Consider the following 118,294-nt stretch of genomic DNA (forward strand, 5'->3'; position numbering starts at 1 on the left):
CACCATTGCTCTCAGCCAAAGACTTAGCAGGGCACGGGGCTGCCTTCCTAACACCAAAGAAGAGCAAAATGCAGTGTAGTAAATGGGATAACATGACAACCTTTCTGCGGGGCGTGTTTGGTCCTCCATGGTCCCAGGGTTGCATGCTACAGGACAACTTAGGGTGCATTGCCTTTTGTTGAAGAAGACTTTTGCAAGGGTGGGAGAGGAGGTAACACCACTAAGACCATACTTTTCCCACCTAAGGCATCCTGGAGCAACACTCCCCTTTTGCCAAAGGTTTACACTGCAGGTGCCAGGCTGTTTTACAACCAGTGATGTACAGACCATGCAGAACCGTGAGAAGAATACTACACCTTCAACCTGTTAGAAAATCAGGATTAACACCTGAAGCTGGGACTGTGTTTAGAAGTTTGTTCAACCTCCTGTTTAACCGAAGTCCTTACTTTAACCTATAATGGCATCTTGTTTTGTCTTAATGAAGTTATGCAACAAGTTCTTCACTGAAAAGGCCAACCCAGGATTTTCTTTCTTGCCTTCAAGTTGAGATAAAAATGACTGCCTGCAGCCTGAGAATTTGTTTCCTTAAGGAAATGGGAAGCAAAGAACCTATTTATACTGATTCTTCATATCAAGCACCTTTGAATTTCAAGGGGTAAAAATTATCCTAAACCCTGCTGCTGTGTCTAGGTTTTCATAACCTTTTTCCCACTCTGCTGGCTCCAAGGTCAGTCTGTTGCACTTCTGCTTCAATCTGTTTTAATTCTGGTCTCTTAGCGCTGATTTCTGTGTGCAAGACATGGAAACCACACCCCAGTGTATGCTACTCCCAGGCATTAAACAGCCTTGTGCTAAATAAGCACACAAAGATACTTCTGCATCTGGTTTTATTGGCAGCAGAAAGAGACATTATATGTCTCTGGAAATCTGATAAAGCACTGACATATAAATTCTGGATTGCAAACACTGCCAGCTTAACTCTACTGGACTGAATTTGCTGCAGTGCTTAAGGCTGAGAATAAGATTTCTCACTTTTTCTAAGCACAGTAAACCAGACAATTTTAAAATTAGTATTTGGCAATATCTACGACTTTCTACCAGCAGATAATAACTCTTCAGATTCAGTTTCTGCTGTCTGACACACTAATATAGGGCAATGACTTTTCATTTGTTCTGCCTTATTTGTGGATCATTGCACAAGCCTGTGTTGCTTCCATGAATATTTTAAAAAGCTGGATAGTTGCTTGGTGAAGGCCTGGGCTGGTGCCTGAGCATTGTGCAGCCTACACCACACTCTGCCACAAACTTCCTGTGTGACCTTGATAAACGCCTGCGTTTCTCCCATTTCTCAATTTCCCATCATGGCAGTGTGCTTTTCCTTTCTTCCATACTTTGTCTTTAATTTCCTTGAACTAGGATATATTCCTCTATATATGCATCTTTATATAGTGCTTACTGCAGCTCTTGTTTAAATTTTCAGATGCTAGAAGCAATATGATTAAATTAAAAGAAAAACAAACAAGCAAACAAACAAAAAATCTACTGCTGGTTTTGCTGCCATGATATTTGAGATTATTTGTGCATTATATATCCATATTTGTTTAGCCTGTGTTTGCAAGACCCATTCAACTAGCACCAGATATGGAGAAAATGGCCAGTGCTTGGATGGAGCCGAGATGAGGGAAGAAGAGCAACACTCTTGAATCACTTGCAAGTGAGATTTAATATTTGGAACAGAAGCCCCTTGCTACAGAAGAGGACTGCTGTATTCAGGAGCCCTGAAATGTGCCGATCCTCTCACTCCACGGCAGCAGTGTGAGCACACTGCATCCCACTGCCATCAAATCCTGTGGGGATGTTCCCATCCTCCCTCCTCCCTTCCCAACCTGCCAGCTGTCACACTTTTAAAGGAGGTGGCCAGAAGGGCCTTAGGAAGGAGTTGGTTCTGGCAGCATTTTTCATCATAGATGAGGAAAGTGAACACAGCTTGGAAAAACCTGGAGCAGGCGTGAGCCTGAAGGTTGGGTTTACAGAAGTGCAAGAGGGCAGAGCTGGGATTGTATGTGAAAAGTGGAAGGAAACTTGGTCAGTAGGGCACTAAGAACAGGATAGATGGAGAATTTGCCAAGAGTAGTGGAGGAAGATGGAAAAAACATGGACTAGGAGTGAAAACAGGGAGTTTAGCTTTGTCTGTCACAGATGGTGAGACCTCATGAATCAAAACATGAGCAACCAGGACATGAGATTTCTCTCGGACCCCAGGACCTTCCTTGCCTGGAGAACACAGAAGAATCTCACAGTTGGTAACAGGGAACCAAAGTCTGCATCTGTTTAAAATTTAGTCTATTCCCCTGTAGTCCCTGTCCCCGCCCTTTTTAAGAATTACAAGTGTGAGAGTTCTGGCAAAAAACTTCTCTCCTTGCTACCAAAACAGAGCCACCACCTTTCTCAGCAGACAGGTCAGACTAGTGCAGTAGTAATGGAGAAAACCATTGCTGAAATAATTTAGCAAATTTAAAGAAGCTTCATAAAAAAAAAAAAAAAAATCAGAAAGAAGAATCTTGCAAGGGATAATATTTTCATTTAAGCACACAAAATTCACATTATTAGTGGTATAGCCACTTGCAGTGCATGTATATGAGCTACATGTAAGGAATGTATTATCTATACATTGAAAAGTCACTCAGAGTGTTATGGAAAAAGTATTTCTACAGATAGCATTGACACAAGCAAAGCTGTGAGTACTTAGCTGCTTATCTTTGCTTAAGTGTCCTCTTAGAAACACACGTCTTCATATGCAACTTAATTTACAGAGCTCAGGTATGAATGAAATTTGCTGCCCAGCTCTTCTATTTGATTATTTCAGCCACTAGACTAGATTATTTTCTTAGCTCCTTGATTGAAGTAGATGTGTCTGCCTGTCAAATTTGGACCTTTTCTGAATAAATGTTGCTAGTGCTCTTGCCCATGTTTTGTTATAATTAAGTAGTGTCTATGTTTTGCCTTGATGAAAGTGCAGGATTTGTCCTTTGGGGTCTATCTTGCCTTTATAGTTTCTAAATGGGCCTTTGTAGTTAAATCCTAGAGGTGTAATTCATTGCAGAGCAACAGTATACAGTTAAGCTTTGTTAAGTAAGAAAATATGCACTATATGTGTACATAACAAGAATTTGAGGGCAAAATTCTTCTGAGCCACACAATGGCGACAGAAGTCTTGGAGATGTACCATGGCCAGCTGCTTGGGTGCAATTACATGATATGTATGCTTTGATGGTAAAGCTAGCTTCAGATGTTCTAGTGAAACAGAAACATTCCAAACACTGTGTTTAATAACTTATTTTTCCACTAAAATGTGTGTTTCCTTCAAAAATGCATTCTTGCTGAAGCAATTTAACCAGTGGCAGGGTTTTTTTATGCAGACCATCCCTGCTCTCTGTGGCTCAGAGGGGAGTTTTGCCAAGATGGATCAGCCGAGGGCACAGTGTGTTCACAATAGAAAGATGAAAATAGCTGCAGTGTGTAATTTTCATCCCAGAGTTTGGTGGATTTGACACTTTACACCAGCACCACTTGAGATTCAGGGAGGGTTACTGGAGTGAGTGTTAAGTACATGAGCATGAGCAGCATAAATGTCACAGGAATAAGGCTGGTTTGGGAATCAGTGTTTTTATTAAACGAGTCTCCTGCCTTTGTTTATAGACACGATTACAGTCCATGTACCGGTATGTTCAAGTGCTAGCTTTTTCCCCCCTCTCTTTCCCTTTTCTTCAGATAAGAGCATAGCACAGGTTATTCTAAGCTTACAGGAAATGACAGCAATATTAATCACTGATTAATCAGGATCTCTAACAAAGGCCCCGGTATTTTGAATATGCATATTGCCATGGCATTACAAATGTCAGAACTGCCATTGTTCTTCTGATAGTGACACATCCCCGCTCCTCCCACTCAGCATCTCCAGGATGCAGCTCCAATGAGAGTGAACCGTGATGTTTCTTCTCAAGTGCTGCTCCTGTTCTCCAAATGGGAGGCAGAGGCACAGAGACATGAAATGACTTGGCCGGATCACATGGGATCCCTGGGAGAGCCAGGAAAGGAATGTAGGTCTTCTGAATCCTGGCACAGGGAGGGAACTTTGTCTCTTATAAACAAAATAATTCGCATACCTGACATGAAAGGATGTATCAAGGTGATGAATGTATGTGTGCATACGTGTGCACACAGGTAATACATACATAATGTGTGTGAGGTATAATATTAGATGTGTACCTCATTCAGACTTTGGTGACTGAGCAAATTTATGCAAATCAGTCACTGATGAAATTAATAAGCTTTACAGTATTCTCCATGCAAATCAAATGCTTATGGAACTGTTAGTCCCAGAGCTCCAACCTAGAAAATAGGTTATGAAGTAAAAATGAGTCATAATGGAAGGTGAAGGTATATGAAGAGGGACTTATCTGTTGTCTATCTCCTCACCACTACCCCAAGGCCATTCTCCCAGGATTAGCCTTTGAGCCAGGACCTTTCTTGCACAGCTGGTAGCCAGTTTGAGGAGCTTGTTGCTTTAGGAAACAAGGCATGTCAGCAGGGCCAAGGGGGATTAGACAAATTCATAAACAAAAGAAGCAAACAGGGATGTGCCCTCTAATGTCACAAGTTGGAACATGGAAAATTCCAGTTAGATCTAAGACCAAAACATTTTTTACCATGACAATGGGCAAATATAGTCCAAGTCACCCAGAGAGGTTGTGGGATTTCCCGTCCTCAGGGGTGTTCAAGGCTGGATTGGACAAGTCCCTGAGCAAGCTGACCTTCAAGTTGGACTGAGTGGTCTCTGGGCCAGCCTAAATTATTCCTTGCTCCTCTGAGTTACCAGCTCTTCCTTTTACTTCTCTTTCTCTTTCTTCTTATCATCTGGCTTACTTTCTCCCTGATGTGGCTGGTCTTGCAGGAAGATGAGTTTGCTCCCCCCTCTTGACCAGCCACCCTCAGCCTGTGGCCTTCAAGATTCCCATAATACTCTCAAGTCTCATGTCATTTAAGACTAATTGCTTTTCTCCCTGCAGATTTTCCAGTCCCAGCTACTTGAAAGAGAAACACTGGTTTCCTCAGGCAGCAGGTCCAGAGCACTCTCACTCCTGTGGGAGCCCCTGGGCTCTAACTGTCCCAGGAAAGATCTGGCCCAACCCTGCCACCAAATGATGGTTTCCATGGTCATGGTGCACCAAATTCCTGACATTCATCATGCTTTCGCATTTTGCTTGCCCTGTGTCTCCATATTGCCGGCCGCAGTATGGGAAACTTGCGAAGATTTGGTAGCAATTTTGGCTGTGTAAAATTCCATTCTGCAACAGGCATCAAGTAAGAATTCATTCAAAAAAATATTAAGCAAGCTTGGCCCATCTGGCCCATGGTCTAACACTTTAAAAAGTGGAGGATGTACCCAGCTTAAATTGGTTTTGGCCTCTTCACAGCAAATACTTTGCTCTAGCTGACACGTCAGTGTTCATTTATGTCACTGTGAAGAGCAATGACAACATGAGATGTATTAAGAGGAAAGAAGATGCTGAATTTCAAGTGTCTGTACTGGAACTGGGGGACTGTTTTAGTACTTTGTGTGTCTTCCTGCCCTGAAGTATTTCAAACACTCACGTCTTGTTTGCCGAACACTCTGAACAATACATGTGTAGTTACATATTGATGTAATAAATCATCTAAGGAACAAGAAGATCTTTCAGAACAGAGAGGACAATTTAGAGGAAGTTTATTTTTTAAATGGCAATATTTATCCACTTAGTACTTTGGAAAGAAAAAAATATATCTCAGCTGTTGGGGCTGAAAACCACCTGGAAAACATTGGAAAAGACCTATATTCAATCTTTCACTGTGTATGTTTCTGTGTATATGTGAATGCACATATCTATATGTGTACGCATATATGTATATAGAAATCAAACAAAATACAAGTGGATAGGACCAAATTTCACAAGTCAAGTAAACCTCAAAGCTCAAATTTTATTTTAGAATAATGTACATTTTTGAGCCAGTGTAGAGATATGAAGCTAAACAGGAACAGCCTGGATAAGCAATGATGGAGGGTGAGTTTCTCCTACAGAGGCTCTGCTGGAGTGGCTGCATTGGCAGAGACCCCAGATGTAGATGTGTATATACTAATGACAAGAGCTCTGTATGTGATGCAGTTACGCTGTGTCTCCTGGTAATACAAGATGGGTCAGCAAAAGAAATCTTGGAAGGTCCTGCAGAATGTTTATGCTCTGCCCCAGGAAGATTTCCAGAGTTTGTCTTTGTTCCGAATGGAATTGAAAACCCGAAATTTCAAAATTAGTGTAAGGGAAAACTTTGGGAAAACAAACAAACAAACAAATGAACATGGGTTATAGTCAGATCAATCTATTGATCTGATTAATTTTGATTTTTCAATGTTTTCATTTTGCAATATGTTGTATGAAGATTCTTTTACAGTATGATCCATGTTATAATGTAATATCAAAATGAGAAGCTGCTTATAGTAAAAAATGCAAATTACTTTATTCTCAGAAAGGTGGAAGAGTTTTTTTCATCAGCTTTTCTGCTTGATTTTGCAAATCTTCCAGATTTTAATAGAATCAGTTAGTCTTACTTCCATTGACATTTCTCTGTATAGCCAAATTTTTAAATATTAAATAATTAGAGACTAAAAGATATACCTGATGGCCAGCAGCACCATGTAAACAAATCCTGCTTATAAGTTAGATACAGTTTTTCACTTGATCAGAGAAAGCAATGTACTATTGTAGGCATGTTTTTATACACATTTCTATGAGATGAGCTTCATTACCCAAGGACTAATAACTCCAAGTTTTGCAAGTGAGCTACTAAACAGAGCAAGGGTTCAGCAGCTGTAATATGAAGTGGCTTCAACTTAGAGAGGTCTGTGACAGCTCATGCTGTTCCCACAGGCTGTCCCAGGAAAGATGATGTCCTCTCACTTCACATCGGCCTCTGTTTTTGTGCAAGTGATAAACTGGTGCCGTATGTTTGTTCTCTGTCATGAAGTGAACAGAAGATGCGATTATCATCGCTGCTTTCTTACAAATAATAATGAAAGCATCCCCTTCATTTTCATGGATTCTTCAGTATTTGATCACCTGCCTCACTTGAGCAAAGTGTCCTCTTTCCAGGGGCACATCATAGGACCTGCCAGCCCTGCCGAGGGTTCAGCTTGGCTCTGGCTCTTCTGTGCACATGGACAAGTCTCTCCTTGGTACAAAGAGGTCCTTACATGTGATGTGTCTGCTCTGAAAAATTTTGTTGCAAAGGAGTTGTTGAGCCATCCATCAGACACAGAGGGGAAATGATGATGCTCGGTATCCCCCATGTTCCACAATGCATTGCCACAATTCAGACCAGGAGTGAAAAACAAACAGAAAGAAATAAAACTAATTGAGGCTGCTATCTTTCCTAAAAAAAAGAGAGAGCAGTGAGATTTCGCTAGTTTTAGCCAGTTACATCCATCTTCACCTCTTCCCAGCCATTGTTTGCCATCAGTGATGATCCATACTTTTGAAGTGGATCCAGCTGTGGTCCTTCTTCAGGCTGCTGGAGTTTAGTACACAAAAACATGCATGTTTTGGACAGGATTTCTGTGTTGATACTTTATAAAGAGGTCAACTGCTGCACTTGGTGTTTTCCTCAGCCCTTTCAATATACCCCTTCATGATGGCTGATTGCAGCAGGAAAAATAAAAGTCAGAAAATAAGGATGGAGGACCACAGAGGCGAGTCCACACCCATTCCCCCAAAATAAGAGATTATTGAAAAATCAGTCTGCTTCTCATTTCTGTACAGAGGATGCACAGCTCACTCTGTGAAGAGTTAAAGCACTTCTCTTGTATTTGTCTGCACCACTATCTTGCCTTTTGGACCCTTTCCAGACACAACATGTCATGACCCAGGTGCAGCAGTGCCCTTCTGCTCTGTGCACTTTGAATGAAGAGGTTACAGAAGACTTCGGGCAAAGATGGTTTCCAGCAGAAGACGACCTGTGTGGCTGCTCTGACCTCCATGGCAGGCAGAGCTGGGATTCATGGGCTCACTAAGTGCCAGCCAACCTCCCGGGCACTGCCCATGGCATGCCTCTGAGTCATTGCTGCTGGTTCACTCCAAGGGAAGCAACCACATTTCCAGCAATCTCCCTGTTTCCTTCCTTGCTCCTGTCATAATTCACCAGGGACCGATGCCAGGAGCAAGCTGTCATGTGCCAGCAGCTCATCTGTGCTGCTGAGTGGATGCTGGATGGGAGAGGAGTCCGGACCCTGTGTGGGGTGGGCACTCCCTGCCTTCTCCAAAAGGCCATTTTCTGCTCCTTAAGGCTTATCTGGCTTTTCCGACAAGTCCACTGCAATCTGGGACGAGGAAAGAATGAAAGCAAGCAAAGAACAACCTTGAAGGAGGAGGAATGAGAAGAGGGTTCAGAGCCACTGAACAAACAGATCTGTGGCATCCAGGCATGCTGAACTTGTGCAGTTTCAACCCTGTGGCCAAACAGCCCTGGCTCTTCCAGGCCTTGGCCATGGTGGGGTTACAGGAGAGAGGGAGGGGACAGAGGTAATAGTTTCACAAGGACATACTGTTCTTGAGCAATTTCTGTGCAGGTATAAACATGATTTCCTGAGGCACTGATTGGTACATACATCTCCTTGCTCAAACAGGACTGAATGCATTTGTTTACTGTGTCTGATGCAAGGAAAACTTCTGACATATGTTTTATTTATGAAGTGTCCTAATGTAGTGTGCACGGCGGGGCGGGGGGGAGGAATTGATTGTCTCTCCAGGGATCCAAATTCCAAATTTGAATGGCTGAGGACTCAATTTATAGATGCATGGGAAGAGATGACTTAAAAGCTACACAGACCTTGGCTGTGTAGGATGATCAGTAAAAGTAAAGGTAAGTGCCTACTGCTGGGTATGTTTACAGCCTCTGCAGCTTTCCCCAGGGCTTATCTGCTTCTTTAGAGATGCTTAAATGACAGCAGAGGTGGTCCCAAATCCCAGAGAATTGAGTCTGAAATACCTCAGTCTTTCTGAGCTGCTGCTGTGGGAATTTTCAGCAGATGGAAAGACCACCAGGAGAGGAAATGTCAGCAGCTTCCACAACCAGGAGAGCACAAGGACAGGAATAGCAGCGCAGAGAGGACAAGCCCCATGATTACACTGGTGCTTGGTGCAGAAGAGCAAGCTCACCAAGGAGAGGTCTGGGCAAGCTGGTGCCCAGACCTATGGCAGAGCCAACCTTTCCAAGTGGCTGAAGTGCCTCAGCCTGTCCCTTCCCTTATCAGCTGGACATGGGTGGCATGAAGGAGGCGTCCATCTGACTTTAGTGCTGGGGACTGAGAACTGGTTCTGGAAGGGGAGATTTGGAGAACTTCATCAAAACATAAGAATAGTTGTACCACTTCAGTCATCAGATCCATCTTGCCTGGAAGCCTCTCTCTTAGCTTTGACCTACTGGTTGTGGTGCTTGTAAAAAGATAAAAGTATGGCAGTTATGTAGGTTGCTGGAATGTTGCTAGCCTCTGGGACTATATGGCACTCTTATTTCTCAGGCCAGAACTTGTACCCATGTAGCCCTCAATAATTTCTTCTGTTGTGATCTGGCATTAAATCCATGAAAACACCTAACCTCTCCAACACCCTGCAGCAAGGATTTCCAGGAAGAGCACGAGCAGGGGACTGACATGCTTGTAGAGAGTCAGGGAGCCACTGGCAGACGGAGTTGGAAGATACTTGTCCTTCCTGGGAAAAGTTGCTCTTTCTAGAGGTTGAGGTGGCTGCTTGGGCAAGGTTGGAACAGGCAACAAAATGGCAGCAGGGGGTGCAGAGGCGAAGTGGATCTGAGGAAGAGCCCTGGTGCAAAGTAGAAGCCTCAGTGGCTGCAGCCACAAGGTGAGAAAAGTACAAAGCTTGGGTGAAGACTCCAAGAAGAACGAAACTCAGATTCATTGTCAACTAAGTCAGAAAATAATGGAAAAGGGGAGGAAAAGAGAAACCATCTAGATGGAGAGCTGGGAGAAGAGCAGCTGGGGTTGTTTGGGCCAGGCTTCAGGCAAGAACCGGAGACAACAGAATAAGCTTCAAAAAATAACATGCACTGAGCAACGTGCTGCTCCAAAGTGAGTCATTTAAAGGCAGTTTGGGTGCATCTGCCCTGCAGTCACTTCTGTGAAGGCAGTGAAGGATTAGGTTTGCTGGCATGGCCGTTCTGCACAGGGCAGGTTACTATAGCAGTGTTTACTTTTATGGCAAACAAACTTATCCAGTGTGAGTTACCTTGGGGACAAGAGTCCCTGCTGAGCAATAGAGATGTTGCAGCTCAGCCCATATTTGAGCCTTTCCTTAGACTCTACTCCCAGGAGGATTTGACAGAAAAAGTCTTTAAAAATCACTTTAGGAAAGAAAAATGTACCTATAGTTTCCTGCTGACTTAAGTGTTAGAGCTGAATGGGGTTTCTGTGCAAACCAGTCTATTCAAAAAAATCCCACAGAGTTTTGGAGAAACAGGTGCTACTCATGAAAACAGGTAGAATTTGCCAAAAGTTTTGGCCTAGGCAAATAGGAACGTGCTGTACAGGGGTGTGGTGTAGAAGAAGGGGGCAAGAGGTTGAACAAGGGTTTAAAAATCAAATGAGATTTAAACATTTTTAATTTTTTTTGTTTTAGCATTTTGTTTGGAAACACCATCTTTTCATTCCATTCTCAATCTCTTTACATAGTCCCCTCCTTCCAAGTTTTTTCTTAAGGGCTTCGGTAACTTGCAAAGGCATCGAACACTTGTTTTGTTGGTTTGTTTTTTTGTTTTTTTTTCAGATGACCTAAGTGGTGTGGGGCTTCCAAAGTAATTTTCTCCTCCATCTCACAGAAATGGTAGTAACAAGGAACATTCTATATAATGCAAGTGGTGGAAATCAAGCATGGTGCAGGGTAGTCAAACTGGAGCTGAGCCCTTGGTGAGCACTGCCTGGAATTAGAGATGGCCACACACTTTAGGAAGGGGAAGAAGCAGTGTATGTGCATGACACTACTGGGGCAGGGTGGGACGGAAGCATCTGAGGGTCTGGTCCCTCCCTCGGTCACAGACACGTCCATTGTATTACAGCTCTTGCATGTCTGCGTGTAATATCCACCCTGACCTGGCCATGTGCATAAAGCACGAGGCACTGGCTGGTCTATATATACTTGCCTGCAGGAAACATCAAAGTAACTTCCCTTGCAGTGTTTCTTCACTGACTTAGACAGAGAAATGTCTGCAGTGATGCGGTGAGGAGCAGAACTGCCTGGCAGCCTCCACAGCCAAGCGCAGGCTACCCAGACTCTCTAACAGCCAGTGCTAATTGCATCAGCTTCCTCATTGCAAGTACCATCATTCTCCCAGCAAGCACACAGCCTGCTTTCTGCCTCAAATATCCCAGTTTGTGAGTCATCCTATCCACAGAATTCACGGCAAAATTCAGCCCATCGTATCCTGCTTTTTATTTGAAGAAAACAATGAGTGACATGTCTGCCAACAGGGTCTGAATGCACTGGGGGCTATTGCAGGCCCTGAATGAAGTCCAAGGGGATGTGGCCAATATCTATCCGCCTCACTCCAGGAATCAAGACAGCTGCTTTGGTCCATGTACCTCGAGGACACAGAGATGTACTTGGGTTTCCAGGCAGGCCTCTTGCTTGTAACAGGTCTGGTGGTGGTGGTGGTGGGAGTTTGCGAGGCCATTGCAATCACCTTAAGGTATGATGCAGGATGCACTGTAGCTTGCTTTTGATGTACATCTCATTCACTTGGGCTTCCAAGTCACTTCTAATTTGAGCAGTGAGCATTCTCCTCCCTCCCTCCTGGGTGCTTTAATTGATTCGAAAGGTGCTCTTTGTTCTTTAGTTTTGCTCTGCAGTTTTTAGGTAGCTCAATGACTGATACAAAATCCCTATTCCCTTCATTTTTTTTAGGGTAGCTTTCACAGAAAGAGTGTGGCAGGAGACAGGTCCCACAAACCTGAGACGAGAAAAGTTCCTGCACAAAATAACTCTGCCCCTGAATTCATTTGGAAATTTGGAGACATTTTAGCATCCAGATACAAATGTGACATGATCTGTGTTGGAAACAACACCATTTGTCCATCATGACCAAAATGTTCTGCAAATTCCATCAACACCCTATGTCTTTAAAAAATAACAAATGTCTCTTCTTTAGAACAAGACATAGGAAAATGTGCTTTGCAATTATAATCCAAAGCAATTCTCCTTTGGTAGGCTGACTCCTTAAGTCACATGCAGGAAGTTCAAGGAAAGGCTGTTTTTCTATGAATTAGGTTGTTTGGTTTATTTTGTTGTTGTTGTTGGTTTTGTTTGTTTGTTTTTCCAAAGCCAAATTTGACCCTCTAGAAGGTATGTGAGCCATGGCCAAAACCTCTTTGATTTGGGTAGTGGAGACTGCGGCTCCAGTAGCTTTTCAGGGATTTTGCAGCTGTTCTCCAGCAGAGATGTGCAATAACTGTGCACGGTAACATACACGTATTTTCTTTCATAGTGTACGTTAATTTATGAGCTCACTTATAACTTTAACACTTGGTTGGTTTATGCTGCACCTTTTTTTGTTACACATAGACAGCATTTCCTGAACCAGGATGGCAACTGGATATGGGATTGCCTCAAATCCTTGGCGAGGCCTGCTGCTCAGCAATTCCACTCTAAATCCAACTAGGTCTTTTGTCACAGAATATTATTAGTTCCCCCTAAAAGGCCCTGAGAGAAACTGAGTACTTTTTTTAAAAAAACAAAACAAAACAACAAACCTATCTCAAATGTGAGAGAGAAAAGAGTAAAGGTGGCATAAAGGTAGTATCCATTCCCTGCTTCCTTATCCTACACACACTTCCCAAGACCCCTGTGACTCTGACCCCTTTCCCCCCATATTATCCTTTTGCTTTCCTGTAAAAAACAGTCTTCAGGTAGTCCGACGTGAAACAGATCATTAGGACTGAAATAAATGTTTTATTTGATCTGCTTTTTTAGAGCTTTATTGGTTTTCTGAAACTCCCAGCAACCAAAAATTTCAGGTTATTTCAAGCATGCTTTAAGCATGTGGTTAACTGCTTCTGGTCTCTAAAGGTACTTTCTACAACATTTGGAGGTAAATGCATGTCCAAGTGCTCCACTGAATGAATTCCCCCTGTTCTTTGAATGCAGGGAACAGACAACCATCATACCACAGTATCGCAGAGACATGTGAAAGGACCTCTTCTTGGGCTTCAGTTTAGACCAGCCTTTCGGAGCATTATTTCTAAACCCAGACAAACCTCTGGAAGTTGTTCTGACATGTATAATAATAATAAATAAATAATCACATGGCATTTTATTACACCATCAGAACTCTCTTTGCATGGGATACCAGTGGATCTGGATGAAGCCAATTCTAATTACAGATAAAAGGTTTGATGCATGAAAAGAAGCTGGTATTTACACCCAATTATCTGAGGGAGGAGAGATAGGGATTATTCCTTTTATCATTTTCATTAAATTTCTTTTGAAATTAAAAGACTACTTGACTTTCTGAAGATGTAACAGTCTTTTTAACTTGCCATCAGGGAGATACAGATTGTTTTCCACAATATGTTGCGAAAGTTCAGACACTGGGATCTCTCCCCACTCCCTCAATTCCAGTAGAGCACTGCATGGTGCTTGTTCACCCAGTTGCTTCCTTAACAACCCTTTGCTGAAGTTTAATCTGGATTTGCGTTACATGTATTTCAGGTCTGAGGCCAGGCACCTTGTATTTGTGAACTGTCTCTGCTCTCGCATCACTTAAAGTAAATCACTTTGAATGAAGGAAATCTCCGTACATTTGGGCCGGGTTAAAACAGGTCCAGCAGCCCAGGGATCATTTGGGAGGGGTAATTCAGGACCACTGCATGCTAATAGAGTGCACCTGGACCTACAACTCCCATTTTAATACAGAGAACCTTCTGAGGGAACAGAGAGAGGGGATGGGAAGCAGTCAGGTGGATGTGTTGTCCCAAAAAAAGCAGCTCTTAGGGATGTGGGAGAGCCCAACCTTATCAGCTCCATGTGCTGCTCACAGTCCAGAAGATCTGGTCTTTGCTACTCTTCTCCTCCCTCCCTCCTGGGTGCTCTGAGCCCAGCCTCTTCTCTTGATCTCAGAATAGGTCTCTTCTTTTCATTTCTCCATCTACAAATTGGGGATGATGTGTATAAAGCTCCCTGAAATCCTCTGCAGGGAGGTGCCACAGAAGTGGAAAGTATTAGCTATCAGTATCCTTGTTAATATTCTGCTTGACTCTGAGTGAAGTCACATAATCCTGTGTTTGGGTCATCACTGTTTGTTGCTATGGAAATGTGTGTTATCAGATATTACAAATTCAGTGTCTAAGGACATCTGAGGAGGGGGAAAATCCTTTGTTTGAAGAGACACCTGTGTTGGTGACAGAAAACTTTTCCAGAAAGAAGAGTATTCACTTATTTGTCTTTCGCTCTCTGAAAATTTCTGGAATGAGTCAATAAGAGCTCTCCCCACTCACCCCCCTGAAAGCCGGTATCTCTTACTCCATGCACTATTCCAAAATGACTGCACATGCTGGGTGAATTTCCTGCAGTCATATGTGAATGCATCTGGTAGGATCATTAACACCAGAGCAGAAGACAAATGCAAACTATGTGCTTGACCATATGGGTGAACGTGAGCTGCTTAAGAGTGTGCACCGTAATGGAGATGGAAAGTCTTACGAGAGAAGATCAGTATCCCCCCATCTCTTTGGTAAGGGATTAAGGCAGTTGGTCTTGCAGGAGTATTCATAGAGCGTAAGGTCAAAAGGGACAGTTAGGTCACCCAGACCGACCTCCTGCATGTTACAGGTCGTGGTATTTCATCCAGTGAACCCTGAGTTGAGCCCTATAACTTGTGTTGGGGCTACAGCAAACCCTCCAGACAGACCAAAGACATAGATGCTAATGACTTCCTGCCCAGTTTGGTCCAGTGAATAAGCGCTCTTACTGCTAAGGCATGACTGGTAAGGGTGGGTGCAGATGGAACCAACCTTGCTGGAGTGGGATCAAACCCCAAAATGGATGTGCTGGCCCAGGGAAGCTTCCAGATCCGAGATGATGGGTTTACATCATCCTGTGCCTCAGTCCCTCCTGGCTCCAAACCTCTGCATGAAAATGCCTTTTCCCCTCGCCAAGTGACCAAACAGTCTTCCTTGAGTGAAACAGAACAGGCTTTTTGGGAAGATTGCTGCTCATTTCTATGGTTCTCTATTTCACCTGCTCAAAACCTGATGATAGTTTTTAAATCTATAGCTCATGTAGGTGCTCACTGCTGTTCCTGTGCATTGACTCTACAGGTGTAAAAATCCCCTTCTGGGATATATTCAGCGTCACTCTAATTTCTAGACCTTACTGTCAGGTTCCCTGAACAAAGGCTGCTCTAACAGAAAACATGGCTCAGGTTTTGATAATGTCTCTATTTGAGGTATTTCATGGCCACACTCTTATCTCATGCTTGAAGATGAAACACAAACCACACCTTTATTTCCCTTTGGATCTCTGTATTGAGTGCATTCCTCATCCTTTACCAGTCTCTCATTGGGATTTTCCTCCCTGCTTTGTAGAAAGCTGGTTTCAGACTTCAGACTTCAAAATAGGGGCAAAAGTGCCTAAGACCAAGCCGGCCAACTTGAGTTTTCTTAATTAAAGTCTTTATTTTCAGCTATTCAGGCAGGTTGTAAAAGCTTGGTAATACTTGGGGGCATGCAGCCATGGCAGACAGGGTTGATAAGAACTGTTGCCCGAACATCATGCATAGACTATTTTTAGCAGGCAAACACTTGCACAAAGCACTAGCAGAAGGCTCTTGTAGTGAGAAATGGCCAGCTCATTAAAATATGTATGTGGATTTTTATGTATGTATATTTGTGTGCATGTAAATATTTACATGTATCTGTACATATATGCATATGTATGTGCCAAGATTTTTTTCTGTGACAAATATTTAATCCATTTAAACTACATTTTCCATACTTAATGGAAAGTTCTAGTGGAAGACTTTATTCTTCCTAAAGGAAGGAATATATCTTATAGGGTAATTGTATATTGTGCTCTATAAATTCCCTGTCTGCTAAGAAAGATGATACAGCTTTTATTTTGTGCAGGTTTCAGGTTTACTACTCAGACCGTAAAGATCAGGCTGGGAATCTGAACAGCAGCTTACTATTCCTGCATCTCTACTGCCATGGTGATTTTTGCCATCATAACTGAAAGCACCAATTGCAGGGCTGAATTATGAAATGAGACATGATGTACTTCGGTTTTCCATCCAAATCAGCAGAACCTGCAAAGCTCTGGGTACATGTAATTAACATTAACACTCTCCAAGTCACACTTAAAAATCATGAAGGCATCCAAAACTGCTTAAGGTGTTGCTTATCAGGAGCAGAAATGGTGAATTTAGTCCTTGTTTGCAGGAAGGCATTTTTGGACACTTTCCATTGCCAGCTCCATGTTATTACAAGTTACTCCAGTGCCTGGGGCATTGTCACCTCCTCTCACAGACTGTCAGTATTCAGAACAGGTATTGAAGAGACTGTCCAGAAAACATGCTGGTGTGAAAAAACAGTATCTGTAATGGGAGAATGCTACATGTTTTCCAGCCTGACAAGTAGTTCTTCATGAACCTCATCTGTTTGCTGAAGCACAGACCACAATTTTGACCCTGCAGGATAGTTTAGCAAGAATTATACAGACTTAATTGTTAGGGTTGTTGCAGGTAAAAACCCCAAATAGACATATAATAACACACAACATGGTGCCATATAATTTTAGAAGTATTTAATACATCCAAATTCTGTATGTGATAGCCACAATACACACCACTCCTTAGTAAAACTCTATTTAATTTAAAAAAAAAAAAAAAAGTTACAATTTTATAGCCTTGTTTCATGCTGTTTCTCTAGTCAGGATTTGCAAGCATGTTTGCTTCATTCATTTTCCCTCCAGGTCAACTTTTGACCATTTTGGCCACTTGAAACAAATATTTGGCAGAAGGGGCAGGTTCTCAGATATGCTACACTCCTAATATTTTTGTGAATACTTGTCTCTGCTTTAAGGAGAAACCTCATTAGAATGCAGGGAAAAGCTGTAAAATTACCTCAAGCACAGCAGGCACAAAGGGTGTCTACAGAAGATGTTGTAACAGCCCAGCCACAGCCGCATCTCATGTTTTATTATACACCAGAGTCTCCAGTCACAAGACACACAGCCCTGGGCAGCTCAGCTCTGCCTCTTTGGCTGCTCTTGAAGTGACTTCTTTTAAAACCTCGCTGGATACACATCAGATACCAACATTAGAAACTCATCACACAGCCCACAATTTATGAACCGCACCAGCAAGACACACTTCTTCACTTACACATCACTTTTCAGAACTCCAGACAGTTTGAGCCAAACACAATGTTTCTGCAGATCCATCCTGATGCTGCTGAGCTTTAGCATCACTCAACTCCCATCTCAACTTCTGCAAACCCCTTTATGACAGCGAGTGCTAGGGACTGAGCAGAATAAAGCAAGGGATTGCTATGCACTGGAAAGCAGAGACTCTGGATGCCACCAGCTGCACTGCAGACTGTTCCTAAATGCTGTGCTGCCCTTGAGTAAGGAGTTTACTCAACTAGTAGTTCTAAGGACATCTCTAGGGTACACTCAAAGGCATATAGGTGTTAGGACCCAACAGCAGACACAGTTTATAGTCCCTGGATGGGCTGAGTGGGAAGCATTTGGGTCTGCTTTATCAGAACTGACTAGTAAAACTGATACCCAGAAAGCACCATTCTCTAACCCATTTTTGGGGAGCTGTCCTGTGTGGCTGGAACACAGCAGACCTCTTCTCCTGTCCCAGCTCCCTAGAAATCCTGCCCTGGCATTGCCTCATAGCTATCCATCATTGCCCTGGGGTCTCCATCCCCTAATATTTGCTGGCTTGGCATCTCCATGCAGTGGAAGGAGAAGCCTACAGTGCATGCTGGTGACCAGCCCCACATACTGCTGGATGTTTCTAGGTTGCTCCTGACTGCCTGACTTTGGTCTGCTCTCTGCTTCTGTGCAGACAAGTGGGGATTTTCCAGCCAAAAATATATGCCCCTTTCCTGCTCTTGTGCTCCCTTTCATCAGATTTAAATGGTGCCAGGTAAAGCTTAAGGGTTTTAATGGAACAAAGTGAAAATGATGGTGAAGTGAAGCCATGGTTATACAAGGTAAGACTGATTGCGTGTTGGCTGCAGACACCTGAGGGCAAAGTAATGTTTTTTATTCATCTTGGCTGCTCCAGGATGCCTCTCAGCTCACGCACATTTCAGTCTGGGCCTTTACGGCAGCACTGAATGATGAGTTTCAGTAACTAGTGCCGGTTTCCCTCTCTCCTAGTCCACTCAGTTTCTACCCTCCAGTTACGACCACGGTTTCCTGGCTTATTTTCCACTTGGCAGTAGTTCTCCTCCTCCCCCAGCTGTGTCTGCCCGACCTGTCCCTGCTCCTCCCACTCCCTCCAGCTCAAAACCTCAGCCCTTTCTCTCACATCTCACAGAATCTGTGTCCTCCTCTCCATAGGGACAAACCCCTTTCCCAGCTTTCTCCTCTACACCCACATCAGCAGCACTCTCCTTGAGCCTCTTCCTTCCGTGCTCTTTTCTTAGGCTGGGCTCCCTTCTCCAGCTCCCCCCCGCACATATCTCCTCTCCAGGAAAAACCAGCACTCACCCTGCCTCCAGCCTGGGGACACCGACTTCCTTGTCCATGAACAGCAGCGGCTTCCTCTGACCGCGGCTGTCCCAGACAGTCTGGCTCCGTCGCACACCCTCCACGTGCGCAAAAACACTGCAGCAGGGCTTTGCTTTCTTCTTCAAAAATCCAGCTCAGCCCAAGCAGCTGCACCATGGAGGAAACACCTGTAATGTGTGCTGGCCACTGTGCCACCGCCTGACTGGCTATACCAGCCATCATGATCCACCACCATGGGTCATTGGCCCATGCCCTTGTACGTCCGTGTGTCCTGTAAGGCCATCCTGACACAGGATAATTTTTTGCAAACCGTATCTGTTGTTTTGGTACAACACAGATGCCCTGTAGTTGGCAAGGGGCATCAAAATTTTAAACGGATCCACAGAAAAGCACCCTGCTTGGGTGGAAGTTTGCGCAAGAGATGAGGAATACTCAGCTGAAGTCAGTGCCTGTGGACAAGCTTGGCCCAAGAGGCTGCAGGGAATGGGCAGGGGGAGATGGAGATGATGGAGATGATGGAGATGATGGAGATGATGGAGATGGAGATGGAGATGGAGATGGAGATGGAGATGGAGATGGAGATGGAGATGGAGATGGAGATGGAGATGGAGATAGAGATGGACACAGACACGGACATGGACATGGTCATGGAGATGGAGATGGACATGGACATGGACTTGGAGATGCATCTCTCTGAGGGGAGCACTGTTTGCTCTGCTGCCCTCCTAGGTGCCGTGACTCACGTTTCTACGCCATCAGCGGCTCCTATTGGAGCTTGCTTGAAGGTAGGCTGCTCTGTGTGTGCGCAGCCACACTGGGCACAACTGTCAGGGATGAAGATGGGTCTTGGCTGTCCATGTGCAACCTCACTACACATTGGTGGGGCTGCTAATGCAAGTGAAATCAAGGCCATTCCCAAGAGTCTATGCCTGGTCTGTGCAGGTGCCCATGTGATTGTTGGCAAATGGATAAACAGGTTCTAAGCACAGTTCTTGCCTTTGATACAGCCAGCTCTCAGACAGCTGTCTGTTTTCAGGTCTCATGAACTCAGCAAGCTTGGAACAAGCTGCAACTTGGCAGAGACATCCAAAGAAAATACAGATGTTGCAGGAAGTGCTGTCAGGCTGGGTCAGCCTAGGACTAATTCAGTGCTGGTAGGGGCCATGGAGCTGCTGGCCTCCAGCCTCACAAATAGAAAACTACTTTTCATTTCCTGGTGGCTTGTGGCCACTAGAACCACCATGATCTCCCATTCCCAGATGTTGGAGTCTGGGTGTCACTGGCCAAGCCCAGTTTTAACTTACTTCATTTTCTGCTGTGATTTTTGCTGATTCCCTCCTTTCTAGGCAATCGTTGTATAACACTCCTGGCTCAGGATAGCTGCTGTGTTCCAGTCCAAAGCAGCTGTGTTGCAGCAGTGGATTTTGGTGATCTGTATTACTTAGATAAAGTGTTTGTCATCTGTCTGGACACCCTTCAGTCTGGGGGGAACTCTATGATAATAATGAGTTAAATGCCTTGACCTCGCTTGAGAATTTTACTTCGGAACATGTGCAGAACTTGGTTAGTGAGAGGTAGGACTAGTCAGTCTGTTCTTTACTTTTCTATTCACTTAAATTACATATGGTCTAACAAATGCTTTCTGGAAAGCCTGGCACAGCTGCAAGCTCTCCACCTAAAGCAAACCCCAAGTCTACCTACAGGATGGGAGACTGCTTTGGGAAGCAGTGCAAATGATGTCAAGAGAAGCTCCCTGTGCAGTGGGGTGACAAGAAAAGTCTGGTCCTTTCACAGAGGGATGGAAGGTGGACTGACATGCAGTCAGGAAAACAATATTGCATCTGTTACAAAAATGGCTTGTGCTAGGGCAGCAAGAGGACATGAAGGCACTGGAGGGTGTAAAGGAGGATCAGTGAAGTGAGGTTGCAGCTGGAAAATGGGCTTTGTGGTTTGAGGACCAGGATGCTTTTTGCTTGGTTGAGAAGTGACTTTACCAGTGCGGGTGGATGACTCCACCTGGAAGGGATCTGACACAGGGGAACTGGAGAGGCTTTTCAGTCTTGCTAGTGAAGGCACAACATGATCAAACAACATGAAGCTTGGAAAACCTAGCCTTGCAGTAAGGAGACAGCCAACATCTCACCTTCCCACTTTGTTGTAGCAAGAAAGGATGTTTTTCAGCATGACGTGTTTTCTAACAGCTACTGGGAATACTCCTCAGTGAAGTAGGTGCAATAGAGCAAGATTGCATGGTGTGAGGGATACTCTTACCTCTGAATTCAACTCCTGCTTCTCGCTCTTCCTGGATGTTATGGATAAGGCCAGCTGCAATTGCCCTCAACATGGTTAACACATTAAGAGACTCTGTCTTCAGAATATGACAGCAGTACAAGCTCATAGCTCGTACAGGAGTAGGTACATTCTAAGAATATATTTTTTGTTTATTTACCATCTCCCTCTGGAGCCTCAGGATGCTTCCAGTTCTAGTGACTGCAAAAGGGACAGGTTTGCAAATTGAAATGTTCCTGAAAATACTCTTCTGCCTGGCTGATACCTGTCTGATTGACCTTGCTGGCAAGGGTGCACACAGATTGGTTTCTCCAAAGACAGAGAGAAACAGTAGTAAATGCTCCTACATCTGCAGAGGGCTGTGTGATTCATCTGGGAGTTCCTAGAAGCAGCCAGTGAAAGGATGCAGCCCTTACTGGGAAGGTGTCATTTCCCAAAGAGAGAACATGAGCGTAGGCAGTAGAGCTGGCACGTAACACACTCACCAAACCAGGGCACAGAGAGAGAGGATTGTGTTTTAGCAGTTCTCTCTCGTGGACTCGGTTTGAGCAACCTATCCCCCAGGGGAGATGGACTTCGTCACTTGTGGAATGCAAGCAGTGGCCTTTGCCAGCAGCTCACGGCTAAGGGGTAAGGTCTCTGGCAAAGAATAGAATAGAATAGAATAGAATAGAATAGAATAGAATAGAATAGAATAGAATAGAATAGAATAGAATAGAATAGAATATTTCAGTTGGGAGGGACCCACAATGACAATCTAGTCCAAATGCCTGACCACTTCATGGCTGACCAAAAGTTAAAGCATGTTACTAAGGGCATTATCCAAATGCCTCTTAAATACTGACAAGCTTGAGACGTTGACCAGCTCTCTGGGAAGCCTGTTCCACTGTTTGCCCACCCTCTTGGTAAGGAATGTTTCCTAATATCCAGTCTGAACCTCCTCTGGCACAGCTTTGACCCATTCCCATGTGTCCTGTCACTGGATACCAGGGAGAAGTGCTCAGCACCTCCCTCTCCGCTTCCCCTCCTGAGGAAGCTGTAGAGAGCGATGGTGTTGCTCCTCAGCCTCCTTTTTTCCAAACTAGACAAGACCAAAGTCCTCGGCTACTTCTTGTAGAACATTTTTCCAGCCAGGCCTTTTGCCAGCATTGTTGCCCTCCCCTGGATGCATTCAAGGACCTTCACATCCTTGTTAAATTGCAGGGCCTAGAAGTGCACACAGTACTCAAAGTGAGGCCACACCAGTGCTAAATAGAGCAGGACAATCATCTCGACTGATTGATTAATTGCTTGTTGGGGAGAAGCTAACGTGATGCCATTTCATCACTCCTGTAAGATAAGGACACTACAGAGGGGCATCTTCTCTGAAAGATCTGGTGGGAATGTGTGTTTACACACATACATGACAGCAGATCCCCTTCTGAGGCTTTGTAGTATGTAACAGTAAGAAAAGGCCATACAGATGAGAAACAGAAAAGAATTTATTGTTGAGGACTCCTAGATTTACTGTCTGATAATTTATTTTCTTATAAGCTATTTACAATATTCAAATGGTATGCACAAGATTTTGTGTGCATCAAGTCATTCATTAAGAAATTATTATATTCATGTAAGACATTGTCTGGGAAGCATTAACAGTTATTAATGAGGATGTTATGCACTATTATCCTGAACTTTTATTCAGTATAACACTGGCAAATTCTCCCAGAAGGGTCACGATCAGTGCTTGAGCAATAAGTGGAAGTGCAACAAGAAAAGTGGTGCAACAGTTGTACATGGCAGTGTTGCCACACCCCCTTTTGACTCTTGACTTTAGCTCACTGAGGGTCAAAGTGATTACTGTGTTTGAGGTTCAAAACTGTTTTTTCCTCAGATTGGAAAGCAAGGACCTGGATTTTTTTGCCTTCTTCTGCAGTAGTGGGTTGCTGGTTGCCTGCTGGCATCATGGAGGAGCAACTCATGCAAGCCCTTCTCTGCCACTGATGAGGCATCAGACAACAACAGGATCAGTCTATTCTGTTCCCAGACTTTTGGCCAAGACTCTATATCTTGAAAGGACTGAGATATTTTGCCCAGCCAAGTCACCAGACTCAGTACTTGGGTGAAATCTGATGGTCTGTGATTGCCAAGCCAGGTAAGAAAAACTAATACCCACTTCTGACTTCTAGCTGCATCATGCACTGGGTCCATGTTGCTCTGTGTGGTGCCCCACAGCACCTGGACCATGGTCACTTTTGGGGTGCACAGAGGGGCACCTGGGGCTGGGCCACTCAGAAGTGGCACAGCCGAGGGGACAGGTCAGGGGACAGCTGGGGAGGCTGTGGGAAGGCTCATCACAAGGGGAAGGTGCTGGGCACAGCTGGAGCCAATCCCCTGACACATCCTCACGAGGGTTCCCGAGAGCCTGAGGATGCTGTGCTTTGACATCTCACCTAAGGCTTCCCCAGGTGAGCTTGACCAGGTTTCAGAGTTGTTCTCAAACTGCTGAAGTGCTCATGTATCTTCAGGGTGTGCAATGAACTCTCTCTATGGCTAACTCCTACCAACATCTGCGGTGGTTTTTACACATTTCCTTTTCCCAGTGCTGCCTCTTCCTTCTGTCTCCTCTCCCCTGCTGCAACCATGGACCCGTCCCCACCACCCAGCTCCTGCAACGGGCTCCAGCTGAGCTGTTTTGGGAGGAGAAGCAGCCCCCAGGGCAGCTTGGGATGTTCTGTAGCTCCCTCCTCAGACATTAGCGTGACTGCCAATGTGTATCGCTTGCAGAGCACCACTCACAAGGGAAACATCTCACGTGTTCTCCTTGGCTTCTCTGTATTCCCAGTCACAGCAATTACCCAGCTGCTTTTTGGCCTTCATTTGTCATAAGCTGCTGTGCCTCAAGTGAGCTCTTATTAGCACTTCCTTCTCTGAAAAGCAGTGACTGCAAAATAAGCCAAGGGTCATTTCCCTTCCCTTGAGACCAGGAGACGTCCTGGCTTTTAAATCAGGCTCCATAAATTTCAAGGCTTAGCATCTCATGTGTTTTGCCTAGAGAGGGGTGGAGGTTCCCTGAAAATAGTGAGGAAAAGAAACTCTTCAGATATGACAGTGCATTGCTTGGGCAAGTGTTTAAAAGGTGCCTGAGACAAATGACAGTACAGACCAGTGAAAAAGCAATCATTCATTTATACTAACTGTGTGAAATCATTCAGAAGAAGAAGTGGAAGAAGGAAGTTACCATTCTCTATTTCTTGCATCATCTTTAGTTGCATATCTTCCTGCAGGGTTGGGCATCAGCAGGTAGGGTTGCTAAATATCAACCAGCAAAGCATGATGCCAGTAAATAAAATGCTGTTATTGAAAATCAACAAAAATATGCCATGCTATGTGTGATAAATAATATTTTTAGACTGTAATACTCCTGATATTTGCAATGCTCACTGTGCACTTTGAAATAAGGATTTAGTCTCATGTCAGAAACTTCTACAGGTCCATAGAAACTCCAAGCTTCCCAGCACATAAACAGCCTTCACAGCACTGCCCTTGGGTTTCTCTAACCCACGCTGATTCTTTTTGCAAGGGATTCCAGCAGGAAAAGCTGTTGGAGAACAAGGTGGCCCCTAACAAGCACTATCAGGAGCATGTGTTAGTGGAGTGATGCAACAGAGAGGTCAAGAGCTGCAATGGCTGGCTGCTTTCAGTGGTAAACATGATATTTGCACCTCAGCATGTTCTGGTCCTGTGTTTACATCCCAAGACCAGAAAAAAGGTTGCACCAAGAAGTTCCTTTCTGCCCCTTCCCTTTCAGGATGAGGGTCAGAACCAGTAGCTGGAGGTATTTACCCTCACCAAGGCAGCACAGCTGGCCCAGAAGCAACCAAAGGTCCATTCCAAGGCTCAGCATTGTTTCTTGGTTAAAGCCAATATATTCTCCAAGTCCCACAGATGCTAGTACTAGCTTTGCTTTTCCCCATCAAACCAGTGCCTTTTCTTGTGTCTCAGGTTTAATTTCCTCTCTACAGACGCAATGATGGTGTTGTAACAAGCTGCGTATTCAGGAAGGCTCATGGCCCAAAGAAGTCCAACCTTTCCATATCCATGAGCTCCTCAGAGAGATTTTCACACAGCCCAAAGCTGCAATACAGCCCACCTACCACAGAGAAGCAGCTCATGTGTAGAAGACAAGGGTTCGTTTAAGGCTCTTTCAGTTCATAAATGGTGGACAACTTGCACAACTGTGACAGGGCAGTAGTCTGATTGTTTCATCCTCAGGCTGGGATTAGACCACCAACACCTCATCCACCAATGCAACCCACAAGGTGGGTATGTGGGGTGGTCCTAGCACAGAAGCCACAGCTGAACACAAGCTGTGTGTGGCATACAGGCCCACTTCTGCCTCCTGAAAATCCAAGCATTGCTCAGGGTACGGAGCAACCTACGCAGGGAGGAAACCTGTTGTCATCTCTGGCAACTGACAGGGCAATGGGTGATGGTGCACCACAGAGACAGGGAGAAGCCAGGGAATAAGAAGAATATAATTTCTTGATTTCTATGCTGTAATTAAGAAAGGTTGTGTTTTTCGTTTTCACGTGCCTCAACTCCCACCAGCTGCATGCACCCACCCACAGCATGTGTGCCGTGTTTTCATTACAGCTGTAGCCTTAGGTAGCATGGAACCGAGGCCAAGCATACATTAGTAAAATTAGAAGAAACATCATCTGACGGGTCTGGACGGTGCTGTGGGCAGAGCATATTTGGCAAGACTCTGCTTCCTTCGCAATCCAGCCCAAAGACATTCCCTGATCCTATCTGAACAGGGACTGAACTTGTAAAACGAGTCCCAGCTTGTGAGCTGTGAGTCAGGGATGTCTTAAACACTGCCTCAGCATCCAACACCAACAAGCTCTTTTTATCTTGTTCATCCTGCTTAAATAAGTGCAAGGCCTCATGTTAATAGAGCAGCCTTGAGGGCTGCAAGGCATAGGTCTGTTTTTTCACACCTTCCAGCATTTGTCCCTTTGTATTTTTGACCCATTATTCTCCTCTTCTCTGGCTCAGCTAATGTGACTCTGTACTGCTCATAGAGTGATTTAAAACCTGCATCTGCTCCATATGGACATGTTTATGTTCCTCAGTGGTGATCCATGAGGCTATACTGACTTCAATGCATTTCTCCATGTAGCAGCCTTTGAAGGATGTGAGTCTGTGCTTAAAATTGAGTATAATTTCCAACTTCTTTTGAGTAGGAACCTGTGGAATACCCTGTGGCACCCTTCCATCATATCTGAGAAAGATTATTCAGAAATATTGCATTTGGGAACCACTTGCTGAAAAATGTTGATGAAAAACATCAGATTAGAGGAAGACAGGACCTATACTAATCTCTTCGAGAAAATTCCACCTGTCAATGCTCTTGCAATGGTTCGAGCTATCCTTGCCCAAGTTTCTGGAGCTCAGTGAGAAATACAGTGAAGAAAAATGACTGAAAAGCTGCATTTACTTCGTTACTAGAAAATGAAAAGAGAAAATATGATTTATATGCGAAGTAAAGGAATTTAAGGCAGAAGTTTGTATTGACAGAGAGTAGAAAGCATGGAGTTTTGTTCAAAAACAAAGTAATAGAGACAAAAGGCTGATGCAAAGGGACTACATGGGATGTGTCTGATACTTTGATAGTCTTGATTTATCTTACCTCAAAAACAGGCAAATGTCATAGAAAATAAATAAGTCCTGGATGGTAATAAACTAATTGCAGTACTCTGAAAGAGAAAGAGAGCAACACTCCCACGTATCACAGATACACCACGAGGTACCATATTCTCATGTACCAAGAAAGACATGTTCAAATCTAGATTTCTAAGAAGGGAAGAGAAGGATCAGAGCAGAAGAGAAAATAAAGGCAGCTCAACACTAACTTTCATCTTAAATATATTTTGCTCCTTTTCCACAACACAGCATAATGCAGTCTTCATGCTCCTTTTCTCACCTTCCTTTCATTTTGAAGTATCACTCATTACTCTTTACATGTCAGTACTCTTCACTAACAGCACAACACACATTCCTTTAACAAACAACACCATTCCTCTCTCATGGGTTTAGGATGAGTTATTTCAGAGATCTCATTCAAGGACCTTAAATATACTGGCTTTACAGCTAATTTACTTGCAAGTGCTTGAGCCAGATCTTTGATGTTTCATTTGAGTTCAGGGCACAGTAGAGAATACATTAAAATAAGCAAGAGGTGGTGGTTTTGTTCTATTACCAGAAGTCAGGGTGAGACCCAGAAGAGGAAGGGAAGGGGATTGCCAAAGGTTTCCGTTGGATACTTATTCTTTCCACGGTTTGTAAATCTGTCCTGTAACACTCGTAATCCCTCCTCCTGCAGGGGAGTACGATATCACCAAAATCTTCATGATCTCCTGCAAACAGAGGCTTTAATGCAGTCCTTTGTTTATTGTTTCTGCAAATCTTTCATCTTCTAGGAGAAAAAAAGGGTCAATTCTTCTCTGGAGCCTGAAGGCTCAGGGAAGTTATCCAGTGTCCTCTCCTGCTCTGTCTCCCATCCAGCATTTCAACAGATGTGGACTGGTTCATATCCAGACACCACCTCACTGGTTGTGCAAGGGAATGGAGAGCTGGAGGCTATGGCTAGTCAACCACAATAACTGGGCTTTAAGTTGATGTCCGTATGGCACTGAAAGCAGCCTCTTGATTTTCCTGAAGGCCATCTGAGCTGTTTGTTGCCCAAGGGTCTCCTCTGTAATGTTGCGCACAGGACCTAGGGTCTCCCTGCATCTTTGCCAGGACCCTAAGTTTGTGGCTGCAGAGGTATGTGGGGCCTGGGCACCCCTCCTTGGCACTCTATGGCTATGCTTGGACATGTGTCCTGCAGGAGGGAGGCAACCTGGTCCTGAGAGCAGCCTTGGGAATACCCTTAGCCAACAGTGTCAACGTCATCCAAGATGGTAGGGTTCAGGAGGCTGAACCGATCTGCTCCTGTCTCCCCACCCTTGCAGGAGCTGAGGAAAGTGCAGAAATGCTCCATCACAGTCCTTTTGTCTGGTCTGACCTGAGATACGGCAGGAGCTTTCTCATCCAGTGCCACCTGAAAGCAAGAAGGACACTGTCCCACTCCATCCTTGATGGAATGTACAGGGAATTATTCACATCCATTCACAACCATTCTGCAAGGGTGCCCTGTTAGACGTGCTGCCTACTTTCTGTTTCAGCTAATGATGGTACTTACATCTTTCAGCATGCAGGTAAACCCATCATTGTCTCTAACTGTTTCAAGGTGACCAGAGATAGTAGTGTCTAATGTGCATATGTAGAAAGGAGAAGACACTCTTAAAAAAAAATAAATAAATAATAAATCCTACACATGTCATTTTAAAGGAAAAGAATGTGGGAGAATAGGAAGGAAAGGCTGGAAAGAAATGAAAGCAAGTCACATATAAGTAAGCAGAGGAAATGCACAGCAAGATAGTTGTGGTGCTAAAATGGGAGGAGTTTACTGAACAGAGAAATTACCCTGTGGCATCTACAGAGATTAGTAATGTGGCCAGGAAATAACATAATTAAACTGGAATAATGTAAGCTAACAACACTCAGAAAAAAAATATCCCTGAAGGAAGGACTCTCAGAAGTGGACATGTAAGGAAGGGCTGGGAGGTGATACAGGAGGACAATATGGATGTAACTTTTGGCAGCCAACTTGGATTACAAAAGACCCATGCCATTCTCAATGGGCATCACACTAGCCTGCCTGGCTTAGATACAGCTGGAAGGTTTCTGTTAATTTCTTGTCATCTCATTGCCAAACACTGTAAAATCAGAGGCCTCAAAGAAGAGTAGAGACATGACCAGATCATTTGGTGTGGGTTTCATCTGTGAAGATTAAGTGATGCTTAGATATAAGCTTGCGAAGAGATAAGAAAATAGCAGACATGAGTCTACAAGCATCTGAAGGATGTAGGCAGGGTCACATAAATGTGCTTGGAGAGAAAGAAAAAAGGACGTGATAAGAAGAAGGGAAAATTCCCTATGAGTATTGACAAGATTCAGATATAGGGTATTAGACCAAAATAAAATTATCTTTCATGGGACCTTTCAAACAGCAGAAAATGTTCTGTACATGCAGACTTGTTTATATAGGGTAAAAGATAATAGTTGCAGCTCAGACTTTTAAGACTCAATGCTTCTTGATGAAAGGTGAATTTTAAAAGTGAGATGATCTCTCCTGTGGATACAGTGAGCTGAAAAAATCATCACCTATTTCAGTTTCCTAATTTCCTTTAAAAACAGTATGTTCAACGAACAGTCAAAGAAAAGCCAAGAAGCCGACAGGTAAATTAGCAAAATCATTAAAGAAATAGCAAAGAAATATTAAGAGCACAATGCATTCAAATCAGCACAGAGGGACAGATGGTACATACCCAAGGGTATTAAAGGAATTAGCTGAAAAACTCTTAGGCCCTTTTATCCATTATATTCAAGTGCTCCTGAAGAACTGAGGAAGCCCTGACGACTGGCAGAGGGAAAACATCACACTCCTTTTCCAAAATGAGAATTATAGATCAAGTAACTTAACATCGTTTCCAGGTGAAACTTGGTCTCTACTAATCAGAAACTATTCGTAGATGTTCTGCAGGAAGAACAAAACAAAAACATGTTACACAAAAAGACAGGTCACATTAAGAAAAGCAGTGGCATCCATGTGATTGACTATGGCCAGATTATACTCACAGTGTTGATGGGAGGAGGAAATCCACAGGGTGTGTGTGTTGGGTGGGGACAGTGAAGAATAAGCAGCTGCCTATCCATCATGTGGGATGGAGTATACACCATAGCAGGCCATGCTGGAGGGATGAGAAGGAGAATACAGTCCCTTGAGTCACTCAATAGATTTGCCCTTAAGGGTTTAACTCACTGACAAGATAACTGGTTGTACAGAGAGCTCCTTGATTTCAGTAAATTATTTTATTCAGTTTCTTCAGACATAATATTCCTGTGGATCCTGATCCATCGCTAAAGGATTCCATGCAGACTCAGTTGACTTCAACAGTGGTTGGAATGAGCCCGAACCAGAACATTAAAGATGTAGGGTGGTTATGGAGAATAATAATGAAAGAGATTAAAATCTGCCCCTACAATAGAAAGTGGATTATGCTTGTAAATATTGTCATGTTCAGCTGGGGTCCTCAGGGACTCCTGCTGTGTTGGACATTATATTCATCTGCAGTAGCATCGAGGAAGGAGAAGAAAAGTACATCAATCATACTCAAAGATAACACCCAGCTGGAGCTTGAATTGCAAATCATTTATTAGAAGCACCATCCTAAAGGGATTTCAGTAAATGAAGAGTGGGATGTAATGGGAATACCAATAAATTGAACAAACCTATGTGCAGAAACATCCACAGAGTAACAACGCTCGCAAAAGAGAGGTCAAGACAGTAAGCCAGAGGCTGTGGAAAGTAGTAATTCAGTAAATAGCCTTGGATGCAAACGTTGATTGAATACTACAACTGACAATTTGTTTTAAAAAAGCCCAGATCAATCCACTTTTGAAGTGCTAATAGCAATACCACTTGGGGCAGGGCCTACTGAAAAGAGTGCAGACAAACAGGTAATGTTATAGATTAACTGGTGTACACAAGAGAGTGGAAGGAATGACCTATTTACTAGGAAGATCAAAGGAAATAAACACATACTTAGCCTGGAAAAAAAGGGAGGCAGCAAGGTATAGTCTGATATAGAGACAAACCTTCCCATGAAGCAATGTCACTGAGTGGGAGGCAGAACCAGGGTTCATCAGTTAGCCATGGTGGGGATGCACGCATGGGGCCCCACTCACACTGGGAAAGGGAGTGATCATCTGATGACTTGACAAGATCTTCAGCAGGATTATCTTGGAAAGGTCTCCATTGTCCGGAAGAACGGGGTTTAAAACCACCATACATGCTGGTCCTGTGTTTGGTTCTCAGCCTGCACGGAGATAACAGTTGGCTGCCTCTAAGTTCACGATATGTTTACAGATAAATTTTCAGAAATGTTCCTTGGGTCAGTAGAGATGAAAATTGAAGTAAAATCAACAGAGCTTGAATACTGGGAAAGTGTCACAACGAGCAGAAGGAAAGTCTCTGCAGAAGAGGTGGAAAATCCCACCTGCATAGGGTAAGATCACTCCAGGTGTGTACAACCATGGATGAGCAAGACAAAAGTGTGGTAGGTAAAGAAAAAAGCATGAATTATCACACGGAGAAGCCCAGTCCCAGCATGAGGATTGCAAATGTTCTTTGCAGTGGTGTTATTTATTCGTCTTTCTTGGAGAATAGTCCACATGGGACAGAGGAGAGAGAAATCTCACATACTTCTTGATATCCCTGTGGTAGTATCATGGTTCACCATTGTGGAAACTGAGAGAAAGCTACCCTGCATTGCCACACCTCAAGGCCTTAACTCCTGTTAGCTCACAACCTCAACTAGACTTTCACCACAGGTGGGAGATTAATGCTACACTTGAATCCCAGTTTGTCCACTATCTCTCAGTGTCTCTGCTTCCTTTGTGGACATTACCACCCAATCTGGGAAAAGATGAAAGAATATATTGGGAATTTCAGTGATTACCTTACAATACAACTGGACCCCTTGTTTCACCTGTGACCCCATTTCTCTGTGTTGGCTGCCCACTGATTTCTGGTTGGGATTCACAGTACAGGTTATGATCCATAAACCTCAAAAAGCACATAGCTAGACAATTCTTCCTCATTTTCATACATGTCTTCTCTGAGCCTTTATTAAAGCAAGGGTTTCAGGAGCCTATGGCAGGATGTGTCTGCAGCAGGTCCTCTTCTCTTGAGTTTGCACTGATAGTGACACTATTCATTCTTATCCGACCTTCACCAGAAGCAGCAGCTGGCAGGTCTTCACCTCGCTGCTCAGGCAGCTTTGCCCTCAGTAGGCTAAGGAATTCCTGGCAATTCTTCTGGGTGGAAAGGCTTTCGCTATACGTAAGCGATATGAAATCTGCCTACATGTTTGGGAGGGTGACAGCGTGTTATAATCATATGGCATCACTTGAGTGCCCATAACAGTGACTGTAGCAACACTAACGGAAGCTCTGAGGGAAGGGAATGACAAATCACTCCCACCACTTGATTCATGTGGGTTGCTGCTTAAATACAGGTTGAAGCAGACGCTGAAGTCATGGGTATCTGTGGGCTGCTGAGTTTCTAACTTGATGTTTTGTGGGGCTATGCCTATCAAAATATTTGGGATCTGCTCATCTCTGGTTACTGTGCTGGCTTCAGAAGCATTGTTTGGCTACACAGAAGCCATAGTACCATCTTGCTCAAGTGCTGTCTGAGTTAGAAACATTTTGAACATGGTTATCAGGGAAAGACTGTAGAATCCTAGAATCACTTTGGTTGTTAGAGACACTCAGAGTCATCGAGTCCAACCATAACCTAACTCTAGCACTAAACCATGTCCCTAAGAACCTCATTTAAATGCCTTTTAAACACCTCCAGGGATAATGACTCTACCGATTCCCTGGGCAGCCTGTTCCAATGCCTGACAACCCTTTCTGGGAAGAATTTTTTCCTATTATCCAATCTGAACCTCCCCTGGCACAACTTGAGGCCAGTTCCTTTCATCTTATCACTTGCTACTTGGGAGAAGAGACCAACACCCTCCATGCTACAACCTCCTTTCAGGTGGTTGTAGAGGGTGATGAGGTCTCCCCTCAGCCTCCTTGTCTCAAGCTAAAGAGCTCCAGTTCCCTCAACTACTCCTCATAAGATTCTGCTCCAGGACCCTCACAAACACCATGTGTGCAAAATAACTATGAGCTGTTGAAAATATCTTTTAAGGGGAATTGACTCCAAGGCTCCATGGCTGATATTTTGACTGGAAAATGTGGTGCATACATAAGCATTGTTTCAGAGAAGCAATCACAAAGAGAATATGCAGATATGTGAACAATTGTTGGATTTGGGGCTAGTCATCAACGACCAAAAAATGATTATGTTTTCAAAGGAAATGTTACATTGTCTTATCTTCACATTGCATCCACTTTGGTTTTACTAAATGATAGGAAGTCCCAGCTCGTGGTTGAGCTGGTGGGACAAGTAGTCCAGGGTCAGTTCCCAGTTCTAGCCCAGACTTCCTAAACTCAAGTTATTTAATTGTCCTACCCTTATGTCCAACAGTTCCTTACCAGGAGATAAGGATAATATTACCTTTCTCTACCCTTCTTCCATTTCTATTAAATAATGGGAGGAGCTGGAGAAAAGACTTAATATAAAGACGCAGAAGCCCCTGCACAGTGGAACACCTGATCTTGATTGAGGATGCATACATTAGTGTATCTTAAATGAATTTCATCTGTCCCACCATATTTTCTTATACAAAGGAAGACTATTTCAGGAAACAACTGTTACAGAGTACGGCTAAGTAGATATTACACAGGTCTGTTTCTCTGATTTAAAAAGATATATGTATCTGTCTAGGTGTGGGGAATGTGTTAGAGACTGGGTGGTTTACAAAGGGGCCAAGACTTGTGATGAAGAGCTTATTGTGACTGAAAGGCTGAAGACTAGCAGTTTGTTTTCATGGAAAGGATCCCAGAACTGGTTATTATTCACTGTATGTCTGTGCCATGAAAGGGTAACACATATAATTAAAACTAATGTAGGTATTGGATCAAACCATGCAAGTCTATTTTAATTCATAGTATAATATCTATTCTGTGTTTTGCAAGCAAAAGTGTAAGGTATACTGTTTTCCAAATCATGGTGAATCAATGATAGGCCATTTAAAACTGCCTATTCAGGTGAGTGGTTATCCCCTTGTCTTCTTTGAAATTTATGATCTTCCTTCCTGCCTTTAATTGTCCTAGTTTTCCTGAGGAAATCAAAACATAATGGTACTAGCCAGCCACTTTGCTGTACATAATGCATATTATTTGCCTTTTAAATTTAATGTTTCTACCTCTCTAAGGCTAATAGCACAGCATTTGTGTGCTGTGGACCCAGTCAGTGCTGGTGGTGGTGAGCAGGCTCTGCTGCCTGGTTGGGTTGTTTGGCTTTTTCTCCAAAGTGTCTGAAGACACTTAGGGCTACATCCAGGCCTGAAGTCATCTCATACAACCTCAGAAGTCTGAAAGGCAAGAGCTATATCTATGTTAGGCACTGTAGTGTCTGCAGAGCAACTCTGCAAATGGCTCTTCCACAGTTGTTGTAAGATCATGGAGAATATCCAATGTTGCCAGCAGGGCAGGGCAACTAACCCTTCTTGTTGGAGAACTTTTCACAATGATATGGTCTGGTAAGAAAGAAAATTCTGCAAGAGTGCAAAGGGGTTCACACGTAGCTGCCCCTGCACCTCTCGAATCTAAGGTTCAACAGCCCTGGAATTTATACAGTTACAAGGAAACAGCCTGATAGTGATCTATGGAGCCTGTCTTTCAAATCCATAAACAGAAGCCTAAAGTATGTGCATAGGTATCTGCTGTGCCTTTGTATTCATCCTTCTCCAGGGACTGAGCTGCAGAGAATATCTCTCCTACATCTCCTGCAAGCTAATAGGGAAGGAAATTTTAAAATTTCAGTTTCAGTGTTTCTTACTCATGCCTGCAAGAGTCTATTTGAATAAAAGGGATGGAAGGGGAGGTGTTAGTGTTTGCAAACCAGGAGTTCTTGGCTATATTGATGTCCTGCTTTCAATTTATGCTTGCTACATATTGCTTTCTGTTTCTTTTCTTAACAGTCGTAACTGACCTGACACAGACCACGCTGAAACTTGTGGGTTTTGGAGCAGGTCTATGCATGGAAATGCTGGGTATATTGCCAAGGAATGAGATTTTCAGTTAAGCTGGGGAAGCCATGCCAAATTTTGAACTGCGTCAATATTACTTCAATTGATGGAATACCTTTTAACATTATGTGCCATCTGAATTTTTCACTCAATCTAACTTAATCTTCCTTCACAATCCCTGTAGCAATAGGAGGGTCATATTTTATAAAAAAACCCACAGACTTACTTTGCATTTATAGATGAGACTAATCTTTACAATAATGCTTTCACCACTGCAGCTTCGTTAAAGAAGTAAAAGGACGTAAGGGGAACACGGTTGGAAATATTGATTTATTTTCTTTAGATAGCCAAAAGCTGAATCACTACAAAACATGCACTGTGCAATTAAACCTGCTGCCAAGAGAGAGTAAGAAAACAGACGCCTCTCCCATGTTTATCTGTGCCATCCTTTCATAGTGTCTATTCTACAAACAGCACCATTTGTGCATTGGAGCATCAAAAAATTTGCAGATTGAAAACTCATGTAAAGCAAAGGTGAGACAGACCCTGGCTCAGTAAAGTTCCCCGGGTTACACTGATGTCCTGTTGAGGTTACTTTGCTGAACATGGGTGTGCTAAACATAATCAGTACTTCCACAGGTAGATGGGACAATTCACAGTGACCAGTCTATTTGCAAAGCATAACCACTGTGGCCACTGAATACTAGTTTCTTCAAATTTGTCAACTCTCTGAATCACAACACTTTGTACATATGAGCAGTAGCATTTCAGTTGCAAAAGCAAGTCCTGCCAGGACGAGCATTTCTGTTGGCTCATTTAAAATTTGTTTTGCCTAAACACCCATGTGGCAATGCAACATTCACTTTCTACTCATTTCCTCCAAAAGGTCATGACAATGAGTGTTAAGTAAGATGTGAAGTGATATTAGTAAGATTTAATTTATTATTACTGTCCATAGGACACAGATGCAAGTTAATACACCTCCTTCTACCCTACAGTAAGATATAAATTGTTTTCAAAATATCCTAAATGGAATGTCTTCCTGGAGTCTCTGCTGCTCCCGTATGTTGCTTTTAAATATCAGATGAGTTTTTCCAATTGGTTTCAACATCTTATGCTGTGGCCAGCTGATGTAAGTTGGCACAGGTTCTTTCTACTATTGGATTTATGTCAGTTTATAGCGGCTGAGATTACAGCACAGTTCATGTTTAAAATATACTTCTCATCTTTTTAATGTTTTCTTGAACAATGCAGTGAAGTCACCTGTTCTATCTCAGTTTCTGTCCTCAGTAAAGTGTATGGGTAAAAGTTAATATCTTGAGGAAGATAAAAGAGAACAGGGGCTGTCACCCACTCAATCTTTAAGGCATATATTATTTATAAAGTCATCATGTGAAAGACTGACATTCCATAAGACTAGTGAGGTAGAAGAACATAATTTACCATTTTAAGTGGATCTGAAAACAGTACTAAATTCATGGCATTGAAACAAATCTTTTTGGCTTCAACTCTGGTGCTGCTTAAATTATTCACTGTAAACATATGACCATACTGATTTAACACATTGTTGTTCTTTGTGATTTTCTTGAATGAGATTACCTTGATTTACAGCCTGTTCAAAGCAGTTTTGCCTATTAAAAACTTGCAAATATTCACCTTGGGCTGCATAAAGACACTACTGATACTAATAGTGATACTACTAAAGATACTAATTCCTTCCCTTGAAGTGTCCATCTGGTTATACCAGAAAGAAGTATGTGGACATTGATCTCAAGCCCCCATATAAAACACTGCTTCACAGAGCTTTGTACTTGCCTGGAGTTGCCTTGTTCCAGCAGTGCCTTGTGTGGTCTCTCATCTCTGCACCCTGATGTTCCCCATGGGATGTTGGGAGCCACGAGGGCCTGTCAGGGACTAACGATGTTTTGGGATGGAGCAGCTAACTCTTATGTGTTCTTCCCCACCCTGGGTTCACATTGCCCGGGTGCTTTTGGGATGGTTGCTGATACCATGAGTGAAACCAAGCATTGTGAGCATGGCTTTCAATGAGGACTGTGAGCTGGCCTAAGCAGAGGCTGAAACGGACCTTTCCTGAATGTTTCCCAGCTGCAGGAGTGGTGTTCCAGTACAGCAAAAGCCCTTTCCTCACTGAGCCAACCCCAGCACTGGGCAGTGCAGTATAAACCCGCAGTGAGGTATATTTGACATGCCACCGACCTTGGCACTGCAGAGATTTGCCATTGCCCAGCTCAGCTGTACAGCACTTGTTCTGTGTGCTAAGGGAGCCTATGGGTATCCATCGCTGCTCTTTGGCCCCACAGCCAGCCACAGTCTATACAGGGATTACGCTCAGCTGGGTTGTTCTTTAATGTGTTCTGTTTACTGAATTAACAGGAAACATGGACAGTAACTGGGTACCTCAATAAAACCAGAAGTATTGAACAAGAACATAAAGCAAATGTGAGGTGATGAAACTGAAGTATGAATAAAGATGGGTGTTGCCAAAGTGGAAAGTGGTTTACTTGACTAAATGTCCCTCCTACTGAAAATTCAATCATTGTGAGAAAACTGTCATTTGGGTTCATGACAATGGATGTCCCAGGGTGGTGTGGCCATGAGGTACACAGCTTCACTCGTGCAACAGAAAGGCTGTCTCACAGCTGTTGTGCTCCTAGGGTCGACAGTGTCTCCTAAGTTCAGACTCCCTTTTTGGATGCTTCCTGAGAGCCTCAGAAACTGTGTCTGCCACAGACCCCTTCTTGTGCACCCAGGCATCACCCCAGCATTTCCTGGAGGATCTTACTTCTTCTGTCTCCCATGCAGAGAAGTACCTGCCACTATGGGACTTTCCCTGCCTTCAGAATGTAAAATTTGGATTTTTTTTTTTTTTTCAAGCATTTTTCTTAATGCAGAAACATTTAGATCTCTGTCCCATTCTTGATATCTTTAAAAGTCTGTTTTGAAACATTCAGCTCAAGTCAGGGGTTTGTGAGAGTTAAGTGTACGAGTGAAACAGAACTGATACACATTTCTGTTTCTATCTTTCTATACCCTCAGCTTGTCTGCCAGGCAGTGCACTTGCTGCTTTTTGAATTTTCTGGTGATATCTGAAATCAGCTGAAGTGTGAGAGGGAAAGCAAGAAGGATGCCACTTGGGAATTACTGATTTCAACATGAGCACGTTGCTCTGCTGCTTTTATGCAGCAATAAAATAAAGCTTAAAGGTCACCTCTGCGCATGCCATTTTCAGCGTGTTGGGGAAAATATATTTTTACATATATAAAGCAAAGCAAGCTCTGGGAGGCTGCCAGCTCCCTCTAGATGACATAAAACTGCTAGTGCCTGGAAAGAATAAGTTAAAACCTCAGAGCTGTGTGAAATAGTAAAATGCAGGGCACAGACTTGAGTACTAAAACTCTTCTCCAGAGCAGTTTGAGGATACCTGTGTGCAAGGTCATACTGCTTTCAGCTGTCCCATTAAACATCCCTCTTGCCAGAATCTACAATATAAAAAGCTTTCGGTAAGTTTTGGGCTGATTGTCCAGTCCAGAGGCATTTAAACACGACATTTTTGACCTGAAGGAATCATCACTTACCAAGTGACGCTAAATGTCAACACAAACTCAAATGTGAGTAGTAGCATCGGTATCCATAACCTCGAACACTGATGAAACTCCCAGCACCCACTGCATAAAATGTTCCTCCTCAAGGTCCAAGTCGAGCCCATGAGACGTTTGAACTTGATCCTGTTCTGGTTTCAGACAGTTTGGTTGTGTTGCAGCCGTCAGCAATTCTGCTGGTCTGCACCAGCTGGACACATCTCCCTGGCCAATGATCTTTGCAGTGTGTTGCACCCAGCAACTGGCAAATATTCAGTGGTTTTTCTGTTGCTTGTGTTGCTCCTAATGGAACTCCTAAGTAACCTAATTGGTAATTCACGTTTTAATGAGCTCCTTATTATAGGGTTAATAATCTGCATTGTTTTGTGTGGTTCTAACCATTAGCAGCTTGATGTTAAACGTCTTTAATTTGTTTTGATGCACATCTGTTGACTTAGTACCTCGAAAAGTAAATGGTTCAGTGCAGATTTGATCAGGAACGAATGTGGAATATGCCCTTGAGGTCCTAAATGCAGGCAGCAACTCTCCCACTATCTGCTCCTTTTCAATTTGCCTTATTAAGACTTTTGTGAGACCCAGCAGGATGTGTTTTTCCAATATGATGCTCCACAAAGTTGACCTGCCACTGCAGTAATTGGTGCCATGCTATCGTAACCCAACAGGCTGTTTTCAAAGCACCTCCCTAGGTGTTCAGCTTAAGGAATGAATTGGTACTGCCACCTTGGGAAAAAAAGAAAATCAGAAAAAAAAAGAGAGAAATCTGAAAAGGGACCTGAATGGGTGGGGGAGGAGGAGGAGGAGGAGGACTGGTTCCCAGGGATTTCACACATAACTTCTGTTGCTATGGCAATCACTCTGTCTGTCTTTACTTGCTCAGAGCAACAGCTTCATCTGGAGCTGCACAGTCAGGCAATTTCGATAGTTCTCATTTGGGAGCGTGGGGGATGAAAACCAGGGATGCTTTCTCCAAAAAAAGTGATGCGATGGTGTGATAGAGAGAGAAGAAGAGTTTGCAAACATGCATTAACCTGGTCCCTGGTCTTGCCAGGGTTTCATTTGCGGCATGCTTGCATATGGCATCCAGCACAACCACCACCTGAGCTTCTGCTGGAGCTTCTAGGCTGAGCCATGGTAGATATAAGCAAAAAAGGTTTGGGTCGTGGAAGTGAGAATTCAGCAATCACAGCCTCCAGCATATGGAGGAACTACAAAACATGCCTTGATTCCAAACATCTCTTTTATGCACTCTCAAACCAGCAGAACGGGAGAAAGTGTTGAATCACAGATACTGTCCTTGGCAAAACACCGTCTCACCCACAAATTGCTTATAACGCTAATAGAAACATGGCACAGACAAGAATCTGTGGTAAGAGTGATTCACTGGAAATGACATATTTATATAGCACCTCTCAGCATCATATTATGGCAGCTCTGCTTCTGCAGGGTCTGATCCTAGAGGTGCTGCCGCACTCTAGACCTTGAGGATGTACTCAGCCTTCACGCTCTGCTTAACCATGGCCTGTCCAAATATCAGAACCACCCAAAGTGTCCCCTCCAACAGGCTATCAAGTGGCTCACTTCCCTTGAATTTCATTTGTGCTTCAAGACCCTTAATGCCTGCAGAACAAGAGGGGAGCAGCTCAAGTCCAGTCTGCAAAGGAATAATCTTGCCCCTGCAGAAAGTATTTTCACTGGGGTAAAACTGAACAAAAACTCCGTACCTTCCCGCACCCTTTTCACCGTGTGACTTCAGGAAACTGTTCCCTCGTGATGAAAAGTTCCTGCAATAATGTACCCTGAGGTGTTGGGTTTTAAGCTTTTCCAGCAAACAAGACATGTCCTGCTTAAACAAGTGTACTCTCTAGGGCACAGTTTGCCAAGTGCTAGGATTCAGAATTGGAGAATTGATTTTTTTTTTTCTAAATTGAGCTGGATCACGTCTTTGTAAGAAAATACTATCTTGGCACAGCCTGGATAGAAAAACAGAGATAATGCCAGTTGCGTGTTAACTTTTCAACTGGCATGTATTTTGTTGTTTAGAGTTGGTATTAGTGGGATGTGATCTTCTCTCTGGTGCCAGAGAGGTTAATGTAACTGTCATTACAAGCATTTGAGTTAGGCAACACATATCTCAGTTTAAATCACGCTTCACATGTGCACTTAACGTATTGAAAGCATTTAGGATTTCAATCCACACTTCCTCTTCCAAGTCAAGGCTTCTTTCAGCTCCTCTGAATACTTTTTAAAGAAATTGAACTAAGTGGATAGACTGTTTGATATGATTTCCAGCATGTAGAGCAGTGAAAAACTCTGCATCATGAGCATCACGCCCAGCGTGTCTTGCTCTGAGCACCCTGCCATCCTCCCCTGAACTCCCTTTGCCATCAGAAATGGTACAGAGGAGCTTCTGCTCCCTTTTCCTGCATCTTCTAGAAACATTTCCTGATCCCACCTGCCCTGGTGTCTACTTTTATACGGAAAAAATGTGTGATGTCCTCTCATGTTCTGGTCGCTGATGTGTAGCACCATCGGGAAGGGAGCATCTGATCAGGAGCAGCCTCTATCAGAAAGCCCTGCTCAGGAAAAACACCAGGCAATGCAGAGAAAGGTTTGTTTTGTCAGGGACACACGGCTCCCCTGCTTTCTGCTGTCTGGAGTCATGTGAATCTCCCACACTTTCTGCAGCAGGGTGGGTTTTTTACCTGGCTGTTGAAATATTCCACTTAAACAAATGGGTTCCTAACAGGGTTGCCTCCCCACTACAAGAGCGAGGAGTAGTAGGACCTATCTGAAGTGAACTGCCTGCAACCGTGTTTGTCTTTGAGAAAAATCTCACTTTTTCCAGAGGGCTCCCCCAGCCTGGAAGCCTGGAGATAAGGAGAAGAAGATAAAGGCTGCACTGCGGGGCTGTTTGCGTTGGAAGAGACAATAAAGTTGATGATAGTAAATGCTGAGTGTATGAGACTGAATGGATGGATGGAAAATTACCGAGATATTATACGCTGCTTTATCTTGGGAATTCAGCAAGCAAATGTGATTTTTAGCCCGGCATGATATGATATTAGCTGAGCTGCATCCTAAGATACACGGGAGAATGGCTGGCCTCTCTCTTTTGCCAGCCTCTGGTCTTCTCAGGGGTCTTTCCAGAGTGCTTCATACCATGGACAGTGGGCTGCCTGGGGCACTAGCACATCCACCAGGGACCACCAGGCTGTTGGGAATCGTGTCCTACCTGTGCCACCCCGGGAAAGTCATGCAGCCCTGTTCCTCACCTCCTTTTGGTTTTTATCTCAGTCCTTTTGGGGTTCTCAGCCTTCATCTGCCTGTCAGTCACTCTGTGTTAATTTATTTTTTTAAGAGTTAACAGCACTTCCCTTCCCACAGCCGTGTTGTGTAGATAAATAGGGGGTGCCTGAGGGTGTATACTCCAAGGCTTTCTGACAGAGTAAATCTAAGGCTGGCACTGGGAGTTGGAGATGGCTGCTGGGGCAGCAGAACAAGAGAGTGGACTACTCTTAAAACAACATCCAAGCCAAGGAACAAATGAGTGAGACACTTCCCAACCATCTGAATCCTTCCTAATCCTTACCCAGTGCTTACAGCTGCCAGAGAAAGTCTTCATGGAGCACTGACTGATGGAATGGAGGCACAAGGAGACTTTCTTTCCTCCAGCCTGTGTGTTGCTGTGTCACACCAGAAACCTCTGCAACAGTGAGAGGAATTCTTCTTTTCAAGATTCATAAAAACAGAAGGCTGCTGACGTAGCTTAGCTGGAATTAGGGTGGAGCCTTCATGGTTCCTTTATATTTTTCCCTTCCTCCTCCTCTCCCCCCCTGCTCATTTCAGCAAGTCCCAGCAGGGGCTGGAGGGCAGGAGTAGGACCAGGTTGCATGTGGAGTCCAAAGGACACACCTTGGACCTTTCCAGGGAACTGACCACAGCCTGTGGGTCTTCTGCACCCAGCAACTAGGTCTGGTCCTGGTTAGCGCCCACACAAAGCTGAGCTTCACTCTTCCAGATTTGAAATGGAGGAAAGGTCTGTGGAGGAAAGGTCCGTGACCAGCTCAACAGCGACCTGCACCTTTCTCCTTCACTGAGTTTCTTGCAGAAACATGCCAAGCACTGCAGGGAATACAGCTTTGTTTTGATTTACATATAGTGTTTCCAAATGCAAGATATTAGGTCTTGAAGCACAGGGGGAATGGAAAGGGCAGGAATAAATGCATGGGCTACATTCCTCTGAGACATAAAGAAACTGGGGTCACCAGGAATTGATTTGCCCCATTGCCTTCTAATTTGAATTGGATTTTTTTTTTTCTTTCACAGAAAGGCACATCATTTCCAGAAGTAGATACAGAGATTTTCAGATATGAACTTCAGAGGTTCTGGTGTGGTTCCCAGTTTAACCTCTGGTGCCTGAGTAAAGAGCCCCTGTATCCAGGCTGCACGGGAAAACAAAGACAATTTAGCATCTCCCAGCAGTATGTCAGTGCTCTCTTCAGTCAATGGTGCAGAGCTTTCCTGCCTGACATGCCATTTCTTCACAAGCCTGGAATCTGACATGGCTTTAAAAAGGACAAAAATAATACAGATGTGCATTCCAGGCATCATTCCCACATGAACCAACAAGGACCAAATTAGCCTGGATTTACACCAGCACAATAGGTCAGCCCAGAAGTGAGAAGAGAGCTCAGTGTACACCCAGGAGCCCAGGCGCACTCTCCCAATACCTCTGCATGTCTTGGATGAAAGTATGAAAGAGATGGGGAAAGATCCTGAGCAGCCCCTGTTGACATGGTCTTCTCTGCAGTGGCAGCCGCTGCCTCAGTTTCCCCATTCCCAGGGTGGTCTGGAAGGAGGTTTTGGTTAATCCTGTGCTGTGTCTATGGAGAGAAGGTTGTCCTGTCTTTTTACATCTCACAGGTAACTGGAAGGCTGGGAGAGGGTCCCACCACCTCAGCTAGTAATCAAAGGGCAGTGCTTGTACATCTCACATCATTTCACCACCCACATGAGTCTGCTTTTCACTACAGGCTGCCCTGCATATTGACCCTGCAAACTGGGGGTCAACAGCAGCTTTGTGATGTATATGTATATGTATATGTATATGTATATGTATATGTATATGTATATGTATATGTATATGTATATGTATATGTATATCTATATCTATATCTATATCTATATCTATATCTATATCTATATCTATATCTATATCTATATCTATATCTATATACATATACATATACATATACATATACATATACATATACATATACATATACATATACATATCCTACAGAGATTACTGGGCCAGAGCCTTAGCTGGCATAAAGCTGTGCAAATCCAATAGGGCCAGCTGTTGTATGCCAGAAAATCCGACTCCGTGTGACTGAGGGTGAAAATCTTATTGGGAGGGAACCACCAGCAACATTTTGTCACATTGCTAGTAAAACTGAGCAAATAACTTGTGCTTAATCATCCAATCAAGCAGTCACATCGTTGCTCACAAAGCCAGCATGGGATGGACAAGTGCTCTCCTCCTGATCCCCAAATCTACACTGGGACAAAGGCTGTCCATGCATGATTCCCTCTTTCCCCAATTCACCAGGGAAGGACCCCCTCCAGGAGGCTGGAGATGAGAGAAGCACTGCTTTGGGGTTCACATCCCTCCCTAGTCTGGCCATGGTCAAATTATTCAGGAGCAACGTCCAGTACTCACAGATTAATTTCCCATGACTCACACTATAATAATTCCTGCTAATTCGTGGCATGACTCCTAGCATTATGCTTCTAGGATTCACCATCTGATATCTGAGGAGAACTGTGAGGGCTGGACTGGACGTGTGGATCACAGGGCGTCTCCCAGGGATCTCACAGCCTGAGCGCAGAAAGGACCCAGACCTCAGCTACAAATGTTTCCAGCCCACAAGTGTGGGGTTTCCTGTTTGCAGAGATCCCAGATGTTTTATTTAAAATTCACGCCAGCCTAAATGTTTGTGCTGGTGAACTTGTTTGCTGGACTGTTTCCAGAAAAAATGAATGCAAAAATGAGGCTGGGACCCATGGAGGGAGTGACAGGAGATGGTTTATTAGTCCACCATGGGTGAATCAGATGCACACAGACGCTGTCCGGGATCTGACTGGCCATGATTGGAAAACTTGTAGGAATCAAGTAATGGAGATGGTAGAGGAAATCCTGTCATTCATTGTTTTAGTTTTACTGATGTCACTTTTATGTCCCTTTTATCCCCTGTCTCATCCAAGGCTTCCAGAGGGAAAGTTGTGACTGACAGTTTTGGTCAGACAACCAGACATGACGTGCAAGAGGTCAATTCATTCTCTGTTTGTCAGAGAGGAAGAGATTTATTTGCTGTAGGTACATCCGGCTTTGACTTCTTTGCGATGCTCTTTTGTTTATGCAAACCAGTCAGCTGGGGGCACGGAGGTCAAGATCTACATCCCAAGTAGGAAATCAGTGCTCAGAAATAGCAGCCCTGGGAGTTCACAAGATGAAGGTTCCTCCAGGCTCCTTCTCAAATGTGCTCCATGGAAGGGTAAACAAAGCCCTGTATTTCTACGGGAGGCCATATTTATGGCTTTAAATTGTAAAGCCAAGCTTTATCACAAAGCAACCAAGTGATTTTAGGGCAGATACACAGAGGATGTGATTGAGAACTATTAGCTGCCCACATTTTTCAAGTGGAAATACCAAGCGCTTTGGAACATGTTGTGTTTGGATAAATTTTGCCGTATCAGCCACTTTTGCAAAAACATTTGGGGATCAAGATGAGTCTCTCTTTGCTATTCAAACACAGAATAAAGGTTAGGTTTGTGCCTATAAATCTATTCTGGTGGCTTTCTTCTCTTGATCTGCAGTTATGTGGTAAAGACTGGGGTTTGTATGAGCTGAAGGCTATCTCTACATTACACAGGACCTCTCTTTCTTTGCAAGTTACCTTTATTACTTATTTGCAGCTGTGGGTTCTTTCTTGTTTTCCCAACTCATTGCTGTTAAAAACTGAAAGTGGCTCAAGTCCCAAGTGAAATAACTCCCTCCATTGACCCTGTTAATGACAGACCTCTGTATTTGCCTTGCACAAAGTTCACTGAGTTGGTTGGTTTCCTTGTGCTGCCACCTACAGAGCAAGCAACAGGTAGTGCCTGGGGATTACTAACAACCAGATAATTCCAAATCCTCCTCTTTAAATCTTTGTGATAAGTACCTTCTCTGGCTCTGATAAGTACTGGTGGCTGCTGGGACTGCTGGTTTTCTCTCCAAGATTGTCCTTGAAGCCAACACCGTAAGAGCAGCAATCCAGATGGCTTTGCTGCAGGTCTGTGCCATGGGCTGTTTCAGTATCAGGGAGATTCAAGTCTCCAGGCCTCTGACCAGAGATCAAAAGCCAAGTCTCAGTTCTAGGAGTTTCTGGGCCATCGAGCAAGTGATCTCTTCCTGTCTCATCCTCACTTCATGCTTTGATTCTTCACCCTCGTCTGCCCAAGACTTCAGTCTCTCGTTCAGCTCCGTGAGGCTCAGAAATATTCTGGCGGCATCAATGGTGACCTGTTTGTGGAGATTTTCCTGCACACCAGTTCTCCCAGTGTGGCACAAGGGAACTGGAGTCTCTGCCACTGAGCTGCTGCATGCCCTCAGTCACATCACTTCACCCCACTGGCCCTCTGAGAAAGGGCAGAGCTGTGATGTTCTCCCATAAAGGAGGAAAAGATTGCCTGGGGTGATCCTAAATCATTTTATTGTTTTCAGTAGGTTCTAAGTTAGGTGTTCAAAGCTAAGTATTGTTCATGCCAAGGCCCAAGAAGTGAACAAGAAACCCTTGAAACAATCAGGCTGATGGGAACCCATTTACTTCTGGTGGTTTAGACATTGCAAAAAAAAGACCTTTAACAAATCCTGGTAGTACTTAAACTATATCTGGAATACAAGGTGCTGAATGGGCCTTCACTTTCAACAGAAGTGAAGAAAACAGATGAGGAATGTATTGATTTATAATGTGCTAACATCTTTAAAAATCTGATCCAGCCTGAATGCTCCTGAGATCTCTGTATGAAACCCTACCCTGGGTGACACCCTTTAGGTTAATAATAAATGCTGCATTTCTGTATGTGGTGCAAGTGGCTGCAGCCGGACAGTCTGGATGTAAAGCGTATGGACCAGCCTGCCGAGGGAACAGCAGCGCAGGGAAGTTTGTCGCAGGGATGGGGCTGTCGCCGGGTGTTCCCCTGCAGCAGCGAGGAAGAAGCTCTCCAGCATGATGGCCTTCTCCTTCCTGTTGTGTTTGCTTCCTGGGATGGCAGCAGGCAGGAAAGACCAAGGTCTGGTGCAAGGTTATAGGTTCAGCGTGCAGACCGGCGGCAGGGCACACAGCAAAGGCATTTGCAGACACGGAAAAGCCAGACTCTTGAGAGGCTGCAGCAAGCACAGCCTATGATTTCTCCAGCCCTGCTGAAAATGGGGGGGACAGTTAACAAGTGCCAGCCCTCCTGTGGGTCTGCCTGGGTCTGAAGAGCAACCAGACCCTGAAGAGAAGAGGGAAACATGCTGCTCTGTGCTGGAGGTTTCCGTTTCCCTGCACGACTCTGTACAAAGTGGCAGCCAGCGCCGTGGCCTTGCACGAGCCATGAGGATGAGCTACAGCTCACCGAGCCGCACTGGGAAATAAGTCTATGCTCCGGCATCCACAGAGCAGGCACTGCCTGGGCTGGGTGCAGCTCCAGGGACCTGCGGTGGGGCAGAGCTTTCACCCAGCTCGTGGCTGAGCTGAGCTTGCCAAAGCAGGTAAAGATATAACCTGCATCTCCCTCAACGTGTTGGTGCAGCTCTTTGCCTGTGTCTGGAAGAGGAAGGAGGGCACAAGGCAATAACTGACATACCTGAACTGGATTGTGTAAAATGTGGCTGTGAGCACCCGCCTGCCATGTTGCTGCATGTGCATTGGTTTTATTACTCTCTACCCCAACAGCGTATATGCTGGTATTTTCAGGGTGGGGTTCATCACAGGCTTCCATGATTTATTTCCCTTCTCTTTGCTGGGGTTTCTGAAACCTCTGAAGAGGCTTTTGGGAGTGATAGTGAGAATCACATTTTTGTGCCTCTGCCTGTTTTTCTAGCTGAGACTATGTCCTAAATGTCTTTGGCTTTAGGGTCACTCTGCAGTTTCCATAAGGAAGAAGTCTGTGAATAAGTTTCTTTCATGCTGCTGAGACAAAGTCTGAGTGCTCTGAACTACCCCATTTCCCCAAAAATAAGAGCTACCCCAAAAATAAGCCCTAACATGATTTTTCAGGATTTTTGAGGATGCTCAAAGTATAAGCCCTACTCCAAAAATAACCCTTAGTTACAGTTCCATAAAAATGTCAATTTAAGTAGTGTCCAGGCAGCTGTACATGTAGAAAAGTAATAAGAATAAGGTTTGGAGCAAAAATTAATACAAGACCCTGTCTTGTTTTTGGGGAAACAGGGTACATCAGAAATTACCCTTGAAAAGGATAGGAACTGGTTTTATTGCCAAAAACTGACATGCAGGACTCTGCAGAAGCCAGCATTGGCTGAGGACTTCTGGTTACCACGTCAATTTTGCTGAAAGCCTGACTTTCGTCATATAGACAGCCTTCTGCCTTCTCATGTGGAATCCAAATCCATTGCAAAGGAGAACCTAATGAGCAATAACAGCCACTCTGACTCTTCAGCCTCAGTTTCCAGGGTGCTTGCTCCATTTACACATCCCACACGGTGCCTTAATTCCCCGATGCCACCTGCACCTCCCGGGCTGATGGAGAAGCACCATGTCCCTTGTGGCAGTGAGTTAGCTGCCTGCACCCATTGCTGCCCGTGGGTGCCTTGCAAGAGGCTGGGAGTACAGGCAAGCACTCCTCCTTTCCTGCAGAGGACATTCAGATTTATTTTAAAAGGCATCACTGGTGTTAATAGCATGCACAGCTACCTGGAGGCTAAAAAAAACCTGTAAGAAAAGCTGTCGTGAGATGAAAAGTAGTTGCCTGCAGTGGAGAAGGCATCACGTTGAGCTGCTGCCCTCTGCTGCTACACGGCCCCATGTGAGGTGGATGGCTGGGGCGCGCATCCATTTCCAGCAAAACTTCTCACCGGAATCTGCCATCCTGCCTTACCTAAGGACTGGGAAGCTTCTCTCAGGTCTTTGTTCAGGATCTGAGCAAATAGATTTGTCAAGCTCATTGAACACTCATTGCCAATGTAGGTAGCTTGTAAGGAAGTAACTCATTTAGCAAGATAAAAGGTTGCAATTTAATCACTAATTATCTCTTATCATGTTTTGCTGGCCTGACACAAGTCAAAATGAATGCAGTGCTGCCAACAGGCTTTGTGCTGGTGCCTGGGGAGAGGGAACCTCTGGGCTCCTCTGCAGAGCACAGACAGACAGGCTGTGGTGTTCAGTGTCCTCTGAGCCTTGTCATATGCCTGGAACCTCCTGCACACTACCCACCATCCTTATCAGTGATGTATTAATATAACACTACTTTTTAAAGAGCTCTTTGATTTATTCTGCTCTAACAATCAGTGTCAAAATGCTGCTTAAAAGCCAGGAGCAGGAGGTAGATGGGAGAGGAAATAGCACCAGGAGTGAACTGCTTGATGGACACCCAAAGAGGCACATGAGCTCCTGCTGAGGTGCCTTCAGGCCAAACTATGGACAAGTCTGCAGGGACAGATGACATATGGAAGTAATTTCAGGGAGGGCTGTAGGCAGGGTCTAGAGGGCAGTGTTAAAAGCAAAAGCCTGGGAGGCACCTGAAGAACAACACGGCTCCTGATTTTGTCCCCAGTGGTTGTAGGAAGTAGCATTTGCGAGATCTGGATGCAAGTTATACCCACTTCCAGCTGAGCTGGCTGGCACACAGAAAAACAGCATTGTAAATTAGGTGGCAACTAGATGTCACTTCCCTTCTGCCACAGCTTGTTCTGCTGCAGCCCATAGCAAGATGTGTGATGGCACTTTGTACCCCTCCCTCGCTGAGTCAGTAAACAATACAGGCCATGATACCTGCTCGAGAAAATAAAGTTAATGCAATCTCTCCTATGTGTCAATGTGCATTAAGAGAAATGGTCTCTGCTCTGTTCTAAGCCGCACACACAGCTCTACAGACAAAAAGGTTTTCAGTATCACAGAATCACAGAATGTTAGGGATTGGAAGGGACCTCGAAAGATCGTCTAGTCCAATCCCAAGTAAACTACAACCCTAATTTCACCTTTTCTTCTCTTTTTTGAAAGAATTGCTCAATAATTTTAAAAGCCAGGTGGAAAAATGTGTCATCTATGAAAATAACCTATTGAATTAGCAAATTTTTTTTTGTGGAAAAGAATAGTTTAGTTGGAAGTCATCTACAACCATCTAGTCCAACTGCCTGTTAGACAGACAAGCAAGTATTTTTACAGAGTTGTGTATAAATTCTTAAAATTAGACCAAAAAAATAATAAAATGGGATGGTTCTTCAGCAATACTGGGTGAAATGTCTGTCACTTCATTTTGAATGGAGTGTACGATTACAATCAGCACACAAAACAAAGATCACAGACTACATCCCTGATGCTGCTGTTCTTTTCACTCCAGAAACATTATGTCCTAGATATACATAATATTTTTTCAGCAACTTAGTAAAAAAAGTCTGTTTTAGTTAGCATATGAAATGCATTCTGTGCACTGCTACTGTCAAAATTGTAACTGACTGCATAATGAAATATAATTTGGGATGTAAAAATGGCATTTTAATATGCTGTACTCAGGGAGCAGAATTTGATATGTCATGCTGACTTTACTGGTAATATACATATCCCATGGGGCAAACTAATAGAAAAGTAGTCATGCTATCCAGAAAGGTGTCAAGTCATACCCAGATAAGAATATGCTTTTCTCGGCCATACAAAAATGTTTAATTTTGCAATATATGTCTTAATCCAGAGAAGATAACTGAAGTCACATGCCTTAGACCAAAATTACAGTAGTCAGGTGATTGTTAGAGGAGGCAGTCACGATCACAGCAAACTGGAAACAAGCAGAAATGATCTGGCATTATGCAGCCTAAATCCTTCTCTGCTTTGCTGCTTGGGGTGCTGCAATTCATGGGTTGCACCAAGGGCTGACGTTGGAGTTGGATACGATAACTGGAGTTGTTCAGGGCACAAGGCCTTGGGAGCTGCCATTCCTGACTGACAACTTTAACCAGCCTTCTCCTCTGGTTAAAAGCTGGGGAAAGGTTTTCTCAGATGTGCAACCTAAAATCAGAATTTCTGTTGACCACCACGCAGAGGAACCCAGCAGATACATCTCAGAGTAGCTTCCAGAAAAGACTGAGAGATGAGCTTGTGACTACAACATATTTCCATCTAAAATAGCCTTGTTTCTGAATTGGGACCTTACTGCTTTATAAAGGAGAGACACTGTGCATGGTGGTGGGCATGCAGAAGAGCCTGCAGACCCAGCCACTGCCATCGCCATCCATAACAACTGGCTGCGGGGAAGGGGTTTTGTCCCTGGATGGCAGAAATCTCCAAAACCAGGGCTGTTCCGCACCTTCCCCTCTTGCAGCAGCCCTGAGCCCAGCAGGCTCCCTGAGCTGCTCCTCAGCCACCCATCAAACACCCAGGAAGGTTGAGGTGTGATGGTCAGGACTTGCCCACCCCACCAGCAGCTGGTACAAACCCTGCACCACAGATATGGGGAGATGCTCCCTACCCGCAGCACCAGCCGCCTTCGCTGATGGCATTTCCAACACCCAAACCCACTCACAGTGCTTCATCCTGACTGCTCCTTGGCCAATTAGAGAGCTTCCTAACAGGATGTCATGTCATGTTATCTTTATTTGCACAGTGCTTCAAATGCTGGAGAGCTGGCTGGGCAGCCAGGCAAAGCTGCATGCTGACTTAAAGGAACATTGGCCACTTTATCAACAGCTCCCTTAATTTCTGATTGTTTCAATGGAGAATCCTCTGACCTCTCTCCTCAGACTTGGAGCCTGGCCTCATGAGCAACCCCTCCACTTTTTTTTCGTTTGTTTTGCCTTATTTCTGATTTATTTTTGGGTTGATGGAAAAGAAACACCCAGTCTCTCCTACAGCTCTAACTGCATCAGACCAGGGTCATCCTGAAGGTCCAAGTGGAAGCGCTTCCCAGTCTCCAGGATCCACCCTTCTGGGAGCCACAGTGGCGTAGAAGATTTCTGACAAGGGAAAGGAGTTTTCAGATCCCACCAGAACAACTTGCCTGGGAAAAAGGAGTCTCTGAGTCACCACAGCTCAGCTCTTCCCCTTTCCACAATATCCCAGTGAAAATGCTGGTTTTCACTGCTTGTGTCAGTCAGGGTCAGAGCCAGGAATGGTGAAGGCACGGGAGGCAGAAGCACTGGAGTGACCAGATCCCACTATACACCAGTATCTCCCAGCTGGCAAGCAGGACTTTTCCATCAACTGCTCGCAAAGCCCGGTGTCCAGTGCTGTATGGCCATTTGGGTTTGAATGGGCCAGGACACCGATCCCCAGGATGAGCCCACCTTGCCTCTAATGCACACCAGCCACAAACAGACACTTGGAAAAACTTATGCAATAGCAGACAACCCCCTTTTCAGAAACAGCATGTTAACCATTGGCTGCTAATTATCCTGACGGGTTTAGCACTGCATTTTTGGCTGCTGCGCAAAAGCCTCACAGTTGTACAAAGGTGCCAGTGTCACACTAGCTGCAGCGCAGCAGTAACATTAGACAAGGCTGATGAAGGTAGGATGGATCCCCATGAAGGCTGTGACTGTCATGCAAGAGAGTCTGTTAATGCTGCAGCTTCGCTTTAGCATCGTGAAGGATTTAGGATTACTTTTTTTGGCCCAAGGGCTTCCACAAACCAGAGGTGGTTGCAGGATGGTCCACATGATTGACAGGGGGTTACCAGCATGGGGAACTGGCACCCACACCAAGTATGCAATGAAACGTGCATGTGCACATTGATGTGAGCAAATGGTTGAAGGTGCAGAAGTGGAGGTTAGACTCAGAAGTGAAACCAAACTGCGGGAGAGACTCTTGGCACTGGTGGCCCTGGGACACCTATTTCTGAGCTCCACTAACGCAGCAATACTGCAACAACCACCGCAAACTCCAGCAGTGTCTGCATTACTTGGGATTCCCTGATCTGCACTAAAGCCTTTCCTCATCCTTCCTGTTCCAACCGGCTGTAGCTTTTCAAGTCAAATTTAAATGACCATTTGTTGGACTTCATCTTCTCTGATGGAACTAGAAAATATATTGTGTTTAGGTGCAGGAAACATGGAGAAGGAGTTTATATTATGCTCTTTGCTGGAGAAAGGGACCTGGTTGTTGTTTGCATGGGGCACAACCATGCAGATGAGGCTCTCTAAGTTTGCCTCAAGGGGTATAACTTCAGGAAAACTAAGTCTGGTCTTGAGTTGGCATCCAAAGGTGGGAGAAGCAGAGAAGTGGCTTGCAGGCAGCCTGCCTTCCCTTTCCAGGCTCTCCACAGAGCAAAAGGCTCAAGGTTTCTGTGCAGTTTTCTTGGAGACTGGGTTTGAGCCAGTGAACCAGTGCTCAGTGGAAGGATTTCTTCACAAGCTTGTGTCTTTGTCCACATTGCAGCTCCTGGGACCTGGCAGTGACTTACGAAATGACTGCATATAAAACAAGTCACCTCTGGGAAGAGGAGGGGAAATGAATTGTGACAAAAGACACGTGAGAAAAGGAAGTCATTGCTCTTAGAAAATGGGGTATATTGTTCCTCTGCAAGCCCAAATGCACCCTTTCCAGTTAAGGTACTTTAATAGCAATGGGGAATTGTCCTGTCCCATCTGCAAAGCAGCACCTTTGGACTGCTCCTTTGTTAATGGAGCTGAGATTTCCCCATCCCCCGGTGATGACTGGAGAAGATGGCCTGAGGAAAAATTCTTTATTCATGTGAAGACAACCCATCAGGTTCATTAAACTGCAGATTACATAGGCTGATGACAGAAAGAAATAAGGTTTTGTCTTTACTTCCTTATTTTCTATTGAATAATAGACAATTAATTTGATTGAAGCTAGTCATGTTAAGCAGTTTCCTGGGATATCATATTGAGAAATGTCTCATCCTGCAGGTTATCCTGTGACTTTGTTACTTCTTTGGCAGTGATTTTGTGTCAGGGATTTTAAGACGCCCACCGAGACATTGCTCCTAGATTGCTATGCTTTTTAGGGTTATTATCATTATTCCTTATTTAAACCAGACCCAGGGGTGGTGGAGAAGCAAGCTAGTGTGAAAGTGAGAGAACTCCAGTGAGAACTAGGAGGGAAGAAAGCACAAGACCCACACTGCTGAAATGGAGAAGGTCCAGGATGAACATCGACTGGACAGACACTCCCCTCCTGTTCCTTGTACTCATGCCCATGTCAGCACTAGTGCATCCAGTGGGAAGTTTGCCTGAACGTGTGAAAGACCACTTGAAGGAAAGTAGGCCGAGCACTTTCCAGCCCACATCTGCAAAGCCCATGAGGGTGGGCAAATCCTCAAGGAAGAGCCCAGTGAGTGATGGATGGGCCACTTCCTCACCTCAGTGCCTCCATCAGCACCCATGCACCCAGGTTGACTGAATCTGGTGTGGAACCAAGTACAAGCTCAGTGGAGAAGAAGTGTGGTGAAGTGGCTGCCCCCTGACAAGGCTGGCTCCCTCTTCACCATGGAATGTGGAATACTGTTTTGCTCGGAGCACGCATAGATCATGTGGGTGTAGATTTACACTTTGTTAAGGAAAATGAAATAAGGGGGCTGGTTTCAACTGGCCTGCAGTTTTATTATTTGCAAGAGCCCTTGCCTTCATGTGATGCTTTACGTAACAGCCTTACACATCTGCAAAGTATGTAAAGCATTTCTACTGTTAGGAAAAAGGGCAGGAGATTTCTGAAAGGTACTGCGTCTCCCAGGAGGACTTTATGAGGAATTTTTAGCTCCTATCAGGCAAGAAAACACCAAGGATTATGAATCTGCTCTCTAGGACTAACTTTCCCTAGGTTTATTGGATAGTAGATCACATTTTCAGTGATGACCACAAAGCATGCTTGAGAACACACCAAATCATGGCTTCAATTCAGAAATAAAATGCTAAAATGAGACAGGCTAAGTGGGAATAAAAGCAGTAGGAAACAGGGATGTGCATCCTGATCTCAGGCAGAAGCAGTGGTACCAGGAAGAACATGAAATTAAGAAATGGGCAGAGCTCAAGGAGCAGGAGAGATATTGCTGTGGGCAGTCTCTGAGTAGCTGCAGATCTACAGAAAGCAGAGCTGTGGGCTACATTTCTGTCTTATATCACCCAGAAGACGTGATCAAGCACACTCCTACCTTAATGCTTATTATTGTCCTATCTGATAGTGCAATGTATATACATGTAAGGCTATGGAAAAAAAAAAAAAAAGCAAAAATGTTACAAATGCCTCTAAGGAGGATTGGAATGAATGAAAAATGTCTGAAGCCGTTCAAGTGCAAAGTTTAGTGAATTAGCCCATCCACTTTTCTTTGGCTTGTGAGTCTGGGTGGGCCCAAACCACAAAGAAAAGAGGAAACAAAGGTGGAGTAGACATTGAGAAAGATCTTTCTGAGACTTGGCATTAAAATGTAAGAGCTCCCAATCACTGCTCAGCCCACGCAATATGAAGCAATTGGAAAGGACTGGAAAATCACTGCACAGTGCCCTGGGATGCAGGAGGTGTTTTGGTTTATTCTTTCACCCAGGATCTGCTTAAGAGATATCTGACTGCTGAGGTCTCCCTTAAAATGATCTGAAAAAACACAGGAAACAGGAATGTTCAGTTCAATTCAGTAGTTCTGCTTCTGCTTTGTATTTAGTTGTCCCCACTTAGAGGTATGTCACCAATTCTAACAGTCTTCCCCATATTTATAGTCAGGAATAAGTCTCAGACAGTGAGACCCCTTCAAAACAGAAACTTGCAGCCTTGGTATACAGAGCTTTGAAGTCTCCACCTGTTGGACATAATCCTGCAGGTACTTCCAATATCAGCATGGTTTACTCCTGAAAGTAGATCCCCAGTCCAAAGCACTGTGGAGTCAGTCTTGATCCATCAGGTCTCAGGAGTACCAGATCATCCAACTCCTTTCTTCTAGTTTCCACTCCAACATCTTACTATAAATCCTAAAAAAACGCAGCATTTCTCATGCCATTTATCAGCTGCATCTAAAATCCCACATGGAGCTCATCCTAGAGACGTAAGGTAGATGAATATGAAGTTGAAGACTAGCTCAAACATATTCATGCCTTCAGAAAGGCTGGGTCCAGTATTATCCTAGCTCTTTACCACATCAGCAGAAAGACAAGAAAAAATGGTACACTATTTCATGTGGGCCTTTTGCTCCTGTCCCACAAGCCTGTTGTGCACAAGTCAGCAGAGGGGCAAATGGACCCAGCTCCAGGAGATGAGGGGACAGCCACCAGCCCCTGACACCAGTGCTGGGGTGGCCATGAGCGGTGCAGACAGAAGAGTTACGTCCCTTGCTCCCTGCCAGGGCTGAAGAGGACAGACATTGCATTTTCCAGCAACTTAAGAGGGTGATACCTCCTCTGTGGATTTCTTTTGATCCCAAATTCTGTCATATAAAATGTACCTCAAAACACCTAGCACTGCTGCCCCCGTGACTGCATATTGCTCTCTTTTCTTTGCCTAAATATTTTCCCGGCTGGGAGCCATTTACCAGGAGCCTTTCCTTCTCCCGCTTGTGTGCTTGATTTGTACTCCTGTTTTATTCTTTCCTCCTTCGGAAGCATTTACTACTCAGTAGAAATATTTGCATTACTAATATATCTCAGGTCTTTTTACTTCAGCCCATCTCCTCAGCATCACATCCTTTTCCTTATCACTTTCATTTTCATTACTTATTCATGTACTTATACAATATTGGACTTGGAGATCCCTACCAGAAACATGCCCTGATTGTGCCAGGCCCGCAAGGAGAAACAGCCCATCATCTAAGGACTTGACAATTGAAATGGCCAAAACAGATGGAGACCTGGGGTGCAGAGGGACTGACCACCATGTCTGCACCCCTCGTCTGGACCATGAGTGTACTCCTTGCCCCTGACTGTGGTTTCCCCAGCCTGTCACATTGTAGTTGAGTGAGTGTGACATGAACAATATCTTTTGCTGCACAAGCAAGCACCAAAAAGCTGGAGGAGTCCTCTCCCTTCCCTGAGCCACCCTGCAGCACTGTCCTCCTGGCCTGGAGCTGTGCAGGTCCCTCTCCAGGGAAGCTGCACCCCAGCATGAGCATGGTGCACTTCATTCAGCTTTCCAAAATGATTTGCAGGGCACAGTTTTTACTCTTTGATCCCTGAGTCACAGCCTTTCTCCATTGTGCATACCTACTATTCTTTTGACAAGAAAATGGCATTTTTTCTTCCCTGAAGGGGTAAAGGCAAAAATTTGCTCCCAGAGAGAAGGGGGAACTTTTCTTGTCCCTTTTTTGCCTTTTTTGTAACATTGGCACTAAGCCAACTCACTGTGTTTTACTTTCTTTCCTCTGTATGTGTGATTTTTTATATATATATCTTTTTTGCACAGCTCCAGAGGAAAAGGATTTCTCAGTCTTAACATCCTGTTCACTTCTGCATAGTTTTGAATGCTCGTTAATAAAAGCTAGCTATTTATACACAGGAACAAAGTACATTCCACTAACCCCTTGTGGCATAACTCTGCATGCCAACTGCTAAGCTCTAGAAAGGTGAATCAAATGTATGACAGAGAGCTTTTTATAGAGATAGAATACCCACTGTACATCAACACAGTAATACCCTTTTAAAATTCTCTTTGCTATCATGTCTTTGGAAATATGAAAGGAAAACCTTTCAACAGCCTCATTCCCTCTGACTCTAATCGTGATTGTGTTGAGAGGGATAGGTGCCAGATAACTGTATTGGTGGAAACAAAGATAAGAAGGCTGTGCATGCCATAAACAGTTATATTCCTTGAATTATGTTCTTGGACAGATGCAGTGACAATAACAGGACAGCATTAATAGGGTGAGTGGTTGGTATCGTTCAAAGAGATCAAGTTGCATTTCAATACTGGAAAATTCCTAAGGGCCTAAAATGAATCAAGAACAAGTGCATTATCTCAAAAATCACCCATCCGACAATGCAGCACAGTGGGCATCTCACAAGGAGAGGTTAATTTAATTGACGCCTTTGTGCAGCTCACAAAAGAGACTGGGATTGAGAACAAGATGTCAAACAGATCTCTCGGCTGAAGAACAGAAGGATCCTTCAGAGAGCATTTGGATGTTTTGGGTCTGTCTACTCTTGGAATATCTTTAAGACAAAGATTGGTGCCCAAGGTGCAATTCAACATTTTTGCTTTGATATTCACCTTTTTTATATTTCCATCAAAGAATACATGATGTCCCCTCCAATTCACAGCTGGTATGTTGGTTTCAAAACCCACTGAATTACACGTTTAATCTTGATGGAAGCTTCTTCCAACTGTCTGCCCCAAAAGTAGTTTACTGTATGCACAGCTGTGACTGCAGTTCCATCTGGTGTTCGCCCACCTGTTCGCTCTGGGCCTCCAGAAAAGAAAAAATATATACCCACACGACAGTGTCTCCAGAGAGCACCATGCCCAAAGTCTCCAGGGGAGGATTCTGGTGAGACCACATCATTCCTTCCACTAATACATCATAGGAACGGAGCAGGTACAGCACTCCTTTCAAAGTCCCAGCCTCTCAAGAGGACAGAAGCTATAATGCCATCACTCCTCATTTGTTGATCCCCTCTGACCAACGCATCTCCCAGTTTTGGTAGGTCATCATTCTTGTACTGTGCAGGTACAAACTGTTTCAGAAAGCCTTGGCAAAAGAGAGCAGAAAAAGCAGCCCTTCCTAACCCAGTTTATTTGTCAGTTTCCATAACAACTTGACACAGCTATTTATATAACAGGAGAATATAATTTGTGTTTCATCATTTTTAGAACCTTTGTTGCCATATCAACCTCAGCACTGTGTAGCAGAGAAGAGCCCCATTCAATTCTCTCATTTGCTCAGAAAGAGACTTCTCTCTCAATGAATTGAAATGCAGTTGGTCTCAGAAGGACCCTTGAGAGGGCTACATGTCACGTAAAAGTATTGCTTGAGCCCTAATTTAAATAGGTTTGTGCATATATGACCTACCTGCACTGGACGGGTGGGATCATCTGCAGTGGGAAGAAAAGATGAGGACAGGATGGATGAATAGTGCAGAGGATTGCTTTTCTTCCTTGGCAATCAAATAATCAGAGGGATGAGGTAGCTATCGACTTTCTCTGTGATGGGTGATGAGGAAAAACTAATTTCAGAGTTTCAAAGGCTCAGGGTTAGCACTCCTGAGCTAGCATTCTGGAAGGAAGACTAGATGTCACGAATTCCAGCAAAGAACAGGGTTAGGATGGAGTGAAAGTCAAGATGGGTAGAAAAGTGGCAGAAGACAATTTCCAAGGAAGTGACCACATTCCCAGAGGAGGAGAGAACCCTTTGTGGTGTGGGTTTGGGTGCTTCTCAGTCCTGGATTCATTCCCCCCCCACCCAGTGCCAAGCATCAAAAAGCAACGCAGAAGGAGCCAGACCTCCCCAAAGTACAACTCAGGGTGTGATTATATGTTGCCCAACACCTTTCCTTTTGCCATGGCTCTGCGCCTGTCCCACAAGCTCCTTCCTTGGAGGATGCTGTGGCACTTAGGCACATTATTAAGTCATTACAGGCAGGGGAAATTAATCTGGACCTCAGGTTCTCATCAAGGGCTTTTTTTGGGTTCTTGCTGGCTGGTCCAGCAAGTGCTCGTCCCTCCCATATCTGTGGTCTGTCTGGGGAAGTTCAGCCTTGCAGACCCATGGCACCAAATCTTCCCAAGTCAGAAAATACTTAATTTTAAAATACCCTCACAATGCATAATCACAAGTATCTATAATCCACCTGACACCTCCAGCTGACTCACAGCATGCAAATAACCCTCTGGCTGCTCTGCATTTTGTCACACACACTTTCCCCTCTGGCAGGTCTGTTGTCCATGCCCTGACACCCCACTGTCTAAACCTGCTGTGTCTGCTACTTTCCCAAGATACTCCTGTTCAAAATAGGTGTCCCCCATCTTCCCTCCTCCAGAGATCTGAGGTGTCCATATATTCCCTGGAGCAGGCATCCATTTGGCATAGCAAACTCCATACATACAGGGCGACCCGTTGACACAGTGCCAGTGATTTAGCCGGCCTTCCACCAGCAGAAATGCACACAACAGCATTTCTAAGAAGCAGTGTCAGTTCCTGGTTTGCATAAATAGTATTGTTCTGTCTTGTCTTAATCGTCTCAGTATTTTTAAAGGGCCTCTAGTGAGACTGGGAAGCGTGTTTCCAGTTCCAGCACGGCGGGGTTTAGCTGTCTGTGTCAGCATATGAGAACCGCTGCCCCACGGATGTGTTTTGTCATGTAGCAGTGCTGAACACAGACTCTGCTGGCTTTATTAATAGCAGCCCTATTATTTTAAAATGGTGTTCCACCAACCACTTGGACTGGGGACAATAGGAAGCAGCACTTATATGTTTAAATCTGTGGCACACTGAACTGTTTGAATCAGTGTGACTCATTGTCAGACAGTACTATGCCAGGCACTGCAGGCAAAATAAAATAGACTGCATATGCACAGTCTACATGCATTCTACAAGTAAGCTGTATGAAATGCATCCTGCCCAACTTCTGTTTGCAGAAACCATAAATGAACTCCATGTATCCTTTAAAGCATTCTTGGTAGGATCTTGGTAGGTTCTTGGGAACGCTAACCTGGTGTTTACAACCGCAACCACAGATGGTGCCTGGAGTTATCTTGTCTTGTCTGCAGGCACTTGGAGTTGGGCTGGCTGGCTACTGGAAGTAGCTTTAGGTATGTCCTGGAAGAGACCATTTCATTGCTAAAACCAGCAGTTACCATTCACTCATCAAAAACTGGAAATTTTTTTGGTTCTGGGGTGTTTTTTTTTTTTCATTTCTCTTTTGTTGTTGTTGGGTTGTTACTGTTTTTCATACTGACAACTGTTAGTTTAGCCCTGAGACATGTAGGAAACCCTGAAAGTTTGAATCTTGCACTGAGCATCTGCCTTGACTGGTATTCCTGGATTTTGTTTCTCTCTCCTTTCCCCTAACCCCTTCCTGATTTGCAGCATAATTGGTACTATTTAAAGTCACTGAATTCAGGGAAAAATTTCACATCCGAAAAACTGTATCCTGAGACTACTAGTCTTTGCATCAAAATAATAATTCTGAAAGCTGCGATATACCCTAAAAGCATGTGGCTCACCATACAAATGGAGCAATGCATGACTTTCTAGAATGATTCGCTTTATTCAGACTGCACCTCCAGTCCTGAACAGAAAGGGTCCTAAGCAACATGTATGTGATTCTTCCTTCAGGATACTCAGCCCAGACACTAATGCCTCTTTCTTGAGAGAAAACTGTCCTAGGAGGAGACTGAGTCAAATTATGCTGTTGCTAGCGCCCCTTTGAAAGACTGAAATCCTCATATCTGAATTAGGTTTTCTTCAAAAGCTGAACAATGCTCGCAAACTAAACATAAAAAAGATGTGATAAAACCTTCTGGAGTGTTCCCCAGTAACTCCTAGCCCAGCAACATTCTCCATCTCTATTGCTATTAAAATAGTGTCTTGTTCTCTGCTAGCTGCTTTCAGTATGAAATTAGACCTTACACACAGTACTTCTTTTTGTATTTGTCTGCAAAAAATAATTCTCAGTTTACATTCATATGATAGTGATAGTCATCATTTTAAAGATAATCCATTTATCTAAAAGCTGCAACAAAATCACTGCGTTCTCCCATTCCATTAAGACGGAAGGGTTTCTACTCCAAGCATCCTGCGTGGTCATCATTTAATGGAGCTTTTAGCTTCTCCCAGCCCTGCTCCTGAAACTGTGTCCAACCTGGCCTGCCTGGTGCTGCAGGAGCTAAAAGCCATCCCAGGGATGTTTTGCTTTGGAAAGCAGCAGGGAAATCTTGCAGGGCTGTAGGCTCCGTAGCACCACAGACACACAGAGCGTGTTACATGCCTTCCCTGCTGTGATGGGCCACTATGTAGGACCTTCCAGAGACATCCAGCCCTCTGCCTGTTGCTGATCAAAAATCTTGGGTGTAAACACCCCAGGTCTTGGGACAATCAAGACAATTTCCTCACTGTTCTCCTTAGCCCTTCAGTGTCTGCCCTCCTGGTGCACGTCACCACCATTCCAGCAGTATTTTCAGTAACGGGCACAGATCTGCGGGCATCATCTCCCAGCAAGAGCTGCACAGCATCCCACCTGCCAAAACTATAACCTGCTCTTTGCCCTTCATACACCAGGTGGGCTCTGTGTCTTTGTTTTTTCCCTACCTAAAAGACAGAAAAATAAAAATCAATACTCCAAATGCCAAGACGGTGTCTGGTACAGTATAACGTGATCCATCCCATTTATTTTATAGCACTTTAATGCCTCTCTCAGTTGTCTCACTACACAGACTTCAGGCAGAGTGGAGCCATGTTACTTAGCAACTCGTAGTACACATGACAGAATTAACCCAAACGGTTTTGTTTATTAACTCTTAATAAGGAGCAAACAAAACAGCAACCTGAGAGTTTCACAACAAGAATGTTTTCCATTTTGGGTGCGTTACTAATATTATGGTTGACAATGTTATCTTGGGTGTTCTGTGAGACTTTTTTTAGCCCTTTTGTGAAGCCCTATTTGAAGCACAAAAGTCTTCCCTACCCCATCCTCCCCAATGCCTGATGTTTCTATAATGGAAAAAGTATAAATAATAATAGAAAATTAGAAGACTGCTGGAGCAGCTCAAGCTGATGCCTGCCTGGTCCCATAAAGTCCAGGTTTGGAAGCTGGATATGTGAGCATTACTCCCAGACCCTCTCCCAGGGTCTGGACAAATTGCAGGAGTGGGGTTTTCAAACTGTTACTATTTATTCCAAGCTCTTCAGAAAACGTTATCATCAGTAACTCCGTCCCTGTCCCCCAGCCCTCTGCTTCACAGAGATTTTGTGAGGATACATGTATAAACACATGCAAGGCAGCACAGGCTTCATTTGAAAAGGTATTTCAGTGGCTAACTCAATGACACTGACTTCAGCAGTAATTAGGCATCTGAAGGTCTGGTCTTCAGGTGCTCTAGAGATGTGAACCAGACCTGTCCCTCTAAAAATATCCAGATGCCCAGGTGCCACTTGTGGAATATGTTGCTTTGTGTCCATCATAAAAGCGGACTAGATATATTATTTTTTTCTGGTTCCTGTCATATGGAGTTTAAAAAATAATAAAATTGCTTTTCAAAAATGTGTAAAACCTGCCAGGGTTTACCAAAGGACAAGAGCCCGTTGCCTTGCTGTCTCAGGGGATTAGGATTAAAGGTTCCTGCCAAGAATTTCAGCGCTATGAGAGACTTCTGTAAGATTATTTCCAGATATGAAACCCTTTTCCTGCTGTGCTGCCGAGCCCTCCCTGTCCAACACTTCGTGGCGACTGCTGATAATGAGAGCGCAGAGGCCTCCTTCCCAACACTCCCCACAGCAGCTGATCCAGGCAGCCTTTTCCGGCTTTTATGGAGAAGAATGAGTGACTCGTGCGTTCTTGTGAGAAACTACTTAGACACCACACAGAGCACCTATAGGTTTTTATGGAAGCAGAATGCAGATTCTTATCAGCCTCCATTTATTTAGCAAGCAATGACAAATGAATTCCTTGGAAACTTACTCCCAGCAATCCCGGAGCAGCGAGCACTTGGCATTGGAATGGGTTGGAGGCAGGGTGGCCAGAGGCACGTACGCCAAGGGTCATGATCTGCCTGGTGCCAGCTGGTGGAAGGGGTGTCGGGGAGGCGAGCGAAGGAGAAGGGCTGGAAAGGGAGCAGGAGGTGAGGGAAAAGGTCCGCTTGCTTTCTCAGCTCTGCAGCTGGGCTCAGCCTCTTTGATGGGTTTCTGCCCAGATGCAAGTGAGGGGGTACGGACTGGAAGGATGCCAATATAAAAATAAACAGATAGGCTCTGAGAGTCTGATGAGATTGCTTATCTTATCCAGGCCATCCATAGAATCATAGAATCATTTTGGTTGGAAGAGATTCTTAAGATCATCAACTCCGACCATAACCTAACTATAGCACTAAGCCATGTCCCTGAGAACCTCATCTACATGTCTTTTAAAACCCTCCAGGGATGTTGACTCCACCATTTCCCTAGGTACCCTGTTCCAGGGCTTAACAACCCTTTCTGTAAGGAAATTTTTCCTAATATCCAATCTGAACCTTCCCTGGCCCAGCTTGAGGCCTTTACTTGTGATGTAAATGATAACATAATTTACGGTCCTTAGACAAGTGAATCAGAGAGTAATTATTATCATAGAATCATAGAATCATTTCAGTTGAAAAAAACCCTCTGCCCTACACAAGAATTTTTCATTTTTCTAGATTTTAGAGTGTGCTGTAACATGGATGTAAGCATTTCCCTTAGGAAGTCTTTCACAAGTGACTTGCTTTCCCTGCCAGGAGGTCTTGCACAGACTACAGCTACGGCCTCATGCCCAAGTGTTCTCAACAGATAAAGAGAAGGGGGTAGGGTCAAATATACAGGGGATTCCTGCTAAAACTAGCCTGCAGCCTTACTCACCTCCCCACTCAAAATTTTGGCTAACATCTTCCAAGGCTCCCTGAGCAGAGAACATTTCCCCTCTCACGAGAACTCAGTGCAGAAGGGAAACAGCTGGTCTGGGAAAGTGCATCTGTGAGATCCCAGAGCATATCAGAATAAATGGTCCTACCCTGCCCCATGGAGGGGGAAAGAGCCTCCCTGTTTCTACTGCAAATTTGCCATCTCTATAACACTGCAGCCTTGGCACACTCTTGTGCTGTGTGTTTTCCTCCATGGAAAGCCAAGCCAGCTTTGTTCCTGCATCTCAGGTAAGAACCTAACCCTCCTTCCCCATTCTCTTCTCCTATCTAAGCTCCACAGTCTCTGTGGTCCTTGACCCTCGAATGAAGACATCTCTGGGGTGCACTGAGATCAAGTCTGCTGCCTTTCAGTAATAAAAAGAAGTTGGCCAAACTGAATGGATAAAAAAATCAAAACTGAAGACTTTCAGCTTCTTCTCTCTAGGACTGACATGACTGTATTGGCACAACATAGCACTGGCCACAGTTGAAGGGTACACACTGCCTTAGCACCTTTAAAACTGTAGAATCAAGCAGGTTGAGTTTTTGACTCTTCTCTGAGGACAGCAAGAAATACGTCCAGCTCCCCTTACCAAGGCTGGGCTGCAGCTCTCTTAGCTCCACTGGATGATTGTCTTATCTGTTAACTAGTGAGTGTTGATGCTATATGACACAGCAGGACCATCAAATTCTAGAGCATATGGACCAAACCTGGGATTGATTTCAACCTCTCCTGGCCTACACGACATGTAAATGAGACTAACTGAGCTTTATGGAGCTATCCACCCATCCAGCCAGCCAACCAGCCAGTCATCCATCCATCACTAATGCCTGCTGTTAAGTGTGGCTCTGGGAATAAGGAAGGGACAGGCATGTGGCTCAGGACCTCAGCCCTGAGGTCTGCTTCTGCTGGCTCCAGTGTGGACAAGTTCTGAGAAAAGAGAACTGATCAGATAATTCCTACATGGTTCCCCTTAAAATACACGAACTGTTTTCTTGTTCAGCTCCCTCACCATCCCTAGCAGAGGGGAGGAGGAGCAAAACATCCAGTTGCTGTTCTGCCCTCAAATCAGCGTCTGAGAAAAGGAGAGGCAAGCTTTATCTAAAGTGTTGCTGAAGTAAAAGATAGGATACTCCAAGGAAAGGAGGGAGCTTTCCCCAGAGTCCAAAATATCTTGCCCCCAACCACTCACCAAGGTTTCTTCTCCTATTTTTTTTTTTTCCCTTCCTCTGTGTACTTTCTCCAAGAGGAAATCAGAAAGCTAACATGGCCTTGAAACCTCATTTTAAGCCTTCTCCATTCCCCATTTCTACTTTCTTCATCCATAGCTCCCCCAGTCACACCCATCTCTGCCTTGCAGCAAGAAGACTTGGACACACATGAAAGTAGACTTGAACTATGGCCTTTGATAGTTACAGCATCTGCTTGTAAATACAAAGGTTTCTAATGAAAGTTTATACCATTTAGGTCTCTCTCCTGGCTTGGACACCAGCTACAGAGGTCCTGCTCAATCCAGACTGGAGGGACAACTTTAATTCCCCTCTTTGGCCAAACCCATCTTGTAGAGTTTCCAGCCACCATGGGCCCTTTTATGCTCTGTTCATCGCAAAAAATGTTCAGATGAAAATGCCTTGGAACAGTGAAACTGTTCCCTGGGGAACTGTGTAGATTATTTTCCTCCACACCTTCCCTTCTTTTCCTTTCTTTGTTTCAGGGCACTGGTCAGCCCCCAGCTCACCACCCTCAGACACATGTGAGCACAGCTGGGCCAAGAGGGGAAATGAATCATTTTCAGTGGGAGATCATGATTGCAGGATTCTTATCTTGAAAACGAACGTGCACATCTTCAGGAGCCTGGCGGGGCAAATCTTGGCCAACTCAAAGACTTGGAAATGAGATTTCCTGGGTGTTAGGAACAAGTATAGTTTCTTATTCTTATTTCTTCACAAAAAAATAAAAATAAAAATAAAAAAATCCAACCCAAACGACCTATAGACCAACCTTTTCAACTGCCAAATATGCACACTGGGAATAGGGAGATGGGAAAATCCCTGCAAGATCAGTAGCTCCAGGCGGGATATCCTCTGTGTTGTGAGCTTCAAGGGTCTTTCAGACTCCCAAAAGCTCACTGGCTGCAGCCGTTGTATCAAATTGGATTACATGGGTAAGAATTCCCGATCTGAATGTCACTTGGCAGCAACTGCTGCATACGAGCCAACGCTATGTAGACAATGCTCTGAAAATCCAACAGGTCCTCTGAGAACTTAGAGCTTCTCAAGGCAAAATTAATTAAGAAGTAATGAACTGAGCTTTTTATACCATAGTGGAAGCGTTGCTGCAGGCACAAACACTAAAAGAAGGGTGCTTTTGACTGATTTTTAATTAGAATTTAATAGTGCCCTGAAGTTACATCTCTCATTAGAAGAAAAAAAGAAAAAATCTTACCTAGTTCTATGTGATGAACAACTCAAATTAGATTTTAACATATGCAAATAACCGGACTGAAAGATCTGCTTGGGAGTAACAGAGATAGCACAGGTTAAATCCTTGACCTTTTACAGTTGATTTTTCTTTAACTGATCCATCAGCCAGTTTGTTTGCAATTAAACATTAGAATTAATAGAGTTTAAAGGAAGCACTGAAAAGCCACGTGAAATGCAGACACTGAGGGCTTCAAACGAGGTAAATTAGCACAGCCCATTGATTTTAACTGCATTAACTATCTCAATGGAGCATGCAGATCTTAACTGTACAAAACATTTCCAAGCCACGGTCAGCCCTGAGTCCCTTCTTACACCGAATAGCCTCTTACTCTCCAAGATGACCCATTAGTTAAATACAGTTCAGCATGTATAAGCCTGAGGAAATCTGCCCGTAAAGTCAACCAGATTGCTCAAAGAGCCTTAGCTGGAAAACAGTGTGTGTCAGGGTAACTCCAAAGGTTCCTGGAGTGGCTTAGCCAAGGAGGTTTGTGTCTGTAAGAACTCTGCAGGTATGTTGTTGCTACTGATAGCATCAAGAAGCTGAGCAGGAGCCCACAGGGTCTGGCCCAGGATGAGTTGCCGTGACAGGAGTCCAGCAAAATGCGTCAGCTCATCCTAAGCAAACAGCTCCTTTGCTGTGCTGTGCGTAATAGAATATCTATGTCATGTAAATATAACTGACTGTTTTTGGGTTGCTGTGCTTTTGCTGCCTTCTCTTAATAAATCTCCACCTCAAGATGAACACCACCAGGTAATGCTAAGTAGTAAAATTAAACAGTCAATGTGATTCCCCTTGAATGATCCTGCCCAGCAGAGATTACCATTTAGCTGCTTTTAAAATGCATCTCAAACTCATCTCATTCAGAGGCACGATACAACTGCTTAGCTATTTAAAAATGAAGATAAAAGTCCATCCTCATCTTGCAGGGTCTGGTGGCGATGGAGCTTTTCACACAGCTAAGCGGAAGGGAGGGACGCTGACAAGACACACAAAAAGTCACACCTCCTGTTCAAGACAAAGGGCATTTGGGTACCTAATGTAAGTGCCACAGTTGTTTTTCTTCACTCACTGTACCAAAGCCTTGCAGTCCTAGATAATAAGTGACCTGAATCGCTCACAGATCTCTTGCAGTCGTATACTACAGCAATTGGCTGTGTGCTGTGCCAGCAGCAGACTGGATACAGCCCATAAGCTCTGGTCTGCCATGCTCAGGAGTCTTGTCTCTACAGTTCTCTAGTCTTTAGGACTTCATTAGGCAGAGAGGCAGCAATAAAAATTGGTGCTTGTTGTGCTTTAGGGTTTTTTTCCTTGCTTCTTTTTAATTAGACAAGAATTTAAAGGTAGCGTAGAAAGGCTATGCCAAGAAACTTTACCTTTTCTTGCCAGTTCCATGTTAAGCACTAATCCTGCAACTACTGAAAAGCAAATTTGCACACTCTTTTTGGCAGGACCATGTTCTGCCAGGAAGGTTTTTGTTTACACACAGGAGGAAACCTCCTATTGCCATCCCACCTGTCTATGGGACACAGCACAGGGACAGTTGTTGTGGTTCAAATGGCAGGTTGCATTCCCAAAGACAGCGGCTCTCAAGGGGTGAGGGAATGAGCAGGATGAGAATTTCAGGTCCTGGGCAGGTAATCCATGCATGCTGAAGGGCAAGGGCTGAAGACTCACTGTGGTTGATGAGATGCTGTGCATTTAGTTTGCTTCTGAAGCATTGTGGTGATAGGGGATAGTGCTTCATCTGGTCGTGTGATATATGGAGTCTTTCTCCACTTTGAACCCTCCATCTGTGGTGAGCTCCCTGTAAATGCATTTCTAGAGACACGTTGTCTTTTTGCACCCATGAGACTTTTTCATTCTGCATTCAGATTTGTTGCCAAAACAGAGGCAATGACTTTCCTTCAGACCAACTCTGTCATCTCAGTGCTCAAATCAACTCGTATCAGAACCAAACTTTGCCTTATTGGCTGTTTATTTTCATCTTCAAGATCCCAGACCACTCCTCTGACGCGTCTCCCAGCAGTCCTTGACTCTCTTCATGCCGGCCTCACAAACCCCACTATTTACCAATATGGGTCATCCCAGCAAGCAGAGTTGAGAGCATCTAAATACCCAGGGTAGCTAAACTATTGCGGTGAGTCCTTTGGCTATGGAGAAGGACACAGGTATTAATTTGGGCTTGGGACACTTCTGTGTGGCAAAAACAGCTGGAAAAGCTCATAGGTAAATCGTTCTCTTTCAGTGTTTACTGTGACCTCTCATCACTGCTTTGTACTTTCTCCTTAGCTCATACATGAGCCTGGGGAGAATGTGTGGGGGCTTGACAAATAGATAATGATAACAGCTCCTTGGTAGTTACTCTGTGTCACCTCCAGCATGATGTGTTTAGAGAGTGTCTAAAGTGGGTGTTGTTTCAAAGAGGCAAAGCAGCTCCTCAAGCAGTTTTATGGCTTTGTAATTTATTTACCAAGGCAAGATCAGGTCAGTCACACTATCTATTTCTTTTTTAATGAGGTGCTGTTTATTTTTCACTCTCATGTTCTGGATGGATTGAGACACAAGGAGGTCAAACAACTTCTCCCTGAAGTCTCCAGGGCTTCCAAAGCTAAGTCATTCCACCTTTTAATGTGTTAAGCATGGAGCTTGACTTGAATTCAGGGGAACTGCAAACACGTTTAAAGGTCCTTAAAAACCTTCTTAAGGAGGAGCCTGTACAAGAACCTTGGTCTCTGTTTACTGTTGAATTTTAACATCCATGCAGCTCCACTCCAGCTGAGTCTCACTACCAGCTGAGGTCATATAAGGACATCCTTTGAGAAAGGTCTGCAGAAGAACATTTTTCATTAGCTCATCTACTGAACTGGACAAATTCAGATACTCCCACTCTTTTTCAGGTCTGAAATAGAAGTTCCTAAACTTAGCCTGAAGTTTTCTTTTTCAGACCAGTCAAGGCCTGGACATTTGCCTTTCTGTCCAAATATACCAGAGGGACTTATAAAAGATGACTCTCTTTCCACACCTTGCCTCCACGTTAAAATTGATGCAACAGACCAAGGAATTAAAAGATCTTTTGATGGTGCATTAAAGTTAACTACTAAATATTCAGAAGCTTTTCTAAAAAGGAACAGGGTTTTTTTATCCTTTCCATTTGCAAAATAAACAAACCCAACCTGAAACTAAAAATAATCATCCCAAATGCTCTTACAAAACCAGGCCATTAAAGGAAAGTATCAGGTGAAAAATAACAGAAGCTGGTGTCAATTATGGTGGTGAAGCAGATAACCGGCACTTGTGTGTGCTACAGTAGTGCCTGTGGGCTTCGGAAGTGCTCAGTGTTTGGTGCTGCACAGCAGTAAACCTGCAGACAAGATGCTGTGCCCATCTCTGAGGAACACATCCACCCTGGGGCTCTCCCAGCTCAGTCAGGTGTCCATCCTTCCTCCATGGGGAATGAGAAAAGTGAGGGGCTTAAGATCATTAAGAAATGAGCTAACTGGATAAGGCATAAGAATAACCCATGGAGAACTAGAAGAGATGACCAGGTGTTTATATCCACGTGGGAAAGTCCTCACTGATGGTAGCCCAGTGTGTGTCCTGGGGAGGTATTATATCATTAAGGATTTATCCTGTGTTTTTGCTCTTTCACCAGCAAACTGCCTTCAGCCAAGGCTGGAGACAGACATGGAGCTGGATGGGCCCTTCTGACCCAGCTCACATTTCAGACTTCATGCAAGGTACCTCAGGTTCTTCCCACAGAGACATCTCAGCTCTTATGTCAGCAGTTAAGATGCTTGCAGGTTTTGCAGGCGGTTCTTGATTTTCTTTCTTCCTTATTCCAGGAAAATGCCCAGACAAGCTCTGGATAGTCTTGTGAAGGGGGATCTCAGCCTCTGCTGCCGGAGCTGATCCAGTTTGTGTCACTAGTTAGCTGTTCACTGGAGCACAAACCTATAACCTGGCTTTCCCACATCACACACAAGTGTCCTGATTATGGGACTATTCTTCCACCTCTTCTCTTTGGGCCAGTGAGTGTTTAATTATTTATACAACATGGAAGACTTTGAGACTAACCCCCAGAGGATCTATCAGCTGGATGCTCACAGCACTTTTTCAGGACATGAGAAGCTCTGCATAAACCATTGGAAATAGAGGTTCAGTAGGGGTTTCCAACAGCCTGGGAGAAGGCTTAACCCAGTGGCATCTTTTTTCAGTGCAGATTACTGGTGCGCTGAGAAAGCTTAAAGGGTATAGCCATTTATAGAGCTTCTTGTGCCATGTAAATTTAGACGATGAAATCTTAGTCAAATCAGGAAGGAGGACAGACTTCCCATTTGTTTCTGTGGGCTGGGAAGCCATCAGGCAGGATTTAGGCATGATCATTTCACCCAAGACAAGATTTAGGCAGGTTTGCATATATTGACATGTCAGAAATTCAGACACTGCAGCTAGATGGGGCAGATACCCCTGGGTTAGAGTTAGTTAATCTGCAATAACTCCACAACATAAAGCTGCAGAAATGCTATATAACTGATCGGGAACACATAGCTAAAACAAAGAGGAGGGGAAGATGTACAGGCATCCACAAATGCAACCTTCCTGCAGCATAGCCTTTGCTTAGGTTGTATATCACAGGGAGAGACTTTATTAGAGCTCATTAAATTTTAAAGCCTTAATGGTGCCTTCTGTACTGCGTGATTGGTACAAAAAGGAGAGCTGGACAAAGCATTAACGCAGCAGGGCGAAAGGCATTCTCCACTGCAGTGCTTCTGGCTGCAGAGCATCTGTGGGATTAGTGTGACATCGTCTGGTGAACGCTGGTACGAGTCCTTCAGCTCAAGGCTGGAGCATCCCTGGGCTTCCAGGAGCCCATCGGAGAAGGAGAAAAGATTTGGGAGGTGAATGAGCTGGTCCTGATGCCTTCCAGGAGAGGGTGGGAGTGTGACAGGCAGGAACACAGGCAGGACTGCAGCAAATAAAGCAGCTGAATATAGCAAACTTGGTGTAACACAACTGTAAGCAACTCAAAAGTCTAGATCCTCACTTTATATTAATTGGTTCTGCTGTGGCTAAATCTGTCTAGGTCTACCGGCTTTTTTATTCTTTCTTTTCCCTCATTTTCCCCACTCCTGGCTTTTTTGACACTTTAAAATTTCAGCAACTAGTTGACAGAGTTTCTCTTTCCTGTTTTCTGCCCCCTCCGGCCACCCTTCAGAGATCAGATGACAGACAGTTGTGGGACAGTGCTGCTGGCTGGAGCAGGAGTGGCCAGCAGTGGGACCGAGTCCTAGCAGAGCTTTGAAGTTAATCTCAGATGGATGTTCTGTGCATTACTCGAACTCTTGCATTTAGAAGCCAAGAATCCACCTGTAAGTTTGGTACATTTGAGCATCACCAGGGCTGAAATTAAAAGAAAAATATCCCTGAGGGTGTTGTACATCTGAAACTCAGTCCCCTCGGATGTGGATGTCAAAGGCCTAAAAGCACTTGGGTCTCTCTCTCTCTCCGAGCTTTACACCCACATCAGTAATCTGAAACTGTGTGTGTTCGCATCCAGGTCAAGCAGACGGCACAAGAGCTCGTTTGCCTAACTCACCAACTTCCTTGCCAAGTGAGCATGAAATTTTCACGACACTGCAAAGCAGCTGATCCACAGCCTCCTAAATGTCACTGCTCCAGAGCTTATGTACCCAGGAAGCACCATGAATAACTGATTTGCTTTTGGGATGCAGGAATGTTATTTATCAATTTATTTATTTATGTTGGTGATTCAGGGAAAAATACACCAATTGAGTTGGCAAAAATCAAGTCTCTATAAAATGTTAGGTGGGATAAGACCACCTACCAGCTGTGTATAGAAAAACCTAGGATAAACCACAGGAAGACAATGCATGGTTATGATTTTAAGCTCATCCCTGGGCCAGGGGAACAGTCTCCAGTCTTGGAGATGGAGTCCCCACAGGTCCACATTTTTAATATGACCAGTGTCACTTAGCTGAAGCTACTGTTCTCCAGGGGTGAGGAACATCTGTTCAAAAACCTTTTAATGGCAGCTGAAAGTGGCCTCCTATAATCATTTGCAGCTTCGTGGGGTTTTTTTTATGTTGTGTCCATTATATTTTGGTATTCTCCAAAACACTAATGAAAAAAGTTATGTCCCAAGCAGTGAATCCAAGTGTTACCCAGAATTTTCAAAGCACCTGGGCAGAATTACAATTGTCTCAAAGTCTAAATGCTGGCACTCCTCTTCCTGACATTTTTGTCATCATTGGCTCAAGTGACAACCACAGAAGCATGTGAAACCTTTCCTCTGTATCCCACTTTTGTGCTCCCATGCTCACAAGGGCCTCCCCAGCTTTGCTCATTGTACCCATGGTTTTCTCAGATGTTTTCCCTGCCAATTCTGAGCAGTTTCCAAGACCAGCAGTTTCCAAAACCAGGTATCCAAGAGGAGCTACAGCTGTGGGGAGCAGAGCAGGAGAACAGCTTAGCATAACAGTGAGAACAGAGTCATGCCCCATACCCTGAGGATGACATCCCTTCTGCCGACCAGTATCTGTAGAGTCAGCCTGGGCCGTTTCTGAATTCCCCTGGTTTGAGAGGTTCGGACCTACCAGTTAGAGGTACAACATACTTTGAAGCCTCATGTTACAAGCTGAGTCTTGCTATAACACTCAATGGGGCCCAGACTGGGTTTCTTTATTATTCAAATGCACTACATCTTACTCATGTTATTTTTTTCAACATGGAAAGAGCTACATTCCTTCTTCGAGCAAAGAGGCTGGATGTGCAGCCTGCACAGCCAAGGCATGTCTGAATTTGCCTCTTTTAAACTCTTTGATAATTTTCTATATCCATGAGTAACTCAAATAGTTTTATGATGAGTGACCCAGAAAAAGAAAAAAATAAAGCAAGCAGGTGTCCCTGACTGCATAAGCTTTGCAAGGTTCTCTTCAGATCACTAAATTGCGGTGGCTTTTTTGCGCCACCTCTTTGTCCTCTGCATGAAAGCATGCGAGCTCTCTTCAGTCATGCAAGAACAAGAAGATTTCGGCACGGGCAACATGTGTTTGAAGATAGTTATCGAGGTACCCAGCCTAACACAACACAGGCAAAACATAAATGAGCACCATCTAAGCACTGACGCACAGAGAGCGTGCATGGGCTGCTCACCAAGGTCTCCGTAATAAATATCCAAGCAGAAAATTAAAAAGCAGCTTGGTACCAGCAGCAGGGAGCTCTGTTGAGCTGCTCCTGGCCCAGCATGAGGCTTCTTCCCCGGTGGTTTCACAGGCAGAGTTTTACTCCTCTGCCCATGGGTGTCCAAGCTCCATCCTTCAGATACGTGGAACCAAATGTGTGTCCACAAGGAAAGAAGGGACCCGCATCTGAGAGAGGGGCTGCAGCAACTATCCATGAGCAGTACAGAAGTAGCAAAGCAGTTAAGAACTAGAGTAAAACTTCTGCTTTTAAAAAGTAAAAGTTAAAATTTTTACTTTTAAGAATTAAACATTACCTTTCCTATCAAAACCAGGACTGCATTCAGATCATCTCTCATGTCAGCTTCTGGACCTGGAGTTGTGACCCTGGTGGGGTGGCCAGGCAGTGACAGCCCTGGCTCTAGCAGTTGCAATTCTGCACCTCTAGCCAGCTGTCCAGCCATCTAGGAGGTCATGTCTGGGGACAGACAAGTAGGCAAACAGACAGGCAAACCAGTTCCTGCTCTGACACATGCTTTCCCAGGGACTGACTCTATTTCCCAGTCAGACAGACAGTCAGAGAAGAGTTAGAAAGCCTCATTTACATTTTGACACACTTCCTGCCCCCCCAAAAAAAACCCGCAAAGCAGTTTTGATGCATGCAGAGAGAGGACTTCCAGCACAGACTGAGGAAATTTTTTGAGTCAATGGGAAGGCACCGAGGTACCACCAGTCCAAGGGACAGAGGGAAAACCCAGTGATGCTCTGGGTCACCACTGGATCCCCTCCCTGCTTGCCCCGGTGGGAACTCCAGGGTTCTCTTCCTTAAATCCCTAGAATAGGTCTCCAGTCTTTTTCCCTATTTTGGGCTGCTGTTCTCAGCTCCCTTATAGCCAAGTATCATTTCAGAAAAGTGGTGGCTTCATGCTCCACCTCTCAGGAGAACTGATGCTGCCTGCTCATCTGCCCACGCTCTGCTCCTGAGCTTCTCCTTATGCTTCCATCTCTGAGAAGAAGCTAACAGACCTGGTGGTGGTACAGCTGACTTCACCCAGATCCTCCCTGGTGAACCTTCAGCCCTGTCTGCTCCAGGAGCTGGACTTTAACCCCTTGGTGTCTGTACTACAAGCCATGTCTGCAGGCTTTGCAGAGATCACCATTTGCCAGAGTCCCTCCCCTGGCAAACTTGTTCTTATTTCTTACTACAGAAACCATTTTTCTGAGAAGGATATTATCATCTGTATTGTTAGTCTGACCTCTCACCAGCTCTTCCCACAATAACCCTTTCTTTTAGACCCATTCTCACTCCTGCTAACTGCCTCCTCCACATTCATGCCAAATTCACTCTCCTTTTCTTCTCCTGTCTTCTTATTCTCTCCCTGCAAATTGGTGAAAATACAGGTAAAATACGGTAGCCGCACCGCTAATTATGTGGCTAAATGGGACTGTACCTCGACCATCCCATCCCCTACCCCAACTTTAAAGCCTCTCCCTGCAGTTCCAAGCCCCTCCTGCCTTTGCTGACAGCATCACCAGACTCTGGGGTTTTTCTCATCTTGCTCACAGTAAAATCTCTTTCCCACATCTTCCTCACCATCCCTTACCTTCAACACCACAAATTCTTCTCCCCTGACTTCCTATTCAAAATGCAACTGCTACAGAAACCCCCATGCTCTCCCTGCACCAACGAACACTTCCTGTCTTTTCTTTTTTGCGCCTATTCTGACTGTAATGCCTTCAAGACCTGCCCTGACTTAATAGACTTGACAAAACGATGACTCTTTTCCATCCTTACATTACTTACCTCTCTTGGGAGGCTTCCTCCAACCCTCCTCACACTACATGGGATTGTAGCATCTACCTGCCTTGGTAGCCCTCTGCCTTTATGGAGAAGGTGCCTTCATTGGGCTCAAGATTTATATTCTTTCAACCCATTCTAGTCTCTGTGACCAGGAGCAAGGACATCCCCTCCACCTGGGCAAGTCCTGGGAGAACCTGGCCACCCTGCTATGGGGCAGGAGGTGGGAATTGGGAGCTGGGACTGTGTTGCTGGGCACTGTGTGGTCCTGCCACATATTGCAGCAGCTCCCAACATGGGATACACTGTGGCTCATGATGTTTCTCACTTTCTCAAATACATACTCACTTGCCATTTCGGTCTCGCACTCTCTTCCCTCACCCCCACCACAACAGCCTGTCTCACAAGCACCTTCCCTTGACCCAGACATTACAGATGATGTTCCATTTTTTATTGCTGCAATAGCAGTTTAGAGTCAGTCTCACCTGTCAACGCCCATGTGAACACTGACAGATCAGCAAAACTGATCTCGCAACCTCCTAAAACTAAATATTTTCTTATGAAAATCCAGGTCTTTCATGTTTTCATCCAGCTAGAGCTGACATGAAATAACAGCCTGAACAGAAAATGAAAGATCTGTATTTGACTGATATCCTGACATATCAAGGCAAAATAGAACAACTTTTGGAATAAGCTGTAGGTGGCCAGCACAATGGGTATGAGACAACCAGTTTGTTTTTGTTTGTCTCCTGATTTTAAGGAAAGTGAGTGTCATGCAACTCCGAATGCAGACAGCTACTCAGCAAGACGGCATGAGAAAAAACAAGAACCACAGTCATTTGTATTGGTGCTAGAAAGGTCAATAACAATTGAGAGGAACAGGAAGTTTTGTTACTTGTGAAGGAACTTGACGTAACTAATGCCATGGGACCCTGATGAGATGACTTTCCCGATTACTGTAATAAAGCTGTTGATTACGAAAGGCAGAGTGGTGGTGGTTCTCTATATCGTCATATCAGCTTGTGAGGTGATAAGTCAGATCTATGAGATGCTGAGCAGCAGAGGAGGAATATCTGCAGAATGATCTGCTATAGATCATCAGACAGAGTCAGAAACAAAAAAGCAGGATAAGACATTCCTTAAACCCATTAGTCATTAAACTCTCAGTCAATTTGTGGAAAGAAAAATTCTGTATGCACAGAGGGCTTCAGAGTGGGAGACATATGCTAGAGATGTACACAGCCAATAGAAAAATAGCATTTAGGTGATACAGGTGAATTCTTTAACACATCAGGTACGACACCCAAGGTCAGTTCATTCATTACAACGTACCATGGTGAACTAATTGCTGGTTGTTGCTCTCTGAAAACCAACCATCATGATTGTGACCTGACTATTTGTAGTGTTGACTGACCTAAACACTCAGCAATAAAAAGGTAAGGTCTCTAACTTGTCTAAAGTTACTATCCAGATTCGTTGGCAGAAAAAATGTGGGTAGAAAAATCTGAATGAAAGTTGAGTCATTTGATGAAGAGTTTATCAGATGGTCAAAAAGTCAGGATTTCCAAGTCAAGAGTACAAAAATCACACTAAAAATCTCATCCTGGTTCAGTGACAGTGTGAAACAGGAAAGCAACTTATCACAGATGTGAAAGGGGGAAATGGCTGCCAATTAATATGAAATAAAAGTAACTAAGTGTGAAAAATGAGTAAGTGAAATGAGAACCATCTGCAAACACCTCAGAACAAAGCAAAGAAAGTATTTTAACATCTACTAAGAACAAAAGTAGCTTAACAATACTGCAGGGCTGTCATTAGAGAGAGGTAGTAAAATTAACAGTAATTTAAGAAAGGAGATTATTTAATAAATATTTTTCTGTATTCACAAAGAAGACAGATTGTGTGCATGTATAACATGGGGCTGCTGACGGACTTTTTTGCTCAGTTGCATCAGGAGGATGATAAACAAGATCTACTAAGGAAAAATATTTAAAATGAGCATTCTGTCTAATTAGTATTTATGAAAGACATAAGTTGATCTCTCTCCCACTTCCATGTGAAGAAGTGCTCATAGTGCATCAATACTCCAAAAGGGTAAAGAGGACAAACTGAGCAAGTACAGTCAAACAGAAGTGACAGATGCAAACTGTGAGCTCAAGGTGGGAGAGTCGCAAATGCTAGTAAACATCTTTCAAGGAACAACAAGGTTTATTTGCCAGGCTGAGTTCCAGCCTTTATGAGTCTGGCCCAGACATAATGAATTCAGAGTTTTCCAAGGCATTGGATGCTGTACCAGGAAGCAAAAACATGTCCTGTTGAACACTGAAAATCACCTCATGACTGATGTGAGAGCTGGAGAAATGAATACAAATTAATGACCACAGCATAGGGTCCCAGTACGGTCCTACAACATAAGGAAATAAAGCAACTGAGAGTGTGTATATAGTGTTACATGTAGGCAGAGACTTAGGGAAATGATTTTATCTTTGCACATTCATGCATAGCAGTAGAGAGATCAATGCTGAAACAGCCCCTGACCTGCAGACTCATGGACTCAGGGAGAGGCTGTGGGAGAGGATTCCATGTGCTGGCTCTGTTGCACTGCTTTCCCCCAGGGACTGCTCTGAGCCACCACTGGACATCAGCTCTCCAGCTAGACAGACGTTTGGTCCTTCAGTATACCACTCTTTTTGTCTTATCTTGTCCACACACTTCCCATGTGTGCATTCTTCAAAGCAATCTGAAAAAAAAAGAAACTATGAACTACCTGCAACAGCTCAAAAACCACAGCAAACATCATTCTGTGTGAATCATAGAATAGTTTGGGTTGGAAGGGAACTTCAAAGGTCCTCTAGTCCAACTCCCTGCAATGAAGTTCAGGGCTCTCTCTGCTTTTCAGTCTTTTATTTGCTTTGTTTTTTTTTTTCATCACATTAAATCACTTCTCAGTCTCCTGTGACCATGTGCAGGCTAATTGCACAAATATTTGCACAAAAGACTTGTTTCTTGATTTCCTAGCTATTACTACAGCCTGGCCAGCACAGGTCTGGCCATGAGCATGACCTTTGGCAGATTGCGTGGGCAACAGTTGTGTTTTGGACACAGCTATCAGGACTTTTTCTCCATTAGATTCACTCCAGCTCTCTGTTAAAAGACAAAAATAGCCCTGGCAGCAGGGACTGGTACTTCCTTCTGAGAGCCAAGTTCCCCAGTCACCAGGCCAGTTCCCCAATCACTTTTCTTCCGAAACTTAAATGTATTTTCCATATAATTGGCCTGCTTTTGGTAGGAGAGGTAGAGACCTCACTGTCTTCCACCCCTCCTCTCTACATCGCATCTTTTACCCAGGGCATCCAAGATCCTCATAGGAACTGACAGGCACAGACTGGTACCTGTCATTGGATGGGGGAGTCAAGGACTACAGCTGCTGGATTGCAATATACTAAAGATAATAATAGGATTTTAAAAGTAAATCCTGTGTGCAGCAGTATATTCTGGAAGGACCTGTTGATGTGAGGTGGTTGTCCACAGTGCAGATCTGCCATTCTGAGACTCCTGGGGAGAAGGACCACGATTTCAGCACATTTTTGAATCCACACCAGGATTAGGTGCTTCAGTGCCCTGCTCTGGGCACATGGGAAGACTCAGATGAGGGTATCTAAGGGACACAGGTGCTAAAAAGCATGGTTTCTAAGGAGAGGAAACAGATTGTGGGTTAGATTTGGGCTAAACTGAAAGGGGGGTTCATGTTAAGTGTCTGTTGTTCTACTAAGAACGGCTTCCGGTAGTTATGCCTTTTTTTGTACCTTGAATTTACATGGAAGGAAATAACAGGAACTAAAGACTGTTTTACTTTAGGTTAGAAGGTTGAAATAGATGTGTTACTTACATATTGAACAGATTTATTCCTTAAATATAAATGATGCACCGGCTTCTGCTGAGTCCAGACACACTGAGCCTGGAAGAAAGAAGACAGTTTTCAGCCATGCTCTTTGACAACCAGGATAAAATACCATGGGAAGTGACCAAACACAGATGGGGACTGCTGAGGTCTCTGTTCTTTGCATCTCCAGAGCAAGGCTGCACATCTCTGCAGGAGATGCTTTAGCCCAGCGGGACACCTTCAGACTCAACACAGAGCAAGAGGGTGAAACGGGGGTGAGACTCAGAGCCAGGCTTGGCAACCACACACCAGTGACAGCAGAAACCTCCCCAGCCCAGGACCTGGCCCACTTTTGCACATACTGCGTATCTAAGGGAGGTTTTAGGACAAGGAGATTGTTTTGGCTGTTTTCCATTTTGAACCCTTAAAAAGCAGTATGCATGCCTAGTTGCACATGCTCAGTAGAGAGCTGGGGTTCCCCCTTCTGATGGAAGTTACATAGCAGTCAAACTTCTTTAATCTCCACCAAACTATTATTTCAACATACCACCTACACAGGCAGATGAAAAAGCACCAGTTAAAGGGAACTGTTGTTTTGTTTTTCCCTTCTCAGGAAAAAAACCAAATCTTAGAAGAAAAGCTCAGAGTTGTATGTACTAACTCCATTCCATCTGGAAATTCCCTTTAGTTATACTGTAAATCGACTCCCCTTATATATGCTAAAATAAAGTGAACTGAAATTCAATAGCAGACATGGAAGTAGGGACTATTGTAATCTGGTGTATACCAAAATGAGACCAAGAGCAGATAGAATCTGATTTTTCATTTTAGACTATTTTGAATTTCTTATTCAATGAGGTAATAATTCACCTTATAAAGCATGTTGCATTTGAATACAGCTTTTCATTTGATTTTGTGATTGAGTGTGATAAGGTTTTTAACTGTAAGAGAGTGTTTCTCTTCATTCCCAAATAATGGATTAGACTTTGAAGAGTAAATACCAGCATGCTGCTAGCATTTTACAAACAGATTTTTGTGTCCTAAAATGATTAACTGCTGTTTTGTTGTCCTACCACTGATGTCTCCAGTAAGGCGCCCTGTGACAGGGAGATAAAAGATGGTATCCTAATAGAAAACATTATTACTAGGAATAGGTACACAAATTTTAGATCGCCATGACACGCTCATAATTTGCTACAACAAACCACTATAGGGGAACCACAGAACAATCACAGGAAACACCAGAAGACATTGTTTTTATAAATAATAGGCCAGTCTTAATTCTTTCCTCCCTTTTTTATGCCTTTGAATTATTAAGAAGCTTTCGAGGGAAAGAGGCCTGGTATCTGCCATGTGCATTTTATTTAAAAATTTATTTTACATAATTAAAATAGTTTTATTTTATTAAATACTTCTTTTAATAAAATTTCAAAGCAACACAATTAGGTGAAACATCCATGGCTGTTATTTCACCAGTAAGCAGACAGAAGCAAAGCATTTTTTAAGTTGTGCTGCCATGTGCTAATATGAACAGCTACTGGGACCCTGATGCTGTTCTAACAGAGATCCACTTACTAAAGTAGCCCAGATCTAAGTCCATAGCTCAGGTCTAGTAATAAGAGCTAAATTCATAAAGATTTTTAAGCACAGGCTTCAGACTGATATAAGCTGCAGCTCTGCAGGCAGCTGAGCCAACACAGCAGTTTGCTGCCAACGACCTTTGTACCATCTCTGGTATCTGTCAGAGCCTTGGTTGGGCCAATTCTTCTCATTAAAATGACATAAAACGATCGTATTGTTTATTTTTCAAGGAGAGCTGGGCCTTCTCCTTTGGACAGAGGTGGACTGTGATGCTGGCTTGCCCTGCCTCCTGGAACTGTGCCCTTGAGCAGTTATTTAGATGCTATGTGAAATGGCAGCTGACAGCATTCTGGTTTCCCTTCATGCTGGTGTTGCATGTGTCTGTAAGAGAGGGCGTTTGGTCCATACAGCATGGTATCAACTGCAACAGTGCAAATAAAAATATTGCATACTGGGCTCAGCAGAAACTGCTGGCCCAAGTGGCTGTTTCAGGAGGTCTGCAGGGGAGCAAACTGAGAGCACAGGCGCCTGTTTCCACACAATGCAAAATGTATGAAACAAGAACCTCCTGAGGTGGGTAACAAGAGGCTGATCAGCAACACTTCTGCTGTGGCTGCTGCTTTCTTGGTCTTTAAAGAAGTCCTGAGCAAAAGGACTGCCTGGCTGTAGTAATATTGTGTCAGGTTTCTCTAGGGCATCCAAAAAACATGTATTAATAGAATGTCAATGGCTGCTCCTACAGGTACCTGCAGATACTCATGTTCATCTGTCTGCAGACATCTGGGCATCTCAAGCATATTGAAATCAAGCAGAGCAAAGACACTGCATCCTTTCCAGACCATCTTCTTTCTTCGTTTGTCCTCACAGCTCTTGCCTCCTGCTTCTGAAAGTGCTGGGATGTCACCCGAGGTGATGGGACCAGAAAGGGCAATTGCAGAGAAATGGAGCTCAGATTTTACAGGTGTGCTTGTACTAGTGGTTTTTTTTGGCTATCTAGTACTTTGGAGCCCAGGAAGACATGCTTTATTTACACCCATAAATCTGTTGTACATATTCCATAAGCTGAAGCTCCAGGATGCAAGTGGACTGAGACCTGCCTTTCTCCTTCCAAGCTGGGTTCTGTTTCCCTGGGATCTGAGCCGTGATGGCACAGCACACCGTGACACTTCTGCCCAGTCAGGTCAGGAGTAGTCTTGACATTTGGTTCTCTAGAGTTCTGTGAATTTTGTGCATGCTCATTACATGTAGGTATCTATACATTTTTTAATTTATTATAATACCTGGGTCTCATACAGTATCTTTAGCCACTTCATCTCAAAATATCTTCAAAGGAAGTGGACATCACAGCTGTCTTTTTAAATAGAGAAAACAAAAACTCAGACTGAGATCAGATTAATGAAAAGAGCCCAAAAGATCAGTCCAGAATTGAGTTGCATCTGTTTCCTTCCCATTATTTGGCCAAGTACTCTACCAAAGCTGGCCGACAATTATTTGCATTTCTTAAAACTTTGGAGCCTGCAGGTTTGCCTGCACTGAATTTTCATGCAAAAACAACCCACATCTGCGTAACCTGGAGTACGAAGAGCTTTGTGGTGTCAAGGTCCACCTGCTTCCACTCCGCAAACTTGCTCTAGAAAAGCTAACTTGGGTATCACTCTCAGACACCACAGACTGCAGGGCAGACAGACTTCCCATCTCCAGTCTCATGTGTTAAAATATGTCTGTACTACACCAGCACCAGGTAAAGATACACCACGTATCTTTCCATGGGTAGCTGTTTACACAATGTTTGAAGCTGCTATAGTGCCAGAAGAAAAGATGGTGGAAGAGACATATTTTCATGTTCAAGAATCTTTCCAATTAGTATGGTTGCTTTCCAAAAAAGTACATTCCCATCACCAAGCTGGACATGGAAATAGTGTTTGGAAAATTATGTTGTACATTCATTGTTTAAGTGAATGGAAACTGCTGAGCACAAGCCAAAATCCCAGGTGTTTATAGGAAGACAAATTCATAGGAAGATCTACTTATACTGAGAAAATTGTGCCAGAGCTCAAGTGTCAGTGTTTTCAAGGGTGAATTCCAGTAGAGTTTTTGTTGTCGGTTCCATCTTTATGAGGATCTGAAAAACTGGTGGGAAAGGAGGGTAAAAAACTTGGAGTTTTTCCCCTCAGTGTATATACATATCTAGAAATCTCAAGGAAGACCATACTTAATTTTTCAGACTGTATCCAGGAATTCATTTGAGAAAAGTTGAAGCAAATCTCTCAAGATATGTACCCCACTAAATTTTTCACTTTAATTGAAGGCTGAATGTCATACCTTCATCAGGCACTTTGTCCAAAACATGACAATATAGCAGCAGAGACTGGAAGGGCCTTTCACGTATACCAGCTTCCCTCAAGACTCAGAGAAGATGCCTCAAGAAAGGCAGCAGTGTTCACCATCCAACTCTGCAGCAGGTGGTTCCATGGCCTGGCTACTGCAGAGTAGTATCATCACCCAGATCATCACCCACACATGAGCCTCAGTTTCCCCAGCGGAGGCCAGTGACACAAAGAATGTAAAGCAAAATGAATAAAAGAGTAATTGTAAAGTAGAGCTTGTGCAGCTCTGTGAGCTCCTCCATTGAGGTGCAGTCAGGTAGATCACAAAATGTCTGGGAAAGACTCAAAAAAATAAGTTGTGCAGACAGGTTCTCCCTGATGCTCTCATGGAGATAATGTGCTCCTGGCAGGAGGTGTGCCTCCCATTGCTTGCTGAGGCTCACGTCATGTGGGGGGTTTGACTCACATGAAGTCACACAGACCACTGAGGTCCTTCTGCAAAAGGGGCTTTTGAGAAAATCTGAGAAATGGAGCACAGGGGTGACAACCCTACCAGCACACGGCTGATCTCAACCACTTCTCCATTGCACAGAGGTGCTGAAGTTCAGATCAGTGGTTCAGGGACTGGTTTGCTCTAGGTAAAAGTCAGCACGCACAGGGTGATTCCAGGTGTATACAAGGGGGAACTCCTGGTGCAGGAGAATCCCAAGATGATGCAGTTTAAATAAATTCAGACAGTTCCTTTCGAAACAAAGGACTCACAACCCCAGTGTTCATGTGTGACCACAGATCTTCACAACATATTGTGCTCAGTAGAAAACCCAGGACATTAAGTCCTGTCCTAAATGAAATCTGCCAACCTGTTTTGTTGTTGTCCTGCCTTTTTCCTCCCATTCCTCCTCTGTCCCATTTCCTTTTCCTGAGATGCTTACATTGCAGCTCCTGTACACACGAATCAGTAAATCAAACCACTTACAGACTGTTATTTTCCATGTTATCTCTGCTCTGCAAAACGTTTCCTGCTTTCCTGTCTGCGGCACTCCTCTAAGGTGCCCGTCAGCAATGAAGTCCATGCAGACGTGCCGGGGTAACCCATGGTCACCTGCCACTTCGATGGCAGTTTCCCACAGCAGAGCACAAGCTTCCTAAATCCATTCACCTTCTGACGGCTTAGTGCGGTCTCCAAGGCAGACCATTGGGTTCTTTGCAGCCAGGCCCCCTGACCATACCAAGAGGATGCAATGTAAACACCAGAGCCCTTTGAATCTCTGCTGCATCAGCTTGGCCAAGCCCAGGTGCAAAGCAGACCATTGCAGACTAAGGGAAAAAGAATAGGAGTAAAAAGAATTTTGCGTATGTGGTGGAGGTGTTTGGGTGGGGTTTGGTTGATCCAAAACCCAGGTTTGTCCAAAGCACTTAGAATCATAGAATCATCTCAGTTGGAAGAGACCCTCGGGATCATCGAGTCCAACCATAACCTAACTCCAGCACTAAACCAAGTCCCTAAGAACCTTGTCTAAATTACTTTTAAACACCTCCAGCGATGGTGACTTTCTCTGTGTATGCCGATTCCCAGTCCTTCAGCCATTCACCCCACTGGCGATTTTGAATGACAGGACAAACTTTATGACTTTGTTTCCATGGTTGACACAGTTTTTGTATTAACCTGAGGTATAACATCCAAAAGCAAAAGAACCAGGCAGCAGCACAGAGCTCTGGGTAGCCACATTAAAAAGTTGCTTCTCCTCAGTAAATCACCTTCTTAATGCATTCTTAAATACTGCAATTTCATCAGCTTTTGGCTCTTTTATGGAAGCCTTCCAAGTTAAAAAACAAAGTGAGACTTGAAAGTAAAATGCTGTGTGTAGAAGGTGCAAAACCAGCTTGAATTTCTACATATTTGTACCACAGGATAAAACTGGTTGCTCAGGAGTGTAGACCACGCTATAGATGTGCAATTGGTTCTTCCCTCAGAGTTGGAAAAGGTTAAACCGACTTCAGGTGTTGACCCACCGCTGCTGCTAATTCAAGGTTGTAAAAAAAATCAGAAACATGTGCTTTTTGAACCGCACCCTTTTCCTCCCTCCTGCACTAACAACTGTAACCTTTTAAACTCTGTGGGTGTTATAGTTTCCTAGTACAAGGAGAAGTTTTTATTTAAAAAAAAAAAAGCAAGACACATCCATTAAAAGGCTACAACCCCAGCTACACTGAGCGGCAGAGCTGAGCCGGTGATGCAGCACGGCAGTGATTGGCATCTGCTACCTAAGTCTATTTGTAGTTTTCAGTAGCTTTTTATTCTGGCAGTTTGAGCTGAACAAAAGAATGACGTGGATGAGTTGGCATGTCTGGGGACATGCATGTTCAGAGATTAAGTTTGAAGTGTGGAGTCAAATCTGTTGTTGCAGCATGGACCAGTCTCAGCTTGGGCTGTGGGTACACAGTCTCCTGTTAGATAAAATATAGATGTATACCTCACTCCAAGGACCCCAACATACAGACTGCCACTTTTTTACTCTTACCAGACAGAAGACAAATCTGCCGTTGCCCCAGAGAAGTCAGTAGAGTCAAAGGTCTCTCAGATGCACCGTGTGACCACCAGCTGCACTATGCCAGGGAGCTCTTGCCAGTGTAGATATTAATCTCAGTGCATGAAGGGATAGGACTGTCAAACATCATAAGGCTTTTATCTTCAAGGTGAGAGACCTTTCCTGGTTCAGGGCATGATCAGTCACATATTTGACTTAATGGATTTCCACCCCTGAAAGACACAGTACATCACCGCGTCAGTGAAAACTGAGAATGACCAAATTTCTACACACCATTCAGAAAAACAGGCAAAACAAAAGCAAGAGGACCTTCAAGAGCAGATGTGAGATGCAGGCATTTATGCAACCTGACAAACCAAAAGGAATCTGATTGTGTCATCCTGCCCTGTGATAGCCCAGCACGCACTACATGTAGAAAAGCAAATGCATCAAAAATTTCAGCAGCTGACACTTCTGCATTTCATTTCCAGCAGCAGAACAGGAAGGTTTCTGCATTCCCTGCAGACTGCATGCTATGAACTGGACATGAATGGGAAGCCAGAAAGCCGTGTGAGCTCTGTGCCAAGCTCAGCAAAATGGTTTTGCCACCCAACTGGCCTGATTGCTGGGGTGGAGCAGAGCTGCACTGCATGTGTAAAGGGAAGACACGGCAGGCAGGCAGTTGCTGGGAGGAAGCTGAGCTTTGGTTTTAGCACAGAGCTCATCCCATACTATCTATCTTGAGGTATCCTATCTGTGATTGATCCTGATATCAACTGCAAAAAATATCACAGTTGGTTTTTGTCCCTGTCTCAGATCAACAGCATCAACCATCTACTATCTCAGATCAAACAAGTTTGAACCACAAGCTACTGAGACACTTTATTAGGCATAATCATGTAGCATATCAGTGCAGGAGGACTTGTACAGGGATAGACTTCCATGCTGTGCTTGGTCAGAGGGACACAGAGCTCAGCAGACTTCAGCTCTCAATGCTTTTTAGCTCCACTCTGGCCATTGCTGTCCTGGAAAGGCTCTTGAGCATTTTTCTGGTTTGCTTTTATCAGTAACGAAGCTGGTGAGGGGCCTGGAGCACAAGTCTGATGAGGAGCAGTTGAGGGAACTGGGGATGTTCAGCCTGGAGAAAAGGAGGCTGAGGGGAGACCTTATTGCTGTCTGCAACTACCTGAAAGCAGGTTGTAGCATGGAGGGATGGAGAAGGTTGCTCTCTTCCTACAAATAGCAAGTGATAGGAGGAGAGAAAATGGCCTCAAGTTGTGCCAGGGAAGGTTCAGATTGGTTATTAGAAAAAGATTCTTCACAGAAAGGGTTGTCAGGCATTGGAACAGGCTGCCCAGGGCAGTGGTGGAGTCACCATCCCTGGAGGTGTTTAAAAGACATGTAGATGAGGTTTTTAGAGACATGGTTTAGTGCCAGTGTTGGGTTAACAGACTCGATGATCTTGAGAGTCTCTCCCAACCAAAATGCTTCAGTGATCAGGAAAGTCCTTCTTGCCATCCTGGACATGCTGCATTCCCCAGATAGGTCTGCAGCTCAGTCCCCATACAACATGATGTCTGGTAACAAGAGAAGCCAGACATTTGGCTTTTTCCTACAAAGACACATACTTCAGGGAGCTGTTCTCATTTCCACATTTTCCATGGTTATTTCTGCTTACTGGTCAATGGTGCACCAGCATTTTCTCTATCGCAGTGCTGTGAAAATCCCCAAAAAAGGTCTGTGTTATGCAGCAGTGAACTAAAACAAAGCCGAACTCTTTCCTCCCTAATTCTTTGGACAGTCGCTGTACCCCAGTAGGAAAATGACTAAGAAGGCAGAGAAGATAACTTATATGCAGTTCAACTTGCTTAAACATGCTACCTTAAAGGCAACTATCTAAATAGCACCCAGCAACCAAAAGGCAGAAAGAAACCTTGTCAAAATGCCCAAACTAAACTCACTGAGGCTCAAAGAAACATTTCCATTTACTTCAATTGGATGTAGACAGAGGCCAGAGGGCTTCTGCCTTCTGCTATAAATGGTTCTCTATCTGATCTTTTTTCTGCCTGAATATGACATCAGTACAATACAACTCAGGCCAAAATTTATATTGCTGTACTCCTTGTATTATATCTACTGAACACAGACTAAACTTACTTGAAGTGTTTGGTTTGTTTTTGCCACCCACGGAAGTGCTAGCTTGGCTTTCATCTCCAGTCACAGAACATCTTGTCAAAAGTTTTTGAAAGCGTCTTCCAATGTGAAATCCTGGCATCTGTCTCCAGCTAGCAAGGGCAATGATTGTGGGTGATGTTGATTGGGGCCATATTACTGAGAGAAGCAGCAGTGACTCTAGATAGTAATGTTTTTCAGGTCTGTCCCAAAGATTCAAGGGCACAGAGATGGGTTGTCTTCCATTCCTCTACAGAGGACCATGCAATTTTCAATGTTTCACCATAAAATCTAGTTGAAAAATGCATATGTGCCTCTGGATATCCTAAACCAAATACCAGTGTGTGCAAGTAAGCATCACAGAGAGCATAATCAGGCAGGTATTTGACTTCACAGTTGACTGCAACAAGTGAAAACTGTGATCTGATACATCAAAAATACCACAGAGGAGCCCACTGGTCTCTGCAGAAACCCCAGTTCTCTGAGACAGAGAGCAGTGTCCTCTCTTCTGTCCCACATCTCTGAATGAAGAATGGTCATCTACATAGAGAAATCTGTTCTAGCCATCTCAGAAACATTACTCCCATCCTTCTTCATGGCTTGCTATGGGTATGATATATACACAGAGGAGGGCAAAGACGAAATCCTGCATTTGGAGCAGTGGACAGACTGAGCTCAGCACTATGCCCAGCCAGGCTGATCTTGTACACACCTGTTCTCCTCTGCAGATGATGAGATGATGTCTTCAGCCTCCTCTTTCCCACTTCCTTCTGGACTCTGAGAATGAATTGCTCTTCAGAATAAGACCCTTTCCCAGAAACCCTCTCCAGCAGAACTGAACAAAAGTAACTTTTTCACCCCAAAATGGAAGTACATGCCAAGCAGTTCTTTAATTCTCCAGAGGAAATGTTTCACTTTCGATACAGCTATCAAAAGTAAACTCAGTTAAATGCTTGCCTTAGGTTGCCACCCAGTCCCCCCCTGTCCTACCTTAGTGCCCAGCACTCTGCAAGCATTGACAGAACCTCATGGGCTCCTCACCACGGCAGGAACTGGTGGAAGTGGGCTGGGAAGTTGCCTGAAAACATAACAAATCTGGTCATAACTGACTTTCTCAGGGTCACACATAGCATCTGGAATGACACGTGGAACAGGTCTCACAAACAAGGATTGCAATGTGACACTGGGTTGTTCTTCCTCTGTCACTTAAAGCCTGAGCTAGGGCACTTGGTAAAGCTCATACACTCCTTCGTATCAAGGCTCTCTGCCACTAAGGAACTCCTGCAAATCTATGCTGCTTCTTGAAGCTGTTTAACCCACCACCTCATCTTCTTTGGCATTCTCAGCCTTTTCTAGCATGATCTGCACCAGAACGGTCTTTCCCTCATGTCATGACTCCCTTCTGTTGTGCTCTAATACAGTTCCTCATCCATTTAAATATTTAGCCATTTCATACATATGCAAGTCAATATGTGTGGCACCCAGAGTGGCTATTATCTCCACTGTGTAAATACAGATCAAGCACCTACTGCAGGCATCTCATTGCTCTGCCAGAGCCTGGCAGGCCAAGCCAGTAGGGTTTGGGACAGTTTGTTGGTCTCTTGTCCCTCCATGGCACGTTAGCACAATGATTAAGTTGCACATCCAGACCATGAACCCAAGAGGTGAAACGTCTGGTCACAAATGGAGTCTGGCAGTTAGAAGAGCTGAACTTGCATCTTCTCACGCCTGTGCAAGTGAAAGAATCTGAAAGAAATCACTTCCCTTGTTAAGGCTTTCTTTTCTCTTAGTTGCTTTTCTCTGCTTCCTCCATCAGCTCATGGTGCCACAGCTACACCTATGCACGTCTTACAGCCCTACTGGTACAGCACGAAGGATAAATTAAACAGAGCCTGGAACCAAAAAGCAATGGCTCAAACGCCCCCAAACCAAGCTGTGCTGTCTGGTTTGGCACCGAGGGGCAAGAAGCACAGCCTTTCTCACAGGCCCCCTCCTAAAACGCCACCCTGGCTGCTGGGCCACTGACTTGCAAAGGGCAGCAGCCATGCATGGCTGATATCAAGTCCAGTGTGCAAGAGCAGTGCTGTGTGTGGGCACTATTTTGTATCAGAAAGCAATACAGAGGTCAGAAATGAGAACAGACTGTTTCAGATGGCTTTTTGAAATCTTTGACTTTGCAGCAATGTTGCAGAAACTCTGATATCCTGCATGCTCTGCTCTGTAGAAATCTTTTAGCCCTCAGTCCCTGGGCTGCCCTTGGATGCAGACCCACCAGCACAGTGCTGATTATTACTTCTATGTTCCTGCTAATTCCACATTTTCATGTCCTGACCATTTGTTTTTTCCCCTTTCTGATTATCCTCTACTTAGAGGAACTAGTAAATAGTTTCTTCTGTCTGTTGTCACTCTCTCGGTGTGTTTTCAGAAGCGGATCTTCCCCACGGCTATTCCTTGCCACAGATGTGTTTTTACAATTACTTTCTCAAGTGATGACAGAACTAAGACTTTGAAGGCTGGGGTATTCCAGTCAGCCTCCTGTCTATAAGTGTGCTCCTAGCTACAAGTGACACACTTGGGGACCCTGAGGAAGTCATGAGCAATCTACTTTCTCCTAACTCGCGCCACTTATGACTGTACACGGTACCGTTAACAGCTTCCTGAAGTGTCTAGAGAGCAGCCTGTGAGTACAGCACGAGTTGGAGCACTTGTATCTTCTCCTTTACAAAAGCCAGAGAAAAAAGAAGTAAGTGATTTCTGTCCCTGAGGCAAGGTGTTACTTCTACTTAGCAGTATTTTGCTTTGTTCTGCTTTGGTTACTGTTTCTCCATGCTGTGCGTTTGTGCTTCAGAAATGCCGACTCTGTTGTTGCTTCGGTCTAGTCTAAATCTCCTTGTGATTGATATAACAGACATAAAGCATTGTTGGGTCTGTATTAGAGTCCATTGCAGCTGATATAGTCTTTGCTACCTGTCTTCCTTATAAATTGTCTTTCCTATAAAACACATATTTCTTTCTTACAAAATAATTTTAGTTCCAGTCAGGGAGAGATGATAATTAGGACTGAAGGATTTTCGCAGGACACATGTTGCTGTGAGGTTAGATTTAATTATCACTGCAGAGCACAAGGCATGAATACAGAATTATATTAGAATCACAAATGCGAGGCTTTCTTTGGTAGACCATAAGGAGAATTCACATCCAGCCTTTCCTCTCATTCTGACTCTGCTGGAAAAGCAAGACGGGCATTTTATTGTGATGTTTACCTGCTGGTCTATAGTGACTAATTGGATACACTGTATTTCTTCTTTTTTCTCCATCTTTTATTTGTACAGTACTGCTCATCTCTGGCACTCAGAAATGTGAAGTAAAGATTTTTTGGGGGGACAGGAACTGACTTGTTTCTCTGTCTGATTTTCTTTTGAGGACTTTTCCACAGTTCTGTCCACAGGACACTCCATTTAAACAAAAACTCACTAAATTGAGCACCTACTCTGTACAGATTTCTGCCTGAAGCTGCATATGGATCTTTAGGGTTCAGCATTTCCCATGCCTCTTGGTGAGACATCAATCTTATAGACTCATCGTGATCGCACAAATAGCATTGCTGTCGAAGTAGAAGTGCCTGAGGGCAGCGTTCCAACTCTCTCAGGCTGCCCTAACAAAGCTCAGTGTCACTTGGGAGTTGAAATGGGTATTTCACAGCTTTGTACAGAATAATTTTGCCCTCCCGGACAGGTTCCTTTATTTTTGTATACAAGAGGCTATAAAGGTGCATGTACATCAGTGGTCCCAAACCAGAAAGGGCTGGGAGCGGGAAAGCGGAGAGCAGTATCGCTGCAGTTGCAGAGGGCTGTGCCACCGCTCACATTAGCAGTTGTGGTCTCAACCCAACAGAAACGCGACTGCAGTAACTGCTGCGACACACAACATGAGGACAGGAGTATGTGGCTGCTCTCTGTGACTTTGTGTATCTACGTCTGGCCTGAGCTCAGCACAAGTTCAGGTTTTGCTAGCCTTTCCCTGATACCCAGTGAAAACCTATTGTGTTCTCAGTGCGCCATGTGGTGTAATTAGAAATGAGCTGAAACTAGTGATGTCCCATTTCCACTTGGGGTGATTTTTTCTCCTTTTATGCATTTTCCCTCCCTGCACAGACTCAAACCCCTGTCCAAAAACACCTGGACATCTTCACAGGGCTCCTGGCTCTGGGGTTGCTGTATGTGCCTCATGCACGGAGCCAGGACAGGTCTGGCAGGGTTTAGCAGATGGGACACCTTCTCACATCCCTATGCCACATGTTATTGGCTCCTGAGGGGGTGTACCTTGCTGTGTGAAAATCACAGCTTTAAACTGAACCCTTTTGGGGCCAGTGTAGAGGGGGAAATGGCTATTTTCGCTTAGCCCTGCCTCCTATGCTGGAGCTATAATGGAGCAGTGGAGGACAAGCTAGTCGAGGATCTCACCATACTGGCAGAAATCCCATCATCTTCACAGCTGCTTTCTGTAAAGCACATCAGTCTTGACAGCTTCTGTCTCTCAGACTGCTGCTACTTTGATCTTACCTGCTTTCATGAATCAAGGCTATTTTTAAAGCAGAGTATTTAGTGCAGATCCACTCTGCCAAATACATCTAAGGCTCAGACCTGGCTGCTGCTGGTTGTGGAGCAGAGTGTGTGACAGAAACATTCTCCAAGAACCAAACATCCCACAGCAGTCTTGAAGCCCATAAACACAAAGAGCTCAGTATTGAAACTCAAGTGGAAAGTGAAGTGGGTTGTATCACTGCACAGGTGAGCAGCGCCTGACCAGAGTGGAAAGGTCCAAGAGAAGTGGGAAATTCAGAATGGGGTCTATCAGAAACAATGTATGATTTTGATATCCCTAAAGAAGGACACTTTGGAGAACATCTGGTAGGTGGGATTTTAACGTCAATATCTTCCAGTGTAGATTCTAAGGGTCTCAACCAAGAATGAGATGCTCATTGTGGTTGTTGAACACACAGCTGGAAGAGATCACAGCTGAGGATTTGGACAAGACACCACAGGAGATTTAGCAGACATAAGTGGGGTCACAGAGATGGCAGAGGCTCATGTGGTTGCATGGACGTATCTTTGCACTTCACAGTTTTTGCTGGTGTGGCTAATGTCTTAAGGGGAAAACCCTGCCACTGGTATGTGAGCTAACTAGGTGACCCAGATGGCAAAAGAAAGGAAAAAGAAAGGAAAATGGTAGCTCTCCAATTAGTTGAGAGTGAATCATAGCACAAGAAGGAACAAAGAAATTGAGTTTCAGGGTAAATGGAAAAGGAGGAAATATTGATGTCTGAGTTCAGAGCACTTGTAAATACCGTATTTAACTGCTCTGTTAAAAATAGGCTTGTTTCAAGTAAAGAAGGCACTGTGCTTTTCACAAGGCTTTGCAGATCCCACCTGCTGAGACACATTCACTTTAGCCAAGACTAAAATAATTTTGAAGACAAACTAGATAGACTTCTCAGTGACAAGCAGCACGTCAGTGAGCCCCAGTCTGACAGATCATTAAATTATTTTTGACATCTTTTTACTGCTTTTCCCTGGCAACCTCTTTAGTACTGATGCTGCCACCAGCAGCAGTGCAGCTCCCACCTGACAGCAGCTCCCGCACAGACCCACAATTGCAGTGCCAAGACCAGTAAGTCCCACATGAGAGTTATGCTACTGTCACAAGGTCAACACCATCTTCGCTAAGCCCCATCTGGCTGAGGGATTTTGGAAGGATGAAAGGGACAACCATATTTTGGGGATGTAGGAAAAGCTTGAGATCCCTGTGACTGTCACGTTTGCAATGGAGGTTCAGTATGGGAAGGGAGGGAAACTTGTGAATTTGGGAGCTTGATCAGCTGTATTTGGTTATGAATAAATATTCTCTGCAAGTGTCGCTGCCTGGTAGCACTGGGCACTTGTCCCCTCGTCCAGCAATCCCCAGCTGTTATGGGAACCTGAGTGACAAAAGAGGTATGAGTTACTATTTGTGGATCTCCTAGGACAGCAGTGGTCTGAGAACCACTGACTGCCTTAGGACAGAGGCAGAGAAAGCAGCAGGATGGTGAAGGGCAGGAACAAACCATGGCAATGCAGAGACCACATATAGGGAAATACAGACCCAAATGATGACAGGCTGGCAGGATGCAACCAGGTCAGCCATAGAGAACAGAGCCTGTACACAGCTCAGCAGTGACAGGCTGACAGCATGCAGGACCAAGCTATCGTCAGGCACAATCCTTGGCCATCAATAAAAATAAAGCAATACAGGGAAACAAACAGAACCACTGGACAGCCACAGTACACAGCCAGCTTACAAACAAGCAAAGAAGCTTACCACAAAGCAGGATAACTGCATGGTCACCAAACACATCCCCTTCAGCCAACTCTGTTACAACAACATTGCTGTGTTCATGTGCGGCAGTAATCGAGCCCGAGGTCCCCATAGCCTCTGTGGGTCCAGGAGCATGGAGGTGCTGGGTGCCAGCTAAGGGCTACCACAAGCCACAGGCATGGCTGTGCTGTTCCCATGCTGATTACCCTGCCTGAGGGGTGATGAGATTGAACCTCTGGATATGATGCTGCTCCTGGTAAAGACAAGTCTCTCTCTTGGCCACAGAATGGCTGTGGTTGTCCTCCACTTGTTCATGCACAGACTTAAATACCTCTACTTAGGCCTTGTGTTGGTCTATGGCCAGATCTTCTTGCCTTGTTTAAGCATCCCACTCTCTAATACCCCAGACTGCTCTTTGGGGAGTCCAGAGCAGTATTCGCGCACATGTAAGCCCTCAGTGTCCAATCTGCTGGTACTTGGGTGTGCTTTGACATCCAGGAGCACCCCAGGGTGGGCTAGAGAAGCTGTGCATGGGAATACTCCCTCTCATCTCCTTCTTCCAAGACTTCATAGCTCCAACACAAGCCAGCAAGAAAGTCTGGCCAGTTAGGTTTCCAAATGAGCCACTTGAATAACAGAAGCCTTATTTAAATAGCCCCCACTGCCAAGACTGTCAATTAAGCTGTTATGATTTTTGGGAGGCATTGAGCATCAGTGCCTTCTGCTTTTGTGTGTGAAGGTTGGTGAAGAAGGTGTGATTGTGGCCGGTCTCAAGGCTGCTCTCAGATGTTCACTTTCACTGCTATTGCTCCAAAACCTATGCTTTCCTCAGCCTTTTGACTGGACTGGCTTTATGGTTTAGCCTCACATTTATTACGGCATTTCTGGGCTTCCTGACGGCTCTCCTGGCCATGAAGCCATTCCTCTGGCTGCAGGACCTTTTCTAGACAAGCTGATAGGTATGAGGGAGTAAATCTGCCCTGCAACAGCTGCTTTCTGATGCTTTCAGAAAAGACTGAGAAATTTTGCCAGGTCCAAAAGTCCCAAAGTCATGAGCCATGGCCTCTGAATCATGAGACTGAGGAAAAAAGTCCACTGGTATGGGGAGATTTGGGGGTTTGTTTTTCACCTGTGAACTTCCCCTATCTACTCCATATGACATGTATGCAGTTTTACCTACTTTTAGATGTATTGAATTAAGATGGATTTAAATTGCAGGAGATTTACTTTACGCATTTCTCTCTTACCTGCCTGTCATTCTTCGCTTCTCTGTAGCCCCTCACCAGGCAATGTAACATGGCATTAAGACACCCAGTTTATGGAAGGATCACAATTTTAAGCCAGGTCCTTTTTCAACCCTGAATTATGTGGTAGTTCACTCATAGCTGCTTCTTTTAGCAGAAGAGTACGTTTAGTTGTAGATTGTGGGAAGGAGGAAGAGGAGGCGTGGGTCTACATAAACACCTACACACAAGTTTTTAAAACCTCTAGTTGCTGAGAGTTCACATCTATGAACAGTGTATCATGAGATCAATCAAACATCATCTTCTCACCAGAAATTGCTGAGTCTCTCTCCTGAATGGCAGGTGATTAATATCTTCCAACAATTTTTTTTTTTAATAAGATGGCTTTTATGACTGATCTCAAGGTCCTGTTGCTTCCTTACAGCAGCTGTTTTCAGCCTACAAATGTTCCATAGCTTGGTTTAACCAGCACTGGTCAACAGGTGAATGATCTGCATTCACCACAGCACTTTCTGGCCCGTGTGTCACAGCTGGAGATGTAACCACCCAGAAGTGGTTACTTCTAGCAAAAAGCCTGCCCAAACTTCAGATGACTACACTTGGTGACCAAAAGAAAGCATATGCCTTGCCTCGGTTCAGCAGAAGGTCCTTCTTGTTTCCTGAGAGTCTTTTCCACGGCTGCAGCAGCCAAAGAGTGTTCAAAAGAGGGTAAAACGCAAACCAAAACCTCGCAAATACAATAAACTTGCCACTTTCATCTTTCAGGAATCATGTGGGGATTTTTTCCTTATTAGGCATTAAAGCTGCTTTGTACAGTGTTCATCTGTCTCTACATTCAAATCCCATCGGTGGTTTCCTTCTGAGCAAGCTAGGATGGAGGAAGAAATTTTAAGATGGAGTTGTGCCCCGGCTGGATTCCCAGCACAGTCTTGTAGCTTTAAAGCACTCTTTTTTCTCTATACAGCTTTGAAGTTATATAGTTTTAAAATCATATATTATTCCATTCTATTAATATATTCAGATCTGAAACTGTGTAGTTTCAAATCCTGCTATCTTGTGTGTGTCAGTAAAAATGATTGGTCTGCTGGGTAACTAAGCGGAGCCATTGCTGCTTTTCTTTTGTATGCTGAGACTTGCTTACAGGAGTGACTTCATCTACTAATTTGTTTATTACTAATGGAAAAAAAAATAAACCAGTTCACTGGCTTGCTGGCCAGTGGGTCATAATCTATTTTTATCCCCAAAGATACCACAAACATTTTTTTCCTGCTTTCAAGAACAGCAGAGCAAATAGTCCACGGCAATTTCTTACTTTCTATTCAAATTAACAGACACAAAAGCTAATAGCTGGATAGTTTAGTAGTTCATAATATTTACAGACAAGCAATGTAGGTTCTGCATGAGAAAGAGAAGCACGTGTTCAGAAGAGGAGTGATATTTGATATTGCTGGTGATGAGTATTGTAGGTGGCGTATCTGTCAGATCTGGGAATTGATGTCTTACGATACTAGATATGAGTGGTCAGACCAACATGATGTTAGTGTAAACTTGTGTCACACAGTTATGGTACCACATGCTACTAAGGAAAGCACAAAACCCCTCAGGAGAAACTCAGGTCCTGTTCTATTGAAGTTTGATTTATGCTTTAAAACATGCAGGTTGTCATCCTTTCTAAATATTGGGGGCAGGAAGGAAGGTGTGAAAGGGTGGTTTGTTTTTATCTTAACTATTGGCACTTTTTAAAAATTATTCTTAATATCCACATAAATCCCTCAAAATTTTCAGGTCTAACAATAATCATTGGAATAGAAAGATTATCAGAAAATTATTAGAAAATGAAAAATACATTAAGTGATGTGCTCTGCTGATCTAATTGTATTCGTGTGATGGATTTCATTGTGTCTTTTTTCTCTTCTGTCCCTCTGTATCTCAGGTGAAGCTCTGCTCAACTACTGTGCTTTTTCTGAATTCTCCCTCTCTTCCCTGTAACTGTATCTGCAGTTTTGATTTTTACCTTTCCTTATAGGTGTTATTTTGGTCACTCCAGCTTCTCTGTTAAAAATTGAAACAGTTTTATATGAGCAGTTCATAGACAAGCAAAGAAAAAAAAAAAAAAAAAAGAGTGCAAAATAAAGCCTTTTGCTTTCCCCCTTGGTTTCACTTCCCTCTTTACACCTCAGTGTTTGCAAAAACACTTCATCTCTTGAGGGAAGAGCAGACATTAATGCAAGTGGTCCGAATGAGCAGCAGGAGCCACCAGTCAAGTCTCTGCACCTCCCAGGACCCTTTTCTGCTTCATTTAGGGGCCAGACTCCAATTAAGATCTTAACATTCACTCTGAAGTGGTAAGGTCTAGGCCAACAGGCTCACAAATGTCCACACACTTTTCAGGGCTCAGCAGTTACATTTTCAAGGCAAAAGAGCTGAAGAGAGTGATGTGGTTAGAGCTACCATCCACCTCTAGGTGACTCCAACACCCATAAGCACCGCTGACCCAAAGCGCTCTGCTTGGCACTTGCTGTATCCACAGAGAAGGTGCCTGTTTGGGTAACGTGATTGCAAAGACCTCGAAATAGTCAGGAGAAATGGGCAGTACCTCTGGAGATAGATGGAGGGTGCAGGTCACACTATGGCCCCGTTGTTCTCCTCACAACCCTCCCTCCACCCGCCTCTGGCTGCTCCACTCCTGGACATGTGCTACTTACTGCTAATGCCCTTGTGTCAGCCCTGGTGCAGCCCTGGAGCACCTTCCCATTCCTCCTAGTAAATCCAGGCCACCTGCTGTGAAGGAATGCAAGGTGCACAGGGTCAAAGAGAAGGTAAGGAAAGGGCAGTCAGTCTTGATCTGTTTTTGCAGCCTTGCTTGGTAGATCTGCAGCAAGACACTTCTGCTGCTTTCTCAGCACAACCCAGAAAATGGGATTTCATGTCCATCATGCCTCTTCCATCCACAACTGTTTACTCAGGCATCTCCAGATGCCTTGCCCTTTTCTAGGGTTTTCTCTCCATGAGGTCGCAATGCATTAGAGCATGTAGGCACTCCATTTTAGGAGCAGGAAATGCAATTATCCATTCATCTAACAGTGTGAACATAATACAACATTAGGAATGTTAAGCCTACTTAACCCAATACTGTGGCTATAACCTAGGCCAAGAACAAACGTCCAGGGAAGAGTGTAAATACAGGGCAGACACATGGCAAATCTTCCTTAGTGGATTACCACATCTTCCAGTGATTTGTGCTCAGGGGCTTCCTGAGCCAGAGGTGATGTCTCTGTCCTAGAAGATGAGATGTTTCACATCTTGAACGTGAGAAACATGAACTGTGGATTTTCATGGAGCAAGAAGCCTCAGAGTGCTGCTAAATATACATTGAGTTGTTGATGCAAAACACAGCCAGGAGCTGAAATAGCACCTAGCAATGGTTGGTGAGCCCTAGAAGAACAGGATAAGTCACAGAAAGCTGAGAAAGCTACTTTGGACATGCTTTACTCAACTGAAAGGTACAAGAAGACAGTCAAGAAACCTAATGCATTGAAACAGCTTGTCTCTCACAAACGCGTTCTTCAATATCACTCATCATTTGCATCATAGCTACTTTTGATCCTTTAGAAGTGCTTTCAAAATTGCTGGATGTGATAATTGTGCTCTTCTAACTAACGCTTCTATCACTAAAATTGCTCATCAAATATTAGCAGAAAATGAACCCTGAAATAGTGTATTTTTTCAGTTATGTTATTGATATTGATATTGATATTGATATTGAGATTGAGATTGAGATTGAGATTGAGATTGATTGATATTGATGCTGATGCTGATGTTGATGTTGATGTTGATATTGATATTGATATTGATATTGATATTGATAATTTATTTATTTGAATGAATACATGAGATGCAGGTTAGCCTGCACCAGTTCTGCACCAGTGTGGGACAACAACAAAGTGCTCACAGGTAACCAGCTGTCTCTTTAGATAAAGCAGTACAGTTATGAATGCCACATTCAAGAGGTGTGGGAATGCATCCATCACAGCCCAGCCACCACAGAAGATGACAGAACTGGGAATCTTCTGGAATGAGCCCATTATGAGAACAGCAGACTCTAAAGAGTGAAAACGTGCATTCAGTTGGAGAGGGGCAATGTCCCAGGGAGAAATTTAATAAACTGTCTGTTGAGTGCTGCTTTCTGATCTTCAGTTTAAGGAGGAAACCCCCCTGCATGTCTGGAGACCTGAGCAGAGACAAGTGAGGCTCAGAACCGGGGCTGGATGCAGTGGCCAGGGCCAGAGGACCTTTCCTTGGACAAGGCAGAGAGCCAGGAGAAGGTGAGGGAGAGAAGCAAATGGATATTCTCCTCTATTCCTTCCTGAAATGGGCTGAGACAGCATTACTGCTGGGAAGAATCCAGGCTCCTGAGATGACAGGCCAGACCTTCAGCAGAAGCATCCAGCACATGATTTTTCTCTACAAGTGTAAATTCACATCTATGGTTGCACTTTGCCAGTCGAGGTTTTGCGCTTGGCAGTTGACAGTCATTTAAGGGGGAAGTTCTCCAGCTCAGTCTCAGCCCTGTGGCTTAAGCCCTACACCAAAAGCCACAAAAAAAAGCATAACCCAAGCAGGCAGCTTAAAAAGTCACAGGCACCTTCTTCTTGAGGCTCACTCATGGCTGCTAAGTGTGAGAAGGAGACTTGGAGCAGAACAGGAAGGGAGGAGGAGAAGGAAAGAGGTGAAAGAACCTTTGGGACCCACGTGCCTACAACTCTTCCACCACTTCCTTCCTGTCTGCACCACTGCCGGCTTCTCACTAAGTGCCTGGGGGAGAAGCTTGCCTTCGCACAATGAGCAGCAAACACAGGCGTGGGCCATGCAGAAAGGAGAATATTCACACAAACACAGGGTCAGGAGAAGTACACAAAGCCCAAGGGGAGGAGAGCACACCTTCAACCACTCTTCAAGGTTTTAATGTTAAGGCACGTGAGGTAGACAGCCACTGAGTAACCGAGATGGCGTGCGACTGTACCACATCCTTGCCTGGGCTGTCACCACCCGCCTCATGTACGAGTTGTGTTCACCTGCTGTGTTTTAGCTTAGAAGGGGAGGTCTCCAAAACTGCTCTGTGGTGTACAGCAGCTCTCACGTTGGTCAGACACATCTTAGTGGAGGACAAGCTCCCATATGTCACATCCCAGGTGAGGTCTGGGCAGAGAACCACTGCTCATCCTGAAACCAAGCACCGGTTTCATCCCTTCTGCATGGAAGTACAGTAGGTGGCCTAGAGAAGACCCCACCTCATTCATCAAGGGTGGCAGATGCCCAGAGGCAGCAGAAAACTCAAGTCACCACCAGCTCTTGCCACAGCTGTTGTTTTTTAAGTTAACACTGGCTATCAATACACTTTCACTGCTAGGAAAGAAGGGAAGTAAATATACACCCTCTCACACAGAAACCCTGCTGAGCACCATGCTGTCTGCCCCACGCAGCACTGAGGATCCTCTTCTCCAATCATTCTTAAGACAGGACATTTGAAACTAAAGGAAACTTCATATCTCCTTTGAGAGGGCTTCAGCATACCCACCAGACTCCAGTCCCATTGTCAGACCTGGAGGGATGTGGCCATCTGACAGGACACTTTGACCCAAGCAGCACAGTGACTGCTGCCTGCCCACCCTCGACAGCACATCAGCCCACCAGCGGAGCATGGTTTGCTGCTCCAGGAAGTGGAAAGCAGTGGCTGAGCACAGTTGCACCCTCGAGTGTGCTTACACACAGAGTGTTTTCTCAGTTCCTCTGTCTGTGGAGGCACCTTCCAAATATCCTCACCCCAGGGGAACATCTTACACTGCTGACAGGGATGGGGACAGCAGGTACTGCTGCCTCAGCCCCATCTGCTTGTTTGTCAGGACGTCTTCACTCAGACACAGGCTCTGATTGCCTTGGGGCAATCAGAATCACAGAATAGTTTGGATTGGAAGGGACCTTGAAAGCTCATCCAGTCCAATCCCTGCCATGAGCTGGGACATCTTCACCCAGATCAGGTTGCTCAGAGCCCCATCTAGCCTGGCCTTGAATGATTCCAGGGATGGAGCATCAACCACCTCTCTGGGAAACCCGTTCCCTTGTATAACTTCTTCCTCATGTCCAGCCTGAATGTCCCCTCCTTTAGTTTAAAACCATGACCCCTTGTCCTATCATAACAGGCCCTGCTAAAGTCTGTCCCCATCTTCCTTATCAGCCCCCTTTTAAGTATGTAAAGGCTGCAATAAGTTCTCTCAAGAGCCTTTTTTTCTTGATGGACATGAATACCTCTCAGCATGGGCCAGAAGATCCTCTCTTGTTGCTTATGGCTGTGGTAAGCACTGCACTGCTGTGAGGGTCTGACAGCCTGGGGCAACCTGTGTTCATTTTCTCATACTGTTCTCACCATCTGGTAACTAAACTAAGTCAGGGGACCTGACTGCCCTTCAAGCTCTTGGGATCTTGCATGGCATGTGCTTTGTTAGGCATTCAGGGTAGAGCTGCTTGTGCCACCCCAGGGACTGTTCTTGCCCACACAGAAAGGAAGGAATGGCCCCACCAGCTTGTTACCCTGCCAAAAACGCAGAAGATATGAGGAAAAATTTCTTCACCCAAAGGGTTGTCAGGCATTGGAACAGGCTGCTCAGGGAAGTGGTGGAGTCACCATCCCTGGAGATGTTTAAAAGATGTGTAGATGAGATTCTTGGGGACATGGTTTAGAGGGGCACTTGACAGTGTTAAGGTTAATGGTTGTACTCAATGATCTTAAAGGTCTTCTCCAGCCAAAATGATTCTATAATTCCACTGCTTCCCCTTGATCTGCTTGAGATGGGCCCAAAAAAGCAACAAATAAATATTCAGAGGCTGCTAAAAGCTACCTTCTCCCCTGCATGAGCTCAGGGTTAAAGAAATTGCTCATGCATAGCGTGGACTGGGAGAGCTCACGCCTGTGCTCTGTCTGAAGAGACTCAACCTCTGTCAACACATCTCCTCCTCCGGTAGTTAGCTAGCTGTTGCCTGGAACAAGGTGTCCACCCCATAAGAGAATGCCCAAAAGATTAGGCCAGAACATCTTTCTTGTTATCAAGGATGTTGTACAGTGGACCCTTCAACTCATAAATACAGCAAAGTACAATTTGTAAGGGCATACAACACCATTAAGGCGCACCCACCTCCATACTCCTCTCTTCACTTGGAGAAGATTTCTGCATGGAAATCATCAAGTGGTTTTGCAAGAAGTGCTTCTCCCGGCACTACTTAACACTAACCCAATGCCAGGTCTGCTTCTGTGTGCAATCATCTTGGGAAGGTGGAGGTTTTCATAACCACTCCCGTTCAAAGAGCATTAATTCTCTTCACGTCCATTTCTTAAATGTGTGTATGTTCTTCTCTTTGTTCTTGTTCACTTCCTCTAGCTACCCTTACTTCTTGTTGTTTACCACAGGCATTGAACAGATGTGGTAGGCAGTTTTGCTGGCTCACTATGGTGGGTGTCGTATAGAACCACAAATCATGTTCTTCAGCTGCAGTTATTCATTCATTAAGAGGGGAGAGGAGAGAAGCATGAATTAGCTAGATCCAGACCATTATGTTGCAATACAATGTCGATGTACACACCAGAGGCCAGATTCTGGTTCCTGTAGTCTCTGACACAACTACCACCATACATTCAGGCAGTTCTCCCATCTGACCGACCATAAATGATAGCTTCTTTTGGAAGTCTGCCTCTGAAGTCTTTACTGTTTGCATTTTTGGTTACTCAGTTTGAAAAACAAACAAAAAAAAAAGAGTTTAAGACTAATGCCTTTGATTTTCTCTAGGAAGTGACTTCAGTAACTGATCAACAGCTCTGTTTTATTCACAAGGCAGCCTGGTGTAGGAACAGTTCCCAATACCCAGTTTTAGTGAATAGAAATGCTGTAGTCAAGAAATTCCTTGTGAAGAAAGGCATTTTTTCCTGGAAGTAAATCAGACCTAACTCCCAGGGGACACTACAGGAGAACCTGCCCGTCTTAGGTGCTTCCCCAAGACAAGATTTCCACTTGTTCCCTTGACATCTCCTCTTGGCACCTATGGGACCATAACCTTTACTGATAATATTTTTGAGTAATGCAAATGCTAACTTTCTTCCTTGTCTTCTGATTCTCAGGAAACACCAGCTGGAAAAAGAATAATGGAAAATTGTACAGACACAAATAACAGCTCCACTTGCACAGGGATTCCCTACGAAGACAGCAAGACACTTCTGGTTGCTGTTTACAGCATCGTTTTTGCCATAGGCCTTCCAGCAAATTGCTTAACTTCCGTGCTCACGTTTCTACAAATCCAAAGGAATAAAGTAATTGCCATCTACATTTTCAGTTTATCATTGTGTGAGCTGATGTATTTAAGTACCTTGCCTCTCTGGATTATCTACGTGCAAAATGACCACCACTGGAATATGGGTGTAAAGGCTTGCAGAATAACAGGATTCATCTTTTTCTGCAACATATACATCAGCATTCTGCTTTTGTGCTGCATTTCTGTGGATCGTTACGTGGCGCTGGCGTATGCTTTGGAATCAAGGGGGAGAAGAGGACAGAAAAAGGCAATCATAATAGTGTGTCTTCTCTTTGCTGTGGTTGCAGTAATCCACAGTCCAGTATTTTCCATGGAAGATGATTCAGAACATACCAATAAGAAGACCTGCTTTGAGGCTTTGCCCCTTGACATAAAACTGGCTATTTTCGGCTTTGCCAGATTCCTATTTGGATTTGCCATACCTTTCGCAATCCTCATTTTCACAAACTACAAAATTTTCCAAAGTGCGAAAACAAGCAGCAGTTTGACTTGCCGTCAAAAAACCAAAGTGAAGTATCTGGCGATCACCATTATTGTAATTTTCCTGATTTGCTTTGCTCCCTACCATGTGGTACTCATAATAAGATCCATATACTTTATGTTTCATCAGAATTCCTCATGTCCATTTGAAAAAGATATATATTCAATTTTTACAGTGTTTCTGTGTTTAGCCACTGCGAACAGTATTGCCGATCCAATCATCTATGTGCTGGTTAGTGAAAACGTCAGAAAAGATTTTTATAGGACTCTGAGAAGATGGAGGTTGAACCCATGCAGCCCGAATTCATCCATTAATCACAAGACTGACAGCATAAAATTGAAAATGTCAAAAGAATCACAGGAAGGAGGGCTAAGAGAAGAAAACAAAGAAATACCAGATGCATCTGACATTCAAAAGACCTGTAAGAATAGCAAAGACCAAGAAGGTGGCAGCTAACAGTGAGCTCCTGATGCAAATAAGAAGTTCCCAACACCATGTGGGGGCTGCAGGCTGCAGCACACAAGTGTTTGCTTGCTGACATCTGTAGGAAGTTTTGTCACAGGGCCAGCAACTCCTTGAGGACACTACGTGAGCGATATTTCTTGCTTCTGTTTGTCTCCTACGACAAAGTTTGCCCACCAGTATCACTGGTGAAAATATTGCTTTGCTAAGGACATGTGGAATAAAGAAGGTAATTTGATTCAAATTGAAATCTTAAAAGCTTATTTTTTAGACTAGCTCTTTTTCTCTTTTCAGTTCAGAACCAGTTTTATCTTCTGAGCTAGACAAAAAAAAAAATAAACCCTGATGAGGAGAGCAGCCCAGGATCCATTCTTAAGGTTGGAATTATTTGTCCTTGTGGAGGTACATGTTCAGATTCTTACACATGTACTTCTCTTAACGGTTGTGGTTAACAAGTGAAAAATACAAAAAATGAGGAAGTCTTTCAACAAGAGGTTTGAAAATGTTCCTAATAGTTCAGTATGCAGCTCTATCCACCTTGCACATCATGGGGAGAATTAAAGGGCACAGAAGTGGCTTGATAACACAGAGCAGCAGTACTTCTACTGTATTAGTCCAGATCCCAAACTGTCCTGGAATTCTTAAAATATACAATTCTAACACTTAATATTTTCCAGTTAGTAGATTTTACTTATTTTGCAGTTAAATCTGAAACGCACTGAAATATATAAAATATTTATACGTTTCCAAGTGGTGTCATGGACTGGCTTTATGCCATCTCCAAACGTGTGTTGAACTTGTGTTTCATTTCTGATGAAGCTAACGCTTCTCTTTTGTTATCGATCCATGTTTTGGTGTGTATGAGCCTGCACAAGCGCTGAGCGCCTCACAGACAAGGAAGGGCTGGTGGCACAGAGAACGCAGCCCCTTCTGCCCATAGACGGGACCTCCCTGGGACATGCTGGTGGTGACACATGGGACTATGGTGGGACAGATTTCATTGTTGCTGCTGCCACTTCCACTATGAATAAATTATTGATGGTAGTTTCCTGTGCCTTTAAACCAGAATTTAAAAAAAAAAGAAAAACAAACAACAAACCAACACGATACAAATCTGGCGAGATTTATTTAAACAGCTTCTTCATATTTTTATGTGATCGAAGTAAAACAGACAAAGATAATGAACCAGCTGTGTGTTTATTTGAGTACGAATTTGTGAAGTGTTTCACACTGTCATTCTACTTCATCTGTAATGATGTACTTCTGTAATATTTTTAGATTGTCATTATTAATTTTGACATTTCTGAATGGAATTACCATTAGCCAATGTTAATGTAAATACAACCTTATTAATGTTTTCAAATTGTCATAAGTATTTCTATATATTATGCTTTATTCTTATACACGTTTGCAAAAAAAGCATTGTGCCAAAATGGCATTTCCTCAAGTTACTGTATTTATGACATATTTAATTTTTGTATTATTTAATGACTCCTCTGGCATCTACCTACAAGAGGCTTGTGTCCTCAAAAGTAGTTCACATAATACTGAATTGAATAGGAGACTGTTTATTGGCAAAAATGTGACATTTTCTTGTGATGCTAATTAACAAACTGTGGTTCTGTATTTTCATATGCATCCCAGAGATCAAACGCTCTAAGGTATCAAGGAGACATCTGCAAAGGGCTGAATATCTATATCTTTGCTGAAAATCAAACTTTCCATTACTAAATCAGCAGCAGGCGTTGCTCGTAACAGCCCAGTCAGCCAGGGTACTGGTGATTAATCTCTGAAGACACATATGCAAACTGCCCCAACCTCAGGATTTTCATAGTCTAAATGTAGAACTCGGGTGAATAATATCAGTGAATTTAGACTTCTGTGAGTTCAGTGAATTTACAGACTTCTGAGCTGGCTTTTTCCTCTGATAAAATGTGTCTTTAGAGCAACCAATATTGGAGCCCAGTGCCGAAGGTGCAGGGAACAGAGATTAGAAGGGTCTGGTGCAACATCTATAATTCTTTTGCCTTGCCTAATCTACACGCTCTTCTAAATTACTATATCGTTATGCATCTTCTTTTAATGAAAACCTTTGGAGCTTCTTTGTTCAGAGGCACTCTGAAATAAAAGCCTTGGGGGTGACAAGGCACTGCACAGCCTGACCTAACTTTGAAGATGACCTAGATGATTTCCAGAGTGCTTTCCATACTAAAATATTCTGCGACAGGTTACTGAAGGGATTAGGAGCCAGGTACCAAGCAATGTATCCACACAGGAAAAATGCACATCCTGACTTCTATGGATAAATGAAAAAGCAGCTTTATGTCTGAGAGAGGACATCAAGAAAGCATGCAGGGACAGGAGTTGGACTCGATGATCCTTGTGGGTCCCTTCCAACTCAGGACATTATATATATATATATAGATATCCTGCTCTATATAAATGCCTTTTATGAGTTGTTAAAATATCCCATCAGATCAATCGACTGTTTCTCATCCAAAAAACTGAAGCATGTGATGTTTTGTTACTCAGTAGCTGAATGTGCCATATGGGCAAAGGAAGGGTGTCTGCACTAGAGCACTTGCTAGAGACATAGCAAAGGACACTGCTCAGGTCAGAGCAGATTTGAGGGGTGGATAGACCGATTTTGTGGGTCTCTCCATCCCTTCCTCCTGCAAGGACAGTACCAGTGAGCCCGCAGGGACTGCTTCGTGCTGTAAAGAACAGCTACATCAGATCTGCAGTTCTCAGCCCAGTCGTTTTGCTCTGTTCCCTGACTTTTTCAACCCAGCTTAAGCTATAAAATGACTTGGAGAGAACACAGGGGCCATGCTTCCCAGTCTGATCTCTAGACGGCCAGGTCTACACAGGGATGGCTCAGAGTGGCTAAGTCGCTCACCAGTGTAACAGGGGCGAGACTCAAAAATTTCACTCTCCTCTGTATTCAGTATTTGCTCAGGTGTAACTTCCATAATTTGATTTAAAGAAGAGTGGGCTATTTAATAAATAAAACATTGTTTTATTTTTACAAGTGTCTCAGACATTCATAATATACCTGGGAGATAAGTGGGTTGCAGATTATTTCAAGCATGACTGTGAAGCATGAAGTGAATGATTTCTGGCTATGAACTAGAACTGGCCAAACTAGTTTTTGCAGACAATATATCTGATTTGTTTGTTTATTCATCAATTTTAAGTCATTTCTAAAGACTACATTTTTAAGTAATTGTTTAGGGTAACTCATAAAACTCTAATCCTGTCTAGGAAATGCTTTCATGTTTAGTATTAGATTTTTCTTTAAGAGGATAGTTCTACAAAACAGGCAAAACCAGATACGAATGAACTCAGACTCTCTATGTGTGACAAAGTTTCATCTGCAGTTGGCAACCTGGTAGCTGGTCCGATTTAGTCCCTACTGTCATGTAGAAACAACCCAATGTCGAACTTCTGTTGGGAAGTGAGTAATGAAACTCAACTCAGAACCAGGTTGTCAACAACATCCACAAGCTTTTCTTTGTAAGCATGTTGTCCTACAGGTCACACTGTGGAACAGATGTTTTAGGAAACATCCTCTAGATAGTGAAATGACACTGAAGTTTCCTCATAGGTTGGAATGCCTGTCCTATTTTCAAACCAGCACAAACTAAAGGTAGAAAATAAGGGGGGGTGGGGGGGGGACGACTGCATCAGAGAGATACAATCATTTTATTAACCTCTTTGGATGCAGGGAAGCCTGCAAGTAGAAGCATCCCCAAAGCTGGATCTCCCAGCATGTCTTCTGCAACTAGTGTCTAGAGACAAGGAGGTGATACCTACCGATGCTGTGCATCCCGCTGCACCCCCTCTTTCCCCTGCACAATTAACCTTTGCACAAGAGAGAGTTGTTCTTATACTCTGTTTGCATCTGGGACGCAGCGTGGCCTCATGGCATCATGTAATTTGCAGCTGAGCAATATGAACCATAAAGAGAGAAATCTGTTATCCCAAATGAGACTAATGCTAACATTCTGATAAAAGATGTTAGCTGCTGCCATCGTGAACCACTGGGAGGAAAGAGTAGAACTCTAAACTCGTTATGTCTCATTGCTGGAATTCAGACCGCTGATAACTTCTACTCTGTCCTGTAAGAAATGCTCAGAGACAATGAGGCAAAAACCAGCCTTGCAGAATGATGGAAAGTCTGCTGAGAAGAGATGAGAAGCTATGTGGTAATAATTTCACAAAACTTCACAGGAATATCATCTACACAAGCCATGTCAAAATAGGCCTTCTCAGTACACCATGAAATGATCCGTCCTGTTTGGCAGCCTCAGTTTGCGACAGGGCCCACACATTTCAGCCCATGATCACAGAGCATCCCCTGTCTGTTCAAAGGTCTGTCTTTATTGAAATATTTTCTTGAGGGAGATAAAGAATCAAAGAGAAGAGAGATACTGTGGGAAAAGGGTGTTGTACGATATACAAAGTCTTGAAAAGCCCTGTAAACCTGAAGTTGCAGATGTTCTGAACAACTATGCAAATACCTGCATGTTCAGAAAGCTACTTAGAAATGCACCAGTCTGTATCACAGTTCCCCATCTGTAAAATGGGACACTTCTTCCCTTGAGCATCGTCTGTCTTCTCAGTTTAAAATACAAGCCCTTGCAGGAGATACTAGAAAGAGTAAGCAGGTGCGTCGTATGCATATTCAGAGCTTATTGCAATGGAGCAGTGAACAGCATGGAGGCAAATATAAGGTACTACAGCACAAATTCTAATGGGTCAGCACTTTCACGATCAGATTCAAAGCACTTTATTTGCTTCTATTTACACTGGGGCATCAGAAAAAAGAAGAAAAAAAAGTATGCAGACTTTATTTTTAACTTTGGGTCTCCTCCTGGTAACGTGGGCACTAGATGCTTGGGGACTTCAGTGGGATTTTTCCTCACTGGGATATTCTGGTATTTGGAGGTGTTTTGTTGCTTCCAAAAGGTAAGAGTCATACTGATGCACAGAGCTGACTTCCTGACTGCAAACACCGAGGAACAGGCACGCACAAGCTCACAGTATCTCTCCAGGTATAGGACTGAGAACAGTAACACCAATAGCTTTTGGTGTTGCAGCTTCTGTACACAGCAGGCCACCAGTAACAATCTCTGAAATCCTTCGTGCTTTGCGACCTACTTATGTGGACGCTGCTTCTCGAGCTCTTCCCTTTCTGGCACAATTTTCGTGGGTTGGGAAGCACTTTCTTTGCACTAGATTTCTGGAATGGGTCTCTGACAGTGTGAACCTGATACGCTTGAAGCAACAGCACTATTCCTTACTGATTCAGCTGACTTAGCATTACTTTTTGCCTTTCTTAAATATAGTCAAGAAGACTGGGCTTACACTACTCATTACAGGTAGCTTTTATTATTGTATGTTTGATGTTTATAGGTGATTTCACCATATGTTGGATAAAAGACATTTGATAAGCTATTAAAAACAAACAAACCAACAAACAAAAAACAGCCTTTTTCCATTTAGCTGCCTGTGTGGTTCCTGTCTACCTCTAACTCTTTTGTTCAAATCTTTCCTAAAATAAGGCTTATGGAAATGAACAGTCCATAACTCTCAATGGAACGGTGCACTTAACTGCACCACTTGCAGGAATAGCTGCATTGCAACGATAACAAATGCACAAGGCTCAAAACAAACTCAGGACTGGACGCAGCAATGTGCAAAAGGGAAGAAAAATGTAAGTTAAATAACAAGGGAAGTCAGAACTCTGACTGACTTCTTGCTTTCTTGACTGTTACTGTGGGAACTGCACAACAACAACAGGCAGGAGATTCCAACCAGGCCAAATACAAACCTCAAGTTTCTGTCAGAAACGAGAAAACGGGGGTGAATGGGGAACTTCGTTTGTGCATGGGGGGTGCGCAGCAGATACAGACAGAGAGTAACGTAATAACAGCAAAGATTTGGTGCGAAACGGAAGGTCAGCAGGTGACTTCAGTGCTCCACAAAAGCAGAGTGCAAAGGCGTGTGTGATTTTATAACTCAGCAAGGGGCTTTCCCCAATGAGAGGCTGTGTGGACCCTGCGTCATTCGAGGACAAGTCACTCCGTCTCCTGACCAGAAATGTTCCCCTCTCATGAGAGGGGAGGATCCAGAAATTATATTGAATGTTTGTCTTTTTTTTCTTAGCAATCAGTTTCTTAGTCAAATTCCCAGGTGAGAAATAATTCTGTAGAAGGAAGTTTCACAGAAAATAATCTTTTTTTTCTCCAGAGATAGTGAAAACCATTACAAATAAATCAAGTTTAAGTTAAACCAAAGCAGTTAAAGCAGCCCTCCTCCCATGGAGGTGGTGAAAAATTGAATGTGAATCTGAACTTTATTGCTGTTTCAGATCATAGGAACTTCAAACCTCCAGAATTTGGAGAAAATATTTTTTTATTTTTATTTTTTCACTGTAGAACCATAGCTTGGACATATCCTTCCATGATGTAAAACAACATTAATTTATAATCCTGACTTGTCAGTGCATCAGCATCATATATCTCATTGACTAACATGAAGTAAAGCTTTTATGAAAGGAACATAACATTCAAATATGCAACACACCAGTCAACTATAATCATGATCCTACTGTTTCTATTCTGAATCACACAGCAGAAGTTTAATTTCATAAATTACTCTGAGAGATTAAATCCCCTTTTCTATACTTCCAGCATTTGTTTTGTATAATTTTTTGTATGTTTTCCAGTGCAATTCAAGCCCTGGTCCCTTTAAAGACATCGGACAATGTTTTTCCAGAAGTTTAATGTGGTCACAAGAGGGCACTAGACTCCAGCCTATTTTTCCCGCTGGCCATGGTGGACTTTCACAGTGGGAAAAAACCATTAGTATCTCGTATCTCTTAAGTTTGCAGCCTGTAATCATAAATTCGTAAGACTTCGTGCTGCTCAGTAAAACACTCTGTACAGATGAGTGTGTGTAAGTGTGCTCATGCTTACCATACAGACTGCTGTTGAGGCAGGCACAAGACTGGGTTATGATGTTGATCCAGCTATGGCAGAAACACGCAACCTTTCTCAAACAGTGGCTACAAACGGGAAAAAAAAAAAAAAAAAAAAGAAAAAGAAAAAAAAAGGCAGAAAAAACACAAAAAGAACAGAACTGAAAACAAGCAAAAAAAAAAAAAATTGTGGGGAGAAAAAGAGAGCAACAATTCCCCTGCAAAACACAATAAAAACAGAGGATGATGGAACTTGCCAGGATCTGTCTGTGACTCCCTGGAGAGGATGTAGGTGGCAGGAGGCAAATACACCACCTAAGGAATGAGCCAGACCCTGCAGTATCGAAACACCCAGAAATCCTAAACAACTCCTTCAAGAGCCCCCCTGTACCTTGGCAAACCACCCTGCACATCATCCTGCACCGCTGCTCACTGCAGCTCCATGGACCTAATCCCAAGTCCATTGGCATTTGGTGCTATTTGTTAGGCAGATTGAGTAAAGCCAATTAAAGATTTATTATTCTGTTAACATCAGACATGTTGAAATGATTGCTGGGAAACCGCTGGCTACTGACAGAGCACCGGGAGACATGAGTGAACATTCCTTTATTGCTACCAAAGTCAAAGCTGTCACTCCCGTCAAGGCACAGGACGGGAGCAGAGAACAAAACCAGCACACAGCCTGTTATCTGTGTTCACAGTCGTGCTTCTAATTGGGTTAACCCTTTAACCAGATAAGGCAGACAGGCACTAGCAAGCATTCTCTTAGGAAAAAATAGGGTAAAACCCCCACATTTTAACATGCCTTTTCATGCCCTAGCTTATGTACTTTTTATGCTCATTTTTGGATATCATCCCTAAACTGTAATTGCTATATTCCTACCATAATTTAATACTATTTTTTCTTATAAACTGTGTAATTCAGATAAGTTGCGATCAAACCGATATCAGCAATAATTTGTGGATACAGTAGCTTTTCCAGTTTAACCTATCAATTCACCAGAATCTAAAAGAGAATTTGGAAACAATCCAAACACTCCAACAAGCCACCGCAGCCTTTGTCTACTCTTCCAAGGAGCATAGAGGGTCAATTTAACTTGCAGATACAGTGTTAACTTCCACACCAGCATATATCTCTTACTGATGCTTAACTTTATTCTCCTTGTTATTAATGATGGGTCTAAGGAAAACCACATTTCTGTTTCGGAAAATGTAGAACAACTAATGCTGTCAATGGCTTGTTACTAAAGTCTCAACCACTAGAATTAAGTTACTGTGTAAGAAGTTCCGTATTCTTATTTTTCTGCTTTTCCCCCCTGGTTTTCATGGTCCAAATGCTTAACAGTTTTAAGGTAAACTTAAACAACTGACCTACATATTCTTAAAAGTTTTGTTAGCTTTAACTGTGCTTTTAAATTACAACTCTCCAGTTTGCTACTACTGCAGAAATTAGTTTCCCACTGGTATTGTAATTTTCAGGGATACGACTTCTGGAAACAGCACAATGCCTTCCAAAAGGCTGGTTTCAAGAGCAGAACACTGTAATATCAAAAGATGCGGAACAGCAAAGGTGTAAGCCTCAAATCTGGCCTAAAAGATCTAAAAGCCGCACTCTAATGTATGTTCAAGGATATATGAAAAAGGAATTATTCATTAACTTCTTCAGCTTGCAACCGCTTCAGGCTATTTTACTCTTACAGTATCTGCAGTTTTCAAAGGAAGGTAGAACTGGTGGAGGAGAAGAGACCTTCATATGCACAGCACAAATACATCAGAAACAGACTGACTCCCAAGATTAAAATATGGTACTTTGTTTGCTGCAAAGAAAGGAATACCTTGTGTAGTGACAGGCTGCACATGTTTTTTGAGCTTGCGGGTGCTATTTAATAGTAGATGCTTAGTTGCTATAGCAACTGTCATACCCTGTGGTATTTATGCTTAGATATGGAACACGTATTTTAAGGAGCACCAGACGACATGGCATTCAAGTGTCCAAAACGTACGTTTAAAAGAAAATCCCTGTTATGAAGGAAGTAGATGTGTTCCTCTGGTTATTAGAAAACTTTTATAACACAACACTTCTGCAACAACAAAACAATCTTGTCCCTCACAACCAGAACTATCATGATGATCCAGAAGAGGGCTTAGAAGCCTTAAAATAAAACCGCAAAAACATTCAGCACTTTAAAATCTTTGCTGTTACTGCATAATCTGGAGACTTTTGCTTTTGGTACAGTGCATAGCGCTTTACCACCAGAGGTTTCTGTTGCAGTTTTTATCTCGTCAGGTACCATTTGAAAGTCTTAACTTCATATCATTTGGGCTTTGTTCCTACCACAGATGGTCATCACCAACACAAAGCCACACACCGGCTTCTGGTCCCTGCCTGCCAGTGTGCAATTCACATTATCTGTGGTTTCATGGCTGGAATCCCTCAAGCATGTTTTGTAGCCCCTTTGGCTTTTTTAGTTTTGCATATCGCCCACCACAGAGAATATTCCTCTGAACTGGCTGGCAACTGTAAATCTTGCCAAAACCACTTCTTTTATTTTTATTTGGTCACATTCTGGTGGTTGAGGAGCTGTGCTGTTTTGACTGAGATGGAGTTCATTTTCTTCATACAGTTAGAAACTTTTCACTTTTCACAGCTAGCAGTGTCTTTTGTTTCGAGTTATCTTTAAGAATAATGAAATAACATTGCTCTTCCCTAGGACAGAGTTAACGTTTTTTCTTTCAGTATCTAGCTGTGTTTTTGAGCTGGTATGAAGAGAATGTAAGAACTCACTGCTATCTTGGCTGTTGTCAGAGAAACGAAGGACTTTCCAGCTATCCAGCTGCAGGTGCAAGATAGCCTCTGGGAGGGAACAGAACAAGACAGCACCTTAGACTGACATCCAGACTGATCAATGAAATATTTCCTACCATTAGCATCATGCTCTGTACATAATTTGAGATGGCTTTTCAGCCAGTTAGTTCCATTTGGTTTTTTCTGCTCATTAGTTAAGGCCAGAAGTTTCAGTCCATTAGGGTCACGGCTTTTTGCTGTTCTGCCATTTCGCCATTTCGCAGTTGGCCTTTGGGCTTCTCTGGCTTGTGTCTCTTTGCTCCCTTGGGGAGATCAGATGTTTGGAAGAGTTTGCAGACTAGTACAAGCCTAACAGCTTTCCTGTGTCCTGCTTCCACTGTATCTGCAGTTGAAACATATTAATACCTCTTCTTACCAATTTATTGTTGGCTCCATAAAGTCACCAGCTGATCTGGATAAACACACTGGTGCTGGTTTTAGTACACAAGGTTTCTTGGTCTGAACAGGTTCTTTTTAGCTCATTCTTTGCTTGTTTCTTAGCTCATGTCATCCCTAATCCCCCTGGCCTCCCAACAGATAGATCAGATACCTACAGCCGTAAAACGCAAGGCCTGAGGCTGGTGGCCTGAGGCAGACGGACTTGTGCCTAGGAACAGATGTGCATTGCCACTGTTGTCCTGACAGCCACATGCCCCCTGTCACCTGTCTGCTACTGCTCTGCGGATTTTTGCCAGCACAAATGCCCAGCTGAGCCAACACAGCCAGCCAACTGTTACCATATTCAGACATGTATTAGCTGGTGCAGAGATCAGTTGGTGTGATGAGTGCTCTGACTATGCTGTTCTCATTTTGTAAGCCGCTAACATTTGACGCCAGCATCATTATCATCTAACATCAAGCTACAGTTAGCCCACAAATACTCATTTACTATGAATGCTTTGGTTTGTTTTACCAGCACCAGGTGCCCCTTGTTCTTTGTCCAGCCCCCTCCAACAACCAAACAGCCTTTCTGGGCTCAGAGAAGCAAAGGAGAAGCTTACCTTTACTGAAGGCTGAGCAGAATTTTCAGCCACCTTTGGTGGTCCACACATTAACACGCTATAAGGATACAAAAACACTTACTCCTAAATTCAGTGCACTGTGACTGCAGACTGCCCGCAACGCAACTGTATCCTGTACCTGGCTTACAGGGGCCCAGCCAAGCTTCTGCAACCGGCTTACTTCTTAGGGAACAGCCACATTTAATGACCCTCCTTAGCCTTTCTTCCATCTGCTCCTGGATTTTTCAGGCTAGCTCTGCTGCAGGAATGTGTTTGTCTGCAGAAGCACTGAAGACTGTTTAATAACGTTGCTTATCTCAGAGGTAATCAGAATTTGCCAGGTTGGGCTTAAAGGAAACAGGTACATTATGAGTGGGCCTCCTGCCCTACACTGGAGCCAAATTAAAAAGACAAACATATCTTAAATGCTTTAATCAAACAGTAATTATGAGGGAAACAATACAGACTCAGAGCAAGTCCACATTGCCTTTACCAGGCAGAGGCAAGCAAGCTCTGCTCCCATCTGAATCATCAGGAACACAGCCAAAACTCTTCCAAACCTCAGGCAGTCCTGCTGGTACAGCACAGAGCTTGAGCTAACACACCTTGTCTCTCACTAAGCCTGGCTTGGCCAGAGCACAGCTCTGCCCTGACGACTGCTTACAGCTGCCAGCTCAGGGCTGAGTCATGTCTGGTTGGCTCCAAGCACCAGCAGCGCCAGCACACGTTCTCCTGCCTCTGCACGGGTGCACGCTGAGCTATTCGCCCAGCTACATAAACCCCAGGGCCCTCAAACAGAACACACTGCAGGAGCACAGAGTGGAAAATGCCTCATTGTCCACTCAGTATTGTTATTGAGACAGGACTCCCATCCTATCTTGCTGAAACTGTTTGTTTCAAAGCTTAAGCAACCTCCTGACTAATTTTCCTAGCCTCTTTATCTGAGGCCTTGTAAGCCACCGGTTGTGAAACACTGCGCTAAGCCTCATACAAACATCAAGTGAGAGACGGTGCCTGTCAGAGCCCAAGAAACACTCCCTCCAAGAGACTGTGCCACAGGCTGGAAATAATACCAGTGCAGGGATCCAGTGGAAAGTGAGGAACTTCACTCTGCATGTATTTCTGTGTCTTATTCATCTACATAAGGGTTATCTGCCTTAGCCCTTTAAAACTATTAAAACCCAGTATTATTACTATCATTGGTAATGTGGAAATGTCATAGACTGAGATTCTTTGTGCAGCTTGAAACTGTAGAAATAAAGTGGAAATTCCATCTTTTTTTCTTTTTTTATTAAAAAATAATTTAAAAGTGCAGTTTCAGCCCTGCTCCCAGCCATTGAGTTCCTATTAATTTCTGCGGTTTTACAAGCGCCATCCAACTCTAAACCAGCTTTCCCGTCACCGCTGATGTGTGAAAAGTCTGGCCAGCTCAGCAGGGGCTGAGCAGCTCTAAGAAAGGAGCAGCAAAGGCATCAGGCACAGCCCAGCACAGCCTTACTCCAGAAGGGAAGGAAGGGGGCTGGGAGGGACAGGGGGAGGGAAGGAACAGTGGCTGATTTCCAAGGAGCATGGCAGGCAGGTCACACCACCCAGTACCAGCCACCGCTGGAGGAAGAAGCCGTGACTCCCGGGAGAGCCGGCTCTGTGCCGGAGCAGGCTGGCTGCGGGATGGGAAGAGCCGGAGCTGCCAGCGCGGCTCTGCAGCCGCTGCCGGAGCCCCTGTGCTCAGCAGCTCTCACAGATGCAAGCCAGGCCTGTCCATCACCCACACTGAGAACAAACCAACCCCTGCCCAGCTCAGGGAAGGGGCTCAGGGTGGCAGCTCCACTTGGCTCCAGCCCAAAGAAGCCCTGTGACGTGCCAAGGATGGATCCGCACCTCGACCTGCTCGGAGAGTTGAGGTGATGCCGGCTCTTCTTAACCAGCCCTGTACCTCCTATTTTCACGCAAAAAGTGCATCGCATTCACCCCTCTCTGGTGATCACGCTTTCATAAAAGCTGCCAGTGCTTTTAAATCCCCTCAGGGCTGCCGCTCGTTCTGGATTCTGCCGGGTGCCACTGGTGACCTATCTTCCCAGGAGAAATCTGCTGAGCTGGTTGCATCATTTTCTTCCCGGTCACCCACAGTCATTTCATCAGCAAGCAGGTTGCTCCGCAGTGTCTCACAAGGTGCAATGCCTCTCAGTTGTCTAGAAGCTTTAGGACATATTCTGAATCACCTTTCGATTTAAGTGTCCTGTCATTTCTAACCAGCAATTCTCCCCCCCTTTTTTTATTTTTATGA

At 44.0% G+C, this 118,294-nt stretch overlaps 1 protein-coding gene across 3 annotated transcripts; it reads left to right on the top strand.

Moving 5' to 3' along the window:
* The first annotated feature begins 22,928 nt into the window (after positions 1–22,928).
* On the top strand, positions 22,929–108,824 carry GPR132 (G protein-coupled receptor 132). Of its 3 annotated transcripts, XM_021292743.2 has the most exons (3): positions 90,439–91,023; positions 100,082–100,203; positions 104,046–108,824. In XM_021292743.2, the coding sequence occupies exons 2-3, from the start codon at positions 100,147–100,149 to the stop codon at positions 105,171–105,173; spliced, it is 1,185 nt and encodes a 394-aa protein (XP_021148418.2). In that variant the 5' UTR covers positions 90,439–91,023; positions 100,082–100,146; the 3' UTR covers positions 105,174–108,824. The 3 variants fall into 3 exon arrangements, with proteins under 3 accessions (XP_064919368.1, XP_021148418.2, XP_064919367.1); XM_065063296.1 differs by lacking the exons at positions 90,439–91,023; positions 100,082–100,203 and adding an exon at positions 22,929–23,262; XM_065063295.1 differs by lacking the exon at positions 100,082–100,203 and having other exon boundaries at positions 90,443–91,023.
* The last annotated feature ends 9,470 nt before the right edge of the window (positions 108,825–118,294 follow it).

This window comes from Columba livia, chromosome 5 (genome assembly GCF_036013475.1).
Source record: "Columba livia isolate bColLiv1 breed racing homer chromosome 5, bColLiv1.pat.W.v2, whole genome shotgun sequence".
Taxonomy (NCBI): domain Eukaryota; kingdom Metazoa; phylum Chordata; class Aves; order Columbiformes; family Columbidae; genus Columba; species Columba livia.

Coding starts and splice junctions, on each gene's coding strand:
- GPR132 (XM_021292743.2), top strand. CDS start 100,147: ATGCAGTGGCCAGGGCCAGAGGACCTTTCCTTGGACAAGGCAGAGAGC. Junction 100,204..104,045: donor AGGCAGAGAGCCAGGAGAAG/GTGAGGGAGAGA, acceptor TCTGATTCTCAG/GAAACACCAGCTGGAAAAAG.